Source organism: Dendrobates tinctorius, unplaced genomic scaffold, assembly GCF_039654945.1.
Source record: "Dendrobates tinctorius isolate UK_male_01 unplaced genomic scaffold, ASM3965494v1 ptg000008l, whole genome shotgun sequence".
Classification (NCBI taxonomy): Eukaryota; Metazoa; Chordata; class Amphibia; order Anura; family Dendrobatidae; genus Dendrobates; species Dendrobates tinctorius.
Window position 1 is genome coordinate 69,656,168 of NW_027361676.1, and position 144,179 is coordinate 69,800,346.

General features: G+C 44.1%; 1 long non-coding RNA gene across 1 annotated transcript in view; it reads right to left on the reverse strand.

The window, feature by feature from the left end:
* Positions 1–136,427: 136,427 nt before the first annotated feature.
* Positions 136,428–144,179, reverse strand: part of LOC141089589 (uncharacterized) — a 22,591-nt gene continuing 14,839 nt past the window's right edge. The window contains exon 3 of the long non-coding RNA XR_012232333.1: positions 136,428–136,728. This is a non-coding gene — a long non-coding RNA (uncharacterized lncRNA). The remainder of the gene's footprint in view (positions 136,729–144,179) is intronic.

The following is a 144,179-nucleotide window of genomic DNA, read 5'->3' on the forward strand; positions in this document are numbered from 1 at the left end:
TTTGGCGCGTAAGTCGCCGACCTCGTGGCCGACCTCATCCTAGGGTCGGGTTTCGTTTCATGAAACCCGACTTTGCCAAAAGTCGGCGACTTTTGAATTTTTTCGACCCGTTTCGCTCAACTCTAGTCACTACAGAGCGCCTGTGTATAATGTCACTGGTGATCACTGTATTACCTGTAGACTTAGACTATACAGTGTATACTATATACAGAGCTCTTGTGTATAATGTCACAGGCTGTAATAACAGTGTTGGTAGTATTGTGGTTTGTATTCATAATCAGTTTTGTACTATTCGGTCACTATTGGGTGGTAATTTGCAGTCTGGTTATGGTGTGGCAGTATTTGTCCCTTGTATGTGGTATTATTTGATCACTATGTGGTCCGGTCATGGTGCAGTGGTATTTCTCCTTTGTACAGTATGTGGTATTATTTGGTCACTATGTGGTGGAATATGTAGCCCAGTCATGGTGTTGCGGTATTTCTGCCTTGTATGTGATACTATTTGATCACAATACGCTGGTAATATGTAGTCTGGTCATGGTGTGGCGGTATTTGTGCCTTGTATGTGGTATGTGATATTATTCGGTGACTATGTGGTGGTAATATGTAGTCTGGTCATGGTGTGGCAGAATTTGTCCCATGTATGTATGTGGTATTATTTGGGCTCTGTATGCTGGAAATATGTGGTCTAGTCATGGTGTGGGGGTATTTCTCCTTTGTATGTGGTATTACTGATCTTGATATAGTGGATTGTGTTATCTATGGCGGTCACTTGTTCTCTCTGTTATTAATTAGGAGACGATTCTTTATTTCCATTAGAAATTAAATACTAGGGACACAGCGGCAGTGATGCACTTACAGGGGTTGTCCGGTGAAAAAAGTAATCACCTTTCCATAGGATAAGCGATAACATATTGATTGGTGGGTGGCTGACTGCTGGGACCCAGAATGTGGAGCTTTTATCCCCATTAGACTGGAGTGGCATGTGTGGCTTGACCACTGATCCATTCATTCACTCAGTGGCTGCAAGTGCTGCAGTTGATTTTTTCTGGAAGCCCCAAAGAAAATGAATGGAGCTGTGGTCAGATATCCCCATTTTAAAATGGAGCAGCAGATGGGATAAGTGTCATGTCAGGAATAAAACTTCCCCATTCTTCCAATCGGTCAGTTTCCAATGGTCAGACCTAAACGATCAATAAGTTATCACCTATCCTGTGGAGCCCATGGATTGGTGTGTTTTAACCAAACTGACTAAACCCTTTAATGCAAACTGACATCATTTTACATCTCAGTTATGGTGGTGTACAGTAGATGTGCAGGCGCTGCCTGTGTCTTACAGTCGATGCTCCACTATAATGGGGATAATGGCCAGGATGGAGAACATATTTACCAGGATGGAGGACATATAGACCAGGGTGGAGAACTTATATACCATATCGGGACATATATACCAGGATAGGGACATATGTACCTGGATGGGGGGACATATATACCAGGCTAGGGACATATATACCAGGATAGGGACATATATACCAGGATAGGGGACATACTGTATATACCAGGGTAGGGACATTTATACCAGGATGGAGGACATATATACCAGGATGGGGACATACTGTATATACCAGGATAGGGACATATATACCAGGATAGGGGACATATATACCAGGGTAGGGACATTTATACCAGGATGGTGGACATATATACCAGGATGGAGGACATATATACCAGGATGGGGACATATATACCAGGATAGGGGACATATATATGTGGCGCCCCTGAGGGTTCAGTCGCCACAGAGGTACTGCACCTCCTCCTGAGGTGTGGTGCCCCACCATCCAGGTAAGGTGGAGACACCTGACCACACTCTAACACCTGCATCCCACACAACATAGTAGTGTAGCAAAGCACCCTTTGGTGGCTCCCTGCTTGGAACACGAAGAGTGCTGGGAGGTGGGTGGAGCTTAGTCTGCACCAAAAGAGTGGGAAGATATTAGGATTTGGTCAGTCTGTCATAGGAGTTTGTGAGAGGAGATCCCTGGAGAGGGATGGATGAAGGAAGTGCTGCAGCAGACCTCAGTGACCTGGGTCTGCTGACACAAGAAAGAGACATTTTCAGAAAGCCTGATTCTTCATAAGAAAGATAGTTTTGTACAGAACGTAAGGAGGAGAGGAGGACTAAGGATCAGGGTTAGAGGAGAACCCTTCCCAAGTTCTAAGCGCAAGGCTGGGGTCCGGTCCCCGAGGTTGTATGGATACTAATGGTCCTGCAGCAGACACCGGAGGAATAGAAGTTGTCACCACTTTATTCCCACACGAGACTTGGGGGCACAACAGCATCGTGAGTGAGCCGGGACTTAGTAGCAAGGAGTCCCCGAAGCAGGCTACAGCTGTCTGCCGTATAAGTAGAGTTCATAGGAACATCAGGAAAGGAGGAACTCCAGTGTAACTCAGTACTGTGAGTACTTCACTTGTAAGGCACATGTTGGCGGAGTGTTGGAACGGGGTCTTCATCAAGCTTGGAGGTTGACTGAGCCCCAGACCCGGAGGACACGGCACGGATGCGGGCACCTGTATGCACAACAGACTGTGAGTAAAGCTTTGGAACTACATGCCCTGGTGTCCTCCAGTTATTCCGGCGCCAACACACTCAGCACTGCTACATCTCTGTGCCAGACACTACGCCCTCTTCCTCAACACCTATCCTCTTCATCGACTCTGCCCTGGAACTACAGCCCTACCTGTGGAGGGCTATAACATCATTGCTGCACCACACCATCTGTCCCAGAGGATCTGCTTGCAGCGTCGGCTTAACACCTTCCTTGCCGAACACCACAAGTGGCATCACGAATCATTCACTCATAAACTTTATTTCATCACTCAAGATCCCCCTTTTCACAATGGGCGCCCAGGGCCACTGGCCGGGTCCCTGCTGCCGTGACATCTCCCATTGAAACCCACGAGCCCGGTACCGAGTACCCCACGGCCCTGGGAGGGCGACCCAACTACTAGGGTAGTGACATTTATACCAGGATGGGGGACATATATACCAGGATGGGGGGACATATATACCAGGAAGGAGGACATATATACCAGGATGGGGACATATATACCAGGATAGGGACATATATACCAGGATGGGGGGACATTTATACCAGGGTAGGGACATTTATACCAGTATGGAGGACATATATACCAGGATGGAGGACATATATACCAGGATGGGGACATATACTGTATACCAGGATAGGGACATATATACCAGGATAAGGGACATATATACCAGGGTAGTGACATTTATACCTGGATGGGGGACATATATACCAGGATGGGGGGACATATATACCAGGATGGAGGACATATATACCAGGATGGGGACCTATATACCAGGATAAGGACATATATACCAGGATAGGGGACATATATACCAGGGTAGGGACATTTATACCAGGATGGGGGACATATATACCAGGATGGAGGACATATATACCAGGATGGGGACATTTATACCAGGATGCAGGATGGAGGACATATATACCAGGATGGGAGACATATATACCAGGATAGGGACATATACAGTGGGGCAAAAAAGTATTTAGTCAGTCAGCAATAGTGCAAGTTCCACCACTTAAAAAGATGAGAGGCGTCTATAATTTACATCATAGGTAGACCTCAACTATGGGAGACAAACTGAGAAAAAAAAATCCAGAAAATCACATTGTCTGTTTTTTTTTTCATTTTATTTGCATATTATGGTGGAAAATAAGTATTTGGTCAGAAACAAAATTTCATCTCAATACTTTGTGATATATCCTTTGTTGGCAATGACAGAGGTCAAACGTTTTCTGTAAGTCTTCACAAGGTTGCCACACACTGTTGTTGGTATGTTGGCCCATTCCTCCATGCAGATCTCCTCTAGAGCAGTGATGTTTTTGGCTTTTCGCTTGGCAACACGGACTTTCAACTCCCTCTAAAGGTTTTCTATAGGGTTGAGATCTGGAGACTGGCTAGGCCACTCCAGGACCTTGAAATGCTTCTTACGAAGCCACTCCTTCGTTGCCCTGGCGGTGTGCTTTGGATCATTGTCATGTTGAAAGACCCAGCCACGTTTCATCTTCAATGCCCTTGCTGATGGAAGGAGGTTTGCACTCAAAATCTCACGATACATGGCCACATTCATTCTTTCATGTACCCGGATCAGTCGTCCTGGCCCCTTTGCAGAGAAACAGCCCCAAAGCATGATGTTTCCACCACCATGCTTTACAGTAGGTATGGTGTTTGATGGATGCAACTCAGTATTCTTTTTCCTCCAAACACGACAAGTTGTGTTTCTACCAAACAGTTCCAGTTTGGTTTCATCAGACCATAGGACATCCTCCCAAAACTCCTCTGGATCATCCAAATGCTCTCTAGCAAACTTCAGACGGGCCCGGACATGTACAGGCTTAAGCAGTGGGACACGTCTGGCACTGCAGGATCTGAGTCCATGGTGGCGTAGTGTGTTACTTATGGTAGGCCTTGTTACATTCGTCCCAGCTCTCTGCAGTTCATTCACTAGGTCCCCCCGCGTGGTTCTGGGATTTTTGCTCACCGTTCTTGTGATCATTCTGACCCCACGGGGTGGGATTTTGCGTGGAGCACCAGATCGAGGGAGATTATCAGTGGTCTTGTATGTCTTCCATTTTCTAATTATTGCTCCCACAGTTGATTTCTTCACTCCAAGCTGGTTGGCTATTGCAGATTCAGTCTTCCCAGCCTGGTGCAGGGCTACAATTTTGTTTCTGGTGTCCTTTGACAGCTCTTTGGTCTTGACCATAGTGGAGTTTGGAGTCAGACTGTTTGAGGGTGTGCACAGGTGTCTTTTTATACTGATAACAAGTTTAAACAGGTGCCATTACTACAGGTAATGAGTGGAGGAAAGAGGAGACTCTTAAAGAAGAAGTTACAGGTCTGTGAGAGCCAGAAATCTTGATTGCTTGTTTCTGACCAAATACTTATTTTCCACCATAATATGCAAATAAAATGAAAAAAAAAACAGACAATATGATTTTCTGCATTTTTTTTTCTCAGTTTGTCTCCCATAGTTGAGGTCTACCTATGATGTAAATTACAGACGCCTCTCATCTTTTTAAGTGGTGGAACTTGCACTATTGCTGACTGACTAAATACTTTTTTGCCCCACTGTATACCAGGATAGGGACATATATACCAGGGTAGTGACATTTATACCAGGATGGGGGACATATATACCAGGATGGGGGGACATATATACCAGGATGGAGGACATATATACCAGGATGGGGACATATATACCAGGATAGGGACATATATACCAGGATGGGGGGACATTTATACCAGGGTAGGGACATTTATACCAGGATGGAGGACATATATACCAGGATGGAGGACATATATACCAGGATGGGGGACATATATACCAGGGTAGTGACATTTATACCAGGATGGGGGACATATATACCAGGATGGGGGAACATATATACCAGGATGGGGGGACATATATAACAGGATGGGGGACATATATACCAAAATGGGGGGGCATATATACCAGGATGGGGGGACATATATACCAGCATAGGGACATATATACCAGGATAATGACATATATACCAGGGTAGGGACATTTATACCAGGATGGGGGACATATATACCAGGATGGGAGACATATATACCAGGATAGGGACATATATACCTGGATAGGGACATATATACCAGGATGGGGGACATATATACCAGGCTAGGGATGTTTATACCAGGATAGGGACATATATACCAGGATGGGGGACATATATACCAGGATAGGGACATATATACCAGGATAGGGACATTTATATCAGGATAGGGACATTTATATCAGGATGGGGGATGCTCTACCCTCTCCTAGTGTATCCTCCTCCATCCCTTTAGACTGTTAGCCCTCGCGGGCAGGGTGCTCTCTCCTTCTGTACTTTTGTGTCCCTTGTCTTGCACATGTTTATTGTACTTGTCTAGATTTTCCCCCTCTTCACATGTAAAGCGCCATGGAATAAATGGCGCTGTATAAATGAATTGTCATGGTTAGGACATGGTTAATGTCCTGTTCTGACAGGGTTAACATTGCCGGCCTCTCTTTAGATCTGGGAGGGGTATTTATGCTCACTCCATACTGGCATTCTCTGTCAGTTATACTGCTATTCTGGTGTGTCTGACCCGTGGTGTGTGTGTGTACTCTGCATTGTTTGTTTGCTTCCCGTGTATGACCCGGCTTGTTCCTTCACTCTGTGCTCCGTCTCTCGTTTTTGGTACCATTGTCTTTTCTGGTTCTGACCTCCTGGCTTGGCTATTGTTACTCCGTTACAGTTTACCCCTATTGTACCGTCTAATACCTGTTCTGGTTTTCTGATCTATTGCTATGTCCTGACTATTCTTTCTGTCTAAGCCCTTTGGTACTGTCCTGCTATCTCGTGCTTTGACCCGGCTTGATCTGGTGTCTGTCTCTGTCTATGCTCCTTGGTAACATTGTCCTGTAGTTACCCTTCTAGGAGTTTCCCTGCAGCTCCTAGCTCTGTGGAGCTTAGGCCACGCCCCCAGCAGTCACGTGATTCAGGTCCTGGAGCATGCATTGTCACCACTGCTGCTCGCTCCGCAGGTATCTTTGTGCACAGTCTTTGTACTCAGGACACGCGCCCTGGCTCAGTGAGCAAGTGCAGTGCGGTGTTCCTGACATTATAACTGACCGTTTCAGGTTTTTTTTCCTCTGAAAAAAAAAAAAGTGTGTTATCCTCATGGATCCCATACAAGCCTTGGCTGATCAGGTCAAGCACCTGACCCAAATGTTCCATAAACTCAATGTGGAACAGTGCACGATGGCCCATACCCAGCAACAGTTGGTGGTTACAGTGCAGGGGGCTGTCGATGCAGGGGCTTCTAGTTCTGGGGGTAGGGATGTGTCATTAGCATCCCCCGAATCTCCAGTCAAATTGCCCGATCCCTTCTCAGGGGATAAAAAGGAGTTCAGGTCTTTCAGAGAAGGATGCAAGCTTTTTTTTTCTCTAAGGCCCTGCTCCTCCGGGGATGAGTTCCAGAGGGTGGGGGTCATTATTTCCCTACTTCGGGGGGCTCCGCAAGCATGGGCTTTCTCTCTGTCTTCCTCTGCTCCTGAACGTATGTCAGTGAACTTGTTCTTTGAGGCTCTGGGGCACATTTATGACGAGCCTGATAGAGTGTGTCTGGCAGAGGATATGGTGATGAGTGTGACACAGGGAAGGCACTCTGCTGAATGGTTCTGCTCAGAGTTTAGACGTTGGACCACCGAAGTATCCTGGAATGACGCCGCCCTGATGGGATTGTTTCGCAGGGGCCTTTCTGACCATCTGCAGGACGCTCTGGCATTACATCCGCCTCCTGATACCCTGGAGGACGCCATGATGCAGGCGGTCCGTATGGACCGGAGACTCCGTGCTAGAGGAATGATGCAACAAGAGTCTCCCTTGTACCCCAAATTGTGTGACACTTCACCCGTATCTGAGCCCATGAACGTTGGGTCAGTCTCGGTTAAGGAGAAAGAGAGAAGGCACCGCAGAGACAACCTACTATGTTTTTACTGTGGAGCCTCTGGACATTGGAAAAGGAATTGTCCCTCCTGCCCTTCTTCAGAGAAACGACTGAGTCTGGGCAACAATCGAGGAGGTTGTCCAGACTCCCAGGTACATTTTTTCTCACGTATAAAAATGGTCCTCCAGGTTGAATTGGAAATTGCTGGCGGTCCTGTTATGACCACCGCCTTTGTTGACTGTGGTTCCTCCATTAATCTGATTGATGCCCAAGTTGTGACTCTAAATAAGATAGGGACAGTCAGGTTAAAAGACCCTGTTAAAATTGTGGCTGTGGATTCATCCCCTCTTACCCGGGATGGAATTTGTTTTATGTCTGAAGTTTTTTCTATGAAAGTGGGTTCCACTCATGTGGAAAATTTAAGTTGTTTCGCTATGAATAATCTGCCTGCAGGACTGGTATTGGGAATGCCCTGGTTGCAACGCCACAATCCTCTTATTGATTGGGTGAAGGGGGAGATCACCCGTTGGGGATGTAATGATAATGGTCTGTGTTGTAACCCGGTTCCTTTTGTCAATCCGATAAAATCTGTATCTGTGTCATCTGTCGGTCTGGAGGGTATTCCGGAGTACCTGAGAGACCTTAAAGATGTGTTTTCCGAAAGCGAGGCCGAGGCGCTCCCACCACATAGACCATATGATTGTGCTATCGATTTAGTACCTAGAGCCAAATTACCCAAGGCTCGTTTGTTTAATTTGTCCGGGCCTGAGCGCCAAGCTATGAAAGAGTACATTAAAGAAAGCCTTCACAAGGGGCATATTCGTCCCTCGGTCTCACCCGTGGCAGCGGGGTTTTTCTTTGTAAAGAAAAAAGATGGTGGGTTGCGACCGTGCCTCGACTTTCGAGAACTGAACAAAATTACTGTTAAGAACACGTACCCTCTCCCGTTGATTCTTGATCTATGCAATCAACTCACGGGGGCCAAATGGTTTTCTAAGCTCGGTCTACGAGGGGTTTATAACCTTATAAGGATCCGGGAGGGGGACGAATGGAAAACAGCGTTCCTGACAACTGAGGGGCTGTTTGAAAACCTGGTTATGCCCTTCGGCCTCACTAATGCTCCTGCGGTTTTTCAGAACTTTATTAATGTTGTTTTTTCTGACTTGATTGGACGTTATGTAGTCATTTACCTGGATGACATCGTGATTTACTCTGAGGACAGTCAGTCACACTTGCATCATCTGCGTACGGTGCTTATGAGACTCCGGGAGAACCATTTGTATGCTAAGCTGGAGAAGTGCTCATTTTTTATGCAAGAACTGTCTTTTCTGGGTGTAATTGTATCCGGGGAGGGATTCCGCATGGATCCAGGGAAGGTTCAGGCCATTACAGATTGGGTGCAGCTTCATGACCTGAAGGGGTTGCAGCGATTTCTGGGCTTCACTAATTATTATAGGAAGTTCATTAAAGGGTTCTCGCAGGTGGTAAAACCCTTGACGGACCTCACTCTTAAAGGGGCAGATGTAAAAAGTTGGTCTGTGGCCGCAAAAAATTCCTTCCTGGCATTAAAGAAGTGTTTTACTACAGCCCCTGTGTTGGTACAACCCGATTCGTCAAGACCTTTTATTGTCGAGGTCGACGCTTCAGAGGTGGGGGTGGGGGCAGTATTATCACAGGGTCCCTCTACCCTGACTAACCTCAAACCCTGTGCCTTTTTCTCTAAGAAGTTCTCGTCGGCCGAGAGAAACTATGATGTCGGTAACAGGGAACTGTTAGCAGTTAAATTGGCCTTTGAAGAATGGAGGCATTTTTTGGAGGGGGCCGCTCATCCCATTACGGTCGTCACTGATCATAAAAACCTGGCCTATATCGAGTCTGCTAAGAGATTGACCCCCAGACAGGCTCGGTGGGCACTTTTTTTTTCTCGATTTCAATTTACCATCACGTTCCGACCAGGGTCTAAAAATGTAAAGGCAGATGCCTTATCCCGAAGTTTTGATTCTGTGTCCCCTCCAGAACCTCCTTCCTCCATTCTTCAACCGGGAGTGGTTGTAGCCGAAATCTCCTCTGAGTTACAGAAAGAGATTCTGGAAGCACAAGCACAAGCTCCCAGGAATAAACCCCCAGGTAAATTGTTTGTACCCGAACAATTCCGTCCCACACTCCTCCAAGAATTTCATGACTCTATGTTAAGTGCACACCCTGGTATTGCAGCTACCCTGGGGGCAGTAGCTAGGGGTTTTTGGTGGCCCTCTATGGGTACTGATATAAAAAGGTTTGTGAGTACTTGTGGGATGTGCGCGCGCTCTAAAAGCTCTCAGGTTCGGCCGGCCGGGGAATTGGTGCCTTTGCCAATTCCGGATAAACCATGGACACACCTGTCCATGGACTTTATCACTAACCTTCCACCTTCCAAGGTCAACTCAGTGGTATGGGTAGTGGTTGATAGATTTTCTAAGCAAGCCCACTTTGTGCCATTACCTGCGTTACCATCTGCTGAAACCTTGGCTCGTTTGTTTATACAGCACATTGTTCGACTGCATGGAGTGCCTGTGAACGTGGTGTCGGACAGGGGTGTGCAATTTGTGGCCAGGTTTTGGAGAGCGTTTTGTATGAAGTTGAGGGTCACGTTGTCATTCTCCTCTGCCTATCACCCGGAATCTAACGGAAAAACGGAACGCACCAACCAGTCATTGGAGCAGATTCTGAGATGCCTGGCCTCCTCCAGACAGGAAGACTGGTGTGAGGTATTGCCCATGGCAGAATTTGCATTCAACTGTCGGGTTAATCAGTCTACCGGAAAGCCTCCCTTTCTGGTCAATTATGGGTTTGTTCCGCAGTTTGGGGAATTTTCCCGTATGGATTCGGATTGCCCTGGTGCCGAGGGGATGGTACAACAATTAAAAACCCTCTGGAAGGAGGTACAGGGGAACATCTCCAAAGCCCAGAAGAAGTTCAAACATTTTGCAGACAGGAGGAGGGGGGTGGTTCCTGCGTTGACAGTGGGAGAAAAAGTCTGGTTGTCCACTCGTAACATCAAACTTAAAATACCCTCTATGAAGTTGGGCCCCAAATTTATTGGCCCATACAAGATTGTAGAGGTGATCAACCCGGTGGCATACAGATTACAGTTGCCCACCTCCTTCAAAATCTCTAACGTCTTCCACAGGTCCCTATTAAAACCTGTGGGGACAGTTAGAGAAGATCCCTCATCCGTGGCTCCACCAGTGTTGGTAGAGGGTCAACTGGAGTACGAGGTAGGGCGCATCATTGATTCGCGGTGTGTGCGCCGGAGACTTCAGTACCTTATCCATTGGAAGGGATATTCCGTTGAGGATCGATCGTGGGTTCCGGCCAGTTCGGTGCACGCTGATCGACTGGTGCGGGCTTTTCATGCCAGGTACCCTGAGAAACCTGGGGGTCCGGTGGCCCCCCATTAAGAGGGGGGTACTGTCATGGTTAGGACATGGTTAATGTCCTGTTCTGACAGGGTTAACATTGCCGGCCTCTCTTTGGATCTGGGAGGGGTATTTATGCTCACTCCATACTGGCATTCTCTGTCAGTTATACTGCTATTCTGGTGTGTCTGACCCCTGGTGTGTGTGTACTCTGCATTGTTTGTTTGCTTCCCGTGTATGACCCGGCTTGTTCCTTCACTCTGTACTCCGTCTCTCGTTTTTGGTACCATTGTCTTTTCTGGTTCTGACCTCCTGGCTTGGCTATCGTTACTCCGTTACAGTTTACCCCTATTGTACCGTCTAATACCTGTTCTGGTTTTCTGATATATTGCTACGTCCTGACTATTCGTTCTGTCTAAGCCCTTTGGTACTGTCCTGCTATCTCGTGCTTTGACCCGGCTTGATCTGGTGTCTGTCTCTGTCTGTGCTCCTTGGTAACATTGTCCTGTAGTTACCCTTCTAGGAGTTTCCCTGCAGCTCCTAGCTCTGTGGAGCTTAGGCCACGCCCCCAGCAGTCACGTGATTCAGGTCCTGGAGCATGCATTGTCACCACTGCTGCTCGCTCCGCAGGTATCTTTGTGCACAGTCTTTGTACTCAGGACACGCGCCCTGGCTCAGTGAGCAAGTGCAGTGCGGTGTTCCTGACATTAATAATAATAATAATAATAAACCAGGATGGGGACATTTATACTAGGATGAGGGACATATATACCAGGATAGGGACACTTCTACCAGGATGGGGGACATATATACCAGGAAGGACCCAGGATGTTGGGGGGTCAACACATTGTTCCTTGTAGAATTTAGAACGCTACAAAAGCCCATACATTTGAGCAACATACGGGGGGATGGCAGGGGTGGTCAAATTTTGCACTGAGGCCTATTGGACTTTAGTCACACCACTGCTCTTTATTACATGGGTAACATACATGTCACAGGAGATCTTATCTTGGAATGAAAGCTATCCAGATGGCTTCTTGGTTTTGCTCTTATGTGATGACTAGTGTTGAGCGATACCGTTCGATACCCAAAAATATCGTATCGGATGGTATCGCCCGATACGAAAAAAATATCGGGTATCGCCGATTCCGATACCGGAAGTCCCATTCAAGTCAATGGGACTTCCGGTATCAGAATTAAAAAAAGCCCTTTATTTCCTTGTTGGCTAATTCTACATAATTGAAAACAAATAAGAATCATGTAGAATGTATTGTGGGAGGTGGAGGAGACATTAAAAGCATAGTGGTTTATTCAAATCACATGGCATAGCATTAATTCCAATTTTTTTTTTCAGTACGTTCGGAGTTAAAAAGATATTGACTATGTTAACCTTTTTTATATTTTGTCAGATATGTATGTTTCACAACTTCCATACTCTTCACGTTCTTTTGTACTTCTCCCACACTTTCTCCTTCATGATCCACAGCAGTAGCATTTTTTTCATCAACTTTTTCTTCACCTTATTCATCTTCTTCTTCTTCATCTTCTTCCCATTAATTTTTTTTTCCATTCTTCATATTCTTCTTATTCAGCTATTATCAATTTTAATATGCTATTTCTTCATCTTCTTCCTATTTTTCTTTGTCTTCATTTTCTTATGGTGACAGGCATTCCTGTAGTACTTATCTATAAAAGTTATAAGATTACACATTACGTTCTGCCTGTCACTAAAGATTTACAACAGGATTTGTCCGCGTTCAGTTTGGCCTGCAGCAGCAGGCATTTTCCAGGGGCACCACGAGGAGGAACGGACTCACCCCCATTTACTGCTTAGTCTTCTTCTCCTTATAATTTTGATTTCTTCTATGCTGATTTTTAGTCTTATGCTTAATGTTCTTCTGCTTTCTGTTCTTCTGCTTTTGCTTCTTCTGCTTCTTGTTCTTCTGTCTTTTGTTCTGTATCTTGGTGGTTGTCTTCATGTTCTTTGTCCTCTTGGTCTTATTATTTAGGGTCATATTTCTGGTCTTCTTTGGTGTGGTCTTCAGGGTTGTCGTCATCAGGGTCGTCGTCATGGAGATCAATAAGGATTACCAAAGACAATTTTAAAAAGCTTGATCTTGGAAATGTAGCAGAAGGTACAAGAAGGCTGAGAAACTGGCGAGAACCAGCAGACAGTGCTGGCACCCGGATGGGTAGCAGAAGGAACAAGAGCCAATGGCACTACCGAGGACCAACTGACGGTGCTGGACCACGGTTACTAAGCAGAAGGTACCTGTGCTAAAAAGCACTACCAAGGACCAGCTGACGGTGCTGGACCTCGGATACCGAGATGGAGGCACCTAGGCCAAAGGCTGTGGCGAGAACCAGCAGACAGTGCTGGCACCCGGATGGGTAGCAGAAGGAACAAGAGCCAATGGCACTTCTGAGGACCAACTGACGGTGATGGACCACGGTTACTAAGCAGAAGGTACCTGTGCTAAAAAGCACTGCCAAGGACCAGCTGACGGTGCTGGACCTCGGATACCAAGATGGAGGCACCTAGGCCAAAGGCTGTGGCGAGAACCAGCAGACAGTGCTGGCACCCGGATGGGTAGCAGAAGGAACAAGAGCCAATGGCACTACCGAGGACCAACTGACGGTGCTGGACCACGGTTACTAAGCAGAAGGTACCTGTGCTAAAAAGCACTACCAAGGACCAGCTGACGGTGCTGGACTTCGGATACCGAGATGGAGGCACCTAGGCCAAAGGCTCTGGCGAGAACCAGCAGACAGTGCTGGAACCCGGGTGGGTAGCAGAAGGTACCCATTCAAAGCAAAGTAGCCAGGCCGCAAGCCGGCCGCAGTTACCGAAACCCACAGTCCTACAGGGGGTCCATGTCCCATTGGCACTACGGATCCAGCCTTCAGTGCCAGTTCCCGCAGCCCACATATGAGTCACCTAAACTGCAGGCACCGTAGAGTCGGCTAACCCGGCCGCAAGACGACAGGACAACGGATTGGTGGCATAGTGACCTTGACACTACCCGGAAACAGCAGGCGTGCTGAAAACAGGCTGGGCAACAGGGAGTACCCGTGCCAAAGACACTGCCGAGAACCAGCTGACGGTGCTGGAACCCAGATGGGTAGCAAAAGCTACAAGAGCCAATGGCACTACCGAGGAACAGCTGACGGTGCTGGACCACGGTTACTAGGCAGGAGGTACCTGTGCTAGAAAGCACTACCAAGGACCAGCTGACGGTGCTGGACCTCGGATACCGAGATGGAGGCACCTAGGCCAAAGGCTCTGGCGAGAACCAGCAGACAGTGCTGGAACCTGGGTGGGTAGCAGAAGGTACCCATTCAAAGCAAAGTAGCCAGGCCGCAAGCCGGCCGCAGTTACCAAAACCCACAGTCCTACAGGGGGTCCATGACCCATTGGCACTACGGATCCAGCTTTCAGTGCCAGTTCCCGCAGCCCACATAGGAGTCACCTAAACTGCAGGCACCGTAGAGTTGGCTAACCCGGCCGCAAGACGACAGGACAACGGACTGGTGGCATAGTGACCTTGACACTACCCGGAAACAGCAGGCGTGCTGGAACCAGGCTGGGCAACAGGGAGTACCCGTGCCAAAGACACTGCCGAGAACCAGCTGACGGTGCTGGAACCCAGATGGGTAGCAAAAGCTACAAGAGCCAATGGCACTAACGAGGAACAGCTGACGGTGCTGGACCACGGTTACTAGGCAGGAGGTACCTGTGATAGAAAGCACTACCAAGGACCAGCTGACGGTGCTGGACCTCGGATACCGAGATGGAGGCACCTAGGCCAAAGGCTCTGGCGAGAACCAGCAGACAGTGCTGGAACCCGGGTGGGTAGCAGAAGGTACCCATTCAAAGTAAAGTAGCCAGGCCGCAAGCCGGCCGCAGTTACCGAAACCCACAGTCCTACAGGGGGTCCATGTCCCATTGGCACTACGGATCCAGCCTTCAGTGCCAGTTCCCGCAGCCCACATAGGAGTCACCTAAACTACAGGCACCGTAGAGTCGGCTAACCCGGCCGCAAGACGACAGGACAACAGATTGGTGGCATAGTGACCTTGACACTACCCGGAAACAGCAGGCATGCTGAAAACAGGCTGGGCAACAGGGAGTACCCGTGCCAAAGACACTGCCGAGAACCAGCTGACGGTGCTGGAACCCAGATGGGTAGCAAAAGCTACAAGAGCCAATGGCACTACCGAGGAACAGCTGACGGTGCTGGACCACGGTTACTAGGCAGGAGGTACCTGTGCTAGAAAGCACTACCAAGGACCAGCTGACGGTGCTGGACCTCGGATACCGAGATGGAGGCACCTAGGCGAAAGGCTCTGGCGAGAACCAGCAGACAGTGCTGGAACCCGGGTGGGTAGCAGAAGGTACCCATTCAAAGCAAAGTAGCCAGGCCGCAAGCCGGCCGCAGTTACCGAAACCCACAGTCCTACAGGGGGTCCATGTCCCATTGGCACTACGGATCCAGCTTTCAGTGCCAGTTCCCGCAGCCCACATAGGAGTCACCTAAACTGCAGGCACTGTAGAGTCGGCTAACTCGGCCGCAAGACGACAGGACAACGGATTGGTGGCATAGTGACCTTGACACTACCCGGAAACAGCAGGCGTGCTGAAAACAGGCTGGGCAACAGGGAGTACCCGTGCCAAAGACACTGCCGAGAACCAGCTGACGGTGCTGGAACCCAGATGGGTAGCAAAAGCTACAAGAGCCAATGGCACTACCGAGGAACAGCTGACGGTGCTGGACCACGGTTACTAGGCAGGAGGTACCTGTGCTAGAAAGCACTACCAAGGACCAGCTGACGGTGCTGGACCTCGGATACCGAGATGGAGGCACCTAGGCCAAAGGCTCTGGCGAGAACCAGCAGACAGTGCTGGAACCCGGGTGGGTAGCAGAAGGTACCCATTCAAAGCAAAGTAGCCAGGCCGCAAGCCGGCCGCAGTTACCAAAACCCACAGTCCTACAGGGGGTCCATGTCCCATTGGCACTACGGATCCAGCCTTCAGTGCCAGTTCCCGCAGCCCACATAGGAGTCACCTAAACTGCAGGCACCGTAGAGTCGGCTAACCCGGCCGCAAGACGACAGGACAATGGATTGGTGGCATAGTGACCTTGACACTACCCGGAAACAGCAGGCGTGCTGGAACCAGGCTGGGCAACAGGGAGTCCCCGTGCCAAAGACACTGCCGAGAACCAGCTGACGGTGCTGGAACCCAGATGGGTAGCAAAAGCTACAAGAGCCAATGGCACTACCGAGGAACAGCTGACGGTGCTGGACCACGGTTACTAGGCAGGAGGTACCTGTGCTAGAAAGCACTACCAAGGACCAGCTGACGGTGCTGGACCTCGGATACCGAGATGGAGGCACCTAGGCCAAAGGCTCTGGCGAGAACCAGCAGACAGTGCTGGAACCCGGGTGGGTAGCAGAAGGTACCCATTCAAAGCAAAGTAGCCAGGCCGCAAGCCGGCCGCAGTTACCGAAACCCACAGTCCTACAGGGGGTCCATGTCCCATTGGCACTACGGATCCAGCCTTCAGTGCCAGTTCCCGCAGCCCACATAGGAGTCACCTAAACTGCAGGCACCGTAGAGTCGGCTAACCCGGCCGCAAGACGACAGGACAACGTATTGGTGGCATAGTGACCTTGACACTACCCGGAAACAGCAGGCGTGCTGGAACCAGGCTGGGCAACAGGGAGTCCCCGTGCCAAAGACACTGCCGAGCACCAACTGGCGTTGTTGGAGCCCAGGAACAATCATGGTGTAGGCCGAGGCCTACTTGGTGGTAGTTTTAGATTGTTTGTAGGCTACAACAGACTGTCAACGTGCTCCAATTAGGCATCTGTCTCCACTCTGTTTCCAGGATTTCACGTGACCACCAACACCGCCAGTTTATGCGTACAGTAGCCGTCTGCCCAATCCACACGTGTTCCTGTGTTACTGGTGTTCTGTAATGTCAGCAGATCCCCTGATGTTTGTCTGCCGATGTCTCCTGCTCTGTCCACATTCCCACCACTTGCAGTGGGAAGGTGGACAGCGCAGGAGACAGTGCCGGACACACATTGGGGGATCAGCTCACGTTACAGAACACCAGGAACACAGGAACAAGTGTGGAATGCGTGGACGGCAACTGTGAGCAGGAACTGGCGGTGTTGGAGGTCAGGGGAAATACTAGAGACAGAGTGGAGACAGAGGCCAAATCAGAGAATGTTTAAATCTGAAGTAGTTACAATTTGGAGGCAGCAGCAGTTTGCCCTCCACACAGCAGGGGATCAGCTGACGTTACCGAACCCCACTTTCACATGAACGAGTGTGTTTTTCTGTGTGGACAGCACTTCCGAGCACCAACTGGCGTTGTTGGAGCCCAGGGACAATCATGGTGCAGGCCGAGGCCTACTAGGAGCCAGGTGTAAAGCTGAGGTATTTTGACTTTGGAGGGAGCAGGACACTGCCCTCCACACAGCAGGGGATCAGCCGCCGTTACCGAACCCCACTTTCACATGAACGAGTGTGTTTTTCTGTGTGGACAGCACTTCCGAGCACCAATTAGCGTTGTTGGAACCCAGGGACAATCATGGTGCAGGCCGAGGCCTACTAGGAGCCAGGTGTAAAGCTGAGGTATTTTGACTTTGGAGGGAGCAGGACACTTTGCCCTCCACACAGCAGGGGATCAGCTGACGTTACCGAACCCCACTTTCACATGAACGAGTGTGTTTTTCTGTGTGGACAGCACTTCCGAGCAACAACTGACGATGTTGGAGCCCAGGGATAGTCATTTTGTAGGCTGAGGCCTACTTGGAGGCAGTTTAAGATAAGACGTTGTTTGAATTTGGAGGCAGCAGCAGTTTGCCCTCCACACAGCAAGGGATCAGCTGACATTACTGACCCCCACTTTCACATGAACGAGTGTGTTTTTCTGTGTGGACAGCACTTCCGAGCACCAACTAGCGTTGTTGGAGCCCATGGAGAACCAGGGTGCAGGCCGAGGCCTACTTGGTGGCAGTTTTAGATTGTTTGTAGGCTACAACAGACTGTCAACGTGCTCCAATTAGGCATCTGTCTCCACTCTGTTTCCAGGATTTCTCGTGACCACCAACACCGCCAGTTTATGCGTACAGCAGCCGTCTGCCCAATCCACACGTGTTCCTGTGTTACTGGGATTCTGTAATGTCAGCAGATCCCCTGATGTGTGTCTGCCACTGTCTCCTGCTCTGTCCACATTCCCACCGCTTGCAGTGGGAAGGTGGACAGCGCAGGAGACAGTGGCGGACACATATTGGGGGATCTGCTGACGTTACAGAACCCCAGTAACACAGGAACACGTGTGGAATGCGTGGACGGCTACTGTGAGCAGGAATTGGTGGTGTTGGAGGTCAGGGGAAATACTAGAGACAGAGTGGAGACAGAGGCCAAATCAGAGAATGTTTAAATCTGAAGTAGTTACAATTTGGAGGCAGCAGCAGTTTGCCCTCCACACAGCAGGGGATCAGCTGACGTTACCGAACCCCACTTTCACATGAACGAGTGTGTTTTTCTGTGTGGACAGCACTTCCGAGCACCAACTGGCGGTGTCGGAGCCCAGGGAAAATCAGGTAGTAGGCCGAGGCCTACTTGGAGCCAGGTGTAAATCTGAGGTTGTTTGACTGTGGAGGGAGCAGGACACTTTGCTATACACACAGCAGGGGATCAGCTGACGTTACCGAACCCCACTTACACATGAGCGAGTGTTTTGTCTGTGCGGACAGCACTTCTGAGCACCAAGTGGCGGTGTCGGAGCCCAGAGAAAATCAGGTAGTAGGCCGAGGCCTACTTGGTGGCAGTTTGCGATTGTTTCTAGACTACTACTAACTGTCAACGTACTCCAATTAGGCCTCTGTCTTCACTCTGTTTCGAGTATTTCCTCTGGCTTCCAACCACGCCAGTTGCTGCTCTGAAATGCCGTCTGCACAACCCACACTTGTTCCTGTGTTACTGGGGTTCTGTAACAGCAGCTTCTCCCTAGAGGTGAGTCAGGCAATGTCTCCTGCTCTGTCCACATTTCCACTACAAGTAGTGGGAATGTAGACAAAGCAGGAGACATTGCCGTGCTCAACTCTGGAGATGAGCAGATGTTACAGGACCCAGGTACCACAGGAACAAGTGTGGATTGTGCAGACGGCACTTGAGAGCAGAAACAGGCGGTGTTGTAGGCCGGAGGAAATACTCAAAACAGAGTGGAGACAGAGGGCAAATCAGAGAACATATTAAATCAGAGGTAGTCAGAAGTTGTAGGCGGCAGGAGAGTTTGCCGTACACACAGCAGGGGATCAGCTGACGTTACCGAACCCCACTTACACATGAGCGAGTGTTTTGTCTGTGCGGACAGCACTTCTGAGCACCAACTGGCGGTGTCGGAGCCCAGGGAAAATCAGGTAGTAGGCCGAGGCCTACTTGGAGCCAGGTGTAAATCTGAGGTTGTTTGACTGTGGAGGGAGCAGGACACTTTGCCATACACACAGCAGGGGATCAGCTGACGTTACCGAACCCCACTTACACATGAGCGAGTGTTTTGTCTGTGTGGACAGCACTTCTGAGCAACAACGGGCGTTGCTGTAGCCCAGGAAATAAAGTTCAGGTCATAGAAACATGAACACAACAGGAGACCTGGATCCTGTTGCCAGCCAATTATTTATTCTGGAAGAGGACTGGCAAATTCAGGTGAGATCCAGGCCTTGTTAATTTTCACAAAAGTAAGCCGGTCAACATTATCGGCGGATAGTCGTGTGCGACGGTCTGTTACCACACTACCTGCAGCACTAAAGACACGTTCCGATAATACACTGGCAGCAGGGCAAGCCAGCACCTCCAATGCATACTGGCTAAGCTCTGGCCATGTATCCAGCTTAGAGACCCAATACTTGAACGGGGAAGAGCCGTCTGGGAGAACACTAACAGGGCACGACAAGTAGTCTGTCACCATCTGACGGAAACGTTGCCTCCTGCTGACTGGAGCCGTCTGTGATGGTGTAGCCGTTTGTGGCGGTCCCACAAAACTGTTCCACATTTGGGCCATACTGGCCTTGCCTTGTCCTGCGGCACTGCCTCTGCTACCTCTTTGTGCAGAGCTTCCTCCACTGCCTCTACCCACATGGCTGCTTTGAAAAGCACTACCAGCAACACTTGTGGGGGGAATGGAGAACATGATGGCCTGCACAAGTGTTTCTTGGTACTCCCGCATTTTTCGCTCCCGGTTCAACTGTGGTATGAGGCTTTGTAAGTTGTCCTGGTAGCGAGGATCTAGGAGGGTGTACACCCAATAATCAGCCGTGTGGAGAATGTTGGCGATGCGGCGGTTATTTAACAAGCACTGCAGCATGAAATCAACCATGTGCTGCAGACTGCCAACTGGACCAGAAACGCTGTCCCCAGCTTGAGGCAGCATCTCTGCCTGCTCAGCATCACCCCACCCTCGCTGTACACACTGACTACTAGAGCCTTGTGTACCTCCCTCCTCTGGAGAGATGTGTTCCTCCTCCTCCATTGACTCTTCGTCATCCTCCTCACTAAGTGTCCCCTGCCTGGGCCTTTGTGTCGAAGCACGTTGCGCAGACTTGCCAGAAGCAGATGGCATTTCTGACTGCTCATCCTCGACCTCTCCAAAAACCTCCTCACTTAGTGCTTGTAAGGTTTTTTGAAGCAGACAGATGAGGGGGACAGTCATGCTGATTAGTGCATCATCTGCACTGGCCATCCGCGTGGAGTCATCGAAGGCACGCAAAACTTGGCAGATGTCCCTCATAGTGGCCCACTCAGTGGTGGTGAAGTGTGTCCGGCGCACAGTGCGACTTGTTTGCGCCTGATGCAGCTGGTTCTCCATTACTGCTGCCTGCTGCTCACACAACCGCTCCAACATATGTAACGTTGAATTCCACCTGGTGGGGAGGTCACATATGATGCGATGTTCTGGCAGGCGGAATCGGCGTTGCAGAGATGCAATGCGCGATCTTGCCATGCTGGAACGCCGCAAGTGAGCACACTCTAGGCGAACCTTTTGCAGCAGTGCATCAAGATCCAGATAGTCCCTCAGAAAGCTCTGCACGACCAAATTGAGCACGTGTGCCAGACATGGTATGTGAGTGAGGTTGCCTAGGCCCAGAGCTGCCACTAGATTTCGGCCATTGTCACTCACTACCAAACCTGGCTGGAGATTCGCTGGCACAAACCACACATCGCTCTCCTGCTTGATGGCATTCCAGAGCTCCTGTGCTGTGTGGCTCCGATTCCCCAAAGAAATTAATTTAAGGACGGCCTGTTGACGTTTGGCCACACCTGTGCTCATATCTGGCCTAACAGGCTCACGCAGTGCTGATTCCGAGGAACTAGAGTAGGAGGAGGACTCAATATGTACAGACTGCATTCCTGCAATCCTTGGAGTTGGCAGAATACGTACAGAGCCACTCTCCAGATCTGTACCCGGCTCCACAACATTGACCCAATGGGCAGTGAGGGAAAGGTATCGTCCCTGTCCATGGCTACTGGTCCACGCATCGGTGGTCAGGTGGACCTTGCTACTGACGGCATTTAGTAGCGCATTTTTAATTTTTCCCTCCACATGCTTTTGCAGGGCAGGGACAGCTTGCCTGCTGAAATAAAAGCGGCTGGGCACATTGTATTGTGGAACTGCCAATGACATAAAGTTCCGGAAGGTGTCAGTCTCCACCAGCCTGAATGACAGCATCTCAAGGGCCAGTAGTTTGGCAATGCCGGCATTCAGAGCCAGTGCTCGGGGATGGTTTGCCGAGTATGGCCGCTTTTTCTCCCATGCCTGTGCTACCGATTGCTGAGTGGCCTGGGAGTGTGCTGATGACTGCGAACGTGGTTCAGTGGGTGGAATTTCACTGGGTCTCTGGACAACAGTGGCAGTGGTTCTTCCATGGCGTTCCAGTGAGGAAGCCGAACCAGCTGTGTGTGAGCTGGAGGAAGAGGCCCCAACACGAGCTGAAGAGGTGGTAGGTGCTGCTGAAGGTTGGCCTACATCTTCAGTGTGTCTGTGTAACTCCACCTCGTGCTTGGTACGCACATGTTTCCACATATTTGTGGTATTGAGGTTGGTCACATTTTTCCCTCGTTTCACTTTCTGATGACACAGCTTGCATTTGACAAAGCAAATGTCATCTGCAACTGTGTCAAAAAAAGACCACGCACTGCAAGTCCTGGGAGCGCCCGTTTTGTGTTTTGGAAGAGGATTGCTCCTCACGGGTGCCAAAGTGGAGGCTACAGGCAACCAAGTCTGCCCCCGCCCTCTCCCTCCTCTTTTGGCCGTTAGGGGAATCTCTTCCTCAGAGTTGCTCCCACCACCTTCCTGTGGCTGACGCCATGATGGGTCAAGGACCTCATCATCTCCACTCCCCTCTTCAAGCACCGGCTGGTCCTGGGTTGTCTCGCCAGCACCGTACGCACCAGAAATTGGCAACTGAGTCTCATCATCATCAGATGAGCACTGAGGTGTGCTGACAATAGGCACTGGCCCACCCGCCTCTTCAGATTCAGAGGGACAAAGCAGTTGCGCATCACTGCATACTCCCTCTTCTTCACGCTCTAGAATGCTGCTTGGCTGGCCACCTCTTTCCAAGCCAACAGATTCTGAGAACAGAAGTAAAGATTGAGATGGCTCCTGTCCAGGGCTCTCAGACTGCCTGGGAAATTTGGCAGGTGGTGAAGAGACAGATGGTTGCTCTTCAGTGCTCTGGCCTTGGGAGAATGCGGAAGTCATTGAAGTGGATGCGTTAGCTGCCATCCATCCGACAACGGCTTCAATTTGTTCGTCACGCAGCAGTGGGGTACGGCGAGGTCCTACAAAGCTGCGCATGAAGGACTGTTGCCTGGTAAAAGTGGGGGATGCCGGGTCACTGGTGGCCGCAACAGACACCGAATCCCCACGTCCTCTCCCTGCTGAATCCCCCCGTCCTCTCCCTGCTGAAACTCCACGGCCACGACCACATGCCTTACTCCCTGCCTTCTTCATCTTGGTAGACTGATAAAGATAGGCAGAAAAGTAAAAAAGGGGTGGCTTAGTGTTCTTATTCCTGAACACCTGCTGACCAGTATAAGAAACACTAATTTGGCTAAGAGTGTGTGTACTACACTTTAATATGATCTAATGTGGCCTAGACAACTGTAAAGTGGAGTGTTTGGTGAACTTTATTTCCTTTTTTTTGGGGGGGGGGAAAGGAAAGGATGTGACCAAAGTTTGAAAGCTATAGTATCACAAACTTTTTGGAGCGATTACAATGCAGGAAGCTAACCTACAATGCAATTGATGAGGCTCCAAAAAATAGGGTGATACTAGCCTGGCTGGCCCTGAAGGGCACAGGCCAGCAAAAAGGCTCCTCTATCTAATCCTATATAGTGTTTGCAACCAACCAATGACAATGGATGCGGTTGGAAGCACACTAATATAGGAGCAAAAATCTGGCTAAATTAGCTGCAAAAAAAGGACTATGTATGAGGCAGTGACTCACGCTGAGCGGACTACAGCTAGCGGTGGCTGTAGAACACACTGCAACGTGAGCTGCACTCACACACAGAGAGACCTATCAGACAGCCAAAAACAGTGCAGAGAAATTGGCTATAGCACTGAAAGGCTGCTGAAAGGCTCCGCTGTCCACTCCTTTAGTGTTTGCAACCAACGTATATGGATACGTATGGAAGCACACTATACAGGAGAAAAAAAAAGCAGCAATAAAAGAAAAATGTGTATGAGGCAGAGACACACGCTGGCCGGCCTACAAGCAGACGTGCCTGCAGGACACACTACACAGCGTGGGTCTGCACTCACACAGCCCTTGCAGACAGCTGTGAAAACAGCGCTGCTAGGGAAAAGCAAGCTACAGTGGTGGTTTATGTAGCCTGGGTTAAGCACTATATGTTTTGTGGAATCGCTATTTCTAACTGTCCCTCACAGTCTTCAACAGCAGCCTGTCCCTAACTGAATTCACAGCAGAGTGACCAGAAATGGCGGCTGCAGCGCTTTTTATAGTGCATCATGACATCATTTCAGCAGCCAATCACAGCCATGCCAATAGTTAACATGCCTAACAGGATGTGCCCACACTTCTGAGGATCCCCACTGGCTGAATCAAATCGAGCGGGCTCCTAGCATTATGGGAACTTCCGATTCCGGTATTCGATATGAAAAAGTATTGGAACTAAGTATCGGAATTCCGATACAGCTAATATCGGCCGAAACCCGATACTTGCGGTATCGGAATGCTCAACACTAGTGATGACTCATCAGAAAAGCTCAATTATCTATCATACTGGCACTGTATATATAAAGCAGCTAAAAACGTTTGTTTTTCTTGTCAACTTGTTTATTTGCATTAATTGTACTGTTCAAAACATTTTAATGGTATTACTACAAATTATTAACCATTTTACAACTTCTACATTGTGTTTGATCATTCTATGACGCCTCCCCCAGTAAGAATAGGATAATTCCTGTTTGTTTAATGCTTTTTTATTGCAGGTGAGGATCAGACAGGGCTTATAATGAGGTAAGCCATGTTTCCTGCATAAAACCCTTTCATCCTGTAACAAGTCATCGTGACAGCTGACAGGCAGCAGCCCTGGGTGCAGTGCAGCAGGTGAGGCGGCAGAGGGCAGCAGGGGGCAGCTGTCAGCTCCGGGGGGAGGGGCTGCCTACAGTAAATCAGACATTTATTACCCACCTGTACACTCCGGCACCCGGGGCTTGTCACCGGGCTCAGGGCGCTGCTCTCCCCACTGCACTGGCTGTGTGGGAATGGCCAGCGCTCGGGCGAGCATGGTCTTGTTGGTGGGAAGGATTGCTGCTTGCTGGTGATCTGGGCAGAGGTTTGCAGGGAGAATGCACTAAAAGTTGGTCTGGGCACCCTGCACCTAGTCCCTGCTCCCCAGATGCCTCACAGCATGGAGTCCATCCTGCAGATCGCCCCCCACTCCCTGGCCGTGGTCCTGAGTCACAGGGGGGCCTCAGAGCGGCTGCTGCTGGCGGACGAGAAGCACCATGTGGGCTATGAGATCTTTGCCGACTTTAAAGCTGAGAACATGCAGCATTTCTGGAACAAGAAGGTGACTTCTGCCATCTCCGAGACTTTCTTCCTGGGCTGGATAGATGAGCATGTGCTGCTGATCCAGGGCAAGGAAGAGCACCTGGGGGTCCTCAGGGAAGGCTGGGTCAGGAGGTCCCTCAAGCCCCCTCCAGGATTTGAGATCAAGTATTTAGGTATGGTGCATGGCATTGTGTTCTGTGTGGTGGCTGCCCTCCTTCATTCTGCTGGACCAGGACCTGCAGGTGTGGAGAGGTCTTGGGTCTAGCTGCAGTTTCTGCATGTTCTGTGCCAGGAGCTGAGGGTCCTACATTAATAATAGGCAATAGTTACCTTATTATAAATGTAACACTAGAACCAGTGCAGAATATATGGTCTGGATATAAAAATGTGGTCTTTTCAATGAGGTGGTCTTTTACAACGATCTATCCTTTCTCTTTTTCTTTCATTCTTTTTTTTTCCCCCCTTCTTTCTTTGAAATTAAACCAAACCTACATATATGAATATCACTGTATTCCTGGGTTGGCCAATAAGAGACCCAAACCGCTGGTGTCTATGACCTCCCCTTATGGTTTCGGTGTTGTCTGAGAAGTCCAGGAAACATGCACAGTAAGTATCATGGTATATTAGAATACAAAACAAGTTCCCCACTAGAAGCTCATCCTGCTGTATGGAGTCTTGCATTCTGTATACTTGAGGTCACCACTGATGTTCAAAAACACTTAATAATGTGCTCTAAGGTAGTAGATGGTCTTCATCAGATATTATTTACTTATTTTACTCATTTATATAGTGCCATTAATTCCACAGCGCTTAATAGATATTATTGACACTGTCCCTGATGGTGATTCCCAATCTAGATTCCCTATCAGTATGTCTTTGGAGTGTGGGAGGAAACCGGAGAACCCGGAGGAAACCTACGCCAACACAGGGAGAACATACATACTTGTTGCAGATGTTGTCCTTGGTGGGATTTGAACCCAGGACCCCAGCACTACAGTGCTAACCACTGAGCCACCGTGCCACCTTATTATTACTTTCTACTACAATATATTTGCATCCAGAGATCTTTATTCCCCGTGTTTTAACAATAGAAGGGGTAGCCACCATCTCTCTATGAGAACCACCATTCCGCCTAGTCTCAAATTTAACAAGCACCATTTTTTTGTCATTGTTTGCAACCTTTTTTTTATGCTGGTTGGTGATTGCTATTGTCATATCTTTTGATTCTTCTAACATTTATGACCCTATTTCTTAGTGATGTATTGAGTTCTATTTTTTATTATCTTGTTCCAGTTTATCGCACTTGTCCTTTGTGCAATAATTGTTTTGGCATTGACCACCAGTCTTGTACATTACTGTATAAATAAGCTTTCATTATTAGGCTTCCATCCATATTTGTGCTGGTTTCCAGCTTGCATGCTAATGGACCTGTAATAAAGCAGATATTATATTTCATGACCTTGCTGATATAGGCATATTATGCTTGCACAGTCAGTGTAAGTCATGTCTTCCTATTGTATTGTACAAATGACTCGGCTATAGACCCCATGTGCTCTGGATTCAGTTTCATAGGATCATAGTTCGGGTTGTTCTTCCTTAGCCCTGAGGGTCTTGTGCTATCAGTTAAGAGTACGATTTATCATGTATAGAATCTGTATGTGGCTGGGTATGACTATTATGTATGTTGAATTTTTGCTTTTTTGGTTCCTATAGCTTAGTTTTGATGATCTGTAGTTTGCCTGCTCTATCAACACTCCTAAGTTAATAAATCTGTTAAATCGACCTGCTGTAATTTCAAAGCATGCTGAGTGAAATGTGATAGCCTTAGCAATACATACCAGGTATATTTTACTCTCTAAACTAGTTCCACCATTTTTTCAGAGACAGGAAAGTTTATTGTTCCTGGCGGTAGCAGTGATTTTCAATTTAACTATGTTAGTTTACGCATTAACATTTCTCGCTTCAGTGGTTTTCATGACTTGGAAACAAAGGAATAATTGTACTTAAAACATGTTCTGTATGTTTAGGAATAATGCTTCAAACTGGATTATGGATATACAATAGATGGCTGTTAGATACGTGTGCCTGCCATGCGTACCCATCTCCGGAATCAGCCCTATCAGAAATATCTGGCCATGCCTATGTAGCAAGCAGGCTCACTTACCTTCCAGACTCGCATAAAAGTGTAAATGACACACGTGTGGCCACTTTTCCGTTCCCAGTTGTGAGACATGAATGTCATAGAGTGAAAGATGAATAAACAAATCTCTGCACTCGCTAATAATTTAAAGTAATACAAATAAAGGGAACACTCAAATAACGCATTCTAGATTGAATGAATTAAGTATTCTCATTGACTACTTTGTTCTGTACAAAGTTGAATGTGCTGACAACAAAATCGCACAAAAATCATCAATGGAAATGAAATTTATTAACTAATGGAGGCCTGGATTTGGAGTCACACACAAGTGGAATGTAAGGTCCTTAAAACAAGTTAAAATGATGCCCATTATTGTGTGTGGCCTCCATGTGCCTGTGTGATCTCCCTACTATACAACGCCTGGGCATGCTCCTGATGAGGCGGCGGATGGTCTCCTGAGGGATCTCCTCCCATACCTGGACTAAAACATCTGCCAACTCCTGGACTGTCTGTGGTGCAACGTGACGTTGGTGGATGGAGCGAGACATGATGTCTCAGATGTGCTCAATCAGATTCAGGTCTGGGGAACGGGTGGGCCAGTCCATAGCTTCAATGCTTTCATCAGGAACTGCTGACACACTCCAGCCACATGAGGTCTGGCATTGTCCTGCATTAGGAGGAACCCAGGGCCAACCACACTAGCATATGTTCTCACAAGAGGTCTGAGGATCTCATCTCGGTATCTAATGGCAGTCAGGCTACCTCTGGCGAGCACATGGAGGGCTGTGTGGCCCTCCAAAGAAATGCCACCCCACACCATTACAGACCCACTGCCAAACCGGTCATGCTGAAGGATGTTGCAGGCAGCAGATCGCTCTCCACGGCGTCTCCAGACTCTGTCACGTCTGTCACGTGCTCAGTGTGAACCTGCTTTCATCTGTGAAGAGCACAGGGTGTCAGTGGCGAATTTGCCAATCCTGGTGTTCTGTGGCAAATGACAAGCGTCCTGCACAGTGTTGGGCTGTGAGCACAACCCCCATCTGTGGATGTCGGGCCCTCAGACCATCCTCCTGGAGTCGGTTTCTAACCGTTTGTGCCAACACATGCACATTTGTGGCCTGCTGGAGGTCATTTTGCATGGCTCTGGCAGTGCTCCTCCTGTTCCTCCTTGCACAAAGGTGGAGATGGCGGTCCTGCTGCTGGGTTGTTGCCCTCCTACGGCCCCCTCCACATCTCCTGGTGTACTGGCCTGTCTCCTGGTAGCGCTTCCAGCCTCTGGACACTACGCTGACACAGCAAACCTTCTTGCCACAGCTCGCATTGATGTGCCATCCTGGATGTGCTGCACTACGTGAGCCACTTGTGTGGGTTGTACAGTAGAGTCCGTCTCATGTTAACATGAGTGTGAAAGCACAACCAACATTCAAAAGTGACCAAAATATCAGCCAGAAAGCATTGGTACTGAGATGTGGTCTGTGGTCCCCACCTGCAGAACCGCTCCTTTATTGAGTGTGTCTTGATAATTGCCAATAATTTCCATGTGTTTTCTATTCCACTTGCACAACAGCATGTGAAATTGATTGTCAATCAGTGTTGCTGCCTAAGTGGACAGTTTGATTTCACAGAAGTTTGATTTACTTGGAGTTATATTCTATTGTTTAAGTGTTCCCTTTATTTTTTTGAGCAGTGTATATTACTAAGGAGGATTGGCAAATGCAACAAACTTGGGGCACCTCCAGTATTACGCTATAAGGCTACTCAATACGCAGTGGTTAACCGATAGTAACAAAAATATAAAGAAAGCATGGCTTTGGCTTGCTGCTGTTACCAGTGCATAGACTGGTATGTTTTAGGTTTACTTTCTCATGTATCCTCCTAATGGTATTGCTTAAAACTACACTCCAGCAAGTTTTTTTATTTTATTGCTGGAGTGGTGTTACCAATCTAAGTTCCCTGCCCCTATTATACTCAACATCCGACAATGTTGAGAAGAGCTGAAGACAGCAGATCTTGTGATTGACATATGGATATTGCTGTCTGTTAGCTTTTGGTACGTTAAACAAAAAAAATAATTTCAATATAAATTATAAGATGCCAAAAATACACCCTTTATTTGCTAAAAGTAGGTGTAAAATATAAATAATAATCATTTTTATTTACAGCCAGTAAAACTTAATCACAGGATTTTTCATCTGGTAACCATATGAATACTACATCACCAATAGTAAACATACAGAGGACATGTTCTCGTGGAGCCGTCTTTTAGGTAAGATTCTCCCTTGTCCTTCCTTAAAAATTAGCGTAAGTGGGCGCAAATCTGGTGCTCATAGCAGTACCCCGCAATTTAGCATTGCGACGTCGCAGAGCAGTGATAAAGCTAAAAGAATTGCAGTAGAATAGGGATAAAATAAACAGCAAGCTGCTATCATGGGATTTTAAAGATGAGCGAATTGATGTGATGCAATTCAGGTATTTCAGGACAATTGTATGACTTGCAATATGTGGGAACAGATTCAATTCAAATTGAATTTTCTGGAAAAATTCAGCAAAGCTGGTGAATTAAAAGCAGTGTGAACAGACACACAAGTGGACAACTTCCACGTTTTCAATTTTGAATCAAAGCCACAAATACAAGCATTATTCCTCTGGAAAATAAATAATTTTATGATCCTAGATTTTTCTTTTTTATCATTTGTGTAGTGTAGTAGTTTTGGGCTTGGTTCTAGATAATGAACCCAGGGATTATCTCCCGTTTTATAGTTTGTAACTACAGTCATGACAGTTTAATTATCTGTGATCATTGTATTATGTGGATGGAATGTGTATCTTGCGTCATATAGATCTGTTTATTACAAAGCTTAACAATGGATCCCAACTCCTTGACACCTCACTAGATGCTTCACTGATGCTATCAACATGACATAGCTTGACAAGTTGGTGCTAGTAGGTTCTGTTCTCCTTTTCATTTGTGTATCTACCCATGTACACTCTTATTCTTTTCGAAAAGCTACTTGCTTATTTTGTTACTTATTCTTTTTGACTACTTTTTGATGCTTTTCTTTATGTACTATGTGCTTTCTTTGCAGAAGTAGTCGGCAATAGGTTTTCCACCTGTGGAAACAACAACTCTTAGCATGTCCAGACAGCTTGTGACTGTTGTATAGGGATATTACACTTGAAGTCATCTACTGAATGATATGCTAGTCACTATTTATGGACTGTGACACTAGTCACAGTCACTTCTCACGGCAGGTGAGTTGGAGTGATCAAAGAGTCCAAGGTCAGAAGCCAGGAGGGTACGTCATAAACAGAAGGAAGAGACAAAAGCGTAGTCAGGTAACGTTCCGAGGTCAAAGTACCGGGAGGTTAACAGATCAGAGCGAAGTCCAAAGTCAGGCAACAGATCAGGCAAACAGAACACAAGGCACAGGAGTGCACAAACCTCACAGATAAATGTACGTCTGGCAGTCGTCTTGGAGAATCTGCTCAGTTAAGTAGGCATTGCAGTTACCTGGGATGGTAAACACCTGATACAGCCGACGCCTCCCAGTCACAGATTGGCTAGTCAAGCTGTCAATCAACACACTCACAGCTCAGCACGCCCCTGTACCAGATTGGATGGCCATGCTGTCCATCAAAGTACTGACAGCTGCAGCACGCCCCTGTACCGGATTGGATGGCTGAGCTGTCAGTAACTGCATCCCAGACACCCTGAGGGGTGGAACTGTGACATGGACACTCCGTGAGGTGGGGTAGTCAGGGAGTCCGAGGTCAAAAGACAGGAGGGTGTGTCAAAGACAGATAGGTGAGGCAGGCAAAGGTGTAGTCAAGTCACAGTCCAGGGTCATAATTCAAGTAAGGTAGGTGATCAAGACAAAGGGGCTAGGCAAATGGATGGTCGAAGGCAAATCCAAGGTCAGTCAACAAAGATCAAAATACTAGAACTCAAAGCACAGAGCAAACAAATATCAAACTGAGCAGAGCTACAATTGGCAGACATAAGAGGCAGACCGAAAAAACTAAGGACAGGACAGGTGACGGGTAAACACACCTGACGAAGAGATTCCCAACAATTGAAAGATAAAGTAATATATTTTTTATTGATACACAATTTTAAAACCATTTAAAAAGACAGTGGATATGACCTCAAAAGGGAGAGGGGGAGCTACGGCTAGCCAAGAAGGTAATGTAATGATAATGAGGAGGTAAAAGCAAGAAGAGGAAGTAGGGGAGGAGGGTTGTACAATGAAGCTGTGTGTTTATAACAGGTGGGTAAGTAAGCTGGTTACATGTCATGCAGGCCTTTATAGAGCTCTGAAGAAAGTACAAATGTAGTTACTTATTACCACAGAAATGCCTATCAAATATGTATATAATACTTTCCCTTAGTAATGCATATCAAGCTGTGCATAGAATATAATAAATTATTTACCTCCACAAAGCTGGTAGTAAAGTTAGAATGGTGTGTGGTGTTCCCCTCACACCCGACGGGTGCTGTTTCGCTAATGCTTCTTCCTGGGGTGTGACAAGAATCAGACAGCCAGCTTAAATAGCTTGTGAATCATTCTGAACAGCAGTCATTTGTAGGAAACCCAGCACGCCCTGGCACTCATTGGGGCGACTGGAATGTCACTCACCACTATCACAGCTACGCACCCCCAAGCCTCAAATTCAACGTCTGAGCTGTGTATCACAATACTGATAGCTCAGCATACCCTGCCCCAGATTTGACGGTTGAGCTGCCACTCACTACACTGAGAAGAGGAATCATGATAGTACCCCCTCTTATAGGGCTGCCATAGGACCCCTAGGTTTCCTAGGAAATCTACAATGGAAAGCCCTGACCAGGCAATTGGCCTTCACATCTCCGGCTGGAACCCAGGATCTCTCCTCTGGTCTGTATCGCTTCCAGTGAATGAGACACTGGAGGGTATTAATGGACCTTCTGAGAATCCACAATTTGTTGTACCTCGTACTGTCGACTGTCATTGAGAGAATCCGGAGTAAGCGGGGATGAGGGAGTCAAAATCGAAGATACAAACCCCTTTGACAAGTATTTATTGAAGACGTTGGGTTGCAAGGGGATGGAGGAAGCTTCAACTTAAAAGAAACTGGATTGACTACTTCCAGAATCTCATAGAGACCGATGAACCTCCGACCCAACTTCGCCGATATTACCTTAAGGTTAATATTTTTTGCATAACAATCAAACCTTATGACTTTAATTAAAGAACCTGTGAACGTTTTTTATCAGCCTTCTGAGCAGCCACCATATTCATTTGTTCTTCACTCAAGACATCCCCAATTTTCTGTATGTCGACCTACACCACAGGACATTCAGAACTTATCCTAAAAAAACTCAACAAAATGGGGATGAAAGCCATAATTACAAAAATACGACGAGGTCGCAGTGGACTGATTGACCCGACTGTTAAAAGGAAACTAAGCCAGAGGTAAAAATGAAGATCAGTCCTTCTGAGCAAAAACAAACACCTTAAAATTTGTTCCAAAGACTGATTTGTCCGTTCTGTCTGACAGTTGGTTTCAGGATGGTAAGCAGAGGAAAATGACAAGTCAATCCCCAGTTTCTTACAAAAAGCTCTCCAGAAATTGGAGACAAATTGCACTCTCCTATCAGACACAATGTTCAGAAGAATTCCATGCAATCTCACAACATAAATAAGCAACCTCGAGAGTTTCTCAGCATTAGGTAACCCTGATAAAGGAATAAAATGAGACTGTTTACTGAATTGGTCAACCACCACCCAAATAACAGTTTTCCCACCATACAGAGGCAAACCCATGATGAAATCCATGGACAGACGAATCCACGGTCTTATTGAAATTGGCAATGAAACCAATTCCTTGGCCAGCCAGTTGACAGACTTCAGCGCGTTCGCAAACTTCGCAAGCCGATATAAAAATTTTTATATCATTATTAGTGATGAGCGAATGTGCTTGGATAACGTGTTATCTAAGCATGCTGGTATGTTATCCAAGTATCTTGGGTGTGCTCGAATAATGTGTTGGAGTCCCTGTGACTGTATGTTTTTCATCTGTTAGACAGCCGCAATACATGTGGGGTTTACTTAACAAACAGCAATCCCCTCATGTGTTGTGGCTGTCTATCTGGTGATTGCCTTTAACCCCTTCACCCCCAAGGGTGGTTTGCACGTTCATGACCGGGCCAATTTTTACAATTCTGACCACTGTACCTTTATGAGGTCATAACTCTGGAACGCTTCCATGGATCCCGGTGATTCTGACATTGTTTTCTCGTGACATATTGTACTTCATGTTAGTGGTACAATTTCATTCAAATAACTTGCGTTTATTTGTGAGAAAAACGGAAATTTGGCGAAAATTTTGAAAATTTCGCGATTTTCCAACTTTGAATTTTTATGCCCTTAAATCACAGAGATACGGCACACAAAAAACTTGATAACTAACATTTCCCACATGTTTACTTTACATCAGCACAATTTTGGAACCAAAATTTTTCTTTGTTAGGAAGTTATAAGGGTTAAAAGTTGACCAGCGATTTCTCATTTTTACAACACCATTTTATTTTTAGGACCACATCACATTTGAAGCCACTTTGAGGGGTCTATATGATAGAAAATACCCAAAAGTGACACCATTCTAAAAACTGCACCCCATAAGGTGCTCAAAACCACATTCAAGAAGTTTATTAACCCTTTAGGTGCGTCACAGGAATTTTTTTGAATATTTAAAAAAAAATGAACATCTAACTTTTTTTCATAAAAAAAATACTTCAGGCTCAATTTTTTTTATTTTACCAAGGGTAACAGGAGAAATTGAACTGCAAAAGTTATTGTGCAATTTGTCCTGAGTACGCAGATACCTGATATGTGGGGGGGAACGACTGTTTCGGCGCATGGCAGAGCTCAGAATGGAAGGAGCGCCGTTTGACTTTTTCAATGCAAAATTGGCTGGAATTCAGATTGGACGCCATGTCACGTTTGGAGAGTCCCTGATGTACCTAAACAGTGGAAACCCCCTACAAGTGACCCCATTTTGGAAACTAGACCCCCCAAGGAACTTATCTAGATATGTGGTGAGAACTTTGAACCCACAAGGGCTTTACAGAAGTTTATAACGTACAGCGGTACAATTAAAAAATCATATTTTTTCCACAAAAATGATCTTTTCACCCCAATTTTTATTTTCCCAAGGGTAACAGGACCCTAAAAGTTATTGTGCAATTTGTCCTGAGTACGCTGATACCCCACATGTGGGGGTAAACCACTATTTGGGCGCATGGCAGAGCTCGGAAGGGAAGCAGCGCCATTTGACGTTTTTGGCTGGAATTGAGATCGGACACGATGTCGCGTTTGGAAAACCCCTGATGTACCAAAACAGTGGAAACCCCCCACAAATGACACCATTTTGGAAACTAGACCCCCTAAGGAACTTATCTAGATGTGTGGTGAGAACTTTGAACCCCCATGGGCTTCACAGAAGTTTATAACATAAAGCCATACAATTAAAAAATCATATTTTTTCCACAAAAATGATCTTTTCACCCTCAATTCTTATTTTTCCAAGGGTAACAGGACCCTAAAAGTTATTGTGCAATTTGTCCTGAGTACGCTGATACCCCACATGTGGGGGTAAACCACTATTTGGGCGCATGGCAGAGCTCGGAAGGGAAGCAGCGCCATTTGACGTTTTGGGCTGGAATTGAGATCGGACACCATATCGCGTTTGGAAAACTCCTGATGTACCAAAACAGTGGAACCCCCCCACAAATGACACCATTTTGGAAACTAGACCCCCTAAGGAACTTATCTAGATGTGTGGTGAGCACTTTGACCCCCCCAGTGCTTCACACAAGTTTATAACACCCGGGCGTGAAAATAAAAAATTCGTATTTTTTCCACAAACATGATCTTTTAATCACCATTTTTTTATTTTCCCAAGGGTACCAGGAGAAATTGGACCCCAAAAGTTGTTGTCCAATTTGTCCTGAGTATGCTGATACCCCATATGTGGGAGAAAACTACTGTATGGGCACACGTCGGGGCTCGGAAGGGAAGTAGTGACGTTTTGGAATGCAGACTTTGATGGAATGGTCTGCGGGTGTCATGTTGGCTTTGGAGAGCCCCTAATGTACCTAAACAGTGGAAACCCCCCACAAATGACACCATTTTGTATACTAGACCACCCAAGGAACTTATCTAGATGTGTGGTGAGCACTTTGAACCCCCCAGTGCTTCACAGAAGTTTACAACGCCCGGGCGTGAAAATAAAAAAATTCGTATTTTTTCCACAAACATGATTTTTAGTCACCATTTTTATATTTTCCCAAGGGTAACAGGAGAAATTGGACCCCAAAAGTTGTTGTCCAATTTGTCCTGAGTATGCTGATACCCCATATGTGGGAGAAAACTACTGTATGGGCACACGTCGGGGCTCGGAAGGGAAGTAGTGACGTTTTGGAATGCAGACTTTGATGGAATGGTCTGCGGGTGTCATGTTGCCTTTGGAGAGCCCCTAATGTACCTAAACAGTGGAAACCCCCCACAAATGACCCCATTTTGAAAACTAGACCCACTAAGGAACGTATCTAGATGTGAGGTGAGCACTTTGAACCCCCAAGGGCTTCACAGAAGTCTATAATGCCAGGGCATGAAAATAAAAAAATCGTATTTTTTCCACAAACATGATCAATTAGTCCCCAATTTTTTCATTTTCCCAAGGGTAACAGGAGAAATTGGACCCCAAAAGTTGTTGTCCAATTTGTCCTGAGTACACTGACACCCCATATGTGGGAGAAAACTACTGTATGGACACACGTCGGGGCTCGGAAGGGAAGCAGTGACGTTTTGGAATGCAGACTTTGATGGAATGGTCTGCGGGTGTCATGTGCGTTTGGAGAGCCCCTGATGTACCTAAACTATTGAAACTCCCCACAAGTGACCCCATTTTGGACACTAGACCCCCCACGGAACTTATCTAGATGTGTGGTGAGCACTTTGAACCCCCAAGTGCTTCACAGAAGTTTATAACACTCGGACGTGAAAATAAAAAAATCATTTTTTTCCACAAAAATGATATTTTTGCCCCCAATTTTTTATTTCCCTAAGGGTAACAGGAGAAATTGGACCCCAAAAGTTGTTTTGCAATTTGTCCTGAGTAGGCTGATACCCTACATGTGGGGGTAAAACACTGTTTGGGCGCATAGCAGAGCTTGGAAGGGAAGGAGCACCATTTGACTTTTTCAACTCAGAATTGGCTGGAATTGAGATCAGACGCCATGTTGCATTTGGAGAGCCCCTGATGTGCCCAAACAGTGGAAACCCCCAATTCTAACTCCAACCCGAACCCCAACACGCCCCTAACCCTAGCCCTAACCCTAGCCCTAACCCTAGCCCTAACCCTACCCTAACCCTAACCCTAACCCTACCCCAACACACCCCTAGCCCTAACCCTAGCCCTAACCCTAATGGAAAAATGGAAATAAATACATTTTTTTAATTTTATTATTTTTCCCTAACTAAGGGGGTGATAACGGGGGGTTTGATTTACTATTTATGGCGGTTTTTATGTTTGGCGGCTGTCGCACGCTAAAAGACGCTTTTTATTGTAAAAATAGTTTTTGCATCACCACATATTGAGAGCTATAATTTTTCCGTATTTTGACCCACCGAGTCATGTGAGGTCTTATTTTTTGCGGGACAAGTTGACGTTTTTATTGGTACCATTTTCGGGCACGTGAAATTTTTTGATTGCTTTTTATTCCGATTTTTGGGACGCAGAATGAACAAAAACCAGCGTTTCATGAATTTCTTTTGGGGGGGGTGCGTTTACACCGTTCCGCGTGCGGTAAAATTGATAAAGCGGTTTTATTCTCCGGGTCAGTACGGTTACAGCGATACCTCATTTAGGTCGTTTTTTATGTTTTTGTCGGTTTTATGCAATGAAAACTACTTTATATAAAAAATAATTATTTTTGCATCGCTTTATTCAGCGAGCTATAACTTTTTTATTTTTTCGCTGATTATGCTGTGTGGCGGCTCGTTTTTTGCGGGACAAGATGACGTTTTCAGCGGTACCATGGCTATTTATATGCGTCTTTTTGATCACGCGTTATTACACTTTTTGTTTGGCGGTATGATAATAAATCATTATTTTTTGCTTCGTTTTTTATTTTTATTTTTTAAGGGGTTCGTTAAAGGAGTTAACTAATGGGACAGTTTTATAGGGCGGGTCGTTACGGACGCGGCGATACCTAATATTTGTACTTTTATTGTTTTTTTTTTTTTTATTATTTCCAAAAAATGGATTTATTGGGGGAATATTTTTTTATTTTTTTTCTAATTTATTTGGCGATTTTTTTTTTATTATTTTTACACTTTTTTTTATTTTTTTTTGTTGCTTTATTAAATAGTCCCAGGTGGGACATCACTGTCCTGTGACAGATCGCTGATCTGTCACATCACAGATCACTGTGACAGATCAGCGATCTGACACAGGCACTGCAGAAGGCTTCCTCATGCCTGCGCTTTGCAGGCACTGAGGAAGCCAGCTTCCGCAGGCCCCCGAAGGCCCCCGTCGCCATCTTGGATTCGGGGGCCTGGAGGAAGGGAGTCCCCCGCAGCAGCGCTGCACATTGCGCTGCCGTGGGGGGCTCAGGGAAGCACGGAGGGAGCCCCCTCCCTGCCGATGCTTCCCTTTAACCCCCGGTACACCGCGATCGTGTTTGATCGCGGTGTGCAAGGGGTTAACGTGTCGGGGGCGGTCCGTGACCGCCCCTGACACATTGTGCCGGGTGTCAGCTGTGATAATCAGCTGACACCCGGCCGCGATCAGCGGGGCTCACCACGTGGGCGCCGCTGATCGCGCCGACGTACTATCCCGTCCCCGGTCATACGGGCCCGGGTACCGTGGACGGGATAGTATGTCGGATGGCAGGAAGGGGTTAAAGGGAATCTGTCACCCTTTTTTTGGCTTTGTAGCTGCTGGCATAGACATCGGGGGCTTATCTACAGCATTCTGTAATGCTGTAGATAAGCCTCCGATGTAACCTGAAAGAGAAGAAAAACACGTTATATTATACTCACCGAGGTGGGTGGTCCGATCCGATGGGTGTCGCCGTCCCGTCCGGCGCCTCCCTTCTTCATGCGATGACGTCCTCTTCTCCCGTCCTGTAATGGCTCCGGCGCAGGCGCACTGCTCTGCCCTGTTGAGGGCAGGGCAGAGTCCTGCAGTGCGCAGGCGTCGGAGCCATTTCAGGACAGGAGAAGAAGACGTCATCGCATGAAGAAGGGAGGCGCCGGGCCGGACCGCGACACCCATCGGACCGGACCGCCCACCTCGGTGAGTATAATATAACGTGTTTTTCTTCTCTTTCAGGTTACATCGGGGGCTTATCTACAGCATTACAGAATGCTGTAGATAAGCCCCTGATGTCTATGCCGGCAGCTAATAGGGGATAAAAAGGGTGACAGATCCCCTTTAAAATGGGAATGACACCTATCTGAAATGGACACCTTTTTTCGAAAGACCTTATAACAGCTGCATTTGCTACCTCTATGGTATGTGCGTCTTTAATAATACTTGACGACAAAAGGCCAAAAACTACATATGAACAGGTATTGTGGTTTCTCAAGAATGTCCGAGTTCCGAGACTGGTAATATGCATGCTGTTGTAAAACACTTAAAGGCCATAAGTACCATAGGTTGTGAGACATAATTACAACAGCATCCTTTTCTAAACTGCACATTCCACCTTTTGGTTTTGAATTGTTTATTAGTCAGTTCTTAATTTTTTGTGCAAGATGTAGTCATAATAAAGATAATCATGAATATATAGAATGGCCGTTTACTACAGGTAGGTCCAGAAATACTTGGACAGTGACCGAATCTTTGTGATTACCACTTGCCATCTTTGCGTGCCACTTGCATGTGCCATCTTTGCATGCCACAATTTTTTATTTAACCCCTTAGTGACCGGGCCAAATTTTTCAAATCTGACCAGTGTCACTTTATGTGGTAATAACTCTGGAATCCCATTTCCCATTGATTTTGAGATTGCTTTTTCGTGATATATTGCACTTTATGATAATTTTAGATCAATATTTTCTGGGTTCATTTATAAAAATACCAGAAATGTTACACAAATTTCACAAAAATTAGCAATTTTCAAACTTTGAATGATTATCCCTTTAATCCAGATAATCATACCAAACAAAAAACATTAAATGACATTTCCCTTATGTCAGCTTAACACCAGTACCATTTGTAAAATGTTATTTTATTCTGTTAGCGTTTTGGAAGTAGCAGTAATTTTTGAAGGAAATTTTCAAAACTTAACGTATTTTTCGGATTATAAGGCGCTCCGGATTATAAGACGCACCTCAAATTTTGATGAGAAAAATAGGAAAATATGTTTTTTTAATAAAATGCTGGTGCATATTATAATCCATTCGTCTTATTTCTTACTGGGGGTGGTGGCTGCGGTGAAGTGGGGTCGCTGCTGGAGGAGGCAGCAGTGGGATGATGCTGCAGGCTGGGATGAGGGGGTGTTCTGATGTTTGGCGCGCTACTGCGTGTGTCTGGTGCTGTTGCGGGTGTCTCCGGGGCTGCGGGTGCTCGGCGGTGCTATGGGGGTGTCTGACGCTGCTGCGGGTGTCTCCGGTGCTGCGGGTGCCCAGCAGTGGTACGGGTGTCTCCTGTGCTGCGGGGCTTTGCCGACGGCACTGAAATCTCATCCCTCGATATCTCCATCTGCGCATGCGTCGCCTCCGGCGGCCATTTTCCCGGAGTTCACTGCACAGGAAACCATGGAACTGCTGGGGGCTCTGGCCTTTCACAAAATGTAGGCAAAACCCCGGCAGCGCCAGAGACACCCGCAGCAGCACTGGGCAGCACCGCCGGACACCCCCACAGTGCCGCCGGACACCCCCTCATCCCAGCCTGCGGCCTGCAGCTACGGTGCCAGTAAGGGGTATGCACTTTATAAGACGCACCCCTATTTTCCCCCCAAATTTGGGGGAAAAATACAGTATTTTTTTAGGGACCTATTAAGTTTTGACGTTACTTTGGGGGTCCTACATTTTGGAAACCCTCAAAAGTTATACCATTTTAAAAACAGCTTCCCTTAGCATATTCAGAATTGTTTTCAGGTAGTTTATTAACCCTTCAGGTGATTTTCAGGAATTAATGCAAAGTGGCATAACAGGAATGAAGAAATTTAATTTTACCACCTAAATTTCTGAACAGGCTACTTTAGGCAGACTTTAAGGCCATTATTTGGCCATGAATTGCTATGGCAAACATCAGGAGCACACGATCAAGATATCAGGGTGCCGATGGGCTTAAAAAGGGAGTTCACACACTCTGTTAACCATCTAGATGCTGTAGTCATTATTGACAGCAGCATTTAAGGGGTTAAACGACTATTGACGGTACCAACATTGATCGTTGATGATGCAGCAAGTTGTCAGCTATAGAGTATGGCTGATAGCTGCTGGATTGTCACCTGTGGGGGGGGTAGTTTCTTATTTTTCAGGTCTGTAGAAATACGTATTGGTGGTCACTAAGGGGTTAAAATGAAACAACTGAGATGTAATTGAAATGTAGACTTTCAGGTTTAACTAAAGGGGTTGAACAAAAATATCTTGTGAAACTTTTAGTACTTGCAACATGTTACACCGCTCCGCCATACTCACCCGGCCTCCGCTCCCACGCCGCAGTCGCCCTCCGCTCCCACGCCGCAGCCTCTCTCCACCCGACGGCCGCGGCGGTCACCTGAGACAGACCCGCGACCGATGCCTTCCCTGCATGCTATGCGCATGCGCCATAGGCCGCGGCCGCGCCTCCTTCCTGCTTCTTATGCTCCGGCTGTGCCCTGACCCGGAAGCACATTTGGACCAATGGCTGACCAGACGGGGCCATATCAGGCCGCTTCCCCCTGAGGGAGGCGCCTGATCGTTGTGTTTCCTGACACTCTGGCCTCGCTCCATCGTGCACACTCTGCTCCTGCAGTTCCTGTCTCGGCTGCTCCTCACAGCAGCTTCTCAGTCCTGCTACCCGTGTTCCTGTCGTCCTACTCCAGTCCTGCCTTGTGTTTCTGCCGTCCTACTCCAGTCCTGCCTTCACTGTTCCTGCCGTCCTACTCCAGTCCTGCCTTGTGTTCCTGCCGTCCTACTCCAGTCCTGCCTTGTGTTCCTGCCGTCCTACTCCAGTCCTGCCTTCACTGTTCCTGCCGTCCTACTCCAGTCCTGCCTTGTGTTCCTGCCGTCCTACTCCAGTCCTGTCTTCAGTGCTCCTGCCGTCCTACTCCAGTCTCAGTCTTACTCCGGTCCATCCTGAGCCGCCCCTCTCGGTACCGGCTACCGTGGTACTCGAACCCCTGGGCCTGCTCCTAACGGTCCCTGTATAGGGGTCGGTTCCACCTGGCAGCTCGCCCGGGGTCCCTCGGTGCCACGGTCCAGAGGGTCCACTCTCGGAGCTCCCGCTCCTGACCACCCACGCTAACACAACAATTGTTGTTGCTAGTTTGTGGGTCTTAAATTTTGTCTTGAGCATGTGAAATGCTGCTTGATGGGATTTATATCTTGTGATTGACTTGTCCATTGCAGAATATTCCACTTTTCTTTGCCTCCTGTATTGCTTTCGTAGTATGTTTTTGGATAATTGTCTGTCTGTACTGTGAAGCCTAGTTCAATCAACCATTCTGCTTTTGGTGGACTTACATATTGACTTACATATTCTGTATGGTAGACTTAAATATTGAAACCCCTACTTCCTAGAGAGTGTTCTTTGCCTTTTTAATTTCCCAAGCTCACCATTGTGTTTTTTTTGCAGAATGAACCAAAATGTTGATTTGGCCATGCTTAATATTTCTGCTATCTCTCTGATGGATGTCTTTTTTTCAGCCTAATGATGGTCAGTTTATTTTCCATTCAGAGCTCCTTTGACCACATGCTGTGGATTTACTGCAACAGCTTCCAAATGGAAACACCTCAACTGGGATCAGCTCCACACCTTGTACCTGCTTAATTGATGATGGATGCATACTGGTATGCGTGTCCCCCTCATCCCTTTCCTGGTATGCGTGCCCCCCTAATCCCTATCCTGGTATGCGTGCCCCCCTCATCCCTATCCTGGTATGTATGTCCCCCTCATCCCTACATCCCTATCCTGGTATGCGTGTCCCCCTCATCCCTATCCTGGTATGCGTGTCCCCCTCATCCCTATCCTGGTATGTGTGCCCCCCTCATCCCGATCCTGGTATGTGTGTCCCCCTCATCCCTACATCCCTATCCTGGTATGCGTGTCCCCCTCATCCCTATCCTGGTATGCGTGTCCCCCTCATCCCTATCCTGGTATGCGTGTCCCCCTTATCCCTATCCTGGTATGCGTGTCCCCCTCATCCCTACATCCCTATCCTGGTATGCGTGTCCCCCTCATCCCTATCCTGGTATGTGTGCCCCCTCATCCCGATCCTGGTATGTGTGTCCCCCTCATCCCTACATCCCTATCCTGGTATGCGTGTCCCCCTCATCCCTATCCTGGTATGCGTGTCACCCTCATCCCTATCCTGGTATGTGTGTCCCCCTCATCCCTATCCTGGTATGCGTGTCCCTCTCCTCCCTATCCTGGTATGCGTGACTCAACCCTACCTAGTATGCGTGGCCCCTCAACCCTATCCTGGTATATGTGGCCTCTTCAACCTTATCCTGGTATGCGTGGCCTCCTCAATCGTATCCTCGTATGCGTGGCCTCCTCATCCATATCCTGGTGTTGAGGGCCCCCATCTCCATCCTGGTATGCATGGCCCCATCCTTATCCTGGCATGATTGGCCCCCATCCCCACCCTGGTATGTATGACCCCCATCAGAAAAACATTAAAGAAACCTAAACCATTATTATACTTAACTTCCTGCGCTCCCTCGCAGCAACTTGTTCTGGTGCCAGCAGCTAATTTATGTTTGTAAGCAGCGCATGACAGTGACGTCATGAGCTGTTTACAAGCCGAGGACATTTGCCAGAATACTCACAGATCACAACGCCGAGACTGTGTGTAGAGAGCAGTGAATATTCATTGCTCTTTAATAGAGGGCACAGTGGTAGCCGTAGCTGCCGGCTTCCTGCAGCTGTCGCGCCGTTCACGTGTGCCCGCTACTAAACGGAATGAATATTCACTGCATTCCACGTTTATGGGAGTGGAGAGCAGTGAATATTCATTCCCTTAAGTAGCGGGCCCACGTGAACGCCCGATATCTGCAGGAAGTCGGCTGCTGCGGCTAACAGTGTCCGTTATTAAAGAGAAATGAATATTTACTGCCTTCCACACCCATGGGTGTGGAAGGCAGTGAATATTCATTTCTCTTTAGCAGCGGGCACAGGAGTTGGCCACAGCCTCCAGCTTCTGCCTCCCGTGACCCGCAGCTCTGCCTCTGCCGCTCCCTACCTCCCCATCCACAGCCAGAGCAAATACATTCAGACTATAAGATGCACCCCCGTTTTACTACTTTTTTAAGAAAAAAAGTGCATCTTATAGTCTTAAAAGTACGTATATAGTTTTTCCTTGTATACAATTTAGCATATGATTATCAGAAGCTATAAAACAAAGAATTCTATTCACCAAGAGTCATTTGGGTGGTGCTTAAGTTGTGAATAGTCATGGTGTCCTAACTGTTAACACATTAATTCTTCCTTTATTGATGTCTCTCCGGGAATTTGGCATCAAGACTTATATCAAAGCACAATTATCATCTTACCAGTTAGGACATTTTATTTCAATGTTGTGGTGGCTAAAAAACTGTAATTCTGGCTGTTTGATTTTGGTTTTTCATTACGCTGTTCACTGATCAGATCAATTTATTTTAATACCAAATAGTTTGATACCAAATCTGACTATTGTTTTTAATTGCTTTATTTTCAATAGGGCAAAAGGGGGTGATTTGAACTCTTGTGGTTTTTTTTTTACTTTTTTCATATTTTTAAAAACTTTTTTTAACTTTATTTAATAGTCATTTTAGGAGACTTAAAGCTGTGAGCGTCAAATCGCTTGTGTTACACATAGCAGGGTTTCAGCATGCTTGTATAGGAGAAACCACGATCTCCTATGAGTGCCGGTGTCACAGTGTGACTCAACTCCAATGGGTGGTCGGTCAACAGACGGCGCAACTCACAGTGCCGATGGAATAGGGGGAGGAAGGCCCTGACAATAGGGAATCAGGGACAGTTACCTCCGGCGCTCCACCATGAGCCTGTCCCTGTTCTCGCCTAACACCCTATGCAGTTCCTTCCCCTTGCTGCCATCAGGAACCTAACCCCTAGTGTCATCTGTCTCTGCCCTGGCTAATGCACTGGCCGGCAAGGGGAAGGACCTGCATAGGGTGTTCACAGGAGAAAGTGAAAAACACCCGAAAGGAACTAGGAGAAAAAAACACCACACTTAGCTTATATGCACCGCTGTAAAGCTCCAAAACAGATATCAACAGCAACAGGACTCTTAACACCAAAACGTGGCAGGTACCAGAGAGCTGCTTCTGCTAGGCTAGTCTCCAGAATGGACCTGTATCACAACAGTCAGCTGATGCATCAGGTGACATTTTAAAGGATGTGGGAGTAGTCACCAGCAACATCAGCTGACCCAGCAGCACTGCAGTAACATCAGCTCACCAGTGGGGAAAAACTGCATTTTGAAAGGAAAAAAGTTTTAATGTGAGAAGCCAAAAATGGATCGGGACAGCCGGCCACAAGCCGGCATTTGCAGAAGGATCATAATAACAGACATGGGGGTCATCAGCAGACCCCCGGCTATCATGGCAACCAATCTCCGCCCTGCTCTCACATGACAAGGCAGCCAATGGGCGGTATGATTGACTGGCGCATGTTAAATCCCGCTGTCAAACTGGTAATCAACCGCCGTAGGCATAGTATCGCTCCACCCACAGCTGTTTAAATGCCTGAGATGGATGATTAAGTCAGCCGTCACGTGTCGGGAGAGATGCGCGGGCTCAGCATGAGAGCTTGCATCAAAGTCTGGGACATGACATATGACATTAATATATGTCATATGTCATGAAGGTGTTACACGGGTATGTTAGGAATGGTATTCACAAGTATTTTAAATTCACTGCATTTAAACATGACAATTGTAGTGACAGGTTCCCTCTAAAAAGAACCTGTCACTAGGGCAAAAGTGGTCAATTTTTGCTCTTATTTTATCCTGCAGCTGATTTTTCTCTTTTTATATCCCGTGCACAGATATGTACATATAAACAAATTTTATTTTTTGCTTTATTTTAATTTAATTTTTTTTGAAAGGTTCTCATTGTATGGGATAGTTTTAGTTTGCCCAGACAGGCTTTTTCACATGAAAACAAGTCAGGGACATACTGTATATCACAATGTGGATATTTAGTACTGTACATGTTCTACATGGTGATATGGAGAGATAAGCTTGTTTCATCTCCATCTTGTCATGCAGGTGAAATGTCAGGAATGAAGTCTAATGGCTGGAGGACAGCAGGCGGACAAGTGTCTGAGAAATATCTAATTGCGAATGGGAAAATATTTTCTTTTTTCCAGACTTCTTTGTTTTGTTTTTTTTCCAGCCATAGTTTATATATTTTTGCAGTTGGACAATTTTTTTTTCTTCTGTAGAGAACGACATGTCTGTCTTCTCATTACAAAGCTGTCTACAGGCTAACAATATATTAATTAAATAACCTCTAATGGTATGGTGATAGTTGGTAAATTGTAGACAATTCATAGTTCAATGGGTGGACACTGCACTTCAGACTCTCATGCCTGTGTCCTTATTTCCCTGCCCACTATTGTCTTCAGTCAGTCTTTGACAGGTCACTTTTTTCTCATCCCCTGCCCAAGATTCTGCAGAGACACTCAATCTTTGCCCGGGATAGTCTCATCATATGGGGCAGTTCACTCGCCGTGGGTAGGGGGTGCGTTAGGGGCCGTTAAATCTGAAATAATTGGCTCGTTGTGCTTGTTACGGGCCGTGACTGGTTGGGTAGCGCTGTGTAACAAGGGGGTTAATGGTACGTTATTACTAATTTGTATTTTGTGTAGTGCTTGGAGGGGCAGGGGTTAATGTGACTTCTATATTATTTTGAGCAATATGCTCCTGATGGCTTTGCAAGAGCTGGCTTCACAATCTGCGCCGTCTTCTTTGTTGAGATGACCCAGGCGATAATTTGACACCTGCGTAAAAGCGCTGTCTTAAGTCAGCAGAGGGGGCAATGCATGTGCAAATTGTCTCTCTCTTTTTGTGATTTGCGCCTCTGCAGCCCCCTCTGATGAGACGACACCCCGCAATGATTCAGCACCTGTGCAGAAACCTAGGTAGGAGCCGATCGAAGAGTGACCAGTCAAAGACTGAAAGCTCCCGGTGGGCAGGGAAATAAGGAGACAGGCATAAGAGCTGGATTCTACTACAACTTCCACATTAATACCACAAGAACAGTTTGCATTTAATAAGCATTAAAGGCCTTTAGTTAGCAGAAAATACCTTTAGTTGGGCTCTACTATCCTGATAACACTTTTCCTTTACGATAACCATAGAGGTAATCACTGGTTCATGTATACCAAATTACATGAACAGGTGGCATAGTATATAACGTGTGGAACTACATGAAATATAATTGGTAATACAAAATTGTTTTCTACCATCAACAGAATAAAAACAAAATGCCCTTAGTATATTTTTACTCGCAATAGAGTCCCTGCAGGGGAAGCTTCCCCATTTTTGTCCCTTTGTGCCAAATGGTGTAGTGGATATTGCCACATAACTTAACAAGTAAGTCCTTTATGTTCTTATTCCTTCTTGCTGTTACCAATGGTTTGTCAGTAAGGTCACGGCTAAGGTGAAGTCCGTCTTGAGGATACTCCAATTTTTGTTGAAAATATGGCGGGGTACCTCAGGACAAAAACCGGTGCCAAGAATGCAATGGTTCGGTTGACTTCTTTCATTTTGATAGGAGATATAACGATTGACCATAATAGAGAAATGGTACTAAAGCTATTGAGTTATTGGATTTCATTGTATCATAGAATGTTATAGTTGTAAGGGATCTCCAGGGTCATCGGATTTGACAGATGGAGATCTACTTCATTGATCGGGACCTTCATGTTTATACTTCAAGATTTTTGTCCATTGTTAATGTGAAAAATTATGAAAATGTTTCCTTAAGCAGACAATAATATACTGAAAGAAATACAATTGTGATATTATGGGTTTATCTTGACATCCATAACCAGTTTTCACATATCTGTGACCAACACATGAAAGTTGAGAAAATGATTAATCACCAGGAAATATGTATTTTACAACTGGAATTGTTAAACACCAGGGAGTTAACTCTGCTCCCTACTTCAGTTGGTCCATAAATGAATGGCCTACAAGGTCATTGCTTAAATATTGATCATCCTTTTGAAAGCAGGACTGATGTATGTTTAAGGGGGTTTAAAAGTTAATTGTTAACTTTTTGAGAACCTCCTACCATTCCTGCTTGCTACTTTAAGCTCTTTTAGTGGGAAACATCCTAAAGCCTTGGACAATGTTAACAATTTATGTGGGCTTTGTCTGAACTTATTTTATAAGAGATATTAAGGGCCTTTTACACGTAGCGAGATCGCTAGCGATATCGCTAAAGCGTCACCGATTTTGTGACGCAACAGCGATATCGCTAGCGATCTCGCTTTGTGCGACGCGTACCTGCGACCGCCCCCCCCCCACTGGATATCGCTGATCGCTCTCGAATGTCCTGGGGCATTTTTTCCTCGTTGGAGTCCCGCTGGCGCCAACTAACTACTCATGTATGCAGGCAGAAGTTGTCATCATCGCTGCGGTGTGACAGGCAAGAGCGACCGCCGACGGATCGCTTATCGCTGCTGCATCCCTGGTGAGATCTGCCTGTTTGGCAGCTCACTAGCGACCATTTAGCGATGCACCAGCGATCCTGCCAAGGTCGTATCGTTGTCGGGATCACTGATGCAGCGGTAAATGTAACGGGACCCTTAGTCTAGCTGGATATTAACTTTGAGCAAATTATTTTCTATGGGTTTTGTAGTAAGAATGAATGAAAAATGTGTGTATCTTTTCACTAAAACATAACTGTAACTTCAATTTTCTAACAAGTCATGTACAATAAAAGATTTTAACCAATGATAATCCATGTCCTATGCAAATAATGGACCCAAAAAATTGTATAATTACTCCTGAGCATGCCAATACCCCATATGAGGGAGAAAATCACTGTTTCGGCGCATGGCAGAGTTTGGAAGGGAAGGCGCGCCATTTAACTTTTTGAATGCAAAGTTTGCTGGAACAATTGGCGGACGCCATGTTGCGTTTAGAGGACCTAAACCCCTCAGGCAACTGATCTAGATGTGGCGAGCACATTGAATCTTCAGGTGCTTCACAGAAGTATATAACGTAGAGCCGTAGAAATTTTTAAAAATCAAATTTTCTCCACAAATGTTTTTAGCACAAAATATTGCATTTTCTTAAGGATAACAGGAGAAATTTCACCATACAATTTTTTAAAATTTCTCCTGAGTACACCGATACCCAATATGAGGGAGAAAACTACTGTTTGGGCGCATGGCAGGGCCCGGAAGAAAAGGAGCGTCATTTGACTTTTGAATGTATAATTTTCTGGAATCATTAGCGGATGACAAGTGACCCCATTTTGGAAACTAGACCCCTCAAGGAATATTTTTTGATGCGTGGTGAGCACCTTGAACCCCGAGGTGCTTTACAGAAGTTTAGAACGTTGAGCCCTGAAAATAAAAAAAATGACATGTTCCCAACAAAAAAAAAATTTTGCCCCAAATTTTGCATTTTCATAAGGGTAACAGGAGAAATTGCACCATACAATTTGTTGCGCAATTTCTCCTGAGAACGCTGATACCCCATATGTGGGGGAATACTACTTTTGAGGCACAGTTCAAAGCTCAGATGAGAAGAGGCGCCATATTGGAATTCAGATTTTGCTGGAATGATTTGATGGTACCATTCACATTGGTAGAGCCCCTGAGGTGTCAGAACAACAGAATATGTGAACTCATTTTACAAACTACACTCCCCAATGAATTCATCTAGGGGTGCACTGATCATATTGGCACCACATGTTCCTCACAGAATTTTATACCACTGAACGGTGAAGAAAGAATAAATTGCCTTTTTAACTCTTAAATGTTGTTTTAGCCCCAAGTTTTTTATTTTTTTAAGGACTAATACGAACTGAGGTCCATTTTTTTCCTGAGTGCGCCAATACCCTGCATGTAATCGGGAAATATTTTTCAGGCACAGTGCAAAGCTCAGAAGCCAAGGAGCGCCAGATTTTGCTGTTATGGTTTGAAGGTGCCATGACCCACTAGGAGAGCCCATGAGGTGCCAGGACAGCAGAACTCTCCATAAGTAACCCCATTCTACAAGCTACACATCTCAATGAATTCATCAAGGGGTGCAGAAATCATATTGACACCATGGGTGTGTCAAAGAATTTTATGCCATTGGGCAGTGAAGAAAAAATAACTAAAATTTTACCAACAAAATTTTGTTTTAGCCCCAGATTTTACATTTTCACACAAGTGTGTAAAAATGGCACCAAAATTTGTCCCACGATTTCTACAATATGTGGCAATACCACACATGTGGTACAGAGACTCGGGAGGAACAGAGCGCTATTTGCCTCCTGGAGCAAAGATTTTCCTAGAACAGTTTGCGGACTCCAAATGCAGAGCTCCCAATTGCTAGAAGAGGAGAATCCCCTCCCTCAAGTGACCCCATTTTGGAAACTGTACCCCTAGGGGAAAGTTTCTATAGGTGTAGTGACTATTTTGACTCCTTGGGTATTTTCCAGAAACAAGCAGCAATGAATGTTGCCCGAGTGAAAATTGCAAACTGCCGTTGTAGTGACCAGTATGCTGTAGTGACTAGTATGCTGTAGTGACCGGTACATTGTAGTCACCAGTACATTATGCCCAGCCCGTGCTTCTGGAGGCATGCACCCGTAAGTTAGGTGGGCTCCGATCGCTTCAAAAATGCCAAATGTGGTACTATATGTGGTTTAGGTACACTGTGGGGCTCAGAAGGGAGTGGGGAATTTCGGATTTGGGAGCGGAAAATTTGGAATTTGCTGAATTTCTTTTGGCGGGTGAGGAGCCATTTAGCTTTTCCAGAGCCTTTGTGCTACCAGTAATGTGGAAGCCCCCTATATTTCTGTTAACAGATGACAGACCTGAGTGAGGGCTTGCCTTTTTTTTGCATTATTTTACATAACGTTTGGGATCACAGTTATCCGGCACTCTACACTGACAACTTACTTTGGGGTTTCCATCTAAATCTCTGAGTGACGTGATTCAGATGAGACCTCTGAGGGATCCATTCACTATAATGAGGCAGCTGAGTTACCCTGGACTCCATCTGGCCTCTGTTCAGTGTTGTCCTTTTCAGAAGTGCACAAAACTGTGGCCAACGGCACTTTTATGCAATCCTAAAAAGACAGATATCGCCTGGTCACAGGTCCTATGGCGTCCACAGTTCCTCCATCTGCCTCATTCTAGGCAATCTTCCACCAGAGGTTCCTTCTGAATCACGTATTTCAGAGATTTACACGGAAACCCCTGTGCAAGCAGGATAAATGTGCTCCGAACCTTAGGCCCCTTTCACACGTCCTGATATTTCCGGTACCGGAGATATCAGTGTCTGTGTGTGTAATACGTGCGGCACACGTGTGGCAACCGTGTGCCGCATCAGTACCACACGGACGGCCGCTGGGGAACAAGCGCTACTGTAAGCGTTGTTCCACGGTGGCAGGTGCTGAACGCGGCTCTCATTCTCCCCTGTTCTGCCGGTGATTAGTGCGAGCAGAGTAGAATGCATGAATGAGAAAACCCGACGTGGGTTCCCCCTATGTTTTTGAACCAAGCCGTCAAAACTCACAGGTGTGGGCTGCTATTCTCAGGCTGGTAAGGGGCCATGGATATGGGCCCCCCCCAGCCTAAAAACAGCAACACGCAGCTGCCCAGAAAAGGCGCATCTATTAGATGTGCCATTTCTGGAGCTTTGCCCAGCTATTCCAACTTTGCCGAATTTGGTGTTTTTTTCTTTACTGTACTAAAAATATCTGAATCGAATCTAGTTATTTTAGCCAACTGGCCATAATATTCAAGAAGATGAATATGGATAAGAGTTGGAGACCACACCCATTTTGATTAAAAAAAACAGATTTCCAGATGGGGCCAAATCTCAGGAATGGAGAGGCACAGGATCAGTAAAAAAAACACCAGATTCACATGAACAGTGACAATGCCTTATTTATGGCAGGTTCACTTTATTTTTATCTCATTTATTTTACTCACTTTTATGTTAGCTCCATTAATTCCAAAGCGCTTTACAGACATAATCATTGTCCCCATTGGGGTGGACAATCTAAGTTCCCTATCAGTATGTTTTTGGCGTGTGGGAGGAAACCGGAGAATCGGGAGGAAGCCCAAGCAAACATGTGGAGAATATACAAAAGTCCTGTTGTTGTCCTTGGGATTTGAACACAGGACTACCAGTGCTGTAAGGTAAGTCTGGTGGCACTGTGCTTAAAGGGATTTTTATACAAAAAAAAGTTCCATTTTATTCAATAGATCTTGGAATGATAATAATTTCCACTATTGGATGTGTTTAAATAAACTGTCCCTGTGCTGAGATAATCTTATAAATGTGCCCCTGCTGTGTACTGTGAAATGGCTGTGTCTGACCATGCAGAAACATGGTCTGATCGTACCACATCTCATGGTTGGGTGGGGGGGGGAGTATATACAGACATTACAGAACAAGATTGCAAAAGATTCTTTCGTTTAGGTAAAACATTGTTTTAAAAAAATATGTTTTACCTCACAAAAAAAATCAGCTGTGGTGCCCTTCTGTAATGTCTGTATACTCTTTTGCTTCCTCCCCTGCCCAGGAGGTGTGATATGATCAGACCATGTACGTGTACAGTCAGACACAGCCATTACACAGCGCGGGCACATTTTTTTTAAACACATCCAATTGTGGAAGTTATTATTATTCCAGTATCTATTCATTAAAATGAACTTGTGTTCCTGGGAAAACCCCTTTTAAGGTTTCCTCTACTGTACTGTGTCCCATAAAGTGACTATAGACTGTTGTAACAATGGGAACCATATCCCCCCCCAGCTATTCCACTCCTGTAAATAAGATGGAACAATATTTTCCTTATTAACTGATGTGTATATTCTGAATATATAATGAATGACTTCCCAACATACTTACATACATCTGTGGAAATCTTGGCAAAGAAAAAAGTTCGTCAATTCAGTTCAATGCTTGCTACTCGTGCCTGACAAGCCTGTGCACCACACGAGTTATCTATGCATTAGATATTCTGTGAGCTCATCTGCTATTCTCATGATGCACTGACCTGCCTCAATGATAAGCCACAATACATGTGCAGGTGAACTTGCACTTTTACTAAAACTATTCATTTGGGAAATTTTTATTTATCAAAACCGTCTTCAGAAAACTAATTTGCGTGTAGCAAGACACCCTACAAGGCAGGTACCACCTATCTGGGTGTAGACAGATGTGCTTCCTCCTCCTTGTTTGAGCACGAGACCCAGGTAATACTTTTTTGTGTATGTGAAATGATCTCTTAAAGTGAAATAGTGTCATACATTTAACACCACAAAAGAAAGACTGTAGGCTATTGTTCTCTTATAGGCTTCATTGACTTCAAAGACAACACCAAATGCAAGAATTACCCCAGAGTAGATCATAGCAGAAGAAAGGAAAGCTAACAAAAGTGACCATAGTAGTCTCGCCATTCAAAAAGACATTGGTGTCTTCTGACCTGATGTCATTTCGTTAGGTGGATCCAGTTTTTTTTGTGCAACACAAGTCAATGGAGATCGGACACAATTGGGAAGACCTTTACACTGTACCTTTATTTTTTGGGGAAAAATACCACCTCAACAGGATGCGAAAACACAATGTAGTTGTTCGCCTCAAAATCTGCCAATATATTATTAAAATGTCTCAAAGTTTGCTCATTGTGTGGCTGACATTAGTAAATGTAACTGTGAAGTAAACAGCATTGTAAAGTTTCCAAAGTGGAAAAAAAAAACTTTTGGGATTGGTCATCACGAGTGTAGAATATTTTGGAACCTTTTCGTGTAATATTGTATTATTTTTGTTATTCTTTAGCTAAAAAGATATTTTGGCATATTATGGGCGTTGCGATCATCCTCCAAGGGATTCATTGCTAGGATTCCTCAACTTTCCAAGTGTGAAGGGATAAAGGATTGGTCCATTTATTCTGGTAAAGCCTCATACAAATGTCTTTTTTTTTCCGCATATTTGTTATATCTGTTTTTTTTTCACATATAGCACACATTATAATAGCCTATGGGGCTGTGCACATGTCCATGTTTTTTGCAAACTGTCAGAAAAAAAAAAAAATCCAACACATGGCCTTTATTGATATGAGTCGCCAATCAAAATCGCCAATGCAAGTCAATGGGACAATGAAAAAAAACCAGGCACAGGAGCCATCCGTGTTTCATCTGTTTGCTGGCTGCTTTTACTGTTTAATAGGTAGGAGTAAAGTGGAATTTTTTTTTCCATGCGGTAAATCAATTGATGGCAAACTGGACTGGCTGACCGAAAATGGATGAAAATTGGACCCAACACACTTTTTGAAAAACAGTCCTTTTTACTTGTATGCAAAAAGAAAACAACAACTAGTGAATATTTGAGACAGACCTTACTTAGCCTGTGGTTATTCAGATTCCGAAGCGAAGTGCCATTGACATGTCCGAGTCCATGTATTGTAAAATATTAATAGGAGCTCAGGTTCTGCACACTCTTCTATGCATAGGGGGAAGGCTGGTGATCTATGCATGTACAGACACACATACAGGGCATGGGCATTCAATGTGATTGCATTAATATTGCACAAACATACAAGACGTGATAGTGATGAGCGTTATCTCCGCTGGTATTGTTCGCTTTTCTCCACTCGGGGGGAAATATTCAGGCAGCTTTTTCATGGCTTTGTATTAAATTTTTATGTTACTAAAACAATTTAGTTGACAATGGTAGACATGAACGCAATCCATCTGCAAATATCTTACGTGCTTTTTATTCAGGTATAACACCTTTTAATTGCACTGGCTGAACACCAGCTTTGTTGTAGCAGCCCCCAGTGCAGAGTTATACTTTATTATGTATTCACGAGATTTAATAATGTGACTAATTTTAAGAATTCAACACAAAAGACCATTCACATTTTCCAATTTCATTAGGCATTTTCTATTTGTGATGCCAAGAGATTTTCTAGGAATTGGATGGTAACTGTTATTCCTATACTCCATAAATACAGCAGGAAATCAGCAAAATCTAAACAAAAAAAATGTAAGATTTTAAAATTATGAGCTTATTCTAGTTGTTCATCAGTACTAAATCTATCTAAGTTTTTTTTTGTCAGTATGCACATTATATGGACACATTGTATGCAAATAAAGAGGATTTTCCCCTGATTTTTTTTTTTTAATAACCATGCAACAGGTAGAGGGGTCGGGCATGTGACTGCTCTAGCCAGTCACTAGCCACAGTGGTGACATCAGCTGCTGTGGCTAGTGATTGGCTGCAGTGGTCAAATGCCCTTCCCCACTGGAAGAGGAAGCACAGAGACCAAAATAAATATTGGTAAAAGAATAGTTCTGGTCCTCTGTAAGGTGTGTATGATTTTATGTTTTTAGAGCTGCCTGGTAATTCAGCCTCATGAATTGGACAACGTTCCACTGCCAGACCGCTATGACCGCAATGAGTCTCTACTGATGAACCCACAGAGGGGGAAACGCATTGAGAGTGGGCGGACTGGATCTGAGTGATCATGCTATCGTGTACTTATGGGCTTATACTATGCAGCAACTGATGGTCAAAGATAAGTACAAATTTTGGCTTTTGATGCGTGGGTTCACATTTATTCATAGATGGGCATCTGTATCTGCCTAAGGCATCGATAGTGGTGTTTAGCCACTGACTGTTTGTATGCATTCATCAGTATGTGAACCTGTTACCTTATGTGATCCATCTTTGGTGTCTATGGATTTGTTTTGAGGGTATACTGCTGTTGTCTAGAGTCCAGGACCGAGGCTTTAGTTCATCTTCATGTGTGTATGTCAGCAGATATGTTGGTATCATTACCCTTGCACGCAAAAATGGTATCACTGTAGCATCATGATGGATCAATAGACATATTTGCTGTGACTAATCATATATTGCATATCTCTTTTAGTGGATTTTTCTTCTTTTTGGGGGGTAGGGACTTTGAGGTTGTATCATACAATTTATCTAATACTTATCCAATGTGAGTGGTGTGAAGTAACTTAGGCTGCATGGACCCTTTACTCTTTCTGAACACCTATATCTGATTGTATAAAATACTCTATTGCATCCATGAAGATCTCATAAACAAGTGGATACAGGCCACCTGGCTCTCTTTTTCTGATCTTGCTTCTTATAGGGAGACTAGCTGAAGAGCCCGGCGCTGCCCGGGCATAGTAACTAACTGTGGTTAGTTATAGCAAATTATAATTATCCTCCATCCCATAGTCCCGTGCCCATATACCCATCATACATATCCGCCATCCCATAGGCCCGTGCCCATATACCCATCATACATATCCTCCATCCCATAGTCGAGTGCCCATATACCCATCATACATCCTTCATCTCATAGTCCCATGCCCATATACCCATCATGCATATCCTCCATCCCATAGTCCCGTGCCTATGTACCCATCATACATATCCTCCATTCCATAGTCCCGTGCCCATATACCCATCATACATATCCGCCATCCCATAGTCCCATGCCCATATACCCGTCATGCATATCCTCCATCCCATAGTCGAGTGTCCATATACCCATCATACATCCTTCATCTCATAGTCCCATGCCCATATACCCATCATACATATCCTCCATCCCATAGTCCCGTGCCCATATACCCATCATACATATCCGCCATCCCATAGTCCCGTGCCCATATACCCGTCATACATATCCTGCATCCCATAGTCCCGTGCCCATATACCCATCATACATATCCGCCATCCCATAGTCCCGTGCCCATATACCCGTCATACATATCCTCCATCCCATAGTCCAGTGCCCATATACCCATCACACATCCTCCATCCCATAGTCCCGTGCCCATATACCCGTCATACATATCCTCCATCCAATAGTTCAGTGCCCATATACCATCACACATCCTCCATCCCATAGTCAACCATTATGACATCATAATGAGCGGCGGCAGGGCTTGCAACCTATGATGACATCAGCGTCGCCATGGCAACCATTGTGACATCATAATGAGGGGCGGGGCTTGATACGCACACACTGTTTCCCTAGTATGCAAATAGGGGCATTATAACATCATAATGAGGGGCGGGGCTTGACGCGCACACACTATTTCCCCAGTATGTAGATAGGGGCAAAATTGTTTGAGGAATTGTAACGCGCGGGGTTAAAATTTTGCCTCACAACATAGCTTGGGATGCTCTCGGGGTCCAGACGTGTGACTGTGCCAAATTTTGTGGCTGTAGCTGCGACGGTGCGGATGCCTATCCCAGACATACACACACACATACATGCACACACACATACATACATACATACATACATACACACTTTGAGCTTTATATATTAGATATAGGAGAATAGGGACAGCCGACGCACGGGCGGGGGCGCCATTCTCGTATTTCTTAGGGTGCCAACCTCCGCACCTAGGTAGGTGTTCAGTTAGGCCAAGCTATCTATAGGAAGAGATCACTCGTTTCCACACACCGGCTGAGTGTCATTGTAATTAGTGTGCAGCACTACATATCAATCTTGTACATATTGTTTTTGTCCCTCCCCTTTTCGTTTTTTTTTTTGAGGCTCTTATGGGCTGTTTTTGCAGGAATTTTTTCCTGTTGCAGTTTGTTATATCTGGCCAGATACATTTAACTGGCTTTTTGACTGGGTAGATCAGTTTCATCTGCAAGTTATCATCTATTTTCTAGTAATGCTGGAAGCCCAGTTAGCCCATGGAACAGAGGATATTTGTATAAAAAAATCAGGATTAAGGTTTTTTAAAGGTACTTAATAAAAGTTACATTTTAATAGGGTTTTTTTCAGTAACTCTGCCTGTTAATTCAGAAAATAATCAGAAGTAGAAAACCCCTTTAAGCTTCAAATATAGTTTTCTTACAAACAGTTTACAAAGTTTTGTCCTATGAATATCGGTCCCTAAATGATTTTTGATCTCTCGTTAGCACTTCTAATGGCATGAGATGATTAGACGTGATATGCATTTGCTAAATTGATTACACTTATTTCTTAAAGATCAAACTTAATTTTGAATAAATTAGATATTTGATTACATTTAATTTTGGAAATATGGATGTGGAGAAATATGGGATGTGTGGGATAATCGATGCCCCTGTAGAGAATCAGCAGTTTCTATGATACTTGTGAGTCGCGCGACAGACCCAGTGGTAGCTGACCGACCAGATTGGCTTATCACAGGGTTTACCAGGTTCCAATGAGGCGACTGTCACTTTGATGGAAAAAATGGGAATACTTGTCAGAATTACCATTGTTTCATGCATGCACAGTTTGTATATGCAGCTGTACTAATAGAGGATTCTAAAGGAGCATGGGACAGCGTTGACCCCAAGAGTTTTCATATACATCCAGTTTGAAAAATTGTGTCAGGTGAGCATGTACATTTGGTAGAGTCGACCATGCACCTCTGTATGATTTACTGAAGAAACATGGACAGGACATGGGGTAAACCAAGCACTGAGTTCTCCAAGCCTACCTGGTTTTGGTTGTGTTAGTGTATCAGGACCACAAAGTGCCCCATTTCTATGTTTGTTGTGAGCTCCCTCGCCTGTATGTGCTCACCTGGTTTGAGGACTCAGATTTTCATTGTATCAGTGGGTTATTATTTCAGGTTAAGGAAACAACCACAAAACTAACCGAACAATTCCTTTTTTCCTGCCAGAAAGTTAATAGTACTCTAAAATGAATAATATTGGCAGGGGACAGCAGCAATTTATTAGGCTGTTAGTAACTGAATGCTGCATGCTTCTAGTACACGAGTATTGCTGGGTCGCTGGCATCAAACATGGCCGTGTAATCCGCAATGTAAAAATTGGGTAATTTTTTTTTCATTCTTGTTGCCTGCACAAAATACAGTAGACTCACTAACTAGTGTCTCATCAGTGATCCCCTCCATCACATGCACACAAGTATTAGCAATACCCCAGGGATGGCAAGCTGCAGTGGATAGATCACTGCAATGCTCACTCATCTGGTGGTTGGTGGCATATCTGGCACACTGTAATGACCAATGTGTATCCAACATCTTTACAGCAGATCTTTTTGTATCACTTCTTGATAAAGCTGTGTGCACTAAACAGAGAAGGGAAACTACATTGCAGCTGCTCTCCATGTTACTTTGGCATAATATTGGTGCCACCATACCATAAATAGCGGAGTACTTCTTCAGCCTAGAGCTCAGTTCAGACTGTCACATAAGGTGGCAGGTGAATCCTCCGATGGGCCCTTTGCAAGAGTGAGCCTCCCACATGAGCAGCGCTTGGTACAATATACTTAATGCATTATTTACTGTAATGCTGGTGGATGTGGACCCACTGTGCCATGGGCCGAGCTTTCACTGGAGGTGCGTGACTACTTGGTTTTCACTATAGCCTCTGATGATGTTAGGCTTTCCCACAGCTAGTTGCCAGTTACCACTTCAGGGCAGTCCCCGGTCCTGCAGCGGCTGACCAGCAGGTCAGTGCCACAGGAACGCGGCACAGGTAGGCAAAGACAAAAACGTGGCCTGACAGTCTGAGGCCAGGGAAGGCAAAATAGGGTCAGTAAGCGTAGCAAAGGTCAGGAATGGAGGGGTGAGGCAGGACAGGAAAACTAGCCAGGTCGTTAACGGGTAAAGTAATGCAAATGCAAACATAAACGTGGACTAACAGGAAAGGAACCAACGTTCGGGTGCGGAGTGGAAGGCGGAGCTGCCTAATAAAGGCGCTACTTGCACGGGATAGGCTGGGGAACCTAATCACTACAGGACCTAGCAGGGTTAAAATCCTGCAGAGACTGGACCCGCTCGCCTAAGGCTAAATGAATGCAGCAAGCAGATACAGCAGTGCTGCATGAGGCAGAGAGGCAGAACAGCTTGATGCTGGGAGAAACCGCACGGTGAGCAGAGGGGGAGCTGGGGAGGTGTGAGTTAATGTCGTGACATTTACAGACGAAAGCAGCGTCTCATCAGTCATTTAACAAACTACTGTTTATTATATAGAAGCATAAACGAGTTTATGAATCAGGGTTAGGTTATAATTCATGCAGCGGAATAGCAGGCCCCATTATCAAATGTTACTGGTGGGACCTTGGCACCACAGTCTGATACAGCTACAGCTAGCTCTCTATATTCCCCCATACACATGAATACTCATTTTTTTCTGATCATTCATTTGTTTTCAATATGGTGGGTGGAGAAAGCAGGTCCAAGACTCCTCTGGCAGCGGCTTATTTCAATGTATTGGGCATTGAAGCTCAACAAGCTACATCCCTTTCCCCATCGTCTGTCAGGCAGAGTCAGCAGATTCCTGAACACAGTAGATGGTTGGTTGGCCCCCCTGAACTCAGTGGATTTGGCTGACTTTTCCCTGTTGTGTATGAGGGCCTTTATATCTCATGCACAGATTAGTGAGCACAAAGTCACTTCAATTAAATATCAAAAACACTCCAAGGACCTCTGTAAAATGGCTCCATGTGGCACTATATTATGGAGGAATGCCTCCTTATTTGTATTTAGTTGTGTATTTATTAAATTAATAAGCATCTCAACAGATCCCGAGAAGGCGGCTTCGGAGGTTTCCGCCAACACCTGAAGCGGTGTCTGCCCTGTTCAGAACATTACACAGCATCGGCGCAACCTGCAATTGGCTGCAGCAATCAGGTGACTAGAAGAACCCGGCATTGGATGTTTCTCTGATGACGGCCTCTCCTAGTCACCTGACTGCTATAGCAAATTGCAGGCTGCCACAGTCTGTGAATGCTGGAAGGGGGCACACCGCTCCCATAGACCGTGGAGAACTGCGGAGTGGCCTGGGCCAAATCCTCCATTTATTATTTTTAATAAACCCATGTCTAAAAAAAAATCAGACAATATATCATCCAAAGGTATTTTTTTGAATAAGTCAGAGATTTTATAAAGTGATATTAGGTCCTTGAGACCTAAAGGCAATGAAAGTATTAAAAATAAATTTAAAATAAGCACAGAAGAATAAACACAGAATACAAGCAGGCAGTGTACAGATCAGTGGCTAAGATACTAACCTTGTGAAGTGTACTAAATATACAGCTATAATATATATAGAAGAATTTAGAATATGTGCGAATGTCGGTAACCGCTTTATGGGCAGCTGGATGTTTAATCACCCCCTATTGTAAATGTAGAGCTATATCAGAGTTGTGGTCCTCACTGTGTACTCTAAGAATAGGGGTCAACCAGGGCAGACTCCTTTTACAAAATAGTGAAGTTCAATAACAGATCTCTTCACAATGAGACAAAGAATGACATTTAACCCTAGATAGCTTCCCAGAGACTACAACCGTCATGTTTGCTTTGGGTCAGTACACAGGTATGCTAGCTAAACACAGGACGTATTGTATTACTGCCACCTTTGCGTTGACTTTTTTTTTTAATGCTGAGTTAAAGTGGGATAATAGGCACAATTAAGAAATTAGGAAAGGGTTTTGTTGAGCAGATATTCTAAAAAAGTTCTAAACAGATTTTAAAAAGCCCAACTGATCAAATCATAAGATATAAATTCCAAAACCGTTTTTATTTTTTAATCTACAGAGTATAAAAGCTAGTTGTAACTTCTGCTTCGAGTTATGAAAGTCCCAATTATCCTGCCATGTTATGTCATTAGTAGAATTTCTTGACAATCGTTGTTTAATTTCAGTCCAGACTGGATGATAAATCAGATGGCCTGTGTACTTTTCGTAATGGGGTCTGTTTAATTCCCTTGACACTAAAAGGAGTTGTTCCCTTTTCTCTTGCCACTTAAAGGTCTTGAGCCCCCACATCCCTCCTCACTGCAGTCCACACAGCTCAGCTGTATTTGTGACCAGCTGTTCCATTCAGCTCCTCTTGGCCATAGTCGTGAGGCCTGGGAGAAACAGGAAAAACTTTGGGAGTCTTCTCAGTGGGACTTGCATCAGTCTAAAAATTATCCAGCAGAAAGGTGATAATTTTTGAAGACTGGACTACCCATTTAACTGTTCACTAAAGTGAGATGGTTCAATTTGTTAATGCCCAGCTAAATGTCATTTTCCTGTAAATAAACCCAATAAAATTCAAAAAATCATATGAATGTATGTCTATAAAATGAAGTCCCTTTGTCTGTTGTTTTTTTTTTTTTTTATGATTGGTGCTGTGCCATATCTTGTCTAACTCTGATATGACACTGGAAGCTGAAGTTATAGAGAGAAATACAATTATAAGGTATCCTGAATATTCATTAATTGTCATCAGAATGTATTGCCCACTACGCAGTTAAACACAGATAAAAAGCACTGCTTCTTGAGTTACCATGTGAGTAAAGAGTTCTTTATTACTTCACGATATTTGATTCCTTAGGCCCAAATTTTGATGGCCTCAGAAAATCTCTCCAGGCCAGTTGCATAATTCTGATAATCATGGTCCATGATGTACAGACTGGCCACGTGCCTCCTGAGTCTTGACCCAAACTCAAGTCTCTCGTGTATGCCAATGAGGCTGTTGAGTTTGCGTTAGAAGACTCATGTTCAGTTTTAATTTTCCTTAGGATTTTTTAAATTGGTAAATTTCAAAATCCTAAAATACGAACAACATTTACATGTGGTGACACTGTACTTTTTTTTTTCTCAGATCCTTTTTCCTTCTTTCACATGTCCTATTGTAAATGTAGATCTTGCTACTCCTTAGGGTTCAGAAGCCTGACATTCCTTTGCACTAATGGCAAATATGTTGGTAGTTAAGTCATCTCCACCCAATAGCTGCAGATGTAAACTATTGTTCTGAGATTGTCAGGAAAGATCAGGATTTGACATTGAATCACTTGTCAACACTTTGTCACCGGAGACACAATGGCCTGTCTTCTCACTGCTGAGTGGCAGTATCAGAGTGGTTTACACTCCTTCTGGGAAAATTCCAAAAATATGCTTTTCACCTAGCATGCATCTGGATGCCTACATTTCATATATGGTGATTATGATATTAAAAAGGCAAAAAGGTTACTACAAATGTAATTAATATTTACAGTGTTCAGCATAAATGAGTATAACCCCTTTGAAAAGTAAGATTTTAATCAATATCACACTGAACACAAGAAGAATTTCCTAAATTTTTATAAAACTGAGTTTTATAAAATTTATCCCATAACCTGAAAAAGTTAACAATATAACTTTCATTCCATAATCTTCAGTTTTAATACATCCCACATCAACAGCTACTATATCTAGTATTTTGTATGACTTCTATGATTTTTAAGGACAGCCCAAAGTCTTCTAGACATGGAATGAACAAGTTGACAACATATTTTAACATCTAGTATAGACTGTAGGTGGCGCTAGTAACTGTAGAAAAAAGAGAGGAACACTTGCTGCAAATTGCGCCGCTTGAAGAGGGGAGCGTGGAGTGTCTGTCACCGGCCGGGACAGCACTCCTGAAGAGCCGTGGTATTAACCCACATTTATCTGGCAAATATTCAATCTGACTTCATATTTTAACATCTATCGTTCTTCAAGAAGGACCTCTTAGCGCATCGATGCTGGATGTAAAGTGATGTTCAACTTGTCTCTTCAGAATAGGTGTTAATTTGGGATCAGGAGACATACTTGGCCACTGAATCAGTCTCACCAGGCTCTTCATCAAAAATGCAATGGTCTTAGATGTTTTCTTTAGATCATTGTCATGTTGGAAAAGTGCACATCTACCAAGGGCACGGAGTGATGATTGCATCTTCTCTTTCAATGTAAAACAGTACATCTGTGAATTCATGATACCATCAATGAAATGTAGCACCACAACACTAGCAGCACTCATGCAGTCCCACATAAGGACACTGCTACCACCATGATTCACTGTAGACAAAGTGCATTTTTCCATGTACTCTTTATCTTAGCAAAGCCATACAGTTTTGAAGCCATCAGTTCCAAAAACATTTGTCTTGGTCTTATGATTCCAGAGTTTAGAGTACCAATAGTCTTCATATTTTTCAGCAAGGACCCTGGCAGATTGTAGGTGGGCTTTTTTTGTGGATGAGCTTCCTTTATGGATGACATTCATGTATGCCATTCCACTTAGTTTGGCTTTTTACTTTTGCTAACTACAGATAACCTGCATTTTCTTCAACCCTTCTCATCAGACTATGCTAATCTTGTTAACTCATGTGGTCAACTTGGAAGTTTCTGTGAGATGGTTGCAGTTCCATCTTTAAATTTTTGTATCACTTTTTCTAGAGTATTCTGATTGATAAGTAAAGGTCAGAACCACAGAGCTGAGTGGAACAGTCCTAACTTCCATAACGGGGATCCCTTTAAGAGAGGCCTGGGGGCAGAACCAAAGCGCTGGATGGATTTGCCCTAACTTCCATACCAATGATCCCTTTAATAGAAGCCTGGGGTCAGAATCAAGGTTCTGAGGGATTTGTCCTAACTTCCGTACCGGAGATCCCTTTAAGAGAGAAGATGTGCCTATGGGATGGAGGATGTGTGATGGGTATATGGGCACTGGAGGGGAGTAATTTCTGTCATGTGCTCTCTGCTCCTTTTTGGGAGGCAAACAATGGCTGGGAGCTTACGTTCCCGGGGATGCTAGATTTCTCCTACCCGGTCAGTGTCTGCTGAGGTGTTGTCGTGGAGTGGGAAAACTGTTGCTCATAGCAACCAATCACAGCTTGGCTTTTTTTAAACAGCTCTGGTGAAATGAAAGATGCTTCGTGATTGGTTGGTGATACACACGTGCATTCAATTTTATATATATATATATATATATATATATATAGGCCTCAAGATTTAAGCAGCACACCAAGAAGATACCAGTTAAAGTGCTATTTATTAGCCCATCTGGCTATTTGCCCATGCATCGACGTTTCGGTCCTAAAGGCTGTGGACCTTTTTCAAGCAGTGAAATGTCGCTGTATGGGCAAATAGCCAGATGGGCTAATAAATAGCACTTTAACTGGAATCTTCTTGGTGTGCTGCTTTCAATTTGAGGACTATTTGTGAGGTTTAGTATATGCCTGGAAGGCCTGCACCCGCATTGTTAACATTTTTTGTGCTGCTTTTCTCTCTCTCTCTCTCTCTCTCTCTCTCTCTCTCTCTCTCTATATATATATATACACACAGTGCCTTGCGAAAGTATTCAGCCCCCTGGAACTTTTCAACCTTTTCCCACATATCATGCTTCAAACATAAAGATATCAAACATAAATTTTTGGTGAAGAATCAACAAGTGGGACACAATTGTGAAGTTGAACGAAATTTATTGGTTATTTTAAATTTTTTGGAAATTCAAAAACTGAAAAGTGGGGCGTGCAATATTATTCGGCCCCTTTAACGTAATACTTTGCTGCGCCTCCTTTTGCTGCGATTACAGCTGCAAGTCGCTTGGGGTATGTCTATCAGTTTTGCACATCGAGAGACTGAAATTCTTGCCCATTCTTCCTTGAGAAACAGCTCGAGCTCAGTGAGGTTTCATAGAGATCGTTTGTGAACAGCAATTTTCAGCTCTTTCAACAGATTCTCGATTGGATTCAGGTCTGGACTTTGACTTGGCCATTCTAACACCTGGATACGTTTATTTGTGAACCATTCCATTGTAGATTTTGCTTTATGTTTGGGATCATTGTCTTGTTGGAAGACAAATCTCCGTCCCAGTCTCAGGTCTTTTGCAGACTCCAACAGGTTTTCTTCAAGAATGGTCCTGTATTTGACTCCATCCATCTTCCCATCAATTTTAACCATCATCCCTGTCCCTGCTGAAGAAAAGCAGCCCCAAACCATGATGCTGCCACCACCATGTTTGACAGTGGGGATGGTGGGTTCAGGGTGATGAGCTGTGTTGCCTTTATGCCAAACATATCGTTTGGCATTGTTGCCAAAAAGTTCGATTTTTGGTTTCACCTGACCAGAGCACCTTCTTCCACATGTTTGGTGTGTCTCCTAGGTGGCTTGTTGCAAACTTTAAACAACACTTTTTATGGATATCTTTAAGAAATGGCTTTCTTCTTGCCACTTTTCCATAAAGGCCAGATTTGTGCGACTGATTGTTGTCCTATGGACAGACTGTCTCACCTCAGCTGTAGATCTCTGCCGTTCATCCAAAGTGATCATGGGCCTCTTGGCTGCATCTCTGATCAGTCTTCTCCTTGTTTGAGATGAAATTTTAGAGGGACTGCCGGGTTTTGGTAGATTTGTAGTGGTATGATACTCCTTCCATTTCAATATTCAATATGATCGCTTGCACAGTGCTCCTTGAGATGTTTAAAGTTTTGGAAATCATTTTGTATCCAAATCCAGCTTTAATTTTCTCCACAACGGTATCATGGACCTGCCTGTTGTGTTCCTTGGTCTTCATGATGCTCTCTGTGCTTCAAACAGAACCCTGAGACTATCACAGAGCAGGTGCACTGATACGGAGACTTGATTACACACAGGTGGATTATATTTATCATCATTAATCATTTAGTATAACATTGGATCATTCAGAGATCCACAATGAACTTCTTGAGTGAGTTTGCTGCACTGAAAGTAAAGGGGCCGAATAATATCGCATGCCCCACTTTTCAGTTTTTGAATTTCCACACAAATTTAAAATAACCAATAAATTTCGTTCAATTCCACAATTGTATTCCACTTGTTGTTGATTCTTCACCAAAAATTTACATTTGATATCTTTATGTTTGAAGCATGATATGTGGGAAAAGGTTGAAGAGTTCCAGGGGGCTGAATACTTTTGCAAGGCACTATATATATATATATATATATATATATATATATATATAATATAGATTAAATGGAATCTGACAGTAGGATAGACCCTCCTAAGCTGCTTTATGGGGCATGTACTATATGTAATGGGAAGCTGAATACTATGATACCTTGAGATCTGCAATCTGATGTCTTATTCCAGAGTAATCCACATTTTTCATATAAGGAAATGAGCTGTTAAAATCTATGGGCCGAACACCGATCTCCCTCAGAATCTGCCTCCACAGATTATTATTAAGGATGACCGAATAGCTTTGGATAAGTCCTTATCCGAATAGCTATAGCGCTTACCAAATAGCTGCATCTGGAACCCGGATACCTGGAGAGCTCCCGATAATCAGCATGGAGAGCCCAACAAACAGGCCCTACATGCGGGTGTTGTGACTATCACACAGCCGTGACACATGCAGCTGCAGCACTGAATAGCTGATTGTCAGGAGCGTTCCAGGTATCCGGGTTCCCGATGCAGCTATTCGGTAAGCACTATAGCTATTTGGAGTTATTTGCTCATCCCTAATTATAAATGAAAAGGGAGAGTTACCAATGTGAGGCATGTAATGGCTGACAGTCTGCTCTCCTGATCTACATGTCACACACTTGTAAAGTCCCCTTTCATTTAATATAAGCTTTGGAGGCAGGTTTCCAGATAGATCAGTGTCCGGCCCATAGAGATTAACAGTTCATTTATATATTAAGATATTTTTTCTAAATAAGACATCTGATCAAAGATATCAAGGTATCACTTCATTCAACTTTCTATGACCTACAAGCCCATATAGATGGCTAAGGAGAGTTGATCCTACTGACCGATTACATTTAACATTTCTATTTTTGAAAGCATTCATGTAGAGCTCAGCTCAATTTACAAATCCAGCAGTGAGCTAGGTGTGTTGTACTTACCAGTGTTGTAGTTACTATCCATACCCTTTGTTGTCTCATACAACTAAATACACAACATGTGCCTTTCTTGATCAGTGAATATATCAGGTCAACAGAAAGTTTAGTCAAATCTTTTTGTGAATACTACTGTACTTGTAGGGGTGAGAGCATTTACACCACTGAGCATCATTTCCTTGTCTTGAGGCATTTCCACTGAAGTTGGATCAGCCTGTGATTTGATTTTCCATTTTGATTTTGAGTATCATTCTAAATCCAGACCTCCATGGGATATTACCGGTAATCATGATTTACATTAATCATTTTTATGTTTTAGTGTTCTCATCACACTCCACTCTATGTAATGAATAAAGATTTGCAACCGGAATATTTCATTCAGTGTTATCTAGGATGTGGTATTTTAGTGTTCCCTTTATTTTGTTGAGCAGTGTGTATATTTGTGTATTTATATATGTACATATTTGTGTGTGTATATATATATATATATATATACACAGAAAAATCATCAATGGATATCAAATTTATTAACCAATGGAGGCCTGGATTTGGAGTCACACATAAAATTAAAGTGGAATGTAATGTCCTTAAAACAAGTCAAAATGATGCTCAGTATTGTGTGTGTCCTCCACGTGCCTGTATGAACTCCCTACAATGCCTGGGCATGCTCCTGATGAGGCAGCCGATGGTCTCCTGAGGGATCTCCTCCCAGACCTGGACTAAAGCATCTGCCAACTCCTGGACGGTCTGTGGTGCAACGTGACATTGGTGGATAGAGCGAGACATGATGTCCCAGATATGCTCAAATGGATTCAGGTCTGGGGAACGGGCGGGTCAGTCCAAAGCTTCAATGTCTTCATCTTGCAGGAACTGCTGACACACTCCAACCACATGAGGTCTGGCATTGTCCTGCATTAGGAGGAACCCAGGGCCAACCGCACCAGTATATTGTCTCACAAGGGGTCTGAGGATCTCATCTCGGTACCTAATGGCAGTCAGGCTACCTCTGGCGAACATAATATATATGTTCATTCTACCAAATCTACCTTTTAGGTTCTCTGTGTATTAAAGGTCACAAGTTGGCTTTATCCTGTATGTCCATTAGAATGATTCCAAATAACGTAATAGTTTGGGCTAGTAAAGAAATGGGTGAAATACGCATTAACATCCATAGAACAAGTTTACCTGATGTGGATCTCAGATTTGTAGCTTTGTCAATTCTGATCCTGTGAAACAAAGCACTTTGCCTGCAAGCGAATACACAATGAAAAATCCCTTACATTTTCACTACATGGAACATACCCTAACAGAGATATAGGTTGTTTGTTTTTTTTTTTGCATAGATTGACTATGTTTACAAATGGGAAAAGAGATCAGGCATCCGCAATTTGTATTATTTATAAAATCACGCATCGTTGTTGATCACTTTTGTGGATCAGATTTTCATCACTGTGTCAGTTTTTACCTTCAGTGATTTTCACTGATGAAAATAAAATGTCTTAAAGCTTCTCCCATACTTTACAGTGTTAATCTTGTACAGTGCACAGGTTGCACACTAACGCCATCCATGTACTGTCTGTCTGTGATTTTCATAGACTTGCATGATTATTTTGATCCGTGACTCGGCTCAAACACGGTCAGTCAAGTCTTTGTAATTTTTTTTTTTTTTCAGACACACAGTCCTCATAAAACACGGACATGTGAACAGCTCTATAGACTATAATGGGCAAGTGCACTATCTTTGAAAAACAGAGAGAACACGCACGTGGTTTACAGAAGTCTGAATGAGACATTAGTCCCACAAGGGGACTTGAACCTGCAGTCTCTTGATTGCTCTTAGTTTATTGTAATTTTAGGAGTCTCCTATTAAGCCTCCCGTACCCATAGCTGCCATGAGAGCCCATTGGCACCCAATGATCATGTTGTGGATGGTGATGCACTTGGGCAACAGAGGGGCCCTGTTTTTTGTCTTAACAGCTTAGATGCTAAAGTTGCTTCAGCGTTACATGCTATGACTAGAGCTAGACCTGACGTATCAGCTGTGTAATACAGCCGGCATCCGCTCTGTATGGAGCTGGCTTGTCTCCTGAGACAGCGCCATGCGCACAAATGCAAATATGTATACCACCTTTTGTGAGGATGGGTTAATAAAGGTAACTATCCAGACATTTCCACTGTTCTTTCTCCTGTAGGATTATATTGGTTGCCTTGAAGGAAATCTGACTGCTCCTAATCACTAATATAGCGGTAATCTTGGGCTTTCTGTAATCCCATTATGTCTGAGAAATGAATTTTAGCCCTGCATTGTCGCAAATGCTCATTGATTAATAACCTGTATAACTGTCCTGTCATAGCGGGCAGTGTGTGCAGGCTGTCAGTCAGGCCCAGGGAGGCGTGATTAAGGGTATGTGCACACCTAAGCGTTTTTTTTCGTGTTTTTTAAGCGTTTTTACTGGCAAAAATGCTTACAAGAAGCATCCCAATCATTTTAATGAATTCTGAACTTTTTGTACAAATTGATGTGTTTTTTTCCGTGAAAAAAACGAATCGCGGTAAAAAAAAGCGCATTTTCTGGGAAGGAGTCCGGTTTTCAGTCAGGAATTTTCTGCATACGTGAGCACATACCCTAAAGGATAGGGGAAGAGATGTCCTACCGGACTAGTCTGGCTTCATTGGCATATGTGCATGATAAAAGTTCATTTTTCAAACATCCTAAACCATCCAGAGTCACAAAGTAGAAAAACTATATACTGTGGGATATGTTTCTATCTTCATTGCTATGGGTCTCTTTGGGTGGTATATGTTGAAGGCTTCCCTTGAAGGAACATTTTTGGTAATTCTCCAAAATACATTTATTGAATGAAGGTGAAAATGAAGAACATGGGGTCTTTGAGTAATTTCAAACATAAAAAAACCTTTTCATAGCCAGATCTGGAAAAACTAGATATGGTTTTGTAACAGTTTTGTGATATGGTAATTGGCAACACAAATTTTACATTTTGCTTTACTTTAGCACAGCAAATTGCAGTAAAACCTTGTGCAGGTTGTTAGGTGTGGATCTGATGTGGGTCATGGGGGTATAACCTAATTTATGGATGGGCAGGGTCCTCACACCTCTATGACGTCTGGTAAATCTCCCTACAAGCCCAGGTTGGATGCTGTAAAGTGTGACGATTGACAGGTGCCCAAGTTTAGAACCCTCGGTGTCCTAGTGGTCACAGACTGTCCCGATTATTTGCATCAGGTCTTCTGCCGTGGTGAGCTTCCTCATGTCCTAGGAGTCAGGTCTACATAGACAGCATTGCTCAGCATTATTCTTTAGGTCAGATTAGTGTTCTGGTGTCAGGTTGCACCTCCTGGCTTCATGTTGCTCGTTTTAATGAGATTATTGTGGAGAAAACGCATGATTTCACACAGGAATGAAGGAGGTCTGGACTATGGGGAAAGATTCTTGTGGCTCCGAGCAGATAACCTTTCATATGTATTAATCAAGGCTTCATGGCTGCCGCCTATTCTTCCACTTCAGGTAAGCGATATTGTAGTTTTAATCTTCTAAGTGCTTAAAGCTGCACTGGGAACTCTCGTTTCCCTATAATCGTGCCGTGTAAACAGGCTGACAGGGAAATTATCTTTAAGTTTCCTTAAATATTCCTAGATCTCGGCAGCACATAGTCCTGTATAACCAGGTATGTGCTGCTGAGTACAGAGACGGCCTCTGTGCATTGAACGATCACTGATTGCTCAGTGTGCATCATAAGCGTTGTCGGCCCATATAATAAGTAGTCCATTAATGACCGCTGATCAGAAAACGTAACCGATCAACAGTCATTTAACGAGGCACATTGTCTAATGTCAACGAGCCCTCAGGCTTAAAGGGAATCTGTCACCCCTTTTTTGAGATATCATATAATGATATCATTCAGTTGTGTGTCACATAAGGATTCTCTTAGTACTTTTGCTTCCCCCTGACCCCGCACCTTCCATGCATAAATACCTTTTTTATATATCGGTTCAGATGTATGTAAACTGCCACGGTCCGGTCCGATGGGCGGGGCTTATTCAACTGCTCCCCCCTCCCTGTCTTGTTCTACACAAGAAGAAATGCGTGTGATATCTCAAAAAAGGGGTGACAGATTCCCTTTAAGGCCCCGTTACACATAACGATGTCCCAGCGATCCCACCAACAATGCAACATGATGGGATCGCTGGGTCATCGTTAGGCTGATCGCTGGTGAGCTGTCACAAGACAGCCCCTCCAGCGATCAGGACCAGCGACGCTGGACGCTGGTTTCTTATGTAAACATCGGGTATCCAGGAGCCGCGACTCCTGGATACCCGCTGTTTACCTTGGAAACTAGCGTGTACGTCGGTTTCGAATGTAAACAGCGGGTATCCAGTAGCCGCGGCTCCTGGATACACCAGCGTCGCTGATTGCTGGTCTCTCGCTGCCACATGCAGTGATGCGTGCTGGCCAAGCGGGAGAACAGCGATCGAAAAACGGCCCAGATCCAGCACGATCAGCGATACCCGGCAGGGGGGCCAGTTGCTGATTCCCGTCACACACAGCGATCTCGCTGGCGAAATCGCTGTGGCGTGACAAAATCAGGGATCTCGCTAGCGAGATCGCTGTGTGTGACGGGGCCTTTACATTGTAGTCACACTTGGCAGTTGTCATCTGTTAATGGAAATGTGGGTGAAAAAAAACTACAAAAGACTTTGGGTAATACAAAAGATTCCACTGAGATTATTCAGTCCCACGTCATAATTAAGTAGAAAGATAAAATGATGTGAACATTCACGTCACTGTTAATTACATGCAGCACACCTACCGTACACTGCGGCCATCCGAGTGCTGTGATTTTCACAGGCCCGTAGACTCGCGTAGAATCTGCTGCGGAACCCGCAGGGCCAAATCCGCTGCGGATCCGCAGCAGAATCCGCAGCGTGTGCACATACCCTAAGAGAAAATCAGGAGGGGAACAATCAGAGGAGAAGTATAATAGAAACACGTCACCACTCCTGTGTTTCTCACCCCCTCCTGGTTATGGCTTACAGATACTGAGGTAAAATACTGACCAAATACTGAACGTGTGAACCATGGAAGCTCGCTGTGTTAGGCCGGTTTCACATTTGCGCTTTATAGCGCTGCAACGGCCTGCGCACGGCCGCCGCTAAGCCCCGCCCCCTGCCGGCTCCCTGCCCGCCCCATCCGGTCATCGCCGCCTACTAGCGCACATGGGCGCTTGCGATCTGCGCACCCTATCTTTAGCATAGTGTGTGCAGATCGTGCGCTGGCCGTGCGCTAGCAGGATTTTGCCGTGTGCTGCGCACTTTTGAAGGTGCGCCGTGCGCGCCGAAATGCAACATGCTGCGTTCGGCACACACGGCAAAATCCTGCTAGCGCACGGCCAGTGCACGATCTGCGCTCCCTATGCTAAAGATAGGGTGCGCAGATCGCAAGCGCCAATGTGCGCTAGTAGGCGGCGATGACCGGATGGGGCGGGCAGGGAGCCGGCAGGGGCGGGGCTTAGCGGCTGCCGTGCGCAGGCTGTCGCAGCGCTGTAAAGCGCAAATGTGAAACGGCCTAAAAGGCTGGAATTGCTGTCCGCTTAGATTGCAGCAGTTTAACCCCTTAACCTAGCGCTGTCAATCATCATGTCTGTAATATTAAGGCTGGGTTCACACAAGCATATTTCACAGTCTGTATACAAACTGCAATGCCTGGACTGATCTCAGATATGTGTCCATGAGAATGTAAGTTGGGGTCAGAGAACCATGGTCTGTCTGGGCATTATATTACTTATGCCGACCCGTGAACTTTAGATATTTTACATGGTGCTCATTTATAAGCTCTTTTGAGGCATTTTGTAAACATTCATACAGGCAGCATAGTCATACATGTGCAGATATTTTGTGCACGGCTCAGATGGATTTTTTTTTAGATCATTATGTTTCAATATTCAACAAAATTCCATTTATTAGTTCCGTTTTCTATGTGTTGTATTATTAAAAATGAACACCAGAGGGCAGCAATAACATAGAAAATGTAGTGCTTCTTGTTTATGTAAAAAGTGATGCAATGCTGCCCTCTACTGTTTACATAAGTGTACAACTGAACCAGTTATTTGCATTCATGTTTTCCTTCTCTTTGTAATGCTTGATATGGACAATCATTAAAATTCACTGATTAGTATTGCAAGCTGCGCTTGAAGAGCTTTTAATTCAAAGTAAGATTTTTTTTCTGTTGGAATAGATTGTTTATTATGATATATATGTGGCAAGATTTTCCATAGTTCATTGTATCATCATATAAATATTTCCAACTGTGCTGTAATTCTTAAACATTTTCCAAAATGCAAAAAGAAATATAGAAAAAACCCAAGCCCACCCTACCCAGATAAATCTACATTTGAAAGTTATTCCTTATAGATGGTCCACGGCACTAGCAATTTTCTGGTCTTCAGACCCAAAGATAAAAATGTTTACTTAGTTTCACATATTGAATGCATAAAGGATCATCCCAAAGGAATCTTCTTTACATGTTTTGAACCAGTCTGGTTCTTATTTATACCATGTAACGAGAGTCCCAGGACTGTGCACTGATATTATATAGATCTAAATAAAGAAATAATGTTTTGTTTTTGGGTAAGTGCTGAACCCTACCATCCTTTGTAGAAGCCGTAATCCCATGTTTGTACAATTTTGTTACATAATGTAATATTTTATTTGAATATTTCAGCTTTACCTCTTTATAAAATACATTTTATGACAATAGTGTCTAATAGTGTCCATCGCAATCTAATATATAAAGCTCAAGTGTGTGTATGTATGTATGTCCGGGATAGGCATCCGCACCGTCGCAGCTACAGCCACAAAATTTGGCACAGTCACACGTCTGGACCCCGAGAGTGTCCTAGGCTATGTTGTGAGGCGAAATTTTAACCCCGCACGTTCCAATTCACCAAACAATTTTGCCCCTATCTACATAATGGGGAAAAAGTGTGGGTATATCAAGCCCCGCCCCTCATTATGATGTCATAATGGTTGCCATGGAGATGCTGATGTCATCACAGGTTGCAAGCCCCGCCGCTCACTATGATGTCATAATGGTTGACTATGGGATGGAGGATGTGTGATGGGTATATGGGCACGGGACTATGGGATGGCGGATATGTATGATGGGTATATGGGCACGGGACTATCGGCTGGAGGATATGTATGATGGGTATATGGGCATGAGACTATGAGATGAAGGATGTGTGATGGGTATATGGGCCCTCGACTATGGGATGGCGAATATGTATGATGCGTATATGGGCATGAGACTATGGGATGGAGGATGTGTGATGGGTATATGGGCATGGGACTATGGGATGGAGGATATGTATGATGGGTATATGGGCACGGGCCTATGGGATGGAGGATGTGTGATGGGTATATGGGCATGGGACTATGGGATGGAGGATGTGTGATGGGTATATGGGCACGGGACTATGGGATGGAGGATATGTATGATGGGTATATGGGCACGGGCCTATGGGATGGAGGATGTGTGATGGGTATATGGGCATGGGACTATGGGATGGAGGATGTGTGATGGGTATATGGGCACGGGACTATGAGATGGAGGATATGTATGATGGGTATATGGGCATGGGACTATGGGATGGAGGATGTGTGATGGGTATATGGGCACGGGACTATGGGATGGAGGATAATTATAATTTGCTATAACTAACCACAGTTAGTTACTATGCCCGGGCAGCGCCAGGCTCTTCAGCTAGTATCAGTATATTTTCTAACCAAAACAGAAAACTTGGAGGAAGTGCTCCCTAGTGGAAAGCCTCCTGAAAACTTCCTCTTGGCTTTATCCTAATGTCACGGTTCCCATAGGGTATGATACTCCCACAGTGAATTGGCCCCCTCAACCCTTCCATACGCACAGTATGATGACTCCAGCAAGGTATGAAACCCTCACATAAAAATGGGTCCCAGAGCCACCTCATACACAGTACAATAAAATACAAAATAGTCCTCAATTTATATGCATTATAATGCCCTCTTAACTCCACTGTACGCAGTATAATGCCCCTATAGCTCCATTATGCAGGGTATAATGTCCCCATAGCTTCGTTATGCAGAGTATAATGCCCCCATAGCCCCCCAATAAATAGTATAATTCACCCTATACACAGCATATTGTCGCCACAGCCATTATATACAGTATAATGCCCTTATATCCCGCTTTACACCATGTATTTCTCAGTTATGTCTCTAAGGTTCCCTTATGTGCAGTATAATGCCCCCATATCCAGGTACACAGTGTTTATCTCCTATGTTGCTCACCACCTGTCTGTCTTTGTTGCTAGGAGTCAGTGGCAGGTGAGCTGCATGATGACGTTTCCCAGATGCGTCCCGCATAGTGTGCTGCTCCACCACTTCTGCTATTCTGTGATGCAGCCGGTCCAGATCTACGCATATTTAAAAACACATGGCTGGCCCGCCACCTTTAAAACATTATACCCGGGCAGCCCATTCACCTGCTAGGGGATCGGCCAAGGGGGCATATGCTCCTCTAGCCCCCGACTCAAGCCTTCCCTCCTCAAGGGTCAAAATGGCTACATGCCCATTCATAGCTGAGTAATGGCAATTGAAGTACACGTTTGATTCACCTAAGGTCATGCACTCGGGCCGAGGAAATAAAATGTACAATTATTTACTATATGGTAAAACACTGGGTAAAACTGTCTCTGAAAAAGACTTTGGCGTATGGGTGGATGGCAAACTCAAGATGATCTACCAGTGTCAGGCAGCTGCTGCAAAAGCTAATAAAATAATGGGATGCATTAAAAGAGGCATAGATGCTCGTGACAAGAACATAGTTTTCCCTCTATACAAGTCACTAGTGCGACCACACTTAGAATACTGTGTACAGTTCTGGTCTCCGGTGTATAAGAAAGACATAGCTGAACTGGAGCGGGTGCAAAGAAGAGCGACCAAGGTTATTATGGGAATGGGTGAACTGCAATGCCAAGAAAGGTTGTCAAATTTTGGGTAATTCAGTTTTGAAGTTATGGGTAATAGTTTCTGTGATGAGATGATCCACGGAACTAGTGTGATTGCCGGATGTGAAACCAGGTAGGAATTTTCCCCCTAATATGGGGCAATTAGCATCTGCTTTGTGGGCTTTTTGCCTTCCTCTCCATCAACATGTTAGGTTATAGATTGAACATGATGGACTTTGACTTTTTTCAACCTTAAAACTATGAAACTATAAATCCTTGATCTTATTTAATAATGCACAGTTCTTGCTTGCTCAGGAATTGCGGGACAAGGACTATTCCTCATCTCCATGTACCTAGCCAGGTCCCCAGCTCCACACTGATATGCTACCTTATGTCACCTTCTTAGTGATGTACACTACTTATAGCTTTCCAAGAACACCGACACCTTATTAATTAGAAATGTGGGGTCATCTTAGATTAGCTCTCTCATACACCAAGTTACCTAGAGAAGCAGAAGTTGGCATAAACCTTAGCCGTGAATAATTAGGGCGCAGGATAGACTTAATGCACATGACAGGTTTTAGATGATAGAAATTATATTCTTAGATTAAGCCAAAACATTTGGACTTGTTTGGAACTCTTAAGGGTGTGCTCAAGGTAGAACGTCTTTGAAATGTAAATGTTCTGATTAACTTTAAGCCCTTGTCAGCATATCACCCAAGATGCTGCACCTCCGCATGAGAAAGGTATTAGCACAGTCCTGCTGACGTCAGACGGAAGCTAGCTACTGGATCAAGACCCAACGATTGTCTGCAGTCATACCTTATTCTGTGGGTAGGACAGAAATATAAGAGTACAACCAGCATACTGCATAGATGCAGAACACGGAGAGAGAAGGAAAGGCAACACACAAAAGTGGATGTCCTACAATAAACTATGAAGTAAGTAAAGCACTTTATTAAAACCTCAGTAAAAACCTTCAAAACTGTACATAAGGAAAAGAATCACGTGGTAATCCAAGATATGATGACCGGAATTTACAAACTAGACTCGTACTATATAATTTCAATGTATAGTCATAGCCAAAAGTTTTGAGGTAGACACAAATTCTGGTTTTCAGAAAGTTTTCTGCATCACTTTTTATAGTTGCAATTTGCATTAACTCTAGATTGTTATGAAGAATGGTAAGATGATTTGCAAAAAATTGCCAAGTCTTTCTTTGCCATTAAAATGTCCTTAATCACAATAGCCCAATTTCCACTAAATTTCAGCTTTGCCGCAAAATGACCTGCTTTCATAATTTCAGTGACCATTTTATGTGGAGAAAGTGTTAATGAGGACAAGGCAGCTGATATCATCACTTTGTCATGCTTGCTGATTGAATTGTAAGTGCAGACTGGATGCTATCAAAGGGGGCTGGTGCTTGATTGACCATAAATCAAGCATTTATTGGATCATCAAGAATTTCACAGATAAAGTTTACTTTAGAATCATAGACTCGTAGAGTTGGAAGGGACCTCCTGGGCCATCTGGTCCAACCCCCTGCTCAAAGCAGGATTCACTACATCATCCCAGACAGATGTCTGTCCAGCCTCTGTTTGAAGACTTCTATTGAAGGAGAACTCACCACCTCCTGTGGCAGCCTGTTCCACTCATTGATCACTCTAGCTGTCAAAAAGTTTTTTCTAATATCTAATCTGTGTCTCCTCCCATTCAGTTTCATTCCATTGCTTCTAGTCTTTCCTTGTGCAAATGAGAATAAAGATGATCCTTCTACAATGTGACAGCCCTTGAGATATTTGTAGACAGCTATTAAGTCTCCTCTCAGTCTTCTCTTCTGCAAGCTAAACATTCCCAAATCCTGCAACCTTTCCTCATAAGACAGGGTTTGCAGACCGGTCACTATTCTGGTCGCTCTTTTCTGAACTTGCTCCAGTATGTTGATGTCTTTTTTAATGTGGCGCCCAAAACTGGACACAGTATTCCAGATGAGGTCTGACCAAAGAGGAGTAGAGGGCAATAATGACTTCACGTGATCTAGACTGTATGCTTCTGTTAATACATCCTAAAATTGCATTTGCCTTTTTTGCTGCTGCATCACACTGTTGACTCATAGTCTGTGTTCTATTAGTATACCCAAGTCTTTTTCACATGTGCTGTTGCTTAGCCCTATTCCTCCCATTCTGTATATGCTTTTTTCATTTTTATTGCCAAGATGTAGTACTTTGCATTTTTCCCTGTTAAAAATCATTCTGTTAGTTGCTGCACACTGCACCAATTTATTTATATCTTTTTGAATCCTCTCTCTCTTCTCTAGTATTAGCTATCTCTCCTAGCTTTGTGTCATCAGCAAATTTAATCAGTTTACCCTCAATTCCTTCATCTAAATCCTTGATAAAGAAGTTGAACAATACAGGGCCCAGGACAGAGCCCTGTGGTACCCCTCTTGAGACATTCTTCCAACTGGATGTGCAGCCATTTACGACCACTCTTTGGGTCCGATCACTAAGCCTGTTATGAATCCACCTAACAGTTGCCTTGTCCATTCCATACTTAGCCATTTTTTCAATAAGGATTGTGTGAGATACTTTGTCAAATGCTTTGCTGAAGTCAAGATATACTATATCTACAGCATTCCCCTGATCCACCCAATCAGTGATTCTGTCATAGAAGGAAATTAAGTTGGTCTGACATGACTTATTAGTTACAATCCCATGCTGACTCTGTTTAATCACTTCATTCTTATCCAGGTACTTACATACATGTTGTTTATTAATTTGTTCAAAGATTTTTCCTGGTATAGAAGTCAGACTCACCGGCCTATAGTTGCCTGGGTCCACCTTCTTCCCCTTTTTGAAGATAGGAACAACATTTGCTCTTCTCCAGTCTTCTGGGACTTCTCCTGTTCTCCAAGAATTTTCAAAGATTATGGAGAGGGTTTCAAAAATTTCTTCTGCTATCTCCTTCAGTACTCTGGGGTGTAATTCATCTGGACCTGGAGACTTGAATTCATTTAGGTTAGCTAAGTGTTTCCTCACTATCTTTCTGGTTATAGATATCCTGGATTCTTCTATTCCCTTAATAGGACAGTGAAGAACAGTTGATGTTACATTTCCTTTCTGAGAGAAAACAGATGCAAAATAGGAATTTAAAAGTTCGGCCTTCTCAACATCTTGTCTTACCATTTCATCATTTTCATCCTGTAAAAATCCTATAGCATCTTTGACTTTTCTTTTACTTTTGACATATCTCCAAAATCCTTTATTATTGCTTTTGACTTCTCTTGCTAGCCTCAATTCATTGTCAGCTTTAGAATAATCTGATCTGTGCCCTGCAAGTTCTGCAGACAGCATTATATTCTTCTTTAGATATGCCTCCCTTTTTCCATTTTATAAACATTTCATTCTTCCTTTTTACTGTGAAGATGCCCAAGAAGGTTCAGAAGGTTTCAGAACCATCTGCTAAAGAGGATACTTCTACAAGATGAGCTGAATATGAGTGCAGAGCTTGCTCCATAATGGCAGCTGGCAGGTGTCAATGCATCTGCACATAAAGTGACTCAAAGGTTTTTGAAGGCTGGCCTGGTGTCAAGAAGGGCAACAAATAATAATATAATAATAATCTTTATTTTTATATAGCGCTAACATATTCCGAAACGCTTTACTGTTTGCACACATTTTCATCACTGTCCCCGATGGGGCTCACAATCTAAATTCCCTATCAGTATGTCTTTGGAATGTGGGAGGAAACCAGGGAGAACATACAAACTCCTTGCAGATGTTGTCCTTGGTGGGATTCGAACCCAGGACTCCAGCGCTGCAATGCTATCCACTGAGCCACTGTGCAGACACTTATCATCTGGGACAGATTGACAGCAGAGGACTGGGATAAAGTAAGCTTTCCTTCAGACTGTTTGAGACATCTGGAAAAATGATTGGCGAAGAAAAGGTTACTGCTATCATGAGTCCCGTGTTATTCCAACAATAAAGCATCCTGAGACCATTCATATGTGGGGTTGCTTTTCAGCCAAGTTAATAGGCTCACTCACAATTTCACCTAAGAACACCATCATGAATAAAGAATGGGATCTAATCATCCTACAAGAGCAACTTCTCTCAACGATCCAGGAGCAATTTGGCAAAAAAAGAATGTTTTTTACAACATGACGGAGACAATGTCACAAGAAAAAATTGACAACTAAGTGGCTTGGTGGACAAAAAAAACAAATTTTAGGTAATTGGCCAGGAAACTCCCCAGATCTCAATCACATTTAAAATATTCAGTCAAAAATCAATCGGACAAACACAGATATTGGGCAGCTTTGGTTAGGTAATAATGGGTGGTCATTAGTCAGGATTTGGCCCAGAAGCCGATATCCAACTGCCAAGGCGAAGTACAGAAGTTATGAAAAATAAGGGTCAATATTGTAAATATTGAGTCTTTGTATAAACTTTATGTATTTGTCAATAAAAGTTTATAAACTTGTGAAATGCATATAATTGTACTTATCAAAGAAACATCTAACTAAAAGATCTAAAAAATGGTAAAGCTGCAAACTTGTGAAAAAACTAAAATTGTGTCTTTAAACTTTTAGTGAGAACTGTAAACCAGTAATTACCAGTATTGGTTCTCGCTCAATAGAAGTCGGACAAGTGCAAACGTTAAACATATGAACCATGCACTAAAATTACCCCCCAATATTGAGAAAAATAATTGAGAAGCTGGTGATTTAACGCCATACCCTTCCTCTTGTATAACACAATATTATGCCCCGTAAGTCTGCGATTATAGGTTAGTTATAGGAACAAGCTTTAATTTGTGAAAGAAGCAGCCTAAAATGTGACCGGCCTGTCAGAAGGAGTCCAGGATTTGTTCTGTTATCAGCAGGTTCCAGCTAGAGACCGTGTAGCAGCAATACAGGAATATAGGAAATATCATTAAAGTTTTTCTGACAATATCTGTATTCTGTAAATTTGATCAATAAATCATTTAATAAAGTGAACTTGATTGTAGAATATGTCAATCTCCTATTTATGTACAACAAAAACACTTTTTGTTCTTTTTCATAAAATTCCAAAAACTATATGATTGGTTGTTCCATCCTGTTACTTGTTCTCCCGGGGCTAGAATTGTTATTTCTTTTATTATAGTTACAAAATGTTATTCCTTTGCAATAGATTTCTTTTTTTCAGCTATGTTTTTAACACCTTTGTGTTTGTGTATAAAAAGTTTTAAAAGTATACAAAAAATGTGTACATTTTTATTAAATGTCTAGCTTTTTCCTTGCTCAGGTCAAGATCTTTTATGAACGTGTCTCAAGGCTTTTTCCTCACAATTTCATGCAGAGGAGAATTTTTATACATATGTACAGTATGCCTGTAAACCTTGACCTTAAGGAGAGCTCATCATTCTCCATAGATATGTGTGTGGGGTTTATGCCACTGTCCTCCTGAATCTGCCAGTATATTTTTTATTTTATTTTTTTTGTTCCTGTGATTCTCCATTTCTGCGATGTGCCGTCACCTATTCCCTGTATGTAAATCTAGTCTTCTTATCCAAGTGGGTGTGGTTCTCAGCTCTTCTCTATGGGAGTCAACTGATGACCACACCCAGTTGGCTAACAAGACTAGTTTTATATACGACGAAGAGGGAGACCATGTCTCCGGAACGGAGAGGCGCAGAAGCGAAAAATAATCCCAGTTTCAGGAGATCATGGCATTTTAACCAGGTATTTGTATTTATGTCAATTGTCAGGTCCTGTTAAAACCATTGTATATTTTAGTCCTGTGAGAAAACTGTTACCTGAGATGGCGGTGTTCTTGTTTCAGAACGAATATTTCTCCTATGACACCAATCTTTGACGACTTTTGACAGATCCTGTAGTCATGTCTGTGGTTGACCTAGAATGGTTTGCTTTCGATCTTTATCTGCTTTATTATATTGACGTTATTAGTGCACAGTAATAACATATACACGGGGCTGTCATTCTCCATTAGTCAGTATTCGGTGACAGGTTTCAGCAGGTGAGCACACATACGGACAGCCTGCCTGACTCTCTAGAACCTTAACAGTATAATGGTAATGTCGAGGGAAAGTTAAGCACTTAGCTTTCAGTAGGATGTTACAGTAGGACAACCATGTCCAGTCCTGTAGTAATGGATTTCCGAGCTGGAAACAATAAGAAATCTTAAAATGGTGACTTACATTTGACATCAAGGGATATTATTGGACTGCTACCAGTATTCTAGTTACTGGGCAAAGTGAAGATCTTCTCTACCTGACTTCTATTCTGGGTACAGCTGCGACTCATTTCAGGGACCATGTGAGACCTGTTCGCCAGGCGCAGGGCTGTGGAGTCGGAGTCCATTTTGGTGGAGTCTGAGTCAGTCGGTGTTGTGGAACTTGAGGAGTCGGAGATTTGGCTTACCGACTCCACAGCCCTGGGCCCAGGTGCTGCCATACACAGAATTTACGTACAGACCACTATTGAACTGCTCTGTGGGCATCATTTTGGTGCATGGAGTAATATATATATATATGATTGCTTCATCTCTTGTGCTGTTTTCTGCTAACTAATGATCTCCAATGACCCCATCCACAAGACTTCATAGGAGTAAAAAAAAAGGTGGAGATGAGGGGCCTTCAGTAGGTTTCTGACATACCATGCTGTGGTTTTGCACTTGGACCTGACGGGACAAGTAAAATGCCATTTATTGTCAGGAATATCTACAGCGATCGATAGGAGATAGCTCTGGTTGTATAGAGCTGGCCCCCGCCATGTATGGTGCAGGCTCAGCTACTAACCCGTTCCATGCATCTGACAGAGGACGTTCTGTACATATATTTCCTCAGTTGGGAAGGGGATAAACAGTATTGAACCAGGGGCACACTTCAGTCAGCACTCAGTATATAGTTTGTGGCGGCTGGAACCCCGGCTCCCCGCATGACTGACAGCCAGGGACAAGGGATAAAAACTGCCCTACTTTTCCAGACTGCCCAGGAATTTCTAGATGGTTGGCAACCCTATAATTATCAGCCATGTTTCAGCATTCATGTTTCAGTGCGATGTCAAAAGCGAAGTCTGGTTTGGTTGCTAATAATAAATAATGTTTTCATCTCCTATGATATAACAGGTTCTCTGTATATTACATTAATGGGCTTTCCTTTTTTTGCAGTAGGAAGATAGCCTAGTATTAATCTCCCTGTCGTCAAATTTCACATTACCAACTAAATCCATTATTAAACTAATCTCTTAGTCCTAATGGAACTGATGTACTTGCTTTGAAAGTCCATTTAAAACTGGCTTTATAATCCTTTTCCTGAAAACTTTTCTTCCCAAAATGAAAATAAACAGTTGCCAATTTGTAAAAATCTGAAATTATTGTAAAGCAAAAAATCAAACCATCAGAATTGTAGTTATTTGGTCTCCTCACCAACCTTCACGTCAAAATATGATAAAAATTTTTTAAAAATTACTGTATATGGACATTATGGTATCAATAAAAATAGTATAGTTGTTGTGATTCTCTATGTTGCTTAAACCATGTTCATGGCATTGCAGTAGCTTAGGTATCCATTGTTACAACCACTAAGAACTAACTAAGGCCACGTTCACACGTTCAGTATTTAGTCAGCATTTTCCCTCAGTATTTGTAAGCCAAAACCAGGAGGGGGTGATAAATACAGACGTGGTGACATGGTTCTATTATACTTCTCCTCTGTAAGGCCGGGATCACACTAAAATGTGTGATGCGAGAAACTCGCACGAGTCTCTCGCATCAACACCCGGCGCTACCGCCGGCACTCAGGACCGACGCTGCGGCTGCAGCCGACACTCGTGACCGGAGCTGTGGCTGGATAGAAATACATGCAGCCGCAGCTCCGGTCCTGAGACTCGTGCGAGTTTCTCGCATCACACACAGTAGTGTGATCCCGGCCTAGTACTGACTAAATACTGACCGTGTGAACGGTCTTCTACATGCCTTGCACATCAAGTATCAGAAGTACGACATAAAGAATCAGAAGAACTATACTACATTTCTAATTGGAGGTATTTGCAAATATCATTATTATTACACCTGCTACATATTGGGATAGTATCCTGGAGATGGGAATACCCCTTTAAATGAAAAAAAAACAATGCCAGTTTGTTATTGGCAAAATTGTACTGACCTGAAGAATCTCTTTGTTAATTCTTTTTTTTAATGCAAAACGAATGTCAGTAATACAATCACCAAGAAATACTAGCGGAATTGCTTGTCTTTAACCACGTCACCAAACTTGGGTTTTTGTTTTTGTTTTTTTTTACTGGTTTTCAATAGATTATATGGTAAACCTAATGGTGTAAACAAAAAAATTCCCTCAAATGGTTATGTTGATTGAAAAATAAAAATTTTCTGAAGATAAGGGAGAAAAATCAAAAATTTCCTAGTGTACTTACTTTGAAAATCGCTGTCACAACGGCTGTATAAGGCTGGATTCACACATCAGTGTTTTGCAGCCTGAGTACAGATTGCAATGCACGGAGCAGCCACAGGTTTCCTTACCCAAACTGGAGAGCATCGTAGAAAGATAAACAGTGGCTTGCGAAAGTATTTTGCTCCCTGGAACTTTTCAACCTTTTCCCACATATCATGCTTTAAACATAAAGATACCAAATGTAAATTTTTGGTGAAGATTCAACAACAAGTGGAACACAATTGTGAAGTTGAACGAAATTTATTGGTTATTTTAAATTTTTCTGGAAATTCAAAAACTGAAAAGTGGGGCGTGCAATATTATTCAGCCCCTTTAACTTAATACTTTGTTACGCCACCTTTTGCTGCGATTACAGCTGCAAGTCGCTTGGGGTATGTCACTATCAATTTTGTACATCGAGAGACTGAAATTCTTGCCCATTCTTCCTTGGCAAACAGCTCGAGCTCAGTGAGGTTTGATGGAGATCGTTTGTGAACAGCAGTTTTCAACTCTTTCCACAGATTCTCGATTGGATTCAGGTCTGGACTTTGACTTGGCCATTCTAACATCTGGATACGTTTATTTATGAACCATTCCATTGTAGATTTTGCTTTATGTTTGGGATCATTGTCTTGTTGAAAGACAAATCTCCGTCCCAGTCTCAGGTCTTTTGCAGACTCCAACAGGTTTTCTTCAAGAATGGTCCTGTATTTGGCTCCATCCATCTTCCCATGAATTGTAATCATCTTCCTTGTCCCTGCTAAAGAAAAGCAGGCCCAAACCATGATGCTGCCACCGCCATGTTTGACTGTGGGGATGGTGTGTTCAGGGTGATGAGCTGTGTTGCCTTTACGCCAAACATATCGTTTGGCATTGTTGCCAAAAAGTTTGATTTTGGTTTCATCTGACCAGAGCATCTTCTTCCACATGTTTGGTGTGTCTCCCACGTGGCTTGTTGCAAACTTTAAGCAACACTTTTTTATGGATATCTTTGAGAAATGTTTTTTTTCTTGCCACTCTTCCATAAAGACCAGATTTGTGCAGTGTAAGACTGATTGTTGTCCTATGGGCAGACTGTCCCACCTCAACTGTAGATCTCTGCAGTTCATCCAGAGTGATCATGGGCCTCTTGGCTGCATCTCTGATCAGTCTTCTCCTTGTTTGAGATGAAAGTTTAAAGGGATGGCCGGGTCTTGGTAGATTTGCAGTGGTATAATACTCCATCCATTTCAATATGATCGCTTGCACAGTGCTCCTTGAGATGTTTAAAGTTTTGGAAATCATTTTGTATCCAAATCTGGCTTTAAACTTCTCCACAACGGTATCACGGACCTGCCTGTTGTGTTCCTTGTCTTTCATGATGCTCTCTTTGCTTCAAACAGAACCCTGAGACTATCACAGAGCAGGTGCATTTATACAGAGACTTGATTACACATAGGTGGATTATATTTATCATCATTAGTCAATTAGGACAACATTGAATCATTCAGAGATCCACAATGAACTTCTGGAGTGAGTTTGCTGCACTGAAAGTAAAGGGGCTGAATAATATTGCACGCCTCACTTTTTTGAGTTTTTGACTTTCCACAAAAATTTAAAATAACCAATAAATTTTGTTAAGCTTCACAATTGTGTCCCACTTGTTGTTGATTCTTCACCAAAAATTTACATTTGGTATCTTTATGTTTGAAGCATGATATATGGGAAAAGGTTGAAAAGTTCCAGGGAGCCGAATACTTTCGCAAGGCACTGTAAGGCTGTCATGATCAGGTTAGAGGATCTGCGACCGGCCCATGCATTGTGGTCCGAACTTGCCGTCCTCACAAAGGGTTTAAAAGTAAGTACACCAGCCTCTCCCTTAGAGGTCTACCGAATAATGTAAACTGTGGTGAAATCTGTAGACAGATCCACTTGTAGCAATTATGTATTTCAGTAAAAACAGACAAGTACAAATAAAATAAATCAGCCATACAGTGTGTCATTAATACATGAACAGGCGAGGGTTGTATCTGAGCAGCCATACATTTTACGGTTGACTTTAGACAAGTCGTTTCTTGCGTGTTTTTCTGTAATGGTCTGTGAATAATGGTTTTTATGGCCTGTCCTCAGAAAATATTTGCATGTGCTTTTTTTCATAGGCAGCAATCATTTACATAAGCTGGCTGTGTGAATGTCACTTGAGACGTTTCTCACCCTTGACACCTTAATAACGCTTCTCCCTTTTCAGCAGTCGCTGTTTTGCAGCATTTAGTAAAGTGAGAGCTAAGTGCTATACTGTATATATGAGGTAGTATGGAAAGTGTACAAACCGTGCCATGCTCCCAACTATGTGAGATCAATAGTATTGTCCCCCCGTGAAGTAATGGCTGCATATAAGCACATGCTTCACAGCTGAAGAGTGTGACTTCACCGTACAAGAATAACTACTGCTGGTAACTTATGATACTGACTTCAGTAAAGTATGGAATTATTTACCATGTACAAACTAAGCACATCCTGTCACCTCGACGCGGTCCTCTTATATTTTGCATGATGCCCCTTCACGAATGAAGCAGGTGTCATCTTGTGAGCGGAGCGTCTGACTGAAGTCAGAAGCTATCAACAAATCTACGCGAGGCAGAAAGAGGGTCTCATAGACTTGTATTGAAAAGTGACCTCCACGCAGCTCTATGAAACCCTGGAGCGGCCAGCAGGTCACTTTTCGCCGGAGACAGAAGGAGCGATGCTGGAAAACGATGAAGGCAGCGGCAGGTGAGTATGAGACGGGGCAGGGGAATTACATTTGAAGCACCACTCCAGTGGTGCGATAAAAATAGAATTCTGGAGCGGCGCTTTAAGCAGAGATGACACATTAATCATTTATAGGGTACATGTGGTGTTTGCTTTTTAGAACTAAAAAAAAGTCTTCCGTGCAGAAGTTTTTTCTGTTCAAAAAAACACAACGCACCCATAATGCTTAATGAGGCCCCTCTGCTTCCATTTGTCTTAAAATGGAAAAGACAAGCAGAATTTCCAAATGGACATTATAAATCTGTAGACTTATTATCAGAAATCTATATATTTATAATGATCAGGACTGCAAACCAATTTGTCTTGTGGCCTCCTCTACTTGGTTTACAATTCTGAAACCCCTTCAATAATCGGACGCACGGAGGATAGCCACACATTCTCCAGATCCTGATACTCATTGGTTTTTGATAACCCATAGATCCGCAGCAGCTGAACATTAATCCTAAAACGCATAATATTGTCAAATAAAACCCTATTTGCGCCATTTTTCCCCTACTGGTTTATCTTTATGCAGCATAAAAGTTCATCCTACTCAGCGGTGCATCGTCCTGTGTAACCAGGATTCACACTACCAAAAAACAATGGCAGCCAATGCGCACTGAGCGACCTAGTATAGATCACTGATCAGTAAAAGCTGATCGGCACAAGCTCACCAATAGGCCAGCGTATCGTGCCACCGGTTGGTATGTGTAAGTGGACTCTTATGAATCACAAACCTAGGATCCCCCAATTTCCTGTGTGGATGACTATCAAGACAACAATGCACTTCACTTATGCTGCTCCATTTATTATTGAACTGACGGAGATAGTCGCGTGCTCTACTTGGCTGTCTCCACCAGTCCCTTGGAGAATTATGAACCCTCATTCTTTGATTATTGTCTAAATGGACCATTAGTTAAATGGATGGTAAAATTTTAAATCTTACTTGCATTAAACAGATTATGGGTCCAATACCCTATTTTGCTAGTTATGGCTTTTTTGGCACACAATTCTGGTATTATATATAATAAGTGACATGGACGTAGCTTGAGTACAGCTCTATGTGACTGCTATCAATGTCCATCCATGTTTGAGTGACACTAGTCTCTATTATTTCCTTTAGAAATCTACCAGTAACTTTCTGTCTGCCTCTCGCTATTCGATGTTTTCCTCTTCTGACGGAATACCCCATATAGTTACTTATTTACAGTATACAGACTTTGAATAAACTTGGTATAATTATAATTGAGTCTAAAACAAAAATATTAACCAGATGTCATGGACCAATGAAAAGGGGTTAAACCAGGTCAGACATTGCCTGTGTTGATTGCATTACAGACTGATGGGTTAATAGATAACTGTAGAATTCAGTCCCACACTTTTGATTAACGTGTGAAGCTTCCTTGGTGTTTATAGGCATGCTCTGTACGTGTAAAGAGAATGGGCTTCTGCTGGTGAAATGTTAATTATTATCTTGCAAGGCACTAAGGCATGTGAGATATATTCATCTTTATTGACGGAGGAAAACTTGTCCTATTTTGACTACTTTTGATCTTAATTCATGACCATCTGAGCTGTATTTGTATTTAATGTCAGAAATAATATTATGCCCGCACGTGGGCTGTTAAGTACATGCGTGGATCGTGGACTCACTGCGCCGTGGACCTAGAAGAGCCTGGAGGGGCTAAGCTAACACCTGACTCTTTGTAGAGCCCCTGATGGTGGGGTTAGACCTGGCTCTGGATGAACGCCAGGTGCTACTCCAGGACAGACCTCAGATGCATGGCAGCTGACCCCCAAAGGGACAGTAAGCTGTAACGACAGGTGCTGGCAGGAACAGCAGGGATGCAGGCAAGCAGGTGCAGCACAAGTATTGACTGGCATGGCTGATTCACAGGCAGGCACGAACTGGCAGTCACGAATTGTATATAGACAGGCAAGTGCTGGCGGGCACAACTGATATACAGACAGGCAGGTACTGGAGATACGGCTGGTGTACAGGTAGGACGGTGCTGGCCTGGCAGGCACGGCTGATAGGCAGGCAGGTGCTGGCAGACACCACTGATATGCAGGTAGGTAGGTACTGGCGGGCACAGCTGATATACAGGCAGGCAGATGCTGGTGGGTACAGCTTCAGCAAGATGAACAGAAATAACAAGGTTCAGACTGGATGGACCAGAGCAGGTTCACTTAGTACTAGGTCAATGACAGAAAAGGATCCAGTTCGCAAGTGCGGACAGACTGGGAACCGCAGGTGCGGACAAATACAAAACTGCAGGTGCAGACAGGTACAGAACCGCAGGTGCAGACAGGTACAGATCCACAGGTACGGCCAGGCAGGGAACCTCAGGAGGGGACAAGTATGGATCCGCAGGAGCGGCCAGGCAGGGAATCGTGGATGCAGACAGGCAGGGAACCATAGATTTCCACAGGACAGATTGGAGTGGATTCGCAGAGGACCAATACAAGGACATGTGCATACAGTCAGAGAGCGCCAAGTGTACACAGAACAAATACAGAACAGGTGATCACGGGACAGACAGAACCAGATTCAAACACGGCACTTACAGTGAAGTAGCAAGTGTACACATTAATAATGACAAAAGATTAGAGATAGGTACTGATTAAGACACAGCTGGTTTTGGAAAGGTATTGGTGCTAACAGCAGGTTTGAAGAAAGGTACACATTCAGACACAGCAGATTTAGGAAAGGGAACTGCTACAGCAGGTTTAGGGTAAGGACTGATTCAGACAACAGGTTAGGAGGGAGGCACTGAGTCAGACACAAAAGGTGTGTGCTGAGTTGGACACAGAAGGATTTAGGGACAGGTTCAGAGTCAGACACAGCAGGTTCACGGAAAGATACAGACTTAGATACAAACAGGTTAAGAGTCAGGTCCTAATTCAGACCAGATCAGACCTAGGTACGGGTTCAGGCCTGGGCATAAAGACCCAGGGAAGCAGGTTCAGACAAGATCAGACACAGGTACAGTGTTCAGACTTTGGCATACAGATCCAAGGAACCAGGTTCGGGCAAAGCGTGGAACAGACAATGGACTTAGCAGCTTACAGGCAAGCTAAACACTAAAGTCCTTGATGTTGTACAGGCCCCTCCCAATAGGGAAGGGTGACTTAAATACCAGATGCCTCCCAGTAATTGGCTGGGGACATCTTAGGAGAGCACATGCTACCCCTTTAAGACACCTGAAGCGTGCATGCGCGAACGCACTATGCAAGCTGACTGCAACAGAACAGCAGCCAGAATGGTGAGTACATTGGCTTCCCTGCCAGAGGAGGAGGAGGATGCACGCAGCGACACTGGCATTACAAATAATATATAAATGGGTTAAATTCCAGTGGTCATTAGCTGCCTTTAATTTACTTTTTTTTTTAAAGGTACTTTTATAGCCATTTTTAAATGCTCCAAGGCATCTAGAGTAAAAAGGCAAATAGTCTTGATTAAGATAATACTATCATTTTGGCTACAGAGTTCTTATGCAGACCTATTGTATGTGTTGTCATGGTTCATATAAGTAGGTTCACACAATGCACATTTGTTGTGTATTTTACAAGCAGATTTCTAAACAGAAATCCACAATGTTTTCGAATGAAAAATCAGTGCATATTTTCTACACTTATTCATTAACCTTGCAGAAATGCAGTAAAAGAATGCAAACAAAAATGCCAGGTCAGTGTTTAACCTGCAAATGAATGGTCCCCATTGGAATAAATTGATAAAATACACACCAAAAATGTGTGTTTCTGCAACACAAATTGACATGGTGTGAATTTAAAAAGTGTAACAAAAGCAAATTTCCTAGTGAATTCCACAAAATAAATAATACAAAATATGGATGACATTAAGTTAAAACTCATCAGGGTGGGTATTGGGCCCTCTTATTTGGTTGAGAAAAAGCACATTACCATATTTACTATGCAGTTTAAAATTGCAAAAATTTGTTTCCAAAATTGGGACTTTTCTCGACACTCTAAGAATTGATAACATATCCACAAGATATATTCTTTGTCACAGGAATCTCTGTCATTGCTCACCCTCAGCTTCTCTCCCTTCTGCAGATCAGGAATCTAGTATAGGGGCAGTGCAAACACTTCTAGGTGCTTGCACTCAGCTTTGCTCACTAAGGCTGGTTTCACATTAGTGTACTGGGGCTCTGCGGAGGGCTGCGTACTTCCTCCCTGAAGCTCCACCTACTTCTGCACTTCCGTTTAGGTCCGCCTACTTCTGCATGCGTCCTGTGTACCTATCTTTAACATTGGGTACGCAGGACATGTGGATGTGTGCAGATGCTTCGTTTTGACGCGCCCGACGTCTACGCAAAACGCAACTTGTTGCGTTCCCGTGTGGTCGGGCGCATCAAAATAACACATCTGCATGTCCTGCGCATCCAGTGTTAAAGATGGGTACGCAGGAGGCATGCAGAAGTAGGCGGACCTAAACGGAAGAAGTGCAGAAGTGGGTGGAGCTTCAGGGAGGAAGTACGCAGAGCCCCGGTATGCTAATGTGAACCCAGCCTAACAGAACCTCCTCCTCATAAAGTCATTAACCCTAAAATGCTTAATGCAACTACAGCGCCCCCACATTATATTAATAGAGGCCCTCACTAGAAATATTTGAAGCACCCATTAGACAAGATGAGATCTAGTTCTGCCTCACCCACGGCCATGTCCCCTAAGCTGGAGGCCAAAATCTGATGAGACCAGGGAGGATCCACCATTAAAGGGAATCTGTCACCCCTTTTTTCAGATATCATATAATGATATCATTCAATTGTGTGTCACATAAGGATTCTCTTAGTACTTTTGCTTCCCCCTGACCCCGCACCTTTCATGCATAAATACCTTTTTTATATCGGTTCAGATGTATGTAAACTGCCATGGTCCGGTCCAATGGGCGGGGCTTATTCACCTGCTCCCCCCCTCCCTGTCTTGCTCTACACAAGAAGAAATGCGTAGAGTAAGAGAGGGAGGGGGGGAGCAGGTGAATAAGCCCCACCCATCGGACCGGACAGCGGCAGTTTACATACATCTGAACCGATATAAAAAAGGTATTTATGCATGAAAGGTGCGGGGTCAGGGGGAAGCAAAAGTACTAAGAGAATCCTTATGTGACACACAATTGAATGATATCATTATATGATATGTCAAAAAAGGGGTGACAGATTCCCTTTAAGCACAGTACAATACAATAACATTAAAGAATTGTGACCAACTTTATGTTATTTATAGACAATTTTAAAGTTCTTGTTTGAACATAAGAAATTGTCGAATACAGTATACTTGTCACGGACTTGGTTTGTGGAACCACTGTGCCACGGTCCACGGAGAGCCTGGAGGGGCGTGACTAAACGAGCACCTGACTGTGCACTAGAGCCTCTGATGGTGAGGTTAGACTTGGCTCTTGATGAACGCCAAGTGCCACTCCAGGACAGACCAATGGAAGCGCAGCTGCTGGACCCAGTAGGACTGATTGGATGGTGCAGCAGGCAGGGTCTGAACCAGAGTGCAGCAGGGACTGGTACGCAACCTTACATAGCTTAGACTGCGGAACAGGAAGGTTGCTCAGGCACCTCTCCAGTGGGTAGGAAGCAATATATACATAATGCCCCACAGCCATTGGCTGGGGAGGAAATAGCAAGTGCACACGCTGGCCCTTTAGGAGGGTGGGAACGCGCGTGTGCTCTAAGGAAATGGCTGGATACCCGCTGGAAGCAAGCAGAGCATGGGGAAGGGAAGAACCGACCGCAACGCGGGTGAGTGAACTGACACACCGGAGACCCTGCCTGTCAGAGCAGGGATCTGGCATGGTGCTAACAATACTTAACCCTAAAAAGCTACAGTCCCTGTGTCCTGAGGGATGAGGTCACAACGTGACATCCTGTGGGGTGCAAAACTTTATTCAGAGAAAGATCTTGCCCACTTTCTTCCATTAGTTCTTAATCTTTTCCATCCCCCCATGATTCAGTGCTATTTGCTTTCTCCACCTAAAAAAGTGACACAAGTTCATGGTCAGTTTAACGGGACATGACACTAGTATGGGTGGAGTTCTCATTTAATAGTTACCACGCTAACACAGTATGAATAGTTCATTGTTAGTCTGATGTATTTCTAAGTGGTTTTGTTCACTTTGTTTGTGGTCATGCCATGCAAGCGCTTTTAATGGTTCAATAGGCCTGTAACTGATACTCTAGCCATGGGAATGAAATCAAATTTCTAGAATTAAATGAGTCCATGTATGCAACAAAAAACAATGATGTTGAAATGTGAACTGGCTGTATATTGATCAACATAAAAGTTTTCATGTGTAATTTGTTTAGTATATTCTCTTTGGATGTAATCGCGATTATACCAGTGTCTGTAATGTGAACTGCCCAGAATAGACCTATACCACGACTAAGGAGGCTGACTGATATCCCCCACTGAGAAGAACAGGATCCGATCTTCAGTACAGTCAGCTGCAGCTGAACAACTACATTGTTTTACTAAATACGCTGTTTACATGCAGACATCAAAAGGTAATAACTGCTGACTGTCAGACCTCCATCAATCTTATATTGATCACTTATCCAAAATCAGCAGAGAGAAGGCCCATGATAAATGTAAGCTTTTTGTAATTATGTGTGCTTTGATATTGCACCTTTCAATAAAAGAAAATTTTTTAAAGGAAAGATGGCATCTGATACAGATGTATCAAGTACAGATGTACAGCCGGGGCCCTGTCGGCTGCTCCCCGCCCGCTGCCAGTGAGTGACAGGTCTCTCTATACAGTACATGCAGATAGAGACCTGTCACTTAAGGGCAGCAGGTGGAGAGAAGCCATCAGAAACCCACTTGTCCATCTAATATTAGTCCCTGGCAACTTTAAGGCTATGTGCCCACATAGCGTTTTAAACCGGACACTCAAAACCGGACTTCTTCCCAGAAAACGCGTGTTTTTTTCGCGCGATTTTACCGCAATTATGTTCGTGTTTTTGCCGCGATTTTCGCGTGCGAAATTCAAGCACTTTCCAAGCTATTTGAAGCATTGCTTGGAAAGTGATTGACAGGTTGGTCACACTCGTCAAAGATAGTGTTTGACAAGTGTGACCAGCTTTTTACTATTGAGGTTGCCTATGCGGCATCAATAGTAAAATGATAAAAAAATAAAAAATCGGGGTATATTTACCTCCCGACGTCCCGCGCAGCCTCAGCGACGCTCCCGTTCCCAGCGATGCCTTGCGAGACCTGTGATGACGTTGGTCTCGCGTTGCTATAGTGATCTCACGAGACCGCTAGAGTAACGCGAGACTACGTCATCACAGGTCCTTGCCGCAAGGCATTACTGGGAACGCTGAGGCCCGGGAAGGCTGCGCGTGACGCCGGAAGGTAAATATACCCCGATTTTTTATTTTTTATTCTTTTTTTTACAAGGGTATGGTACCCAGGGCCTGGAGGACAGTCTCCTCTCCTCCACACCGTGGGTACCATCCGCACATGAGACGCTTAACTTTGCGCATGGTGGGCATAGCCACATGCGGGAAGTAAGCGGTTCTCATGCATTCCTATGGGTGCGGAATCGCGGCAACTCTTTGCGATTCCGCAAAAAGAATGAGAATGCTGCGTTTTTTCCGCGATGTGATTCCGCCGCGGAAAAAAGCGCAGCATTAGCACAGCATGTGCGGAATGCCATAGGAATCATGGGGTGCATTCTGTATGAGTTTTTTAAACGTTTTCGCAGCGTTTTCGCGCCGAAAATCGCGGCAAAAACGCTTAAAAATCGCAACGTGGGCACACAGCCTTAAAGTATGTTTTTCTGTAAAAAACTGCAGTATTTCAGGTCAAATATAGCTGGCTGAAATCAAAGAACCAGTGACTGATGCATGCTGCCAGTGAATTAAGCAGCATGTCTCAGATGTCAGGTTCCATTTTTAGGAAGACTCCCAGAAGATCTGTAATGTGTAGAATTATAATGGATATAGCCAGTACTATATATACATCTAGTAGTTTTGCTGCATTGTGTTACCTACTGACTGTACAATCATCTACCATAACTAGAAAGATTGTTATGAGCCTAGGTACTGAGTTTAGGTTGCATCATTTTACTATAAACACTACTCACAAAAAGTTATGGATATTTGGCTTTAAGGTGAAATTTATGGAAAACGTAAAAAGTTCATGCTACAATGTTATTTTGTCATGAAAGTTGGGCATTTAAGTAGAAGCATGCAATAGTGATTTCCTCATCTCAATGTATTGCAACAAAAGCCAACAACAGCAGTGGGTATAAACGCCCAAAAATGTCAGTGTCTCAATAACCTGTCATGTAGCCTTGAACATCACTTACAGCTTGACAACATCTCATGCGGTTCACAAGTCAAGTTATTGTCTTCTGAGGCATGGCATCCCACTCTTCTTGAAGAGCGGCCTGCAGGTAATTGAGTTTCTGGAATACTGAGTTAGGAGCCTCTACACGACAACTCAGCTGATCCCATAGGTTTTCTATGGGATTCAGGGCTGGAAAAAGTACAGGTCACTCAATTTGAGATATCTCCGTCTCCAGCAGCTGTTCCCTAATGATGCAACATTGAATACCTGGAGCTGTTATGTTTAGGTCACCGACGAGGATAGCCGAGGAATAAGCTAGGCAACCAAAAAACCAGAAAGGTTGGTAATTAAGCAGATTGCAGACCCCTAAAACTAACAACACAACTAGAATTAGCCGTGGGACGTACCTACGATGCCCTAGACGCCTCAGCACAGCCAAAGAGTTAACTAAGCCTAAATCAAGAAAGGGGAAAGCTAAACTGCCCCGGAGTAGAACCCCAAAGGAATAGATAGCCCCCAAACATAGATTGCCGGTGAGACAAGATGAGGCACAAACACAGGCAGAAAATAGAGTTAGCAAATGACGGGGCCCAAACTGTCTAGATAGAACAGGACAGGAAAGATACTGTCTGCAATCACACAGAAAACCCTAAGAAAAATCCAACACGTCTGATATGCAAGAATACTGAGGCCACACGACCTCTCCCCCACTAGATCAGCATTCTGCTGTGAACTGGAATCAAAACAAAAGATACTGATATAACAGGGGACTAGCAATACTGAACAGACTGACATAAGCTGTGGCATATGGAACGGGGTCCAGCACTGGTCCCAGCAGGGAACAATGCTGAACCCACACAGCAAAGCAGAAAGCAGAGAAAGGCAAAAACTGGATTAAATGCAAAAAGATTCCAGCAAACAAATAACTTATCTGAACAATGCAGGACCAAGCAGGGGGCAAGCGGACTTCAAAATGCACAGGAAGAAAACCAAATCACCAGCAACAACTGAGGGAAGCTTGCTGAATTAAATCTTCCCAGTCTGTAACACCTGACCTCCAATCATCCTCTTCAGGTGATTAACTTCTGTCAACCCGACCAGCCCCATTACCCACAGCAACCACCAGAGGGAGCCCAAACTCAGAAGTCAGGTCAAAAGTGTTCACAACATGGAGCATTGTCCTCCATGAAGCTGAAATTAGGTCTGTGTTGTTCATGCAGAGGCACATTGACTGGATTAATGATGTTATTTAAGTAATAGGAGCTTGTCACTGTACCATTCATAAAGTGTAGGGCAGTTCTGTATTGAAAAGACACCCCTGCCCACACTGAAACACCACCACGAAAGGCTCGTCTGGTAATAATAGTGGCTGTTGCATAGCACTCTCCTTGACATCTCCAACATCGTTGGTGGTCATCATTTCTGCCCAGCGTGAATTGGCTTTCATCAGTGAACAGCACTGAAGCCCACTGGTCCCTCGTCCAGCGTAGATGCTCCTTGGGCCATGCAAGATGATGATGCCTGTGCCTGTTGGTGTGGTCAGGTGCCCTTGCAGGTCATCTAGCACGAAGACCTCGCTGATGTAAACTTGGGTGCCTTTCAACTCCCTTAATTGTGCCTGGAGTTGTGTGGCATTCATCATCCGGTTCCGAAAGACATTGTTCACAATGAAGCGGTCATCACTGTGGGATGTGGCCAAAGGACATCCACTTCTATGACTTTCTGTAACTCTTCCACTCTCTGTATCTCTGTTGCAACCTGCTGATTACACTGTGACACTCTAAGCTCAGTGGCCACTTCTGTCTGAGAAATTCTGCTTGAAGCCTCGTAATGGCGAGGTCCTCGTGATCAATTGTTAGTTGTCGTCTTGTTCTCATGATGTCAAAATGTGAACAACATGATGAGGACTGTTTACATGCGAATTCAAATTGAACCCCAACATTTTTTGGCCAATTCATGGAACAAACACCTGGTGTGAATTTTACCATTAAGCTTCTTGTTGGAGAACAGAAAATTGTACTGAAACATTAAACAGTTGGACATGTGCATTCGGTAGACCCCTAATTTAGACCATAGTTACTCTAGTGATCATTACCTCAAAAAGCATCCAGAATTAATTCGTCATAGGGGTAGTGACTTTGAAAGAACTGGAAAAATGTGTATTTTTAGTACAGATAATTGATTGGATTCGGTTGTCTTGATACAACACCTACATAAACATATACCATTGTTTATTGAATTAGCATACATGAAATCTAAAATCTTATATATATATATATATATATATATAATACATGTTCTATTACTTTTATTTTGTTTATTGATTTCTAATTGTTAGGCTATATACATTTTTGCAACCTAGTGATTTTTATTAGAAATCAAGTAACTTTGGCAATTAAAAATATCCAACCGCTTTTTGGATGCAGCTCCGACGCACATCTGTGGGTTTCATGGTTAGAGACTACCATGTATCTTCTGATCCTTCAATCCTACGTTCTTTCTTCTTCCTCTTACAGAAAGTATCAGAGGAGGGCAGAAGAAGAGTGTAACACTTGACTGCAGGAAAAAAATTAACATTTTGTATGATTAGGTACAATTTTCTCCTAATGAATTTTACGAATACCAGTGACCAAGGCGCTGATGTGTGGAGACATCCCATTTTATATTACTTCGGCTTACATTACTTGGCCCGATCAGTTTGTAGATGTTACGTGGGAATTAATTTCAATTTAAACAAAGCTTCAGAAAATGGGAGGAGAGCCATAGACCACGTATGTTTTGAGATCTCAACTTCCTCATATAAATGTTTTTGCTTTTTTTTTATGGGCACTTCTAACTTTATGTCCAACTTCTCAAGCTGTTTTTACAAGAAACCGTATATGGGCTGTGGTTTACAATAAATCCAAGGATTTTAAATATTGTCCTCAATGGAGGTTACTCAGAATGTGCAGGTGGCTTTTAATCCTCCAGGATTTCTTAAGAGACGTGCTATTTTGTGCTTCATTCAGCCATTTCTCATGGTATTATGGACATTGGGAGTTGGCTTTACTAATGCATTATACAAATTCCTATAATAACAGCTTGTCAATAGAGGATAAACATGTTGGTGTTCGAGGACGCTACATACGGTGCTTTCTGATGTTTGCTTACACAAGCTGTGAATGCTGCTCAAGGATTTTATTGTTTCTAGCTGTCTTTCGAGATCTCCTGCAATCCAAGGCAATGATATCATTTTTTAAGGATTTGCAAAAAAGTGTGTAAATTAGCTTAGTATCTCATATTTCAATAATTTGAATATCGGGCACTATTTTGAATATACAAATGATGAATTAGTAATACTTGTAATGATATAGATATATTTCAAAAATAATAACAGAAAAACCCTAATACACCAGAATTCAACTCATTCATTTAATTCACAAATGGGCTAGATAAAAGCAAGGAGTTTTTTTTCCATGCAAAGTAATGGCTGTTGGCTATTTCTCAACGTGAAACATGGAGTTTGACCCTAGAAAACTCAGGCCAATATGGAATGCAGGTCATACTTCTTGAAATTATCAGTGCGAATTATACTTTCCTTTACCAGGGACAATTTTTTTTTTTTTTTTGCTGCATTAGTTTTATTAACAATAGTCGTCCTCAGAAAAAAATCAGAATGGCACTTCACTTAACTAATATACCAAATCCGGAATGCATATCCATCCCAGACAAAGAAGAGAGCCAAAAATAAAATTTTATCAATTTATTTCAATATTTAAAAGAAAAACACATACATGTAAAAAACAAGATGTCTCAATACAAGAAGACGTCACCACATAAAAGTTCTGTAGTGGTTCTGTAAAGTATACAAACAACATATAGTCAATAATAATAAAGTTCCATAGTGAACTAAATTAGAAAAATATTTGTGAAATCACAAAGAAATATGCAAGCAATGCATTAATGCGCCATATATACTCATCTATAGTACCATAACAAAAGAGTCCACTAAGAGTAAATAGTAGTATAAGAAAGTCAAGCTACTAATGACAGTAACAGACAATCCATACAGTGTGGAGGGATATAAGTCAAAGCATGGTAGTTAATGGCATATACTGGGCTCCATTACGTAGCAGTAGAAGGTAGTGGCGTCCTCTCTCCCAGACGCGCGTTTCGCCTCTTGCTTCTTCCTGGGGTGTGCATTAGTTTTATGTATAAATACCATGGAGACGATGCTGTAATAGCAGCGACCTGAGCTTGCTCCAATTACTTCTGTTTAGATGTTTATATGGGGGTGTCAGTTTCTGACAGCGGTATAGAAGTGACACGTAAGCTTAGGCACATGCATTGGCTGTCATTAGTTTCCCCCTGCGTGATGGCAGCCTAGAGCCTGGCTGCCATATTAGTTTTCCTGTGAAGTGAAGCTTCATAGCAGAACATCATTTTGACTATATATATACTTCAATACATCAGTATTGCGGGAAACTGCACAAGCAATCGAATGAGAGCAGGTTAAAGTTCCCTAAGTGGACTAAACAAGGCAAAAGAAAAGATTTTAAAAATTTAAAAATAAATAAAAATTAGAAAATGTACAATCACTCTTTTTCCCATTTTTGAAAATGAAATAAAAAATAATTATTCAGTATTGCTGCTTCTATAAAAGTCAGATTTTTAAAATCTAAAATTGATGAACCCTTTAACAATGGAAAGGGGAAAAAATGAAACCTTTAACCAAAGTGGACCAAAGTAGGAGAACTAATAAATGGAAAACAAAATCTTGTGTACCAAATTATATTTGTGGGAGTGAAGGTTCAGCCATTTGGCTAATTCTCACAAAAACTTCAGAAAAACTTAATGCTAGCTCTGATAGAAAGATGTCAGTATTCACAGAGCTTCACCTTGCTGTGTATGGATCAGCATTGCCGCAGCATGGTTGCAGGGCAGGTCCCTGCCAAATACCGAAATTGGTCATATTAGGCACGTGAGCATTAGAACCTCACCATGAACCAATGAGAAAGCATGGCCTGGTTCATGAGTGGGAAAATAATTTTCCCAAGGGGCCACATGATAAACTGTTGTGGAGGGCAGAACTTAATTCTGCTCACTATTATTATTTTATATTATTACCATTGTTTCAATTGATATTAAGCAGAATAAAAGGAAACCTGTCTCGTGAAAAAAACGCTATTAACCTGCAGATATGGTGTTAATATTCAAGTTAATAGCTTTCTGAACCTGCATGGCACCCGCACTTAGAGTCCTGCTGCCGGAAGGAAATTATCTTTATTCCGCCCAGCAACGTTTGGCAAACAGTCACTGGGGAGGTGCCGACACGGTTACCTTTACCCCTCTGTGTATAGAGAGCGGCGGCTGTAGAGAGAGTCCACCGCTCTGACTGACAGCCGGCCCTAATGGTGATATGGGGGGACCTATGCATTATTAGGCAGGTGGTCCTAATGTGCTCATCTGTATACAACTGAGTGTGTTATTGGAGAATATCTCCGCGTAGAATTTTTCTATAACTGTGTTATCCTGTAGAAAAAGTTTCTTGTCTCAAGAATTAACTAAATTAAGACTTTGTGTTCTGTATGTTGAATGTTATTATTTCTACACATTGTAGTGTGCGATCATGCTGTGTTCTTGTGTGTTCACTTCTTCTGCACTCTGTATTCACCGTGGCACTATGTAATAGTCAAGGTTTTAAAGATCATGTCATATGTTGCAGCGGCCAGGAAAAGCTAATTGAAGAAATTCCCGACATCTCCCACAAGCTATTATCATTTCCCACTCAGTATGTTCACGGTGTTACTGTTTATTTTTTTTCACCCTGAATAATTTGCAAAATGTTCTCAGCTTCACATCATTCCTTCTATATATGACCTTATAAGAATTGTGAAGCTTTATGGAAGTTGTGGACATATGTGACGTGAAATAGCAAATATACTGCACCCTATATGCTTTACTGATGTCCAAACGCCATAGAAAGCTGAAATTGAAGCGCTCAAAACATGAACTTACTGATTCCTCTGGGAAATAAGAAAAAAGTGGTGCTTTAAAGTAGCATTTCATATTGGATGTACTAAAAATGTTCTGATGCCCAGAATATGCTACCACCTAAACTGATCCTCTTCCTCCTGTTTGTACTGCTTGTGCCCTGCTTTATGTAGATGTAGCTTAAACATCTAGAGATATTAATGACCAGTCTACATACTGTACATTCTGGTCACTTCTCAACTATCAACAGTTTTAGTTTTTTTTAGTGTCAATCAAAAACTGGTAAAGAAATGAACCCCAAAACATATACTTTTTAGAAATTTGCAATCATTTCCCGCATTTTAGCCTTTACCAGATTCAGCAATACAGCGTGCAATACTCCTGATCAATGAGAAGCTACACTGGAGTAATTCCAGTCACTGCCCAAATATTTTATGAGAATTTATCAACATCCACGCAGTATTAATAAAAAAAAACTGCATGGAGACTAAAAGTGCCCATGGATACAAAAAAATAAATTCATATTTTTCAATTGTCTGTGGTTTATGAAGTCGCAGGAGGCACATCATCAATGTGTGCTATCTGTCATTTTGCAGTATAGCAATTGATACCACAAGTATACATAGAAAAATGTAGATCTACCAGTACAAATTTAAAGGTACACAAACACATTAAATAAAAGTTCTATCAAGTTACCTAATGAACCAGAGCTATGAAAGGCTCTCCCATGTCACCAACCACAAAAAAACTATAGAAAACACAGGAGTGTGAGCCATACTTAAAGGACAAAGCTTTACGGAACAAATTTTAAAACAGAAAAGTTTACAAGGAGAGTATGAGACATTGGCAAAGCCACACAAAAGCCTCAATTGACAGCTAACAAGAATAATTATTGAGCATTAGTGACTGTATGCACACCTAAAATATCATATACCGTGGGTACAGAAAGTATTCAGACCCCTTTAATTTTTTTACTCTTTGTTTCATTGCTGCCATTTGGTAAATTAAAAAAGTTCATTTTTTCTCATTAATGTACACTCTGCACCCCATTTTGACTGAAAAAAAACAAATGTAGTAATTTTTGAAAGTTTATTAAAAGTAGAAAAACTGAAATATCAAATGGTCATAAGTATTCATACCCTTTGCTCAGACACTCATATTTATGTCACATGCTGTCCATTTGCTTGTGATCCTACTTGAGATGGTTCTATTCCTTCATTGGAGTCCAGCTGTGTTTAATTAAACTGATAGGACTTGATTTGTACAGGCACACACCTGTCTATATAAGACCTCACAGCTCACAGTGCATGTCAGACCAAATGAGAATCATGAGGTCAAAGGAACTGGCCAAAGAGCTCAGAGACAGAATTGTGGAAGGGCACACATCTGGCCAAGGTTACAAAGAATTTCTGCAGTACTGAAGGTTCCTAAGAGCACAATGGCCTCCATAATCCTTAAATGGAAATTGTTTGAGACAACCAGAAGTATTCCTAGACCTGTCCGTCCAGCCAAACTAAGCAAACATGGGAGAAGATCCTTGGTGAGAGAGGTAAAGAAGAACCCTAAGATCACTGTGGTTGAACACCAGTGATGGAGTCGGGAGATGGGAGAAAGTTCCACAAAGTCAACTATCACTGCAGCCCTCCACCAGTTGGGCCTTTATGGCAGAGTGGCCCGACGGAAGCCTCTCCTCAGTGCCAGACATATGAAAGCCTGCATAGAGTTTACTAAAAAACATATGAAGGACTTCCTGACTATAAGTAATAAGATTCTCTGTTCTGATGAGATGAAGATAGACCATTTTGGTGATAATTCTAAGCGGTGTGTGAGGAGAAAGCCAGACACTGGTCATCACCTGCCCAATACAATCCCAGCAGTGAAACATGGTGGTGTGTTGTGAATTCTCTCTCTGATTTCCCTATGGTGATTACTGAAGGTAGTGAAGCTGGTCAGATTGACAGAGGGGTTGCGAGTTCTCTTTCTGGGCTCCCTCTGGTGGTTACTGGAGGTAGTGGAGCTGATCTGATTGACAGAGGCTTGCCACCTGATAATGAGGAAGATGATTGGAGATCTGGGGTTTCTGATTGGGATTTAAGACAGCTGACTCCCTCTATCCCTGCTGGTGATTTTCTTCCTGTGCCTTCTGAGGTCTGATGTCTCCTGCTCTTTCCCTGCATGGTTCAGCTAAGTGGTTCATTTGCTGTTGTGAACTCATTTTCTGGTTTACCTCTGGCTTCTGGTGAGGGTGGTGGAGCTGGCTGTGTTGACAGAGGAGTCGTGAGTTCTCCATCCGGGCTCCCTCTAGTGGTGACAGTAGGTAATGAAGCTGATCTAAATGGAAGAGACCTGCCACCTGAGGAGGAGGACTGAGTGGACATCAGGAGTCTCTGACTGGATTTAAGACAGCCAACTCCCTAATTTTGTGCTGGTGATTTTTCCTGCCCTGAGGTTCTGGTTTCCAGTTCTGTTCCTGCCTTCTCAAGCTAAGTGTGCTCTGCTATTTTTTCACATGAGATTTGGTCTGGTTTACTAAGTTTTTGTGGTCAGCCAGCCCCTGCTGGGGCTGTGCTGAATTTCCATTCTTATGTCTCTGTTTATGCCAGTTTGCTTTTTGTCCCTGATCAGATTGGTCTCTTTTTGCTCTGTCTTCAATATACCAGAGTGCTGATATAGAGAATTGAAGTCTAGCGACTTCAGGGTTTTTGTTATCAGAAAGTGTTGGGCATTTTTTCGCAGGGTTTTGTGCGTGATTGCAGACAGCATCTTTCCTTTCCTGTCCTTTCTAGTTAGTGTGGGCCCCATTGCTTGCTCAGCCTATTTTTCTATCTGTGTTTGTGTTTTCATCTTGTCTCACCAACAATACATGTTTGGGGCTGTCTATTGCTTTGGGGTCTGCTCTGGGGCAGTTTAGATTTCCCCTTTTCTTGCTTTAGGCTTATTTAGTTCTCTGGCTGTGACGAGGCGTCTAGGATCATCGTAGGTACGCTCCACGGCTACTGCTAGTTGTGTGGATAGGATCAGGGGTCTGCAGTCCGCTTAGTTACTAGCCTCTCTGGTTTTCTGTGGCTTAGCTTGTTTTTGTCTTTCCTCCTCGGTGACTCATTCATAACAATTTGCTATTCTGTTTGCATTTGATCTGGTTTTGTCTATCTCTGCTTTGTGCGGGTCAGCTATCTCCGGCTGGGGCTGTGCTGAATCACCGCCCATATGTTACTGCTTGTTTCAGGTTGTTTTGTGCCGTTATATTGGTCTCTTTTTGCTTTTCTTTCAGAATATACCAGAGTGCTGATATAGTGGGGGCGAAGTCGTGCGACTACAGTGTTTTTTGTGCATCAGACATGTTGGACTTTTTGCAGGGTTTTTTGCGTGATTGCAGACAGTGTCTTTCCTTTCCTGTCCTGTCTAGTCAGTGTGGGCCCCATCGTTTGCTCAGTCTATTTTTCTGCCTGCGTTTGTGTTTTCATCTTGTCTCACCGACAATATATGTTTGGGGGCTATCTATTCCTTTGGGGTCTTCTCCGGGGCAGTTTAGATTTCCCCTTTCTTGCTTTAGGCTTATTTAGCTCTCTGGCTGTGCTGAGGCATCTAGGATCATTGTAGGTACGCTCCATGGCTACTGCTAGTTGTGTGGATAGGATCAGGGGTCTGCAATCCACTTAGTTACCAACCTCTCTGGTTTTCTGTGGCTTAGCTTGGGCCTGCTTTCCTCCTCGGTGACCCATTCATAACCGTGGTGGCAGCATCATGCTAGTTGGGTGTTTTTCAGCTGCAGGGACAGGACAACTGGTTGCCAGTAAAGGAAACATGAATGCTGCCAAATACAGAGAGATTCTGGATGAAAACCTCTTCCAGAATGCTCTGGATCTCAGACTTGGCCGAAGGTTCACTTTCCAACAAGACAATGACCCTAAGCGCACAGCTAAAATAACAAAGGAGTGGCTTCAGAACAACTCTGTGACCATTCTTGACTGGCCCAGCCAGAGCCGTGACCTGAACCCAATAGAGTATCTGGAAAGACCTGAAAATGGCTGTCCACTAATGTTCACCATCCAACCTGATGGAACTGGAGAGAATCTGCAAGGAAGAATGGCAGAGGATCCCCAAATTCAGGTGTGATAAACTTGTTGCATCATTCCTACGAAAACTCATGGCTGTAGTAGCTCAAAAGGGTGCTTCTACTCAATACTGAGCAAAGGGTCTAAATACTTATGACCATGTGATATTCCAGTTATTTTTTTTTAATAAATTTTCAAAAAAATCTACATTTCTGTTTTTTTTGTCAAGATGGGGTGCAGAGTGTACATTAATGAGAAAAAAAGAACTTTTTTAAATTTACCAAACGGCTGCCATGAAACAGAGTGAAAAATTTAAAGGGGTCTGAATACTTTCCGTACCCACTGTACAAGAAATTATATATAGCAGTAAGTAGTCAGTCCTCAAAAGTATGCATCAAAATTGAATAAATACACAGTGGACCAAAATCCTACCAAGAAAAAGATAGATGCACAGGGATATTAAATAAAGGTATGACAAAAAAATATTTGCTGAAGATCGAGATGCATCCTCAAAGGAAGCTGTATGTGAAACGCGCATCAGGGGTGCTCCTTTGTTTGCCACACAGGTCCATTTTACCTCCCTTTTTTTTCTACCTTGTTACTTCTATTTTGGTTTACATCTTTCATGTAGTGCAACTCAGAGCTGTGTCTATTCTGTTCCACTTTTATGCCTTACCATGGCAATATTCTCTATTTTGAATGATTCGCTTTGATATTATGCATTGCCTTTCTAAATTAGTGGTCACATTCCTGTTGCTAATGCACAACCTACCCTTCAGCAGACCTTTACCCTGGTAATATGTCGTGCTATGATCAGCACTCCTGCATGGTGTCCTATTCTGCCACAATGCGGGGGCACTGGCTTACTCACCTTCCTGGCCCGCGGCGTGATCCCTGGCGTGCTCTGGGTACTGCCTCCTACCTCCTCTGTGCACGCCGCACTGTGTCTCGGTGGCATGCCTAGGGCAGCGCACACAAATGGTAAATGCCCTCAGCAACCGCATTTAGTTAACACATTTAGATAAATGTGCTTGCACCTGACAGGTGTCTCCCAGCCAATAGGGAGTCATCTTATCTACAAGGCACCCACCCCTACTGGGAGGTTCAAGAGCAACCCCTACAGTTTTGGTAGATGGTTGGTGGTAACCAGGGCTGTGGAGTCGGTAAGCCACAGTTGCGACTCCGACTCCTGGATTTTATCAGGCTCCGACTCCGGCTCCGACTCCGGCTCCTTCATAAATGGCAAATTCATAACAACAAATTTACTGTTGTAAAATATTAAACATCGTGCTTATTCAGTTTCTCACCATCATATAAGTAATCAGACCACTTAGAGCAAAAACTACATTTATTAGAATACAATTAGAATATAGCAAATAACTTTTATAAACTTTTCTAAACTGTAAGTAAACATGCAATAAACACTTTTATGCAGTTAATAAGAAGAAATCTATAAATTTGTCCTCAGAAAAAGTATTGCCTCTGTCAGATCCTCCTTGGATGCCCTCAAATCTGATCTAATTATTTTGAGAGCAGAGAACAACCTCTCTACACTAACTTGTGTTGGTGGCAAAGCAGTAACCTCTCGGGCAACATCTCTGACAATGTCAGGATACAGAGGAATCGCTTGTTGCACTGTTATTTTTGATGAACGGTCAAATTTCTCAATTTCTTTTAGTGCACATGAAAAATTCTGCTGAAATGTACTGGCTGTGTTCCTTGATGGGGATGACTCTTCTTCTATGCGGGAACGCTTTGCACGGTCCTTGTGATCCAAATATTTTTCGAAATTAAATTCTTCATCAGTTGATGATGAGGGTGAAGATGTGGCAGGACGACCAAATTCTTCTTGTTCCTCCTGACTGTTCTGCAACACTTTCATCCTTACTGCTATTTCAAACAGAGCTTCTTTTCCTTTACTTAGCTGTTGATCATCTAGAAGAATCCGATGCATTGGGTCTACATAAACAGCTGCCAAAAGAATGTTATTTTGTAATAGTAGCTCCTCTCTCTGTTTCATTGATGTAGCAATGCCACTTGCAATTAACCCTCCTCTTTGGGACAGGCGAAACATCAGGTTCTTCCACTCCTTTAAGAAAATACCTGGAGTTAAGTCCTCTGCTTGTAATTTTTTAGTCACTGTAAATGGGTGCTCTAGCAATTTTTCCAGCTCAGTCACCTGATTCCACTGACTTTCATTTAGCGTCAGTTGAGGGTTAGCCATGTCTACAAGAAAGGTTTTCAGTTCAACCAAGCGCTGAATCATTAAGTAAGTACTGCCCCATCGTGTGGCTTGATCAATAATTGCCCCTTTTCCAGCACGTCTCTTCAAAATTGAGTCAACTTTAGGGGTTCTGGCAACAGTAGCCAATTTTCTCACCTTGCCAATCAGTGCAGCAGCATGTCCTTCTTGCAGACTGTCTCTTATTGCCAGCTGTAGCGTATGCACAACACAGCGCATGTGATGAATGAAAGAACATATTGACACATTTTCAACAAGATCATCTAAACTATCATGTTGCTGTTCATCTGAAGCAACTTCAGTTTGCTCCTCAGTTACAATACTGTGTTCCTCTATTTCAAACATTTCTGTGTCTGTGGACCCAGAATGTTCTTCTAGCTGCTGGTCACCATCATTACTCTCATTCATTAGCTTAATAGTACTTATCATATTTGAAGCATTGTCAGTTACGACAGAAAGAACTTGCTCTTTTTTAAGTTCATAGTCTTGCAGAACCTTTTCCACCAAGACCTGGAGAAACTCACTGGTGTGATGAGCTTTGGTGTCTTTTCCTGCCAATGTCTTGGTAACTATTTCAATTTTGTCACAAACAAATCGGACATTGATGGCAAAATAGTTCACTCTGTGACGTGCGCAGGCATCCATTTTAAGAAACAGAAAGCGTCCCTTGAGAGTTTTTTTAAGTTCTTCCTTTTGTTTAAAAGCTTCTTCGATTACTAATTTTCTAATACTTTCTCTCTCCAGAAAAACACCAAGCTTGCGGGCCATTTCCCCATTCAGACACACAAAAGCTGGTCGTGAAAATAATGAAATAGGCACACTATCCTTTACAACAAGCTCTATGATCTGTTTATTAAATGTATCTACTGTCATTGTCACAGTAACTTTGTCACTGACAAAATATCTTGCAACTGATGGCTGCAAAGTTCTCTGCTCCTTTGTTTGGCTGGAAGAGCTGGGCACTGGTTCATTGGTTTGGATGCAGTCTTTCTCATCCACTGCTTTCAGTACTTCTGGATGAAAGCGCTGTAAATGTCTCTTTAGATTAGAAGCTCTGGTAGGAGCATTTTTATCTTTGCCTGAATATGCACTCATCTTGGCTTCACAGCATTTGTTTTCGTCTGGATCATTTGTCATACACTGACAGACATAATGTTTTCTATCTTGAGTGATGGTGAAATGTTCAAATACAGCTGATTTAATGTGATGCTTCTTTGACATTCTCAGGTTTTTAATTCTGCATTCACAATCCAAATGACAATTGTTTTTCCTAAAAACAATTGTACAAAATTATTGCCAGGTCGTACAACTGATATAGTGGTCAGTAATACTGTTATTATTCCTCATGTACTCACAGTTAACTGATGCAAAGTTTGTTGAAAGGATAATACTTCTTACAGTCTTCCTCTTCTGAGTAGCAGGCAGCTGTGAGATGCTTGGAAGACGCACACCTAGTATGATCTAGTCTAGAGGAGGAGCTTTACTACTAAGAATTTGCAACACATTTTCACTTTCCGTTTCATACATTGTAAGTAGGGGGGTTGGGGCATCATGAGGTTAACCAAGTATAAGATTAGATAAGGGCAGTGGAGGACAGTGACACACAAGAAGTAAGAAATGTCTCTATCTGTCGCAGAACTGCTTATCACTGTTGTTCATAGTTTGATAGAACATATATATTTGAGTAACATTTATAAAATTCATATGAAAGTTCAATTATGAAATATTAATACATTTTTTTTAAAGCTGGAGTCGGAGTCGGTACATTTCTACCGACTCCGACTCCAACCAAAACTAACTCCGACTCCACGACTCCGACTCCACAGCACTGGTGGTAACTGTATGTTGCCAGGTCCCCCTTACCTAGTCTGTTATTGTCCCGTGTTCCCGCTAGTCCACCATAATTATCCCTTGTTTCCTGTGATCTATTTGTCGATGCCCTACTCCATGGCCACATTGGCGGTACCTGTTTGCCAACTTAGGGGCTGAATACCCAGGCCAAAACTGTTAACTTATCCCTGTGGCTGCCATGTCTGCACAAGGAGACGCTGTCCCAGTGGCTTTCCTGTGTGAACTTGTCCCTTGAGGCTGTCCAGTCTGAATTTGCCCCAAGTGGCCATCCTAATTTGTGCAAGTATCTGAAGTGTCCTTTGGGGTCAGCAGCTACTGCCGGACCTTTCTCCGGAGTGGCACCTGGCAGCTACCTGCAGCACAAGTCTGACCTCACCACTAGAGGCTCCAGCAAACATCAAAGTGGCTGCTTAGTCTTGCTCCTCCAAGTTAAGTCTTGTTTATGACACAGTGGTTACACGAACTATGTGCGCCACCGGGGAGCATAACATATGACACATCTCTATCTTCAGCAAAGATTTTTTTTTGTCATATCTTTATTTACCGGCTAACAAGATGCTTGGAAGAAGAACATGACAAGATGATTATCTATGAAATAATGGTAGCCTCACATTCAAAGCTGTAGGGGATGGTGAGTGGTGTTACCCCTCCTGTGATGTGTATACCCCCAGCCATTCCTGTGATGTGTATACCTCTAGCCCCTCCTGTGATGTGTATGCCCCCAGCTCTTCCTGTGACATGTATTCCCCGGCCCCTCTTATGTATATGCCCCATGTTTCCTGTCATGTGTATGCCTCCATATTTCTTTGACGTATATGCCCCCATGCCTCCTGTCATGTTTATGCCCCATCCCCTCCTGTGATGTGTATGTCCCCATGCCCTCCTGTGACGTGTATGTCCCTATCCCCTCCTGTGACGTGTATGTCCATAGCCCCCCAAGTCTTGTGTATGCCCCCAGCCCCTCCTGTCATCTGTATGCCCCAGCTCCTCCTGTGATGCAATATGCCCATGTCTCCTGTCATGTGTATGCCACCAGCCACTACTGTGTATGACCCCAGCCTCTCCTGTGGTGTGTATGCCACCAGTCCCTCCTGTGATATATATAGTATGTCCCCAGTCCTACCTGTAATGTGTATACCCCCAGCCCCTCCTATAATGTGTATGCACCTACACCTCCGGTGATGTATATGTCCTCAGCCCCTCCTGTTCTGTATGTGCCTCCAGCCCCTCCTGTGATGCTTATGCTGCCAACGTCTTCTTTTCAAAATTCATTGCAACGAGTTTACTGCGCTCCAGACTGACACAAATCTGGAAAATCAGTTGCGAGTAGCTGTATCAATATGACCTAACATCACAGCTGCACCAGAGAAACAGTTCCATTAGTGGTGAGTTAATTAAATGTTTATATGTCGGGATAAATGATCAAGTTGATCATTTTCTACAGCCCAAGAATGATGGTGAAAATACCCAAATGACCCCTGAAAGAAAAAAGGTTCTCCACCCATATGTTTTAGATGATGATTGTTCATTGTTACACATCACCAAAAAAAATTTCCTTATGGTGAACCCGTTTACACTCCATGACGTTTATGACGATTTCCTGGTGGTGCTTCTGAGCCAGTGGTTTGCCGTGGCACCCAGGGGCCTGCTGAAATCACCCATCTTTGCTATCACGGCAGGTTCAAGTTACCTGTGGAGAATAAAAAACAGTCATTTTTCTGGTTAGACAATAAAGGTATCACTCCTAGAATACTTTTGTCATTTTTTTTACCTAAAAGTATGATATTTACATCGAAATAGTAAAAATAAAATGTTGGATTAAAGTCCGTTGCCACAGTTACATATGAAATAATTAAAAAAAAAAAAATGTACCAGTATTCCGTACCGCATTGTCCAAACTCTAAAAAAAAAAGACAGGTCCATTAACGGAGTAATAAAAAAAGTTATGTTTCTCGAAAAAAGACGATGCAAACAATTTTTTAGTTTTTTTTTTTTTTTTTTTTCACAAAATTCAGATTTATTTAGCTAACTAACCCGGAGAATGTTGTCATTTTGACAGCACAATTGTCATTTATTTGGATGACATTTTGGTGTATTCCCCGGAGAGTCAGTCTCACTTGCAACATCTACAGAGAGTTCTCAAGAGACTCAGGGAGAACCACTTGTTTGCTAAACTGGAAAAATGTTCGTTTTTCATACAGGAACTGTCTTTTTTGGGGCTGATTGTATCTTGTGAGGGGTTTCGTATGGACCCTAAGAAGGTGCTGCGATCGCAGACTGGGTTCAGCCTCGTGATCTCAAGGGGCTCCAGCGCTTCTTGGGATTTGCAAACTACTACCGGAGATTCATTAAAGGTTTCTCACAAGTGGTTAAACCACTCACGGATCTTACCCGGAAGGGGGCTGATATAAAAAATTGGTCGGAACTCGCTAAGGAGTCCTCAGCTCTTAAGAAATGTTTCATGTCCGCACCGGTGTTGGTTCAGGCAGACCCATCCAAACCAGTTATTGTGGAAGTGGATGCTTCTGAAGTAGGGATGGGGGCAGTGTTGTCCCAGGGTCCGGCCATTCTTACTAATCTCAAACCCTGTGCCTTCTTCTCCAAGAAGTTCTCATCCGCCGAGAGAAACTATGATGTAGGCAATAGAGAACTTCTTGTTAACACTGATCACAAAAATTTGGCATACCTTGAATCTGCTAAGAGGCTTACTCCTAGACAAGCCCGTTGGTCACTTTTTTTCACACTTTCAATTCTCCATTACTTTTCGACCAGGGACCAAAAATGTTAAAACAGATGCACTGTCCAGAAGTTTTGACCCGGTGTCTCCCCCCAAGCCGCCGTCCTCCACTCTTCGCCCAGGGGTGGTAGTGGCGGGGGTTTCGTCAGAATTGGAACAAGAAATTATGAGGGCCCAGTTCCTAGCTCCAGCGGCCAGGCGATAACTTGTTTGTTCCAGATTTATTGCGGCCTAGACTTCTGCAGGAATTTCATGAGTCTAGACTGAGTGCTCATCCCGGTATCATGGCCACTAGAGAGGCAGTAGCCAGGGATTATTGGTGGCCTTCACTTGGGTCCGATGTCAAGAAATTCATTTCTGCTTGTGGAGTCTGTGCCCGTTCCAAAAGCTCGCATAACCGACCAGCTGGGGAACTCATACCTTTACCGGTTCCTGATAGGCCATGGACTCATCTCTCCATGGACTTTATTACCGGTCTTCCACCTTCCAGGGGCAATACCGTGATCTGGGTGGTGGTGAACAGGTTTTCTAAACAGGCCCATTTCATTCCCTTGGCAGCATTACCCTCAGCAGAAACATTGTCAAGGTTGTTTGTGCTGCATGTGGTCCGATTGCATGGGGTATCCCTGAATGTTGTGTCTGACAGAGGTTTGCAGTTTGTGGCCAAATTTTGGAGGGCATTCTGTAAGAAATTGGGCATCTCACTCTCCTTCTCCTCGGCATATCACCCGGAGAGTAATGGTCAGACGGAACGCACCAATCAATCCCTGGAACAGATTCTCAGGTGTCTGACCTCCACCAGACAGAAGGATTGTGTGATGCGTTACCGTTGTCAGAGTTTGCTTTTAACAACCGGGTGAATCAATCCACCAACATGTCCCCATTCCTGGTCAATTATGGGTTTAATCCTCATTTTGGGGAGTTTTCACGGGTGGATTCTGGTTGTCCAGGGGCGGAGGGATCCGTTCAACGGTTAAAAAACCTCTGGGCTGAAGTTTGGCGTAATATCTCTCGGGCCCAGGGGAGGTATATTTCGCTGACAAAAAGAGAGCCCCGGACACATGTTTCGGGTGGGAGAGAAGGTTTGGCTTTCCACACGTAACATCAACTTGAAGGTACCATCAGCTAAATTGGGACCAAAGTTCATTGGTCCGTATGAGATTGTGGAGATAGTCAACCCAATGGCATATAGGCTGCGTCTACCCACCTCCTTAAAAATATCCAATGTGTTCCATAAATCGCTGTTGAAACCCATGCGGTCTGTCAAGGAGGACTCCGAGCTTGTTGTTCCTCCAGTGTTGGTGGAGGGTCACTTGGAGTATGAGGTCAGACATATTGTGAACTCTCGGCGGTTGCGCCGCTCCTTGCAGTACCTGGTCCACTGGCAGGGATATGGACCAGAGGATCGCTCACTCTGTACATGCAGATCGGCTGGTTCGGGCTTTCCATGCCAAATGTTGTGAACTCATTTTCTGGTCTGCTTCTGGTTTCTGGTGAGGGAGCTGGTTGTGCTGACAGAGGAGTTGTGAGTTCTCTTTCCGGGCTCCTTCTGGTGGTGGCAGGAGGTAGTGAAGCTGATCTAATGAACAGAGACCTGCCACCTGATAATGAGGAAGAGGAGTGGACATCTGGAGTCTCAGACTGGATTTAAGACAGCCGACTCCCTATTCCCATGCTGGTGATTTTTTCCTGCCTCCTGAGGTCTTAGTTTCCAGCTCAGTTCCTGCCATCTCAAGCTAAGTTGTCTTTGCTAATGTTCACATTTGATTTGGTTTGGTCTATTCAGTTTTTTGTGGTCAACCAGCCCCGGCTGGGGCTGTGCTGAATTTCCACTCTTATGTCACTGTATGTGCCAGTTTGCTTTTTGTCCCTTATTAGATTGGCCTCTTTTTGCTCTGTTCTCAGAATATGCCAGAGTGCTGATATAGTGGGAGAAGTCTAGTGACTTCAGGGTATTTTTTGCTATCAGAAGTGTTGGACATTTTTGCAGGGTTTTTTGGCATGATTGCAGACAGTATCTTTCCTTTTCTGTCCTTTCTAGCTAGTGTGGGCCCCATCGTTTGCTCAACCTATTTTCCTACCTGTGTTCGTGTTTTCATCTTGTCTCACCGTCAATACATGTGTGGGGGCTGTCTATTCCTTTGGGGTCTGCTCTGGGGCAGTTTTAGATTTCCCCTTTTCTTGCTTTAGGCTTATTTAGTCCTCAGGCTGTGACGAGGCGTCTAGAATCATCGTAGGTACGCTCCACGGCTGCTGTTAGTTGTGTGGTTAGGATCAGGGGTCTGCAATCCACGTAGTTTCCAACCTCTCTGGTTTTCTGTGACTTGGCTTGGTCTTGTTTTCCTCCTCGGTGACCCATTCATAACACCAAATACCCGGGGAAGCCTGGGGGTCCAGAGGCCCCCCCGTTGAGAGGGGGGTACTGCCATGATCCCAGTGCAGGTTTTGACCTGCACGTCAGGGGTTAATGTCTTGAGTCCAGTGCAGACTTTGACCTGCACACCTGGGGTTAATTATTGTGGCCTCGCTTTGGTTCAAGGAGAGCTTCTTATAGCCCTGGGAAACTCCAATCCCTGTCAGTTATACTTTTGCCATTGGCCGAGTGTGGTGACCCCTGTGTGCCTGTGCCTTCTGATTGTCTTCTAGCTTGCTTATATGGTTCTGACCCGGTTCCGTCCCCTGTTGTGAGTTTGTCTCTTGATTCTGTACTGTGTAGCTGCTTTTCTGGTTTCTGACTCATTGCCTGTGTCCTGACTATTCTCTGATTGCCCCTCTTGTACTGTGGTGCTATCTCCGTGTATGACTCATTGCTTACGGTCTGACTACTCTCTGCTTGTCCCTCTGGTACCGCGCCTCCCTCTCCGTGTATGACCCCCGTTTGTCTGACCTGAGGATCCCTGTAGTAGAATCCTGCATTCATCTCCAGCAGGACGCTAAGCCCCGGCCCCTGTGGTCACATGATCGTAGGTCCTTCACTGCTTGCTACCTTCAGCGTCCCAGGTCCTGTCTGCCTGAGCATTCCCTGCAGTATCTTTCCCCGGGCCCTCTCGCAGTGTGGGTGAGTCACCCTGTTCAGCCATGGCAGTTCGCTGGTGCTGACAGGACCCTGACAACAATGAGCACCATTCATTTTTTTAACCTCACTTAGAATTTATTTTCCCATTTTTCAGTACATTATTTGGTAAAGCGAATGGTGTCATTCAAAGCCATAACATTTCCTATAACATCCAAGCTCTCATATAGCTCATGTTGGCAGAAAAATAAAAAACAACTCCTGGAAGAAGAGGAGGAAAAGATGAAAACTCAAAATTAAATTGGCTGAGTTATTCCGGGGTTAAAATCATCCATGTTCATCAGCTGTGCATACACTTTAAAGTTTAAACTAAAGATGAAAACGGATGATTTTAATCATTTTGAACGTTCATCGGGTGAAATTTAACAATGAAGAATCGTTTGAACTTTTTCTCTGATCAACAGGAAAGAAAAGATCTTTAGCCTATGAAAGAATATTCCCAGATAGATCTCTCCTTTATCTGATATTATTGACTATGTATGGCTAGGTTGGCCAACTGTAGTTAAACGGTAAAGATTCATCTGCTCAACAACTATTTACCTGAAAATTGTTCAATAAGATTGTTCCACCACCAACTTTCACCTAATATGTATGGTCACCTTAATGAGTCTGGGTACCCATTTGTCTGGGTCTTAAAATAAAAATATTTGGGTAATGTTTATATATTCTCACAAAAAAAATTCTTTAGTTTTAATTTTTCCTAATCTCCAATATTTCTTAACATTTACATACAAATATCATAAATCATAATCATCCAATGGTTACAACAGCTTTACTGTATAAATTGATTTATAACACATGTAAAAGAAAAGATCTTGAATGATAAGCAATACACATTTTTCCCAGTTTTAGGATTAAACCGGAATTGGGCAAAGTACAGTCCTATAAATTGAAAAGCCAGGCAAGCAAATCTAGGGGCCAACATAGTTTTTGTATTGAATCACCAGTCTAAGCCTTAATTTAGCCATGTACCCACTGACTGCATGTTAAATAGGGTCTATGGTTTTATGGAGCATTTAAACTTTTTATTCACTTACAAGTGCAACGGAGCCAAAATTTTAATCAATATCAGATTAAAGCTCCCTTTTCTCTATCCTTTGTACGGGATTTTAGGATTTACTGTCCCTGCTAAGTAGACAGAACTCTTCCCCAGATTTGGCTTCTCAGTTGTCAATGTCCAAGGATGTTTTTCTTCGCAAAGGGGATAATTCTGATGTATTTGGACTGTAGGTTCAATTGCGCAACCATTCTAAAAGTACAGTGATGTATTCTAAACGGAACAGCATCTCCTTCTAGTATACCAATATGCTTATTATATGTGAGTTATATTCCTTGATAATTATATGTTTTACCGATAGTCATTGTTGCATTGCTTTATCTAAAAACCATTTTGGTTAACCACAGGCATCAGCTTGCATATTCCTTAGATCAGATTTCTTTTTTAAAAGCCACCGAATGTTCAAGGATCATGTGGAGCCAGTCTTACTGTTAAAACTTTACTCTTAAATTGGTCCACTTTGATTTAGTAATGTAGAATCTGGATTAGATTAATCAAGTGTTGGAACAAAAATCGACTTACGAGCCATCAGCAATTTAAGATATGTAAAGGATACAACCCTGTTAGCAGAAAGTGAGAATGATTTGAAAAATCTGATCTCGAAGTTGAAAGAAGAAAGCGAGAAGATGGAACTTTACCTGAATATCAGGAAGACCACAATCATGCCTAACACCAATGAGGAAGTTTATATATAGATCAACAGTGAAGAAATTGGAGGGGTCAACAGTAGTGATGAGTGAGTGTGCTCGTTGCTCGAGTTTTCCGAGCATGCTCGGGTGTCCTCGGAGTATTTTCGGCGAGTTCGGAGATTTAGTTTGTGTCAACGCAGCTGCATGATTTGCGGCTGCTGGACAGCCTGAATACATGTGAGAAATGCCTGTTTGTTAGGGAATCCCCACATGTATTCAGGCTGTCTAGCAGCTGCAAATCGTGCAGCTGCGGGGACTGAAACATAATCTCCGAGCATGCCCAAAATACTCGGAGGACACCCGAGCATGCTTGGAAAACTTGAGTAACGAGCACACTCGCTCATCACTAGTCAACATCTTTGTTTTTCTTAGGTTCCTCATGAATCAAAGTGGTGGTAGGACAACAGAGGTCAAATGTCAAATAGCACTGGGCTGTATATCCATGGTGAGCATGGACCAAATATGGAAGTGCAAGGATGTGTCAATCACCGCCAAAGAGTGACTGCAATTGGGTAGGTTGTGAGATGTGAACACTTACGAATGCAAACAGGAGAAAGATAGATGATATTGAGCTGTTTTACAGTAGAAGAATAATTCAGAAACTATGGACTGGTAGGATCACCAACCAAGATTCTCTTGATCATATAAACTTAGAGATGGCAGGCAAGATCACGAGACAAAAACTGACCTATCTTGGACATGAGATGAGGACAGATTCACTAGGCAGGCAAAGACTAGTCTTTAATGGTAAGTAGTAAAAGGAAACAGGGGAGACCAAAAGCCTGTTCACTGAATACCTTCAAGATTGACACAGAAATTAACATTAAGCAATTGAAAGAAGCCATGGAAAATGGAAGCATGATGAGAAATGGCCTACAGAGTATCCAAGGGTTGGACATTACTGAACAATTAGAATCATCATTTAGTTCAGGCTCTGATTTATAATTGCTGGGGTCTTGGTTTCAAATCTAACCAGTATACCACTAGCAATGAAGCAATGAGTTTTTATGAATTCTCTGTGATTTAGCGGGCTTCCATTCATAGTTAAAAACTCAGTGAAAGCTGATCACATTCGTGTTTTTCTATGTGGCAATGCCATAAAATTGTTAGTCAAGCATTTGTGCATCCAGACCACTATCTTACATTTCCCACCTCAGTAAAACACACACAAGTTATACACAGGCACTTTATCAAGTTTTACATATCTTTTCTATAGCCAAATATGCTCCCTTACCTAGGCTGAAAATACTTATTTTTTGCAATGGGATATTCTGTTTAAATAGGCATTGGGCTTAGCGCTGTATTCATATGAAGGAATTCAATGCTGGTGGTGCCAAGAGTGGTTTTTGAATGTTTGTTTTAAAATGCAGGCACTTAGTGTGGGGTTACTAATTACAGTTTAATGTTCTCTCCATTGACTGACCTCAGAATTCTAAAATTACAAAGAACACGCTAATGTTACATTCATGGTAAAAGAGGTTACAAAAAATCCTTAAATACATATCCTGAATTCCTATCTAGGGTCCTGGTGTGTCGCTGGGTTCTGTGGGATTAAATGGTAGTTCTGTTCTTGCTACTCATGAAAAGCTACAGGCTGAATCACAGTGATAACTAAAGCTAGGAATGACTCTAGTTTAGATCTCTGCACCGTATAGTTTGAGGAAAATACACATTTTGAATACTTTACACTAATGTATTTATAGTTAGGATGAGTAAATTGTTGGATCTACATACAAAATTCACTTGCTTTCTGAAATATGGAAACCTTTTTTAATTTTGGCAGAATATGCCAAGCCCAAGACTGTTTCGCCAGAGGCTTTCCCGACTTGTTACCACTGCAACTTTGCAGCAGTTGTTTGCAGCAGAAAAACATCCTCAGAGGCCATGCAATGGGACTCGTATTCTCTCATGCTGTATTCCTGTTTTATAAAGGATTTAAAACAAAAATAAAAAAAAATAGTTTACTCCCTCTAGAATATATGGTGCCCACTTATTATTAGTGCTCATGTGCACAACTTTACATTTATCCTCATTAAACCCTATTTGCCAAGTGGATGCCCTAACACTCAATTTATCCAAATCGTCTTGTGACTTGCGAACATCTTCAATAAACTATACTCTTCTATGTAGCTTGGTACTAAAAGAAACAACACTTTATCCAATCTTGTAAATCAATAATACAAAAAAGTTGAATAATAGAGGTCCCAGCACTGAACCTTGGGGCACACCACCTGAAACTGATCGGAGTAGCAGTCATTTATTACAACTCTGTAGATACTTTAGCCAAATTACAAACTATACTTAATTTTACTCATTTAGTGTCTAAAAGACAGGGCCAATGCCGGTGTCTTTAGTCTCAGAACTTTCCGTTGATGTGCAGCAGTAAATCCAAAGAAATGCATTTAATCAACATCATGTTCAGGAAAAATGTTTCTGTATACAATGGCACATATCCAATTATGAAGATCAATTTGGACATACTCTTCTCTGGTATCATTAAGGTCAGATTTAATGTTTTAATAGAAACTTGCACTCATTCTCAGTTATTACACATGACGTACAAATTTACTTTATAGAATTTTGAACGGCTTCTCAATGAATTGTGTGAATAGATCTCCTATGCAAACTCTTCATTATTCAACTGCTGATGACAACAGTACATAGAATGACATCACCCGTTTTACGATGTTTGTGAGGATGGAGCATTTTGTACGTTAATCACCTTTGAAAATACTACAATGCAATAAATATTATTGATGAACTCTTTCTGTTTATATGTTGTTTTCTCAGGTTTTCATACACATTATGTATCATAAAAACAGGTGATCAATGACAGGAAACTGATGTGCGTGGAGTAGCACTGGGAAAAACACTGAAAAGAACACTTGTACACAAGAAATAAGTAATTCAATGCCATTAGGAAGCAGTGGTTTTCAGAAGTATCTTCATAAACACAAGGTTATTATGTATTCACCGAGCTGGTATTCAAAGTACACAATGTACGTTACATAGAGTCGTCTCAATCATTTAACTACGATACATATGCACATATTTCTCATTTATTTTTATTTATTTTCCTTGTTTCAAACCGATGTCATATGTCCATGTGATAAACGTAAATAGTCACGGATAATGCAGATATTTCCAGCAATTAGGCATTACAGATGATAATGTACATATGTACAGACAGCTTAGTCTAGCCACATTATGACCCTCCAAGAGGATGACGAAAGGCCGAGTTTGCTCAGATAATAAACTGTGATCATATAAAGATTTGACAAGTTAGAGAAGAGTGATGAGCATACAGTGTGTGACGCTTGCGCCCTGACTGGTTGGCACGAGCGTGGGGATGTGGCCCCACTGTGCCACAAACCAGACTACCCTGGAAGGGGCGTGACTAAGCAGCTACCTTGGTGTTCACTGGAGCCTCTGATGGTGATGTCAGGCTTGTGCGGCAGGCAGCTGCCAGGTGCCACTCCAAGGTGGTGTCTGGCTGTGGCTGCTGATCCCACTGGAGAATGGAACGCTAGGACAGGTGCGGGCGACAGGTACGACTGGCAGACAGGCAGGTGAGCACGGCTGATACTCGGATGAGTAGGCAGGCACAGCTGATACTCAAGAAGGCGGGCGTGACTGAGACACTGTCAGGCGGGCACAGCTGAGACACTGGCAGGCGGGCATGGCTGAGACACAAGGGGCAGGAACAGACTCGGAGGGCACAGGAATACGGGCAGGAAAGAGTGATGTATGGAACAGGTAGAGACCTGTTCAGACTGGAGAAGCAGGGACGGACTTGGGAAGGACGGAAACACGGATTGGTAAGAGTAGTGTAAGGGAACAGGTAGGGACTTGTTCAGACTGGATGAGCAGGGACAGATAAAGAGCTGCAGGAAGCGGAACGAGAACGGATCAGAACCGCAAGGTTGCGGATCGACGAGCAGAACAGAGTCGCTGGTTGCAGCAAGCTAAAGGAGCAAAGGCAGAACAGCAAGAGCGCGGAGCAAAGGCAGAGCCGCAGGAGCGCGGAGCAAAGACAGAGCCGCAGGAGAGTGGAACAAAGGCAGAGCCGTAGGAGTGCAGAGCAAAGACAGAGCCGCAGGAGTGCGGAGCACAGGCAGACAGATAGGACACAAGGATAGACACAGCAGGGACAGGAGCCACAGACAAGGAGACCAACAGACAGAGGTTAGGACTGAGTTCAGACAAGGTCAGGAGCAGGATAAGATACAGGAATAGGACCCAGTACACACAAGGACAGACACAGGAACAAATACTGGACAAGACACAGGCCTGAGTTTACAGCCCTAGGGGAGGCAGAAACATAAGACACCAAGCGCACGGAAAGAGATCTGGGTATGCAGCCCTGTTGTGAGTTCATTTTTTGGACTACCGGTTGTGAGTTCTCCTTCCAGGCTCCCTCTGGTGGTAACAGGAGGTAGTGAGGCTGATTTAATCAGTAGAGATCTGCCACCTGATAATGAGGATGACGATTGGACCTCAGGAATCTCAGATTGGATTTAAGACAGCCGACGCCCTACTCTGGTGCTGGTGATTCCTTCTGCTTGTCAGGTCTTGGTTCTCAGCTCTGTTCCAGTCAGCTCAAGCTAAGTTTTTCTGCTAATGTTCACACTTTTGTTGTTCTATTCAGTTTTTGTGTGGTCAGCCAGCCCCGGCTGGGGCTGTGCTGAATTTCCACTCTTATTTATCTGTATTTGCCAATTTGCTTTTTTGTCCCTTATTAGATTGGCCTCTTTTTGCTCTGTCTCAGAACATTTCAGAGTGCTGATATAGTGGGAGAAGTCTAGTGACTTCAGGGTTAATTTTGTTATCAGAAGTGTTGGACATTATTTTGTAGGGTTTTGGGCAGATTGCAGACAGTGTCTTTCCTTTCCTCTCCTTTCTAGTTAGTTTGGGCCCCATCGTTTGCTCAGCCTATTTTCCTGCCTGTGTTTTCATCTTGTTTCACCGTCAATACATGTGTGGGGGCTGTCTATTCCTTTGGGGTCTGCTCTGGGGCAGTTAGTTTTCCCCTTTTCTTGCTTTAGGCTTATTTAGTCCTCCGGCCGTGATGAGGCGTCTAGGTTCATCGTAGGTACGCTCCACGGCTACTGCTAGTTGTGTGGTTAGGATCAGGGATCTGCAATCTACACAGTTACCAACCTCTCTGGTTTTTCTGGGGCTTAGCTTGTTTTTGTTTTTTTCCTCCTCGGTGACCCATTCATAACACAGCCCCCAGAGAAGGTATAAACAGAACAGGACCTGGCACGTCAACAGCAAGGCACTGACTGAGGGAAATAGTTGCTCAGGCATCCTCTTATGGGTGAGGATGCCTTAAGTACTGGAGACCTCTTGACAATTGACCGGGGACACATTAGGCAGGTGCACACTGACTCAATAAGTGCCAGAGAGTGCTGGCGCCGCCCCCTTATGCACTCAGCCTGGAAGTATGCAGAGAGCAGGCAGGAGAAAAGAGGCATACAACATTGAGTCGGCAGAAGACAGAACTCACCGCATGGCCCGGAGTAGTGAGTAAGTTGGTGTGTAAGGCAGGTGAGGGATAGGATGCCATGCAGTGATGCCGGCAGGGTTGTTACAGTACCCCCCCTTTACACCTCCTCTTCTTCAAGCCCGCCAGAATGATCTGTAGAAGAAGAAGTTTTCATATGCTTTCACATGTGTTTGAATCCAGCTGAAGAAAAAAAGGCAGATGAATGCCAACAGTACTATTATTATTTTTTACAGATCTATTTAGGAGGTTGATCATGATTGCTGGACCTGTAAAAATAGTGCAGACCTACCATCACTCTATGTCTATTAGGTAATAGCCTAAATGACCAAAGTTCTGTCTTCTTGAAAAAGAAATGCAACATTCTAAGTCGAGTTGAGCATAAAGACTTGTGCTACCCTCTTTCAGGGTCTAGTCAGCAGCCAAACCAGGGCAGTCTTTTCTTCTGCATCTGGCATCAACGACCCAGCACCTTGTGCACCTCTTGTGAAGAATTGGTTTTATTTATTTTTTACGCCGATCCTCGTGCGGTATAAATGATTATGCGACTTTATTCTTCAGGTCGGTGCGATTACAGCGATACCAGATTTATATTGGGTTTTTATGTTTGGCAGCTGTCATACACTTATTGCGAAAAATAGTTTTTGCATCACCTTAATTTGAGAGCTATAATTTTTTCAGATTTCGGCCGAATGTCATGTGAGGTCTTGTTTTTTGCGGGACGAGCTGATATTTTTATTAGTACCATTTAGGCCGGTTTCACATTTGCATTAAAGGGCGCAGCGTCGGCCTGCGCACGGCCGCCGCTAAGCCCCGCCCCCTGCCGTGCCTCCACCGACCAGCGGCAAACGCAACCTGTTGCAATTTGGTTGCGCTCGGCGCACCGTCAAAAGGACGCAGGCGCCGCCAAACGCATACTGCGCACGGCCTGCGTCCTCAGTGATAAAGATAGGGGACGCATGACGCATGCAGCGTCATGCGCCCGGAGGCGGAGCTACCGGCAGAGGCGTGGCAGGGGGCAGGGCTTAGCGGCGGCCATGCGCAGGCCGACGCTGCGGCCTTTAACGCAAATGTGAAACCGGCCTTACAGGCACATAACATTTTTTGATCGCTTTCTATTCTGATTTTTGGGAGACAGAAAGAACAAAAACCAGAAATTCAGGATTTGCCTTTTTTTTTATATATTTCATTCTGCATATGGTAAAATTGGTAAGATCGCTTTATTCTTCGGGTCAGTACGTTTACAGCGATACCTCATTTATATCTTTTTTTATGTTTTGGCGCTTTTACACAATAAAAACTATTTTTTATAGAAAAAATAATTATTTTTGCATCACTTTTTTCTGAAAGCTTTAACTTTTTTATTTTTCTGCTGATGGAGCTGTATGACGGCTTGTTTTTTTTTTGGGACAAGATGATGTTTTCATCGGTACTATTTTCATTTACATCCGTATTTTTTAACGCGTTTTATTGTACTTTTGCTCGGCGGTATGATGATAAAGCTTTGCGTTTTGCCTCTTTTATTTTACAGTGTTCACTGAAGGGGTTAACTAGTGGGACATTTTTATAGAGTGGGTCGTTACGGACGCAGCGATATCAAAATATGCGTACTTTTATTTTTTTTTTATTTACATGTATTTATTGGAAAAATATTTTTCTTTACTCTCTTTTTTTTCTTTATTTAGGGATTTAAAAAAATATATTTTTACATTTTGTAATTTTTTTTTAAACTTTTTTTCATTGTCTCGGGATGGGACATTATTATATTACATCAGATTGCTGATCTGACACTCTGCACTGCAGAGCATCAGATCAGCGATCAGACAGGCAGTGAAGGAGGCATGCCAGCGCCTGCTGTTAGCGGGCGCTCACAAGCCACCTTCTCTGCAGGACCCGGAAGAACCCCGCGGCCATGTTGGGTGCTGAGGGTCTCCATGGAGACAATCAGGACAATGCAATCGCATTGCGTTGTCCTGATGGAAGCACGCAGGGAGCCCCCTCCCTGCGCCATGGCCCTCTATGACGCTGTCACTACTGACAGCGGCATCAGAGGGGTTAAATGCCCATGATCGGTGCTAGCACTGATTGTAGGTGTTGCTGTGGGGTATCAGCTGTCACATACAGCTGACACCTACACCTGATCGCCGCAGCTCTCATCGTGAGGCCGCGCGATTGGTGCACCGTACTAGTTCTTCTGTTTGCAGGAAAGCATATCCCGCTGAGCAGTACTAGTACAGCGTGTGTCGCGAAGGGTTTAATACTGTGACTTTTCTGTACATCCATGGGTTCATTGATTTGGCCACATAATAAGATTGCATATATATGCTTTTTTTGGTATCTTGTTTCCTAAAAATTTTTGCTTATTTTTCACTGGAGCCATATACTGATATTTCGCCAATTGAATTTAGTGGAGATTAGTTATTGCCACAATATGGGCTTAATCAAGTATTTTAACCATTTTGTTGTTAGTCTGTTTCATTGCATGTGTTGTTGCATTGAATTTAGTGGAGATTAGTTATTGCCACAATATGGGCTTAATCAAGTATTTTAACCATTTTGTTGTTAGTCTGTTTCATTGCATGTGTTGTTGCAGAGTGTGTACACAAATAACCTAACACTGCCCTTATTTCCCTCATTTCAGCTGCGTCATGTCCCTATGCTAATCACAGCAAAATAGAGGCGGCACCCGTGATGCAGCATTTATACAGGCTGGGTCATGTGGAAGCCTTACATTCACAGCCACGCCAATACTTGACATGGCTGTGATGGCTCTTTTAAGTGCCCACAACCTAATAGCTTTTTGATTGGCTGTGCTGCAGCTTTTGAACAAATTTTATTCGGCACCGAACCAGAACAGTAAACAGAACTTCCAGTAAAAAGTCCATGTTCGCAGTTCAGTACCAGACACTTGGTGTCCGGTAGGAACCCCGTTCGGGTTTGCTCATTCCTAGTCCCTGTCATTACTCCTCATTAAGTTACAATCTATCATTTAGTAATTTAAATTCAGAAACTTATGTGCATGCATAGGCAAGATTTCAGTTGCATTTTTCTAAAGGCTTTGAAATCACATTAAACAATACTTTTGTAAAGTTATTCCAAAATCTGAGGACATTAGACAAAGTTTGGAGTTATTAGTCATTGCCTGTTAGTCATTGTCTTCTTGGCATATGGCACTTTGTTATATTTCAAGCCCATCGATGCTTCCAGAAAATTATTTATTCTTGCATGTATAGCCCCATCATATTCCACAGCATTTTACAGACATCCATGTCCCTATTGGGGCTCACAATCTAAATTCCCTATTAGTATGTATTTGGAATGTGGTAGGAAACCAGAGTACCCAGAGGAAATCCATGCAAAGACATCTTATTCATTGCAGTTTTAGGCTAATTAGTTGCAAATGTGAAAAAAATATAGTTACTCTCTTGAAGTCTCTTATGTGACATGGTATTCAAATTTGTAACAAGTTGTAGTTTTATGATAGGAAACCATGTCCGTTTTAAAGCCACATCCATTGTGCTATCCACACCCATTTTCACCCTCACTTCCTCAACTACAAAATACAAGTAAAGGTAGCTAAAAGTAAAAAGCATTTTACCCTTTGTACCCTACATATACTTACATTTAGCGTTTCCTTGCCTTCTGTCAAGTACCTGTTGTTCCAGTCAAACTGTCACTCACCACCTAGTATGTGTATAGTATTAAAGAGTTTTTCTACAAATTTTGAAAATTATCACTAAAGCAACTCTGCTAAAATTGTAACGGATGACCTCCTGTCCATCTGCCACCTCAACTGTCTGCTGCTCCTAATTTCTGGCCTCAGCAGCCACAGATGAAATATGTTCGAAATATAAAAAGCGGACATGTTGTTTTAACGCCATTTTGTCAGTGTAACAGCGCAGAGAGGCTGCTCCTGCAGTTGTCATATAGTTTGATAGGATTCTGTTTGAAATCGACCTTCCATCATCTAACTTGTTTGTGCTAATACTGTTGTGCAGGCAGAAGTCCACATTTCCTAACAAAAATAATTTGTGCTAATGTTGGGGTGCAAGCAAGAGTCCACATTTCCTAATCAAAATAGTTCAGGCTAACACTGTCTTGCAGTCAGGTCACATTTCCCAATCAAAATTATTTGGGCTAATATTGGGGTACAAGCAGGAGTCCACATTTCCCAATCAAAATAGGTTGGGCTGATATTGGGGTGCAGGCAAGAGTCCACATTTCCTAATCAAAATAGTTCAGGCTAATACTGTCTTGCAGTCAGGAGTCCACATTTCCTAATCAAAATAGGTTGGTCTAATATTGGGGTGCAGGCAAGAGTCCACATTCCCTAATCAAAATAGTTCAGGCTAATACTGTCTTGCAGTCAGGAGTCCACATTTCCCAATCAAAATAGGTTGGTCTAATATTGGGGTGCAGGCAAGAGTCCACATTCCCTAATCAAAATAGTTCAGGCTAATACTGTCTTGCAGTCAGGAGTCCACATTTCCTAATCAAAATAGGTTGGTCTAATATTGGGGTGCAGGCAAGAGTCCACATTCCCTAATCAAAATAGTTCAGGCTAATACTGTCTTGCAGTCAGGAGTCCACATTTCCCAATCAAAATAGGTTGGTCTAATATTGGGGTGCAGGCAAGAGTCCACATTCCCTAATCAAAATAGTTCAGGCTAATACTGTCTTGCAGTCAGGAGTCCACATTTCCTAATCAAAATAGGTTGGGCTAATATTGGGTTGCAGGCACCAGGCCTCATTTCCTAATCATACTTGTTTTGGATATTACTCTGGTGCAGGCACCAGGCCTCATTTCATAATCCAAATGGTTTGGGCTGATACTCTGGTGCAAGCACCATGCCTAATTTCATAATCAAATTTGTTTGGGCTAATACTTTGTTACAAGCACCAGGCCTCATATCACTATCAAAATTGTTTGTGCTAATACTCTGTTGCAGGCACCAAGACCTCATTTCATAATCAAAATTGTTTGGGGTAGTACTCTGGTGTAGTCAGCAGGCCTCATTTCATAATATAAATTATTTGTGATAATACTCTGGTGCAGGCACCAGGCCTAATTTCATAATCAAAATTGTTCTGGCTAATATTGTGGTGCAGGCACCAGGCCTCATTTCATAATCCAAATGGTTTTTGATTAATATTCTGATGTAGGAACCATGTCTCTTTTCATAATCATTTGAGCTAATACTCTGGTGCAGGCACCAGGCCTCATTTCATAATCAATCATTTTGGCTAATACTCTGGTGTAGGCACCAGCCCACATTTCATAATTAAATCCGTTGTGGTAATACTGTTGCGCAGGCGCCAGGCCTCATTTCATAATCCAAATGGTTTTGGCTAATGCTCTGGTGCAGGCACCAGGCCTCAATTTATAATCAATATGGTTTGGCTGATACTCTGGCGCAGGCAGCAACCCACATTTCATAATATAAATTCTTTGTGCTAATACTGTGGTGCCGGCACCAGGTCTCATTTCATAATCAAAATGTTTTTGGCTAATACTCTGGTGCAGGTACCAGGTCTCATTTAATTATCAAAATGGTTTTGGCTAATACTTTGGTGCATGCACCAGGCCTCATTTCTTAATCAATAGTTTGGGCTAATACTCTGTTGCAGACGCTGTGTCTCATTTTATAATCAAAATGGTTTTGTCTAATTCTCCGGTGCAGGCATCAGGGCTCATTTCATGATCAAAATTGTTTTGGCAAATCCTCTGAGGCAGGCACCATGCCTCATTTCATAGTCAGATTTGTTTAGGCTAAAACTCTGATGCAGGCACCCTGTCTCAATTCATAATCAAAATGGTTTGGGCTAATACTCTGGTGCAGGCACCAGGCCTCATTTCATAATCAAAATAGTTTGTGCTAATTCTGTGGTCCTGCCACCAGTCCACATTTCAGGATCTAAATCATTTGTGCTAATTGTGTTGTTCAGCCACCAGTCCACATTTCAGAATATAAATCTTATGTGCTAATTCTGTGGTCCAGCCACACTATCTCAGCTAATAAATACAGATTATTAATTTTTGTGACAGGTGACTGACAAGCCTGGGAAAAAGTACATCCAACATGAGTGGGAAAAAGCAATGTTGTAGTGGAAGTAGGAATAGGTTTGGTGTTTGGGGTGTATGTGGGGTAGGTTGTAATGTTACTGAAAGCTATACTGAACAAACTCCGACTCATCCTATACAAAAACAACTGACAACTTGTGTTACTGCACGAACTACACAACTCTTTGGCAGCCACACAATGGTACACCTTGTAGATGAGGGTCAGAAAGAGCATGTGCTCCAGTGGATGGCAAGCACTGCATCAAGTGGCCTCTCCTCCTCTTCCTCCACGTTACCATCACACACAGTACAGTCCTCAGAGGTGGCACCACAATTACCTTTGTTTCCCCCTCGTCGGAACTCTGCAATGTCCCAACTGATCCAGAGTACAAATAGTATAATTGCGCATGGATGCATGGGACAGGGCCTGAGACAGGGCTTGGAACAGGATTTCTAGCTGAAACATTGATCAGTAACAGGTGGATGAGTGACAGGTGTAGGCCTGGTGCTCTGTAGGCCCGGTGCTCTGTAGATCCTGCCAAATTCAATCACCACACACGAAGGAGACCCAACTTGGAGTCCAAACATTTAAAAAAAAAAGTAGTGGCAGACACCAAGAAAATTGTCATCAATTTTCCCAGAGTAGAAATAGTATAATGGGGCTCTGACATTCCTTCCATTTACAGGAACCCACCAGATGCAGACACATCTTGGAGTCTCCATATTTAAATAAATTGTTACACCAGCAGCAGTAGCAACAGCAGGCACAGAAGCCACGAGAAAGGTGTCACAGACTGTAATAACATGAGATCAATTCAGCACACTAAAAACTACCAGGGCTGTGGAGTCGGAGTCGTGAAGTCGGTGCTCATTTTGGTGGAGTCGGAGTTGGAGTCGGTATAAAATGGACCGACTCCGACTCCTAAAATATATAATAAATTGGGTACAGTAGTTCAATGCAGAACATGCTGAATATTTTTTCATAGGAATTTGGGAAAGTTATGAAATGTCCTATAAATGACTGTTCTATTCCTGATCTAAGGCTACATTCACACACAGCGTTTTTCCTGCGTTTTTTGAGGATACGTTTTTCAGTTGCAAAAGCAGATCAGCTTTTTAAAAAACCGCATCACCTGAAAGGTTTTTGAGCTCATAGATAATGTTTTCAATAGCAAAAGCAGATTAGAAATCTGCTCTATCTATCTATATATCCATTTATCCATATCTGTCTATCCATATCATATCTGTACCAAAAAGAATGAAAGCCGTATAGCACACAGACTAACACTCCTTTTTTTTAGCACCAGTCAGGTACACCTCATAGCTGCCCAAAAGGACGCCCAGGACAGGCATTGCTCGTCTTCAGTAACATCAACATCAACTGATAGTTGGAATAAATAGACTGCATTCATCACCACATCTTCTTAAGGTGCAGGCTTTATTTTCAAGTGTAGGGGTGTGAAGTATAAGGTTCTGCAGCAGCTGAGGTGTGCAGTATGAAATTCTGCGGAACAGTATGAGATTCTGCCCCCCCCCGCTAGGTTTGATCCTGGCTACGCCCATAGTGTGAATGTAGCCTGAGGATCTAGGCTTTATCTTAGCCGAGATAAGTCATAGTGTGTGTGTATGTATATATATATATATATATATATATATATATATATATATACACACACAGTACAGACCAAAAGTTTGGACACACCTTCTCAATCAAAACGTTTTCTTTATTTTCATGACTATGAAAATTGTAGATTCACTCTGAAGGCATCAAAACTATGAATTAACACATTTGGAATTATATAATTAACAAAAAAGTGTGAAACAACTGAAAATACTGTATGTCTTATATTCTAGGTTCTTCAAAGTAGCCACCTTTTGCTTTGATTTCTGCTTTGCACACTCTTGGCATTCTCTTGATGAGCTTCAAGAGGTAGTCACCGGAAATAGTTTTCACTTCACAGGTGTGCCCTGTCAGGTTTAATAAGTGGGATTTCTTGCCTTATAAATGAGGTTGGGACCATCAGTTGTGTTGTGCAGAAGTCTGGTGGATACACAGGTGATAGTCCTACTGAATAAACTGTTAGAATTTGTATTATGGCAAGAAAAAAGCAGCTGAGTAAAGAAAAACGAGTGGCCATCATTACTTTAAGAAATGAAGGTTAGTCAGTCCGAAAAATTGGGAAAACTTTGAAAGTGTCCCCAAGTGCATTGGCAAAAACCATCAAGCGCTACAAAGAAACTGGCTCACATGAGGACCGCCCCAGGAAAGGAAGACCAAGAGTCACCTCTGCTGTGGAGGATAAGTTCATCCTAGTCACCAGCCTCAGAAATCGCAGGTTAACAGCAGCTCAGAATAGAGACCAGGTCAATGCCACACAGAGTTCTAGCAGCAGACTCATCTCTACAACAACTGTTAAGAGGAGACTTTGTGCAGCAGGCCTTCATGGTAAAATAGCTGCTAGGAAACCACTGCTAAGGACAGGCAACAAGCAGAAGAGACTTGTTTGGGCTAGAGAACACAAGGAATGGACATTAGACCAGTGGAAATCTGTGCTTTGGTCTGATGAGTCCAAATTTGAGATCTTTGGTTCCAACCACCATGTCTTTGTGCAACGCAGAAAAGGAGAACGGATGGACTCTTCATGCCTGGTTCCCACCGTGAAGCATGGAGGAGGAGGTGTGATGGTGTGGGGGTGCTTTGCTGGTGACACTGTTGGGGATTTATTCAAAATTGAAGGCATACTGAACCAGCATGGCTACCACAGCATCTTGCAGCGGCATGCTATTCCATCCGGTTTGTGTTTAGTTGGACCATCATTTATTTTTCAACAGGACAATGGCCTCAAACACACCTCCAGGCTGTGTAAGGGCTATTTGACCAAGAAGGAAAGTGATGGGGTGCTACGCCAGATGACCTGGCCTCCACAGTCACCAGACCTGAACCCAATCGAGATGGTTTGGGGTGAGCTGGACCGCAGAGTGAAGGCAAAAGGGCCAACAAGTGCTAAGCATCTCTGGGAACTCCTTCAAGACTGTTGGAAGACCATTTCTGGTGACAACCACTTGAAGCTCATCAAGAGAATGCCAAGAGTGTGCAAAGCAGTAATCAAAGCAAAAGGTGGCTACTTTGAAGAATCTAGAATATAAGACATATTTTCAGTTGTTTCACACTTTAATTATATAATTCCACATGTGTTAATTCATTGTTTTGATGCCTTCAGAATGAATCTACAATTTTCATAGTCATGAAAATAAAGAAAACTCTTTGAATGAGAAGGTGTGTCCAAACTTTGGTCTGTACCGTATACATGTACATGTATACAGTGTATTACATATTTACAATTTATTACAGTTTTTTGTGTTCTAAAGCTGTATTCCAATAAATAGATATTATGTTCTATCTAAATATCTTAATTATTGGATCATAGAAATGATTAAATGTCTGATGTTCACATTGTACTACAATAAATTTTTCACTTAAATATAAGCAATATATGTGGGAGTCGGAGTCATGGAGTCGGAGTCGGTGTAAGGGAAATTGAGGAGTCGGAGTCGCAGGTTTGGCTTACCAACTCCACAGCCCTGAAAACTACACCATCTCCTAGTCTGCCCAGTCTGCGACTGGGGTGCAAAAGTCATTGGAGATCCATGCCTTGTTCATCTTGATGATCCTTAGACAGTCTACACTTTCAGGGGACAGCTGGATGCCCTTATCCGTCAGGACACCACCAGCAGCACTGAAGACACGTTCTGAGAGAATTCTGCCTGCTGGGCATGACAAAACCTCCATGGTGTGACAGGCAAGCTCAGGTCACTCTTTCATTTTTAAAGCCCAAAATGCTAAAGTGTTAAGAATGGGTCACCGAGGAGGATGGCAGCAACAGGCTAGGCCACCAGAAGACCAGAGAGGTTGGTAACTAAGCAGATTGCAGACCCCTGTTCCTATCCGAACAACTAGCAGTAGCCGTGGAGCGTTCCTACGATGCTCTAGAAGCCTCGTCACAGCCGGAGGACTAACTAAGCCTAAAGACAGAAAGATGAAATCTATACTGCCCCAGAGCAGATCCCCAAAGGAATAGACAGCCCCCAAACATATATTGTCGGTGAGACAAGATGAGACAAACACAGGCAGAGAACAGACTGAGCAAATGGTGGGGCCAAGCTGTCTAGGCAGGACAGAATAGAAAAGATACTGTCTGCAATCATGCACAAAAACCCTGAAAAAGTCCAACACTACTGATATACAAAAAAAACCTGAGATCACACGATCTCACCCCCGCTAGATCAGCACTCTGGTATAAACTGGCAGCAAGCAAAAAGATACTAACATAACAGGGGACTGAACAAGCTGCCACATATGAAGCAGGGCCCAGCGCTGCCCCCAGCAGGGAGCACGCTGAACCCTAGCAGCAAAACAGAAAGCAAAAACAAAACACAACCAGATTAGATGCAAAGGATTAGCAAAAGAATACTTAGCTGAACCATGCAGATCAGGCAGGGGACAAAAGGGCTCCAAATGCACACTGAGGAAATCACCAGCAAACTCCAAGAGCAGCCAGTTCAATTATATGCTCCCAGCCAGTAATCCCAGGTTTCCAATTATCTTCATCAGGTGGGGTACTTCCGTCCATCTGGTCAGCTCCACTACTCTCAGCAACCACCAGAGGGAGCAGAGGAAGCTTCGGCTCAGAACTCCGTGCAAGAGAATTCACAACACTAAAGGTTTAAACCCCAACCCTGATGGCATTGATATTGAGCTAGAAATACTTCTGCATCATCCTCTCTAGTCGTTTACAACATGTCAGACTTGTACTCTGTTCTACTGGTGCTGTGCTGCTAATGTTTTTGCGTTGATGACTACGTTCCCAGGGTTCGAAGTGTATAATATAGCTGCAATGCACGCTGTGTGCCTGACTGCTGTCTTGGGGTAAACCACTCTTAAGATTGTCTACAAGCGTGTTTCGATACTCCAGCACAAAAAAACAAGGCCGGGGCGCACAATCTGTGCAATATATTGTACAATGTATAGAGGGTAGGTGCCGCTACAGTGGAATAAACACTGAAACAAAAGAAAAAAGAAAAAGCACCACTGCATAATGACGCACACTATCCCCATATAATATTTAGAAGTTTATTAATGCAAAAGAGTTATACATAAAAACATTAAAAAACCCACACAGAGACATCCCACAATATACAATAATAAAGTATAGGGCACAAAATCATGTGTAATATAATTGCATATCACAACTAATCCAACCACGGAATACATCTATACCCTACTGTTGGGCTCATAGGGACCATAGGGTCCTAACACTATTCAGCAAATAAAGCATGAATCCATCTCAACAAACTAATATGGATATATGGGCCATAATAAGCCACCTAAATAATCCCCAGGGTGCTAAAAAAACACCCTATAATAGGGTAATGTCCAAGAATGACCAAATCAACACATATACATCCCTATAATGGGATAATATCCCAGGATGAACAAGCTGAACAATGTAAACAAAACCTCAGCAGGCTAGAGACCGTAGAAAGGATCAGATAAGTGGGCGCCCTGCCCAGAACCATACCCCACGCGTATCGCTGCAACACGTGCAGCTTCGTCAGGGGAAGTGAGTAAGCCATGGTCCGAGGGGCTTTAAATACCTTGTTAAAGTCCAAAAGTGGGAGTGCGCACGCACTGTTTATTCATCAGGCATGGCGACCGCATGAAGACCGGCGTCCCGGTCACATGACCAAAATAATAATGGCCACCACGCATGCGCAGTACACTTCGCCTCAACTAGGTATAACAATCCCACTGCGCCTGCGTCCAGTGGAACGCATAAGGCAAAATGCCTGCGTCCAACTGGACAGACGCCAATTAACATGAGGCGCCTTAAAACCATCTAATACTAGACTTTGTGCAGTAAAGCGCGCGTCGCTCCCGGGAGCAATATACATAAAACGACCAACATGGACAAAAGACAATATATAGACATATATACAAGAGGGAAAGAGGACACCAGACAAAACGTACACATAAATATATAATAATAATAAAAAAGTGATTACAACACCAGACAGGACATACATATAGGGATTGGTAGGACACAAACCCACAACAGCCACCATAATGTATAAATCGCTATGGATAAAGGCAAATATTGATCAAGAACTCTCCTCATCACTAATACCTAATAATCAAAGATCTCCATATCCAGGAGAGAATCCAGATCATAATAAGGGGCCATTTTATTTTATTTGTGAAATCCAGATCGAAGGAGCAACAGCCAGTACCGCCAATGTGAGACCCTAAAATATGATCCCCATGAGCCCAAAATCCCGAGATACGTCTCAAGATATGAACATCCATAAGGAGAAAAACAATTGGTCTATCCAAAAAATAGGATTCAAGATCTATAATAACATAATTAAGCATATTGAAAGATCATTTGCTGATTTTATTAGTCAATATATACAAGTATTCCATAGAGTGAATATCCCATTTATCCAATGATTCAAAATCCAATACATCAAAATTGGCCAATCATATAAGCAAAAGGGAACAAAATTGAGGCCAAATAATTCCATGGTGCGAATCCGAATAAACCATAAAGGGACCATGATTCCTATTCATACTGATTTCCAAAGAAGATAGTCACCTAGGGGAAGAAGAGAAGAGAGGGTAAGGTGAATATTCAACCCAGAAACCCCGTAAAAAGGAGCTCCTCATTCAAGCCCCCTGGGCTTAACGAATTCAAATTAAAAATCCATCGTGACTCCAGTTGTAATAGTCGTTTCCTGGGTGAGCCCCCTCTAATCGACACTAATATTTTCTCCAAACCCACCACCCTGGCATTGGCGACCTTCCCAGCATGGTGGGTCAAAAAATGGGCTGCCACGGACGTCAAGGCCTTACCCTTTGCATGATCAACTCGCGCCAAATTGATTGTTGAAAAATGTTTCTGTATTCTTCGACGTAACTCCTGGGAAGTCTGCCCAACATACACCTGATGACACGGACAAATCAATGCATAGATCACACAACTAGTTTTACAATTGATGTATGACCTTAACCCATGTCTAGTTCCATCCCCTGGATTAACAAAATAATCTCTAGTGGGAAGCATATAAGGGCAAACATTGCAGTCGCCACACGCAAAAGAGCCCCTAAGTGTTATTCCCCTACCCAACCCGATAGTGGGTCTCATGTAGTGACTCTTAGTAAGGATATCCTTGAAATTTGGAGCCCTTCTTGCTGTTATACAAGGACGCTCCGACACCAAAGCGGCTGTCTGCAAGTCCGTTGTGAGAATACCCCAATGCCTCCCAAGTGTTTCTCTCACCTGTGACCATTGGCTATTATATTGTGTGATGAACCGGGGCCCCGATTCTCGCACCTTAGTACGTGTGGTCAAAAGCGAGTCCTGTGTACATCCACTTGCTCGCTGATATGCTCGCGAAATACTCCCCTTAGGATAGTTTCTCTTCTTGAAACGTTTCGTAAGGCATGAAGCCTCCTCCCGGAACACCTCATCCGAAGTACAATTTCTCCGCGTTCTTAAAAATTGCCCCACAGGTATTCCATTTCTAGTATGGGCTGGATGGAAACTCGTATAGTCCAACAGACTATTTGTGGCCGTGGGTTTCCTGAACAATCTCGTGGTAATGTCCCCATTTACATTTGATACCAAAAGGTCCAAGAAGGTAACTGAAATAGAGGACATTGTATAAGTCAACACGATATTATACGGATTGGAATTCAATGATTCCATAAAACAATCACATTCCTCTACTGTGCCGGTCCATATGAAGAAAATGTCATCGATAAAGTGCGACCAATGTCGCACTTTATCTCTAAACCCCTCCATGTGATATACCCGGGTAGCCTCCCACCAACCAAGAAACAAATTCGCCAATACCGGGGCACATCTAGCCCCCATGGCCACACCAGAGATCTGAAGATAGTATGATCTATCAAAAGTGAAAAAATTATGTTTCATAATGAAGCCCAATAGATCCACAATAAATGAATCATGCATCCTGTCGGACTGTATTGCCTGATCAAGAAAATACAGAACCGCCGTGATACCATCAGAATGATCAATGTTGGAATACAGTGATTCCACATCACAGGTAACTAACAAGGCCCCGGATGTTAGAACCACGTCACGACATTTCTTAATAAAATGGGAGGTATCCTGAATATAGGAAGGTAATCCCTTCACTATGGGCTGCAAAAAATAATCCACATAAATTGATGCCTTCTCACACAAACTCCCTATGCTGGCAACAATAGGTCTACCCGGGGGTCTCACAAGATCTTTATGAACCTTAGGCAACATGTAAAAGGTAGGTATTACAGGGTGCTCCACCCACAAAAATTCCAACTCCTTTTTGTTGATAATCCCTAATTCAAATGCCCTATCCAATAACCTTCTAAATTTGGCTGAAAAGGATCCCGTAGGGTCTGATGGCAATTTTTTATAAAAACGGCCATTACCCAATTGACGAGAGGCTTCCTCCTGGTACAATTCATGTGGCCACAAGACCACATTGCCACCTTTATCAGCCTCCTTAATCACAAAAAGTTTATTGGACCTCAAACTATCCAAGGCTGATCTTTCCCCAGCACGTAAATTATCGATGTACCGTGATCTAGCAGGGATAGCCAAAAAATCTTTTTTAACGAGTTCAAAAAAAACCCTGATGGATGGAACCAGGGAGAAAGGTGGAGCTACCATAATACTCCAGCATGCGCACGTCCCTTGCAGTTTGGGAAGCATCTGGCAAAATTTACTACTGTACGTGGATCTAACAGTGGTACCGTACCCCAGTAGTCAGCACTATTTCTAATCCTAACAATGTGTCGGCCACTTGCATGAGGTACAAGAGCATGGTGTGTTGGTGGCAGGCTGACACTCAAACTTTCTTCCTACTTATCCTCCTACCAACCATGAACAATAGAGTGGGGATCATTATCCTCTTAATCTCCTGACTGTCGCATGCTCATCACCTCTTCTTCCTCATCCTCCTCCATTTGTTTCTCGGCTCTTGCACCTTCACTAACTGTTTGTTTGCTACCATAAGACCCCTCGATCTCTGTAATCCACCCTCCCATGGCACCCACTTGTGCAATGACAGTTTGGAACTTAGAGCTTGTTATCCCTTCCCATCCTTCTCTGCTTCCTCCTCTTCCTTTGGGCCCACCACCTCCTCCTGCAGGCTATTCAATGTGTGATCCAGCATGTAGATGAGCGGAATTGTTATGTTGATGACATCATGGTCAGTGCTAACCATCTTTGTAGCCATTTCTAATTTGCAGAAAGGTGCAGAGGTCCATCATCTGTGCCCACTCTGGAAGTGTGATTTGCACCACGTCCATATTGTGTTGGCCCAAGTCATGCAAAAGGACACTGCACCAGTGCTCATCGCTGGCTTACACAGTTACTGCAACTTGTGCAGACTGGATTTCCAACCTGTCAACACATCGCATATCAACCGGTTAACCGGTACCATGAAAGACCTCTGTACCAATGCAAGTCGATGACCTGCGGGGTGCAAATGGCAGAAATGAGCACACAGCGACCGTGCTTTTAACAGCAGCACATCGAGACCGAGATAGTGGCAGAGAAATTGCTGTACAACCAGGTTGAGGACATGAGCCATGCAAGGCACGTGTGTGAGAGGTTGCCCCAGCATAGGGCCGTCACTAGGTTTGCACCGTTATTTTACACACCCTTCCCTGCCTCCAGGTTTAGTGTAGACAGCCATTAATCAAACTCAGCCTGAATAGCTGTCCACGACTCTTGAGCAGTGTGACTGCGATCTCCAATGCATATTAATTTAAACACTGCCTGATTGTGGTGAGCCCTAGCTACTCAGTACTGAGGTTCGAAGATTCTCTCGGCACTGTTGGAACGCGTGTCTCATTAAGGGAGAGGTTGGGTTAAGGGCGCAAGTGGACTCCCTAGAGGAGGTGAAGGAGGCAGAATCAGTGGAGGAAGTGTTAGATACAGAGGTTTGACATTCAAGCCTTGGGGATCCCAAGACTTGGTGTGCAGTAATACCTTGGTGACTAGTTGTTTAGTTCACCATCCCTTGGTCTGTAGTGGTTTAATTCTCCGTTCCCTGGAGTGTAGTGGTTTAGTTCTCCAACCCTAGGTGTTTGTGTCACACCGCCTGCTGCCGTGCCGTCCGCATCCACTGCTCCTGCTCCCGAGTCCCGGCGCACTCACCTCTCCCGGCGCGCTCCCGAGGTGGGCGCACGTCACCCTGCTCCTTCACTTCCGCTCCTGCGGCCAGCCATCGGTGCTCGTCGGGTGCGCCTGTGCACTGCGAGCCAGTGACGCTGCCACACACCTTCCCTGCTGGTGCTGCAGCCGCTCCACCCCCTGTCTCGGTGAACCTGGCGGACCCTGACCCGGAAGTCCTGCCAGCTGCCCTATATCAGGTAGCCTCGCCTCCTGCCCGGTGCCTGACTATCATTTGTGTTTGCACCTCTGATTCAGGTCCATGCTTCCCTGCGTCCTCCCAGCCTTGCACTCTGTCCTGCGCCCTGTGCTTCTGTACCTCCTTGTAACCTCCCTGTGTTCCTTCCTAGTGCCAGTCCATTCAAGCCTTCTCCTGCTGTACCTGCCGCTGCCCCCTGTGGTCTCCAGTTGTCTTTCTCCTGTCATCTGTTCCCGGGTATCAGCTTCCGCGGCGATAGTCTCCCCTGGGCTTGCCCCAGACGCTCCCTGTATAGGGGGTGGCCCACTTGGCTAGCTCGCCCAGGGGAGGTTCGTCTTCACGGTTCTGCGGGTTCACTTCTGGTTCCCCTCAGCCCTATAGTATAGTCAGGCCATGGACCCCGCTGGTATCCCAACGCCAACCCAAAAGGAGCTCGTATTCCTACAGGAGAATCAAGCGAGGATAATGTCTTTTCTCAAGTCCATGGAGTCCCGCTTGTCGACCCTACAGGCCTCTGATCCTGGTACTGCCTCCTAGCTGGGCAGTCTCCAACAGGAGCTGGCTCAGCAGCGCAACACTCAGGCCCATATACTGAACTACATGGCATCCGTAGATAACCGTCTCCTTGCTCTGCAATCTGCGGCCTCGACCCCGGCCCAGGCTGCGGTCCCTTACCCGCCGCCCCGTTTGGCAAAACCCCCGCGTTATAGTGGTGATCCCAAGTCATGTAGGGTTTTTTTAAATCAATGCAAGGTCCATTTTAAGCTGCTGCCGCAACAGTACCCCACAAATAGAGCCAAGGTGATCTTTATCGTGTCCCATTTGGAAGGAGAGGCTTTGGCTTGGGTAAACCCTCTCTGGGAGCGTGATGACCCCTTGGTCTCCCAACTCTCCATCTTTCTTGACACTTTCCGTAAAGTGTTTGACGAGCCGGGCCACCTAGTCTCTGCCACCGAATCACTTTTTAACCTGCAACAGGGCACGCTCTCCGTAGGCCAGTACGCCATTCGCTTCTGCACCCTGGCCTCCGAGCTAGGATGGAACAATGAGGCCTTGGTAGGAGCTTTTTGGCTGGGTCTCTCGGGACGAATTAAGGACGAACTGGCGGGACGGGACACTCCAACCTCTTTGGAGGATCTATTTTCCCTGGCTACCCGCATCGACTTGCGCTTCCAGGAGCGTTCTTGAGAGGCCGCCAGGGATAGAAGATTTCCTCGCTTCACTCTGGCTACCCGCAGCCCGACTCGTCCACGCCCTGCCCTGGCTTCGGCACCTTCTGCACCTGAGCCCATGCAAGTAGACCGACTCAAGCCGGTGGAGCAACGCCGAAAAGAGAGGCTCACTCAGGGTATTTGCCTCTATTGTGGGAGTGCATCACATTTCTTGCGTTCCTGCCCTGAGCGTCCGGGAAACGCCTCCGCCTAGGACAGGTAAGAGAGGCCTCCCCAGGTACCTATGACTCCTCTCTACCCTTGACTCTTTCTGTTCTCTTGAATCTGGGTTCCAAGCGTTCTTTCGAGTTGGCTTACATAGATTCTGGTGCGGCTGGAAACTTCATTCAGCTTGAGGCAGTCAGGAGGCTTCGCATTCCGGTCAGGTCCCTGGAGACTCCTCGGCAGATTGCGTCGGTCGACGGCCAACCCCTGCGGGTGTCCGTTACTCAGGTCACCGAAGAGTTGGAACTTCAGATTGGAGCCTTACATCGGGAGAGGATAGCCTTCTATGTACTGCCTTCGTTATCACACACCATCCTGTTGGGCCTTCCTTGGTTAAGAACATACGAGCCTACTCTAGACTGGCGGTCCGGTGACATCCTGCGGTGGGGACAGTCCTGTCAGAGTAACTGTTTGCTTTCCGTCCAGCCAAGAAACTCCCCCCGACCAACGTCGGTGTCTCCAGATTTACCTTCGGCCTATTGGGCCTATGCGGATGTCTTCAGCAAGAAAGAAGCAGAGAGTCTGCCTCCGCACCGCCCATATGATTGCCCAATCGATCTTGTTCCTGACTCCACTCCACCCCAAGGCTGGATTTATCCGCTGTCTCCATCCGAAACCCAAGCCATGACCGAATATATTCAAGAAAATTTGGCCAAAGGCTTTATCCGCAAGTCTTCTTCACCCGCAGGTGCGGGTTTCTTTTTTGTCAAGAAGGACGGGTCCCTTTGTCCCTGCATTGACTATCGAGGCCTCAACGATATTACAATTAAAAACAAATATCCGCTTCCTCTCATCCCGGAGTTATTCGACCGTCTCCGAGGGGCGTGAATCTTTACCAAATTGGATCTGCGTGGAGCCTATAGTCTAATCCGCATTCGACCCAGAGATGAGTGGAAGACTGCTTTCAACACCCGCGATGGCCACTATGAATATCTGATGCCCTTCGACTTGTGCAACGCACCCGCCGTGTTCCAGGAATTTGTCAATGACGTGTTCCGAGATCTTCTCTATTCTTGTGTGGTGGTGTACCTGGACGATATTCTGGTGTTTTCCCCAGACCTGTCTACCCACAGAAAAGACGTCCGTCAAGTGTTGTTGCGCCTGAGAGAACATCGTCTCTATGCCAAACTCGAGAAATGCGCCTTTAAACAGTCTTCTCTGCCATTTTTGGGTTACATCATTTCTGACACTGGTCTACGTGTGGACCCGGGAAAGGTGTCCGCCGTACTCAACTGACCGCGCCCCCAGGGAGTAAAAGCTATCCAACGATTCCTAGGTTTGCTAATTACTACCGGCAGTTTATACCACACTTTTCCACCCTGACCAGTCCTATCTCCGCTCTGATCCGTAAGGGGGACAATCCTCACCTCTGGTCACCTGAGGCCGAAAAAGCCTTCCGCTCCTTGAGGCAAGCCTTTTGTCATGATCGACGTGTGACTGGACACACCGTCTCCAGCAGGGCAAAGTTAAATAATAAGACGTGCAGCCAGATACACAGCCTCCAGCAGGCGAATTTCAGAAACACACGTAAAACCAGATACACCGCCTCCAGCAGGGCGAATTTAAATAATAAGGGGAAACACCAGGGAAACAATAACAACGGTGGGCCCTGTGATAGGGAGCGGGGACATGGAGACCTCCTGCACTCCCCTGAGTCAGTGTCTCTACACTCCTACCGATCCCTAGGCCCGTTCCACACCGGGCGCCGCTCAGGATACCTTTAAACCCTAGCTCCCCTGCACCTACCCCTTTCTAGTGTAATGGCCGGTGCAGAAACTAATCCCACTACTGCACTGAAACACACACAAGGGAAAGTGACAAAACAGGGAACACCACTTAGCTCTGCTTTGTTGCTCTTGCTCCTAGCAACAGAGTCCACCACCAGAATGCAGCTTTTCCTCCAGATTCGCTGCAACCTCACCAGGCCTTGTCATAGTTGCAAGGAACTCTCTCACTAGCTCCTTCCTCCACCAAGGATGGTTGGAAATGAATACTATCACCAACAATCAGTGAGAGCACATGACACACCTTTATAATAAGCCAGAGGAATCACACCTGCTTACTTATCATGTGCAATGACACTTACCACCACCGGGGGGCAAACTAAACAAACTACAAAAGTGCAATTACCCTAATGGCCACCGGGGGCAAAACTAGGAAAAAGACACCACTGTGTAATAACCCTTAATGGCCACCAGGGGCAAAACCAACCCTGAGCAAACAGCTCAGAAAAAAAAGGTTACTTGTGTTTGTATCTGACATGATCCAGCATGGATCATGACACCTTTGCTGCGGCTCCCGTACTCCATTGCCCAGAGACCAATAAACCCTTCATTCTGGAGGTAGACGCCTCTGCCACCGGAGCCGGTGTGGTACTTTCTCAGAGGTCTTTCTCTTTACGACTGGTCACCTGCGGAAGACGTTCTCCACCTCAGAGAGGAACTATGCCATTGGTGACAGAGGCTATTAAGTTGGCTTTGGAGGAGTGGCGGTACCTCCTGGAGGGAGAGGTACATCCCATCAGGATCTATACAGACCACAAGAACCTGCATACATCCGGACAGCACAAAGAACTTAATCCTCGACAAGCCAGGTGGTCACTGTTCTTTGCCCAGTTTGATTTCGAACTCCATTTCCATCCCGGCAATAAGAACCTCAAAGCTGATGCTCTATCCAGATCCTTTTTGGTCACCGACTGTGAGGAGGAGCCTTCACGCAACGTGGATCCTAACAAGGTCATTGTGGTTGCTCCTGTAAACCTGACTTCCTTGCCCCCGGGTAAGACGTTTGTTCGAGAGAACAGTAGGAAGCGAGTCTTACATTGGGGCCATGCCTCGAAACTAGCAGGTCTTGTCGGTCTCAAGAAAACCCTCTCCTTCTTCTCTTGTTACTAATGGTGGCTCTCTCTTGCTCAAGATGTCCAAAGTTTTGTCGCCTCTTGTCCATCTTGTGTCAAAAATAAAGTTCCCTGACACCTACCCGCTGGCCTTCTTCAACCGCTTCCAGTTCCTTCGGCCCCCTGGCAACACATTGCTATGGAATTTATTACCGATTTGCCTCGGTCTTCGGGTCACACAGTCATCCTTGTGGTCGTGGATCGATTTTCCAAGATGGCCCATTTCATCTCCCAGCCTGACCTACCCTCTGCTCCCGAATTGGCAAGAATTTTCATTACCCATATTTTCCGGATTCACGGCTTTCCCAGCATATCGTTTTGGATAGAGGAGTCCAGTTTACTTCACGGTTTTGGCAGGCTCTGTGCAAACTGATGGAT